General features: G+C 37.4%; 8 protein-coding genes and 2 long non-coding RNA genes across 10 annotated transcripts; 9 read left to right on the top strand and 1 right to left on the bottom strand.

The window, feature by feature from the left end:
- Window positions 1–894: 894 nt before the first annotated feature.
- Window positions 895–1,645, bottom strand: LOC132599267 (auxin-induced protein 15A-like). Its single transcript, XM_060312558.1, has one exon. It carries the CDS (start codon window positions 1,493–1,495, stop codon window positions 1,193–1,195), a length of 303 nt encoding a protein of 100 aa, XP_060168541.1. The 5' UTR covers window positions 1,496–1,645; the 3' UTR covers window positions 895–1,192.
- Window positions 1,646–4,628: 2,983 nt separating this feature from the next.
- Window positions 4,629–5,864, top strand: LOC132599268 (auxin-induced protein 15A-like). The gene has a single exon (XM_060312559.1). It carries the CDS (start codon window positions 5,406–5,408, stop codon window positions 5,667–5,669), a length of 264 nt encoding a protein of 87 aa, XP_060168542.1. The 5' UTR covers window positions 4,629–5,405; the 3' UTR covers window positions 5,670–5,864.
- A 17,764-nt stretch (window positions 5,865–23,628) lies between these two features.
- On the top strand, window positions 23,629–24,375 carry LOC132599266 (auxin-induced protein 15A-like). The gene has a single exon (XM_060312557.1). The coding sequence runs from the start codon at window positions 23,973–23,975 to the stop codon at window positions 24,231–24,233; it is 261 nt and encodes an 86-aa protein (XP_060168540.1). The 5' UTR covers window positions 23,629–23,972; the 3' UTR covers window positions 24,234–24,375.
- A 1,656-nt stretch (window positions 24,376–26,031) lies between these two features.
- On the top strand, window positions 26,032–26,684 carry LOC132599265 (auxin-responsive protein SAUR21-like). Its single transcript, XM_060312556.1, has one exon. It carries the CDS (start codon window positions 26,251–26,253, stop codon window positions 26,500–26,502), a length of 252 nt encoding a protein of 83 aa, XP_060168539.1. The 5' UTR covers window positions 26,032–26,250; the 3' UTR covers window positions 26,503–26,684.
- A 10,027-nt stretch (window positions 26,685–36,711) lies between these two features.
- On the top strand, window positions 36,712–37,417 carry LOC132599264 (auxin-induced protein 15A-like). Its single transcript, XM_060312555.1, has one exon. The coding sequence runs from the start codon at window positions 36,849–36,851 to the stop codon at window positions 37,104–37,106; it is 258 nt and encodes an 85-aa protein (XP_060168538.1). The 5' UTR covers window positions 36,712–36,848; the 3' UTR covers window positions 37,107–37,417.
- A 7,809-nt stretch (window positions 37,418–45,226) lies between these two features.
- On the top strand, window positions 45,227–46,698 carry LOC132599263 (uncharacterized). The gene is made up of 2 exons (XR_009566790.1): window positions 45,227–45,488; window positions 46,421–46,698. It is a non-coding gene; the product is annotated as an uncharacterized LOC132599263 (long non-coding RNA).
- Window positions 46,699–47,619: 921 nt separating this feature from the next.
- Window positions 47,620–49,074, top strand: LOC132599262 (uncharacterized). The gene is made up of 2 exons (XM_060312553.1): window positions 47,620–47,713; window positions 47,858–49,074. The coding sequence occupies exon 2, from the start codon at window positions 48,036–48,038 to the stop codon at window positions 48,660–48,662; it is 627 nt and encodes a 208-aa protein (XP_060168536.1). The 5' UTR covers window positions 47,620–47,713; window positions 47,858–48,035; the 3' UTR covers window positions 48,663–49,074.
- Window positions 49,075–65,491: 16,417 nt separating this feature from the next.
- Window positions 65,492–67,861, top strand: LOC132599261 (uncharacterized). Its single transcript, XM_060312552.1, has one exon. It carries the CDS (start codon window positions 65,683–65,685, stop codon window positions 67,597–67,599), a length of 1,917 nt encoding a protein of 638 aa, XP_060168535.1. The 5' UTR covers window positions 65,492–65,682; the 3' UTR covers window positions 67,600–67,861.
- Window positions 67,862–83,062: 15,201 nt separating this feature from the next.
- On the top strand, window positions 83,063–83,691 carry LOC132599259 (auxin-induced protein 15A-like). The gene has a single exon (XM_060312551.1). The coding sequence runs from the start codon at window positions 83,285–83,287 to the stop codon at window positions 83,534–83,536; it is 252 nt and encodes an 83-aa protein (XP_060168534.1). The 5' UTR covers window positions 83,063–83,284; the 3' UTR covers window positions 83,537–83,691.
- A 20,028-nt stretch (window positions 83,692–103,719) lies between these two features.
- On the top strand, window positions 103,720–114,445 carry LOC132599260 (uncharacterized). Its single transcript, XR_009566789.1, has 4 exons — window positions 103,720–105,215; window positions 105,305–105,414; window positions 109,732–110,460; window positions 113,987–114,445. It is a non-coding gene; the product is annotated as an uncharacterized LOC132599260 (long non-coding RNA).
- The last annotated feature ends 22,259 nt before the right edge of the window (window positions 114,446–136,704 follow it).

The raw sequence follows: 136,704 nt of genomic DNA, 5'->3' as shown, positions 1-136,704 counted from the left end.
AATATACTATATTTCTATAGATTTAAAATGTTTGTCTTAGAGCTTAAAACTTTATAGATTCAGTTATGAATTTATTGAAATTGTATTAACTTTCTTAAATGTTTAGTTAGTGAAGTATTCATATCTTTGACATTTAAATTTTAAATAATTTGTTATTTTTTACAACATTAAAAATAAAAAGCATAGATTTTATGCATCTTTTTTGCCTATAACAGCCACATATTATTTTAATGGCAAATGCTGTTATAGGTGTATAACAGCAACTCTCTATAACAACAAAAAATTTCAGACCCAATGATGCTGTTATAGAGGGGTTTGACTGTACTGTACTTTCTAAATAAAGAGTATTAAAGTTGGTAAAACCATTTTTAAGGAATAAAATTCACCAATAATCACTTTTTAGCTTCTTGAGAAATAGCTATTGTCGTTAAGTTTTAAAATCCACTTGTGAAATTTGAAGCTCCATAACAACTATTTTAGCCGAAAAATGACCAGTTAGCGCTATTTTATCATTTTTTAAGTTAGCGTCGAATTTATTTGTTTATGGATAATTGCAGGCAAACAATGGATACTTTATGATATCTCATTCTGCGACTAATCATGATTTACAATTTTGAGTTCCATCCATTTAGCTGTATCTAAATATAATAAAAATTCAACTGATCTTCCCCCAAAAAAACTTATTATCAAATCTTTTCCCAGAAATTTGTCAGTAATCATTTGGAGGTGCCAGTACCAATTAATTAATTCAACTGCAAATGATGCATTTTTTTAACCGATTCTTTTGGTTGTCAGTGCACATAACCTGGCTAGTCTTTTTTTCCCCATCATCTTCCAGTTAATTAGATCAAGATCAGGGTAATAGAAGCAGGACATTAAAAGGGAAAAAAAATATTTTATAGAATGAATATACAGATTACATTGGGAGCAGTCCCTATTACAAAATTAAAGAGAGACTGACTTAGTCAATCGCTCTCGACTAGAAATCTCGGATTCGAATCATAGGAATTGAGAAACTTCTGATAGGAAGTATTTTTCTCCTTTGATGACCTTTACACAGCGCAAATCCGGATCAGTTGGACAAATGATAGTTCTAGATACCGAATGGTTACACCGAAAAAGGGTAGGAAAAAAAAATCACTAAGCCTATATATGGGATGAAATCATCAATGAATTACAATTTTTTCAAAGTCTATGATGACTTTAACAAGGAAATGAGACTAATAAAGTAATCTTCACTACATGGAATTGTAATACCTCCCATAGGATGATTGTATCCAAACTCTTCTTCAGCCCAATGTAACAAATCTTGAAATAAAGGGTGATTCAAGTAAGAAATTGGAACAACAAATCTCCTATATGTTTCACCAACATAAACTGCAAAATGGCCCTTTGGAACATCATTTGTAGTAGCTGAAATGCTTCCATTTCTGGGTGAAATTGTTCTTCTAAGCTTCTCTTTGGCATGAGATATTCCAACTAAACCTCTTCCCATCTTTAATTATGCACAAAGAATTACTAAGATATGAAACTAAATTGATGCTTTGAAGTGTATTGAAATGAATAATTTGACTTGTGTTTGAAATGGAAGTTGGAAAACTAGACTATATATACAGACACTTCAATCCTCAAATTGGTAATAAAGAAGATTAATGTGTGAAGTTGGCAAACATATCAGGTGAAGAAATTGGCAGTAGATCACATGGTTTTGCCTAATCTATTTCAGGACATCATGTCCTACCACTTTAGGGTACAAAAATAATAGCATCTTGCACTGTTTAAAAAATGTCATGACATGCTGATATTTTATTGAACATAATTATGTAAATAAAAATGCACTTTTAATTAAATTTTTAAATGAGATGATTACACAATTTGAGCATAGTGTTGGAGCAGACGGATTTTTACTAGGGTTCTTTTCTCATAAATTGCAATACCTTTAAAGTGTTCCATGACATGACCTATCTTCAGTGTTAATGTGTGTTTAATCCTAAATTTGTGTCTCACACCATCCTTATCAAAAGAAATCATATGTTTAGCTCGTGAAAAAGAATCAAACTAGCACGTGAAATATATTAAATCCAAAATTAAGCAAATAAAATCATATTTTCTCCGACTTAAACTTTCAGATAAAATAGTTGCACACTTTTACCAATACTATAACTGAGTTTTGACAAACACTTCACTAACTGCATTTCCAGTACGGTTTTTTAATTGATACCGAAAGATTTTTCTCGATTATTTAAAGATAGCAAGTGGAGTAGCTCTTTTTCCTATTATAGAGGCATTGAACCTGGACTTGGTATTGTTTAATAAATCATCGTTTGCCAATTTACCAGGAAAAGTTAGTGGGGTCATTTGGATCATAGTTCTTCAGATTCTTGAAAGTAGTGCTCTTTTTTACTCTAAGTTGGGTTCGCTTATCAAGAATTTTATTTGGTTATTACGCTGAAGACTTGGCTGCTGGCTTTGAAGTAAATGCCTCAATGGCTAAAGATCCTTTTTTGTTTTTTTAATCAAGAATTGGATTAAACTCGTGAAACAGTTTGTTTCACCAAAATAGGTTATTCATTTTTAGGTTGCAAAACAGAACTTAAGTTTATCTTAGTGAAATCCTGTTGATACATAACATAAAAATCAGAGCTTTTTACTTGGGTATCAAGTGTTGTACTTGAAAGAGAAGTTCTCATATATGAGCTGCTTTTAATGTACCAACATAAAGAAGCATTGTGTTTGTGTTTTCAGCTAAATTTGCGAATATGGCCAAATTGTATAACGGGACATAATTCAGGCACTCAATAAATGCTCAAGATGAGTGATGTTTATTGGACTTAGCTTTCTTTCCTCTTCATTTCCACTTTCTATATTGATTATATCACTATCATCACCCATTTAAGGCAAAACGTGTTATTAAAAGTCAGATTTGATAAGTCAATCCAATTTATGTTGACATATTGTTAGCCAAACACCGAGTATTGAAGAAATTGAGGAAGTCAAACCCATCATTAATAACAATTTTCATACAAGTAGTTGCCTCATTTTCTTCCATTTTTTTCTTGAATTGTGTCTGCAGACTGCAAACCAGTGGCCCACATTTTGAGCAGTGGCACAGTGCAAGTAGCATTTATTGACTGTTATAATTTGAAACTTCAAAATCTTTGATTCGAAAGAAATATGACTTGTGTAGTGGAAAATCACCTATGGTCATAATTTTGCACATTCGTGGCCATCTGAAATACTAGTTCTTTCCTCAGCACATCTATGCACTCCTGGTACTTAAGACCAAACTAGACAATTTTACCTTAAAGAGTTAGAAGAAAACGTTTAAGATATAATTAAGTGAACAACAATATACTCTCTCTAACAACCTTACTTTTTGATGAGATAATCACACAATTTAGTACGGTATCGAAGCAACAGAGGGTCCTGATGTTCAAGTCTTACTGCCAGCTGTTATCGAAAACAAATTCCACGTGTTTGGTCCAAAAAAGATCAAGCTCGTAAGAGATTATGTTTCTTTACAACTTAACTTTTAAATTAGATGGTTACACAATTCAACAGAAAACAACAGTGGCAGTGCCATACATGTAACCCTTTAATCAATTTTGGAATGTACAAAGTTTAAAGAGATTCCTTCACAGGTACCAGGTTAGTTGAATCATTAAACTTCTTAACATAACTTATCATATTTAGACATCAGTAAATGTCTGCAATCACATATTTGATCAAGAAGGGCCCAAGTCATAGTAATATAGACAGTAGTATGACTTATCCGATCCAAGTTGTCATTGATCATTAGACAAGAGACTTCATCCATTCATAATGCCTAATGCTTATAGTCAAAAGGGGGACCTTTTTCTTTTGGTTATGAGAAAGTAGTAGGACCTGTTGTTTTTCTTCAACAAGTATATAGTCTAAGTACTTTGTAAATTAATGAATTAGCAAAGCAAACCATGTTATATTTCATGTGATGTTGTCCTATCAACAGTACTAATCTGGATATGCATTAGGAATTACTACTTGCCTATATATACTTATGCACAAGATTCTTGATAAAACAGACGAAAGCCTCTAGTATTTCAAAAACTTTGCCATTGCTAAGCAAGTTTCCATCTCTTTCAACTTGATGTTGGGACACCCTTTGTTTCAATAATTGTTAAAAGACATTCTGAGGAAGAGTTTGGTTTTGGTTACATTATTTCTCCATGTTAAAGACTAAAATTCATTCATCTTAGCAAATTCAGTTGCATCATTAAACTCAAACTTTGTGCTGGGAACTCCCAATTCATTCTTTTTCTGATCTCAGTTTGTTGTTTTAGCTGATCAAGACTAGTACAACTATAGAGGACTTGAATATATGTCATGGATTTAAATGTCACCAGAGGGTGAAAGTGTAAATAGGGCGAGAAAAAGTTTTCAGGATTCTTAATTGATTAATACTAAATTACTGAGAAATTGGGTTAACCCAGAGAAGTGGCAAACTGGATTTATGATTATGGCTCTTAAAAAAGAAACTTTATTATAACTTTAAATTGAGCTTCTGCATATCCAAGTAAGCCTATATTTGATTTTATGTAGTCTCTCGACAAATTTAAGCTAGCACATTTGTTCTTGTGGATTAGTACCAGTACATTATCGTAAATGATCACCAGATTAGAGATAAGTTTCTACATTCTTCTCTTGCTTGTCTATGACCTTCTTATTGACTGATGAAACTGGAGAAATATTCTAGCTTTATCCAATTCTCTATTATTTCCAAAAATAATCATCCTAATTTGACCATTTTATAAGTACTTAATAGCAGCACTACTTGGAACCATAAGACTAGTTTTTGGCCATAAGAACCAACACGTACCCTGAGCCGTCCAATTTGCATTATGAATGATCAGATTTTGTCTCTAAATTTTCAGGATATGTCCACATAGATTCGCGTTTCATGATCAATCACTGAAATGCTGACTGCATTTTGTATATGCAGCATCAAGAAATGGCTACAGGTGGTCTCTAACTAAACCATTTCAAGGTGATGAGATTTCTTGAATCTGTTCTTTTTTTGTGAAAATCAGAGGGGCCTTATGCTTTTAGACATAGTTTCAAAGCCTAAATAGTTTGATAATTAGTTGGAAAGCATATTCATGTGTTATATCATGTGCTATTGTCTCTAAGCAGTGTTTCACCAAAACTCAACTACAAAAGTAATCTTTAATTGGTGCCTATAGAAAAAGCATAATTAATGCACATCACTAGGATTCTACAACTTGCCATAGGCCCTATATCAGTACATAAAAAGAAGCCTCTACCACCACAGCTCTCAGCAAAACTTGAAACCATTCAAAGCTTTCCTCTGCTTTCAAAGTCCTTACAAGTTCTTTTCCTTCATTATTTTCTCATCTATATTGAACTAAATGAACATGGCTATCCGTATGCCTCGTATAATCAAGAAGTCTTCTACAACTAAAGATGTTCCCAAGGGATATTTTGCAGTGTATGTTGGGGAGGAGCAGAAGAAGAGATTTGTGATCCCCATTTCATTCTTGAGCCAACCTTTATTTCAAGACTTGCTCAGTCAAGCTGAGGAAGAATTTGGTTTCGATCATCCAATGGGTGGTCTCACAATACCCTGCAGAGAGGTTGTCTTCATTGACCTTACTTCTCATTTGAGGAACTGAAGCTGAAACTTGCTTTCACAATTTTATAGAAAAGTAAAGCAGGATTTGCGGAGTCTGTAAAGTTTAGGAATTAGAGAAAACAGAAGTTGCTGTTAGAACGAGGGATGTTACCTCTGACTAGGTAGATTAGTGAAAGACAAATGACTCTTTACTTTTGTCTCTTTCAAAGATATTGAAGTATTGAACCTTTTTCAATTGATGGTTGCATTCAGTTAACATTGGTATCTTTCTTCGTATGATTCCATATTTTTAAGTCTCATGGTTCGCTAGCAATCTTGAGCCAGAATCAAGTGATCATCTCTAAAAGTACCCAAACATGATAATAATCAGTCAATTTCTTGCGGCTCAGCTGCAGTATTTGGGAAGCAACTAATCAAACTGACTGCAATGGAAAAACTAGATAATGTGATAAAATCTCAGTTCTTGTCCCTCGGCTTCCTATTAAAACCGGAAGTGCAAAGCTCATGAAAGAGCTTTGCTTTCCTAAGTTAATCCTGAGAGAGTTCACTGCTCTTCGTTTTGAGAAGCATTAGGAATTATCACTTGCCTATATATATTCATGCAGAGGGTTTTTAAGAAAAACAAACAAAAGCCTCTAATTTTTCAAGACCTTCCCCACTGCTAAGAAAATTTTCACATCTCTTGGTTGTTAGGAATTTGCTTTAGAACTGCAGTAAATTTATTTTTACTGCTTCAGTTTTTGAATAAGACTTAGTCAAATAGTTGTTAGCTATCTTTTCCTATTATTTAGGAGTTAGTTCGTAAAGATAATGATTCTATGAATCTGCTAGGATGTTCGTAAAGATAATGATTCTATGAATCTGCTAGGATCGTGTCTCTTTTTTTACTGCTTTTGTTTTTTCCAGGTTTTATATATGTAACCTGCAGCAGTCAATAAAATTAATGTTCTTCCACTGCTATACTTTTCTGCTTTCTCATATCCTTGTGCTCTAAAAAATAACCAACAATTGGTATCTAGAGCAGTCCTACCTTGGTAGGAGTCAGGTCTGCGTACACTCTACCCTCCCCAGACCCCACGATGTGGGATTTCACTGGGTTGTTGTTGTTGGTATCTAGAGCCCTTTTTCTTGAGGGATCTGTGAGTATTCTCCATGAGTGAGTGTTTCGAGTGAGTCGCGAACCACAACTAGAAACACCAAAACTTCAAACATGGAAGAAAGCTCAAGTTTCTCAGCAATGGCACCTCCAGTCTTCAATGGTGAAAATTTTCACATGTGACCAGTGCAGATGGAAGCCTATCTAGAAGCTTTAGATCTTTGGGAAGCAGTTGAGGAGGATTATGAAGTTCCTCCACTACCCGGCAACCCAACTGTTATACCCTATTTTAACCGGAGTCAAAATAGTTTACAACATCCCGGTAATTCCGGGGTTAATTAAAGTGAAGGAGTCGCTACCTAATTATTTATGGTGAATTAGGACACCTAAAGTTAATTAAAGTAATTATCTAAAGTTAACTCCGTTTTACTGTCTACGAAACTTAAGATCTAGGCAAAGGTTCAACTAATCTAGAGGGAAGGTATTAGGCATCCTCTAAGATCCATTAACAATGGTTAACCGACCAGACTTATGTTAATTGATTAAGGCTAGAAATGCGGATATAACATTTTACACCATTTAAGAAAGTATTTTGTAAGTATTGCTAAAGTTATAGATAGAAATATAGTAATGCTATTTAAAATAGGACTTTCTTTTTACGGGTCAAGAAACGAATATTTATAGTAGAATCCCTAGGGTTTCATTTGAATTCCAGATTCTTGGCTCCAAACAAAATTTCATGGAGCCGTTTGAATTCAAAATTCGAATCGCTAAAGCCGATTTGTTTCAGAAAGTTCAGAAAGTATTTTGGCCATTTGTTGACCCGAGCGTTGAAGATAGGAGAGAGGAAGATATTACACGAAAGTGGGGGTAACAAAGACCCGTGATGGTGAAAGGGGGGTGGGAATGGGGAGGAGAGAGAGAGTGGGTGAAGAGAGAGGAGAGGAAGAGAGTGTGCGGCTCTGTTCTTTTTGTTTTTAGGTTTCAACCGATGGAAGGGTTTTAAGGATAAGTGGGCTGGGTCAGTTGAAATGGGGTAATGGGCTGGCTGAACATTTCGGATAGTGGGCTGACTTGGGCCCAAATGTTGGAGCATAATTGATCCGAAATTAATCAAAAGTATGGGCTCACTTTGAAGTAAAACGTGAGCTGGTGAGATCCGAATTTTGGTCCTTTTCCTTTTTGGAATAAACATGCAATTAGTAATTAATAGTAATAAGCTATAATTTAATGTTATAAATTTACTGATAAGAGAGAAACTATAGATATTTAGGTAAGGTAACAATAAAGTAGAAATATTATCTAGGTTAGTTTTACGATTAATATGTAATAAATAAATAGCAATGTACGATGCATTAATAAATAATAGTATTTAATCATAATAATAATAATAATAATAATAATAATGTAGTGATAGTGAGAATAAGATATTTAAAGTATTAGAAACTCAAGAAAAAAGAATGAATCGGAATAAAGGAGGGGCAAAATTGAGTGTCAACACCAACAATGGCTCAAATCAAGAATCATAAGGACAAAAAAACCAGAAAGTCTAAGGCAAAGGTGTGTCTCTTTTCGGCAGTCTCATCAACAATTTTCACTCGTATCATGTCTCTAAAATCAGCAAAAGCCATCTGGGATTATCTCAAGGCAAAATATGAAGGAGATGATCGTATCAAGGGCATGCAGGTGCTGAATCTCATAAGAGACTTTGAGTTACACAAGATGAAAGAGTCGGAAACCATCAAGGAGTACTCTGACAGGCTTATGAACATAGAAAATAGAATAAGATTACTTGGTTCTGAGTTTAAAGACTCTCGTATTGTTGAAAAAATTCTGGTTACTGTACCTGAAAGATTTGAAGCCACCATAACCACTTTGGAAAACACCAAGGATCTGTCCAAAATTACTTTGGCAGAATTATTGAATTCCTTGATGGCATAAGAACAAAGAAGGGTTATGAGAGAGGATGGAATTAGAGAGGGTGCGTTGCCGGCCAAACATGAAGATAGCGGAAGATACAAAAAGAAAAACAATAAGAAGAACCAGCCATTAAATGGAGAAGGAGCAGCGCGCAACAACAACAAAAACAAAGCAGGCAGTTCCAAAGGAAACTATCCTCCTTGTAAGCATTGTGGAAAGAATGGACATGCGCCTTACAAGTGTTGGAAAAGGCCCGATGCTAAGTGCAATGAGTGCAACCAGTTTGGGCACGAAGCAATCATCTGCAAGAATAAACCTCAGCATGACGCAGATGCTCAGGTTGTTAATGAACAGGAAGAGGATCAGCCTTTTGTCGTGTCGTGTTTTGCAAGCAATGTTTCAAGCGAATCTTGACTGATCGATAGTGGATGCACAAATCACATCACTTATGATAAAGAAATATTCAAGGAATTGAAGCCTACTCGAGTTGGAAAGGTTAGAATAGGCCATGGTGGTCACATTCCAGCAAAAGGAATGGGAACCATTGCAGTTGAGACACAATCAGGTACTAAAACAATATCTGATGTTCTTTATGTACCTGACTTGGACCGGAACTTGTTAAGCGTTGCTCAGTTATTAGAAAATGGTTTCAAACTTAATTTCGAAGATAAGTATTGCTTGATCAAGGATCCATCAGGACAAGACTTGTTTAAAGTCAAAATGAGAGGTAGAAGTTTCTCATTAGATCCATTTGAGGAAGATCAGATGGTGTATTCAGCGTAAGAAAATGTCGTTGACTTATGGCATAAGAGACTCGGGCACTATCACTATCAAGGGCTTGTCAAAATGCAAAAAATGAAGATGGTGGAGAACCTACCTAACTTGGGAGTGAGTTCTACAGATTGTCATGCTTGTCAATTTGGGAAACAAAATAGACTTCCTTTCTCAAAGGCAACTTGGAGAGCAAGTTGCAGCTGCTTCGTACAGATGTTGGAGGACCCCAAAGACTCCTTCACTTAACGGTAGTCTTTATTATGTTATTTTTATTGATGATCTGACCCGAATGTGCTGGATCTATTTTCTAAAGTTCAAATCAGAGGTCAAGAGCATTTTCTGGAAGTTCAAAGCGAAAGTGGAAAATGAAAGCTGTTGTAAAATTCAGATGTTACTATCTGACAATGGCAAGGAGTATACTTCTCATCAGTTCGGTCTGTTTTGTGAGGAAGCCGGGATTGAACGTCAACTTACTGCTCCTTATACTCCAGAACAAAATGGCGTTAGTGAAAGAAGAAATAGGTTTATTATGGAGATGGCAAGATGTATGTTGCACGAGAAAAATCTGCCAAAGAAGTTCTGGGCAGAGGCAGCAAACACAGCTGTGCTCCTACAAAATAGACTTCCCTTAAAGGCTGTGAAAGATCAAACTCCTTTTGAAGCATGGTATGGGTACAAACCTCCACTGCATTTTCTTAAAGTGTTTGGTTGTCTTTGTTTTACCTACGTTCCTCAGGTTAAACGAGATAAACTAGACAAAAAGGCTGCCCCGGGTATCTTTATTGGGTACAGTACTGTTTCAAAGGCGTACAAAATCTTTCAACCAGAAGTTGAGAAGATAGTCATCAGCAGAGATGTCCACTTCATGGAAAATTGAATAATGGGATTGAGAAGAGTTAAAGAATTCTGTCCAGGAAACAAGCTCATGGTTAAAAGAAAGGGAGGATGATCTACCGGTTAAGGGAACTCAATTGCTCTCTGACATATATCAGAGATGCAATGTTGCATTATGTGAACCTGCTAACCCTGAAGATGCTCTCAAAGACCCCAAGTGGAAAAATGCAATGGATGAGGAGTTGTTTATGATCGAAAAAAATAATACGTGGTAGCTTGTTGACAAACCTCAAGGCAGAAAGGTAATTGGGGTAAAATGGGTATTTAGAACCAAGCTAAACGCTAATGGTTCAATCAACAAGCATAAAGCAAGGCTTGTAGTTAAGGATTATGCACAGTTTTGGTGTTGATTATTCTGACACTTTTGCTTCAGTTGCTAGGCTCGACACAATCAGATTGCTTCTTACTATTTCTGCACAACGTGGCTGGAAAGTGCATCAGATGGATGTCAAATCAGCATTTCTTAATGGAATTCTTGAAAAAGAGATTTATGTCGAGCAACCTGAAGGCTTTTTTATAGAAGGAAAAGAAGAGAAAGTCTACCGACTACACAAAGCTCTTTATGGCCTAAAACAAGCACCAAGAGCGTGGTATAGTCGAATAGATGATTATTTGCTTGGCCTCGGTTTTGAAAAAAGTCTATCAGAATTCACACTGTATGTTAAACATAATAACAGTGAGATTCTCTTTGTTTCTCTTTATGTCGATGACCTTTTGATCACAGGGAGCAGTGCAAAGCTGATTGATGAGTTTAACCTAGATATGATGCAAGCTTTTGAAATGTCTGATCTTGGTCTGGTGACTTATTTCCTTGGAATGGAGATTACACAAGGAAAAGATGAGTTTTTCATTTGCCAGAAAAAATACTCAAAGGAAATTCTCAAGAAATTCAACATGGAAAATTGCAAGGAGATGAATACTCCCATGAACCAAAAGGAGAAACTAAGCAAAGATGATGGAGCTGAAAAGGTGGAGGAAACATACTTCAGAAGTCTCATTGGGTGTTTGATTTATCTTACAGCAACAAGACCCGATATATTGTATGTTGTAAGTGTTCTATCAAGGTTCATGCATTGTCCGAGTGAAGTACATTTGAAGGCAGCCAAAAGAATTGTGCGGTACATCAAAGGAACCATCGCCTATGAAGTCAAGTTTCAGAAGAGTCAACCTGTGAAGCTATTATGGTATTCTGACAGTAATTGGGATGGTTCCGTGGATGATTTGAAGAGTACTTCAGGACGCTGTTTTAGTCTTGGTTCAGGAATTTTCTCATGGAGTTGTAAGAAACAGGAAATTGTGGCTCAATCTACTGCCGAAGCTGAGTTTGTGGCAGCTACAGCAGCAGTAAATCAAGCATTGTGGCTGAAGAAAGTTTTGGTTGATCTGCATATGGAACCGACAGGAAGCATTAAAGTGTTCGTGGACAACCAAGCAACATAGCTATTTCTCACAATCCTGTGTTTCATGGGAAAACTAACCACTTCAATATCAAGTTTTTCTTCTTGGGAGAAGTGCAAAAATATGGAGATGTAACTCTTGTCTACTGCAAGACGGAAGAGCAATTGACTGATATATTCACTAAGCCTTTACCAGTCAGCAAATTCGAGCTTCTCAGACAAAAGATTGGAGTTTGCAGTTTCCAAAGCAAGGAGGAGTGTTAGGAATTTGCTTTAGAACTGCAGTAAATTTATTTTTACTGCTTCAGTTTTTGAATAAGACTTAGTCAAATAGTTGTTAGCTATCTTTTCCTATTATTTAGCAGTTAGTTCGTAAAGATAATGATTCTATGAATCTGCTAGGATCGTGTCTCTTTTTTTACTGCTTTTGTTTTTTCCAGGTTTTATATATGTAACCTACAGCAGTCAATAAAATTAATGTTCTTCCACTGCTATACTTTTCTGCTTTCTCATATCCTTGTGTTCTAAAAAATAACCAACATTGGTTCTTTAATATTAGCCTTTGTTTCAAGACTTGCTAAGTCAAGCTGAGGAACAGTTTGGTTTTTATCACCCCATTGGTGGTCTTACAATTTCCCGCAGAGAGGATGTATTCATGTTTCGCGCTTAAGTAGAACTTAAGTGGGAAGATGGAGCATATTGTTTCACTTTCAATTTTGTGAACACTTGAAAAAGATTTTCCTTTCATTAATTTCATTTGTTTTTGGCATTATTTAGGAGCTAGGAAAATTTATTCTCCCAGAATAGGAAGAATTTTCGTTGGGGTTTAACCCCTTTTAAGGATACAGAATATAAAACAAAGTTAATAGCAGGGATTTGGTGCACATTACTTGTCCTATGTTAAAGAGTAAGCTCTTTCATCTTAGAAAATTCAGTTCAAGAACAAAAGGAATCATTAAACTGAAAATTTATTTTGCTAACTCCGTATACGTTCTTTTCTGATCTCAACTGTTGTTTTATCCTGATATTTATCTACAAAGTGCCCAGCTCATTTCGTTGTTGTTGTTACTACATTATGTTGATTAATTACACTTGGTTATATTCACATATCTGTAAATGACTTCTTTATTTTTTTCTTCCATGACACTCAACATCTAGCATGATTAGTAAGGATTGGCATATATGTTGTGCATTTTAAATGTCAACAGAGCGGCAATGTTAAAAAGGCGCCAAAAGTTTTGAGGATACTTCAACTAAGTGATTGCTTCTTTCTAGACGAGACTTAAGGAGCACTAAGTCAATTGATGCCCATTAGCAAAAGTGCTCCCCAAGGTCAACCCATTATTCTCCTCATATAATCTGATCAATTCAAGGAGCACTAAGTCAATTAATTCTCTTGACAAATTTAAGCCAGCACATCATGTTATTCTTTGTGGATTAGTACCTGTTCATAATCAAAATTGCTTAACATCTTAGAGATAAGATTCTATATTCTTTAGACTCATCTTCTATAGGTTGTTTCCTACAAAAATAACGCTGAGGTCCACACCTGCTCAACAGTGGCACAACAAAAGTAGACACTAGTTGGTTTTGCTCTTCTTTGACCAGAAACATTGCATGACTTATGACCTCCTTATTGATAAATGAAACTGGAGAAATATTCCAACTTATCCTAGTCTCTATTATTCCAATAATAGTGATCATAATTTGACCATTTTATAGCTCCAACTGCAGCAACAACTTGTATCCTGAGCCGTCTCTTTAGTACTTTGGACGATCAGATTTTGTCTAAAATAATGATAGCTAGATTCTCTTTTCATTAACTATCTTTGGAATGGTGACTGCAACTTGTTGATTCAACATCAAGAAATGTCTCCAGGTGGTCCCTAACTCTACCATTTTCAAGAAGATGAGGTTCACAACTGTTGTTTGTTGTGAATATCAGTGGGACCTTCTACTTTTAGACATAGTATCAAAGTCTAAATAGTCTAGTTGGAAGGCATCAGCATGTGTTATTTCATGTGCTATTGTCTCTAAACAGTGCTGCACCAAAACTCAACCACACAAGTATATTTTAACTGGTGCCCACATAATGCGTATCTAATGCATATCAGTAGGATTCTACAACTTATCATTGGCCTATATAAACACATACAAAGAAGGGTTTACCATAGCAGCTCTCACCAAAACTTGAAATCATACAAAGCTTTCCTCTGGTTTCAAAGTCCTTCCCTTATTTGATCATTTATATTGAACTAAACGACCATGGCTATCCGTATGCCTCGTATAATCAAGAAGTCATCTACAGTTGGAGACGTTCCGAAAGGCCACTTTGTTGTTTATGTTGGGGAGAAGCAAAAGAAGAGATTTGTAATCCCCATATCTTTCTTGAGCCAACCATTATTTCAAGACTTGCTTAGTCAAGCTGAGGAAGAATTTGGCTTTGATCATCCAATGGGCGGTGTCACAATTCCATGTAGCGAGGATGTGTTCGTTGATCTTACCTCCCGCTTGAATAGGATCTGAGGATTTTCCTTTCACAATTTTGTAAGGAACTAATCTGGATTTCCAGTTGTACATTAGAAGAGTTAGGAAAGACACAATTTTGTATCATAACTTAAAAAATTAGATAGAGGGGACTACTTTCAGATGCAACAGTAGATCCCAATTGAATGTAATTATCAGCACTTTAGAAAATGAAATCTCTTCAGACTCACTCTTTATTCAATTTGGTTTATTAGGGTTCTTGTTGTTATACCCTATTTTAACCGGAGTCAAAATAGTTTACAACATCCCAATAATTTCGGGATTATTTAAAGTTAGGGAATCGCCACCTAATTATTTATAATGAATTAGGACACCTAAAGTTCATTAAAGTTATTTTCTAAAGTTAACTCCGTTTAAGATCTATGAAACTTAAAATTCTAGGTAAGGGTTCAACTAATTTAAAGGGAAGGTATCATTCTCTAAATTCCATTAATAATGGTTAACCGACCGGACTTACAATTAATTAAGACTATGGCTAAAATTAAGGTTAAACTACTTTATGCCAAAGTGTTTAAAGGGTAGCTTTCATAGAGAAGTGTTCAATTCGAGTTTTATAGTAAAACACTCAGTGAAGTAAATAAACCTTGTAATTAAAGTTTTAACAGTCGATGAAAGAGTTTTGGAAGTTTAAAGTTATATGAATCACCTTTCCTGATAAAAAAAAAAGTGACTTTGAAAAAGTTAATTCAATAGTTAGCTAACCTGAAACTTTCAATTTGAAGTCGATTAGATGTCCCAGAATGATTAAGATATATTAGAGCATTTGACTAAGCTACTAATTCTTTATCTTTGTACCCGGACCATGTATCTTAATTGTCTTAAATATTCAGGCGAGAGGTTATTTCTGAATTAAGCGAAATGTCGGCAACTAGGATTATACTAATTACATGTCTCGCTAAACACTGAAACAGAGAATGATAAAAAAGAGGGTCAAGACATACGACAAGTTATCAAAGTAGGCGTTAACTAAAAAAAACAAACAGCAAAGCAACCGAGGCAGAACATAATATTCATAGCCGGTGAGTAAGGGAATATCGTGATAGAACGTTCGCCATTTCTAGCCCCTCGTAAATTCTGCCCGGATGTATTTGGGTGAGCGACGGGCCCCGAGAAGATGTAGATGTATGTTTCAAGCTTTGCGGCGATGTCGAGTCCCAAAGTGGGACTCTTCGGCTCCGGTGTGGTCATGCAAAAGAAAAGGGGGGATAAAAGAATTAGAACAATGACTTGATTTCAAATGAATAAAAAAAAGAAAGATGAGTCAAGCAACCATCCTTAATGTTAGCAGAACATGTTCTTTTAAATTTTTTAACAGCTTAACAGAACACTGACAGAAAAATCTGAAACAATGCTAGCCTTGGCGATAAACTGAGGAAAAGGATACAGCATATTAATAACAAAACTCGTTTCCACCTGGATAGAACAGGACAGACCAATTCAACAAATTTAACTAATCTACACAGTGGAAAATGCATAGAACTGAAAATAGGATCATACTTCACACGATAAATCTAAATTAAAGCAAAGAGCAGAAATGAACCTCACATTATCATACGAAATGAAAGCTAATGAAAGTAGAAAAGAAAAGCAGAATCTAAAGAGAACGAGGGTTACTTAACCATAAATCGAACAACCACAAAACTAGAAACTGAAATAAACTATATTGAAACAAAGGTGAGAAATAAGAAAAGAAAGTTTCTTGGGACCTTTAAAGCTATCGTCAGTTTGAAAGGATTTAGCCGCGGCCACAAACTAGTTTATACAAAATGGCCGGTTCATATCATACTTAAATCTGTTAGTGGCTTTTCAAAGACTATTAAGGTCTATCTAGGATTATTTTCCCTTACACCGGAATCCGAATGTACCTAAAACTAACTACAAATATCACAATGGCATGGTTTACATAATTTCACTTACTGATTCGCATATTTCCCCATTTCACCAGATAACCAAAAAAAGAAATTTTGGTCTGTGCATAGCAAGGGCCAACGTTCCTTTTTCGGACAAGACAAAATCATTCAATATGGCCATGTTTTCCAGAATATAAGCTTAGACGTTAAGAACATGATTTCTAAACACCAAATAAATAAGAAGAAGCTCAGATTTTACCTCTTGTGGGTGCAGTGAACTGAGGCTTTTAGGTCACCGATCTAAAGCTCAAACGTCGAACCCCTTTTGTCGCCGGAAAAGGAAAACAAGATTTGAAAATAGTTGGGTATCTCTCAAAAACGCTCTGTAATCCTCCCCTAAACTGGTCTTGCATGTTTGTATTTATAGTATCAAGATAGGGTTTTCAAAAATGAGTCAAAGAAAAAGATCCGTTGAGATCCAAACAGATCTTCACGTGACTTGGTTGCAGATTCGTGCCCAAAACGAACCAATTTTTCTCTGTTCTTCCAAGGTTGTTGCGTCTTGGAGTGAGAAAAGGGAATGCCTTCCCTGTCAGGCTTAGGCGTCGCGACAATTTTGGTATGGAAATGGCATAGACACAACTGTCATAGCTTCAAATGGAGGGGGGAGAAGAGAGAGAGGACTGAAGAGAAAGAGATATGCGGCGTTTGTTTCTTTTGTTTAGGGTTGGGCCGGGTCGGTTAAGGCGGGTATGGGCTGGATCGGGTGAAAGGGTTGGGTAGTTTTAGTTTGGCTGGCCGAATTATGTGGGTTGCGGATTTGTGGGCTTGATCATTGGTCCGAAAGTGTGGACTGGTGGAGTTAATGAATTTGGTCCTTTTCCTCCTTTAATTAATTTATTTGGTCATCTTCATCTTAATAATTTGAACTAGAGTTAACCACTTGCAAATATATAATATAATTTCTTATTAAAATAAATAACCGCGTAATAAATAGTTGAAAGTATTAACATAGTGCTTTGTTAAGTAAACTTGAAATAACTCGTCCAAATTATTAACGATCAAGAGACGCAGATAAATTAATTGAAGGAAAAGTGGGACAAAATTGCGTGTCTAACACTTATTTAACAAAGTTAATTACATGACTCCATTTTCTCGATAACATGGGAATTGGAACTTTTGAAGTGAGTTTGTGATAATATCATTCCATATTTTCAAGTCTCATGGTTTGCTAACAATCTTAAGCCAGAATCAAGTAAAATGGCCCAAACTTGATAATATCAGTCGCTTTCTTGTGGCTCAGCTGCAGTATTCGGGAAGCAACATCAAACTGAGTGAAATAGAAGAACTAGATGTGATAAAATCTAAAATTCTTGCCCTTCTAATGTTCCTGAGCTTCCCCTTTGCTAAGAAAATTTTCATATCTCTTATTTCTTTAATTTGAGCCTTTGTTTCAAGACTTGTTAAGTCAAAATGAGGAGCAGTTTGGTTTTGATCACCCCACTGGTGGTTTCACAATTCCCTGCAGAGGATGTTTTCATGTTTGACTTTGCGCTTAAATAGAAGTTAAGTGGGAAGATGCAGCATATTGTTTCACTCTCAATTTTGTAAACAAGAAAGATTTCCTTTCATTTATTTTTGGCACTATTGAGGACAAGGAAAAGTAGAACAATGTCAATAGCAGGGATTAGGTGCACATTAGTTGTCCATGTTAAAGAGTAAAACTCTTTCATCTTAGAAAATTCAGTTCAAGATCAAAAAGAATCATTAACCTGAAATTTTGTGCTGGTAATTCCGAATTCGTTCTAATCTGATCTCAGTTGTTGATTCATCTTGATATTTATCTGCAAGGTGCCTAGCTTAGTTCGTTGCTGTAATTACTACATTACGTGTATTGATTACACTTACTTAGTTTCACATAACTGTAAATGACTTCTTTATTTGTTCTTCCATGGCACTCAACATCTAGCAAGATTAGTACACAATTCAGGACTTGCATATATGTTATGCATTTTAAACGTCAGCAGACGGAAATGTTAATAGGGCGCCAAAATTTTGAGGATACTTCCACTAAATAAATGCTTCTTTCTAGATCAGACACAAGAAGCAATAATTCAATTGATTCCCCTTAGAAAAAGTGCTGGCCAAAGTCAACCCATTATTCTCCTTATATAATCTAATCAATTCAAGAAGCACTAAATCAATTGATTTTCTTGACAAATTTAAGCCAGCACAACATGTTATTCTTGTGAATTAGTATATACCTGTGCATAATCACAATTGCTCAACACTTTAGAGATAAGATTCTATGTTATATTCTGAATATAGACCTATCTTCTCTTGGCTGGTTCCTACAAAATTAGTGCTGAGGTCCACACCTGCTCAGCTGTGGCACAACAAAAGTAGACACTGGTTGGTTTTGCTCTTCTTTGACCAGAAACATTACATGACTTATGATCTCCTTATCGATAAACCAAACTCGAGAAATATTCCAACTTATCCAAATTTCTATTGTTCAAATAATAGTGATCCTAATTTGACCATTTTATAGGTACAGTACAACTCTTCAACTGCAGCACCATTATATCCTGAGCCATGGCTTTAGTACTATGGACGATCAGATTTTGCCTAAACTTCTAAGGGTATGTATCAATCATTGGAATGGTGACTACAACTTGTTGATTCAACATCAAGAAATGGCTCCAGGTGGTCCCTAACTCTACCATTTTCATGAAATTTGTTGTTTGGTGTGAATATCATTGGGACCTTCTGCTTACAGACATAATCTCAAACTATAGTTTGATAATTAGTTGGAAGACATAGCCATGTGTTATTCCATGTGCTGTTGTCTCTAAACACTGCTGCACCAAAACTCAACCACACAAGTAATCTTTAACTGGTGCCCACATAATGCCTATCCAATGCATATCAGTAGGATTCTACAACTTGTCATTGGTCTATAAAAACACATACAAAGAAGGGTTTACCATAACAGCTCTCACCAAAACTTGAAATCATAAAACGCTTTCCTCTGCTTTCAAAGTCCTTACAAGTTCTTCCCTTCCTTAATTGATCATTTATAGTGAACTAAACGACCATGGCTATCCGTATGCCTTGTATAATCAAGAAGTCTACTACAGCTGGAGACGTTCCGAAAGGCCACTTTGTTGTTTATGTTGGGGAGAAGCAAAAGAAGAGATTTGTGATCCCCATATCATTCTTGAGCCAACCTTTATTTCAAGACTTGCTTAGTCAAGCTGAGGAAGAATTTGGCTTTGATCATCCAATGGGCGGTGTCACAATTCCCTGTAGCGAGGATGTGTTCGTTGATCTTACTTCCCGTTTGAATAGGATCTGAGGCTTTTCCTTTCACAGTTTTGTAAAGAACTAACCTGGATTTTTGGTTTGTACATTAGAAGAGCTAGGAAAGACACATCATTTATATCATATCTTAGAAAATTAGATAGAGAGGACTACTGTCAGATGCAACAGTACATCCCAATTCAATGTAATTATCAATAGTTGAGAAATGAAATCTGTTCACTCTCATTCTTTATCCAATTTGATTTATTAGTATTCTTGTTTAACAAAGTTCTTTACATGAATCCATTCTCTCCATAACATGGGAATTGGAGCTTCTGCAGTGCTAAAGTCTATGTTAATTAACTCTAAAGAAGATTATCTGTGGCCTTATCCTGAACACTGAAATATTTTTGGCAATGACAAAAAAGAAAACTTTATATCTGTATTAAAAGTTTCAAAATATCCAAGATGTCACATTAATAGATCTTGATCACACTCTATCGATCATTTTCGTTCTCTACTCTTTAAATAACAAATCTGTGGCTTGAATATTAGATGTTCTCTCTATCAGCTGAATAACTTAGGATAGTTCTGATCTTCGAAGTTGATTAGATCATCATCTTATAGGACTTATGATAAGAGGACCAAAAATTGTTTTTGTGTGAGTCAACTTATTTCTAAAACCACTGATTAGTACAACTGTATTTACTCTATGGTTTACTAAAATTGTGGCTATGTAGATAGTAACTAATGTTGCAAGTAATTTAATCCAAACCCGTAACTTTATGTATGTTACATACTTCAACAGAATATATATTTTCCGTATAAGTTTATTCTCCTAAGTCTACCTCGGAATTGAATTTATGTAATTAGTCAAATTTGGAAGATAGTACATCAGATGTTGATTCTTTTAAGCATTCCTAACATCAGATGTTTTGTTTGTTATAATCTTAGAGAGAACTCTTAAACCTCCACGTATAAAATTAGATTCTTTCTACAAAGAATTGTGATATTTTTAATAGATGATGTAAGAGTAGTCAAATATTCTGGGGATTCAGTTCAGGACGGAGCTAGGAAGCAACTGAAACATCCCACTTTTTTTTTTTGGGTTATATTGGTATGTTGTGATGGATGTACCGTATTGTTCAAATATAATAAATGCATACTAGAAAACCTTATTAATGAGAAGAAATGTCTAGGTGTATATGTAGACATGAATAGTGACAATTCACAAATAGGCTACATCTCTTCTTTAGCAATTAGATTGTGAGGCAGGCTATGTTCCAACTTCAGACAAAAGGTAGGGCCTTAATGTATTGATCTAACATGGCCTTAAGATATCAATACTTTGACAATTAGTTGGAAGGAAAAACCACGTTACTTCAGATGCTATTGTTTCTGGGGGTGCCCATGAAGTGACAATTTTATTCTATTGCTATGTGGTGATTCATAATCCATTTTTCCAAAGAGCAAATGCTTTCTACAATAGCAAATTCACAACAGGAATTTTGGGTGGATATTTTAGACATGAATAATTACACTCGACTAAATCTCTTCCTTAGCAATTTGATTATGGGGCATGTTATGTTCCAAATCCAAGAAAGGTAGGGCCCTTAACTTGAACTAACTTGACCTACAGTCACCAATATTTTGGCAATGAGTTGGAAGGCAAAACCATGTTACTTCAGGTGCTATTGTCTTCTGCTGGTACCCACAGAATAGTGATTAACAGGATTCTCTTAGTTGCCATTATCCTATATAAACACTTTCAAAGAGGTGTTTACCACCACAGCTCTCTGCAAAACTTGAAAGCGGTCAAAACTTGAAAGTACTCGAAACTTTATCTTTTTTGAGATCGTTAATAGTTTGTTCTTTCTTCTCTCATCTGTACTAAAACTAAAACATCATGGCTATCCGTATGCCTCGTATAATGAAGAAGTCTTCCACATCTGGAGATGTTCCCAAAAGATATTTTGCTGTGTATGTTGGGGAGGAGCAGAAGAAAAGATTTGTGATCCCTATTTCATTCTTGAGCGAACCTTTATTTCAAGACTTACTTAGTCAAGCAGAGGAAGAATTCGGTTTTGATTATCCAATGGGGGGTGTCACAATTCCCTGCAATGAGGATTTGTTCATTGATCTTACTTCTCGCTTGAGGAAGTGAGAAAGAAATCAGTCCCCATTTTTGCTTACATAATTTTGTATAGTTGTAAATTAACCAGGATCTCCACTGTGTACAGTTCAGAGTTAAAAGATACACTAGGTAGACTAAGGACCCATTTTTCTACTTCAAAAAAATTTGAAGTAATGATCCTTTTTACTTGTATGTTCCAATCTATTTCATATATTGATGTAATCAATTCACTGCAATAGAATTTTTTTGTTAAAGTCTCATGGTTTGCTACTCAGAAAGAGCTAAAATCTAGTGTTCTAAAGAGCATAACCCATTCAATTGATGACATATTGGTAAAAGGATAATTAACTTTGTGGACATCATACGGAGAGATAGGGGTATACAAAGAAAATCGCAAAACCGCACCAAACCGATAACCCGAATCAAATCGAGAAATAAAACCCGACTAGTGGTTTAGTTTGACTTGATTTGGTATTGAAAAAAAAAAACGGACCATATCTAGTTTGGTTTTAACTAAAAAAAGTCAAAAACCAAACCGAACCAAACCCGACATTACATGTATACAAAATTTTAAAATATTTTCTACATAAGAGATTTATTTATAATGTAATTTATAAATATTTCTTAAGTTTTTTCATAGTTGTTGTTTTTTAACATACTATTTCAAACTTCGACTTAGAATTTTGAATGTTCCAATAAGTTTTATAATGCATAGATATTAGTAACTCAAATAAAGTCCAAATCAATACTAATGCTACAAAAGTACTTCAATCTAACACTAGTAATGATAATAATATTGGATAACTATTCTTTAGTTTTGCATTGTTAATTTAGACTATGAAAATACATAACTTAATTTTATTATTTTTCTTTGTCATGTAATTAATACTTACTAGCCTTCCTTATTTTAGCATGACTTGATATTTTTAGATGATGATCATTTTCATTATGCCTAACTAATTAGCAAGATTTATTTTATGCTATTTCATTATCTTTTTTGTTGAATATTTTATTACAATGTCATCACTCATTTCACATTTTTGTTATTTTCTTAAGAAACACCTTAATTATATAGTTGTATCTTACTAGGAGTAAAGAAATATTTGACGTAAAAGTTATATTTTGTATGAAGATTTTTCCTGAAAAAAAATCCGAGAAAACCGAAAAACCCGAAAAAACCCGAAGTCGAAAAACCCGGCTTTTATTGGTTTGGTTTGGTTTATCGATTTTAAAACTCGACACAATTGGTTTAGTTTGGTATTTGAATAATCCGAACCAACCCGGTCCATGGACACCCATACGGAGAGGTATAACTCAACATGTACTAGAGCTGCAGCATTGTAGAATTACCGAGTGCAAATGAATGCAACAGAAATGGATGTAAATTAATTGACTCTTAATAAGATGTAATAACCTTACTTTTCTTGAATATTAACTCAAACTTCTGCCAATAACAAGGTTATGACAGACTCGTAATTTAATGGAGATTTGGAAAATATAGACACAGACGTGTTGATAGCCAGTAAACGTTCCTATTCTCTACAATTTGGGGACATTTATCCAATTCTGTTCAAATAACCGGGGTAATTCTAATATGGAAAATTGATTCTACATAACATGAGAGATCAAACAAGAAGTCAGATATTGCAGTAAATTAAATTCTAATTGTAGTGTTGCAAAATTCGAACTCTAAATTAGTTCATTTATGAACTAATATATCAGTTGGTGCTACCATTATCAACAAAAAGACATCTCTGACCAAGTGGTCCAGACCTAAATCATTACAAGACAATCACCAGTTGTTATCAATTTGATCTCAAAAGATCCCGTGTTCTCTACTACATTTTCATGAAAAACAATGGGGCCTGCTGATCTTCAAGAGCAATGGCTAAGATCATATATGTGGCAGATGGGTTTGGTAGCAAAACCATGTGACAATTCATGTACTATTGTCAATCAACAGAACAACAAATGCCTCTTCACCAGTGAAATTTAAAGTATGTTGGATTGTTTCTCTTATAATTCTTGCATAAATGGACACATATAGTCCTAGTGGATAGGCACCATCCATTTTTATGGATTGGATTATGAGAGATCCTTTGTTCCATGTATGAGAAAAAGGTAGGACCTAGTGTTCTTGAACAGTTGAACTTACGTGAGCTAAAGTAATTAATCATGTCAATTAGTTGGAAGGCATCAGGTTATTGATATGTCATTGGCTTTTACTGATGCCTAACCTAACTGGCTCTTCACCACAAATCATGAGATTTTATGACTTTCCATTTGCTTATATAAACATTTTTTGAGAAGTTGCCAGTTGCCACCACAACAACTCTCCAAAATACTAGAAAACTACTCAAAGCTTTCCTGTGCTTTCATAACCGAATTAGCAATTGTAATCGTTACTTTGTTCATCTAATTAAAGATCATGGCTATTCGTGTTCCTCGTATAATCAAGAAGTCATCATCGACATCCTTGGATGTTCCCAAGGGCCATTTTGCTGTTTATGTTGGGGAGATGCAAAAGAAGAGATTTGTGATTCCGATATCATACTTGAGCCAGCCTTCATTTCAAGACTTGCTAAGTCAAGCAGAGGAAGAATTTGGCTTCGATCATCCAATGGGCGGTGTAACAATTCCCTGCTCAGAGGACATCTTCATTGGCATCACTTCTCAGTTTAGGATTTAAGTATATGCTTGAGATCATTTTTCCCTTTTTTCTTTTTGAGTCTCACAATTTTGTATACAAAGTAGGAGATCCATATTGTACAGTTGATTAGTTAGAATCTAAGTAAAGCTTAGCACCACAAAGATTGGTGCTTTTTGACTCACATAGACTCTAATTCAAACAATACAGAAAACATATTCATTTCTCACTAAATGTGTTGAAAAGAAAACTTATCTTGAAGTGTTTAATCATTCAGCTTATTTACTTGGCCAAGATATAACTTGAAATATTGCTTGATTTTGGGAATGAATTTGCATATTTTGCTTTTTTGAGAGGTGCAAATCAAACCTACAATCATGAAACTTCAAATTCCCATTTGAACAATTTATATTGATCCATTTGAATTATTACAACAAGAACAACAATGTCCCCAGTACATCCATTTGAGTTATTAAATAACTAAAATAGCTGTTATCAATAAAACTGAAAGAAAGATATAAAACCAGTGATTAATATTTCAATTAGGTTTATCAGTTTGCAACTTGCAACTATAATCATGTTGAGTCATTGCTTACCAAGAATGCAGTTATGTTGTTCGATGAAATTCCTGTCAGGTTGCTCTGAAGCTAAAATGTGGACTGGGGCCTTGCATTAGTGAGGACGATACCTATACACGGCCAGGGGTAAAAGTTCTCTTTCAGATGCTTTAAGTTCTAAGGCTCTTTGAATTGGGTAAGCCGGTTCATGGATATGTTATTCAAAAACTTCATGACATGAAACCTGAATTTTGTTTTTACAAATTGTTGTTTGAAAGGATTATAAGTACTTCACAAAAGGACATAAAAGGAAAATTCATATGACCCTTTCTTCATGTACTACTGTCTTTAATAGATATCAATCAAATCACCTTTACCACCCATTATTAGAATGTTTTCGGGTATCATGATCAGGTACGGTTCTCTTCTTCACCTATATGATCTGAAACCAAATGTTTCTCAATCACAACACTGATTAGGCAGCCTATTGGGTGGCCTTCTGCTATATATATACAACCAACTAAGTAGAACAATAAATAAGGGGTTAAAAAATATAAAGAAATAAGCACACGAAGAAGATAAGGGTTCAACTTTTAATATACATAAAAAAAAAATTAATTTTGTATATACGATGTAATTTTTTGCCGAAGGAGGTTCGGATGACCCCTTTGGCCCAACCTAGCTCCGCCCTGACTGTGTGATGATGGAATAAAACAGAAGCAATTTTTTACAATCTCAGTATCATATCCCAAATCTCCACATACAAATTCTTTTCAACCATTTAGGGCTATAATGATTAATGATAAATTATCCCATATATTTTGGATCAAGTTATAGACCTAAGCTAAGAAGCACTTGGAATTGGAAATTATGGTCATTTAAATTTTTTTATTTTCTTGGGGATAGCGCTTACAAGAAACCATGTTACCATCTACGCATTCCGGGGGATGTGTATCTACACATAAATAATAACATGGCACAAGTCTATTTTAGCAATTTGATTGTGAGGGATACTTTGCTCTAAGTTCATAGAAAACGTAGGGCCTGTTGTCCTTGATAACTAAGACCTCTCTCACATTACTTCTTGTTTTAGGATAGTAATAAACATTTTATGTTTTCCCAATATGGTTATGTTTTTCATCCTGGTGGTCCATGCTCCAGGTCATCTCTTCTTAAAAATTCTACAAATGAATAATGCTTCACTCCAAGTTTCAAATAAGGTAGGGTAATGTTCTTGAACTAATAGTGCAAAGTTTTCCATACTTGGAAGGCAAAAGCATGTGACACTTCAGTGACATTGTCTTCTGATGGTGCCCACAAATTGCTATTCAACACATATCAGCAGTTTTTGTATGAGTTGCCATTGCCTATATAAACATATTCAAAGACGTATCTACCACCACAGCTCTCAGCAAACTTGAAAGTATTCAAATCTTTCTGTGTTTGAGTTTTTTTTAGTAATTCTTTCTGTCATTTCTCATCTATACTAAAACTAAAAGATCATGGCTATTCTTCGAATGATCAAGAAGTCTTCCACAACTAGAGATGTTCCCAAGGGTCACTTTGTTGTGTATGTCGGGGAAACGCAGAAGAAGAGATTTGTGATCCCCATATCATTCTTGAGCGAACCTTTATTTCAAAAATTGCTTAGTCAAGTTGAAGAAGAATTTGGCTTCGACCATCCAATGGGTGGTGTGACAATTCCCTGCAGTGAAGATTTCTTCATTGATCTCACATCTCGATTGAGGAAGTGAGAAGAGAAACCTGCCTCCATTTTTTGCTTAGACAATTTTGTATAGCTGTACAGTTTAGAGTTAGAAGAAACACTAGGTAGACTAATGAGTTTCGTTCCATAAAGAATGGATGTCATTCCCTTGTCTCTTGACTAAGGACACATTTTTCTACTTCAAAGAAATTGAAGTAATGAACCTTTTTACTTCTATGGTTTAATTCTATTCCATTTATTGATTAATGAATTCATTGCAATAGAAATTTTTTGGTCAACTCTCATGGTTTACAAATCAGAATGACCTCGGATCTAGACCTCTAAGCGGCAAAACCTATTCAATTGGTGATATTATGGTCACTAACATATTGGTAAATGATAATTACACTTTTTGGTTTAACTCACCATGTACTAGAGCTGCAGCATTGTGGAAGTACTGTGCAGCTGAATGCAAATTAATTAGCTCTTAATTAGATATTCTTTTCTTGAATATCAGTGCAAATTTCTGCCAATATTTAAGGTTATGGCTGACTCATAACTTAATGGAGATTTGTATGACATAGACATAGACATGTTGATAGCCAGTAAAAATTTCTAATCTCTACTATTTGGTAACATTTCTAAGTATCTGCAAAGATAAGTCGGGTTATTCTAATCTGGAAAGTTGATCCTGCATAATAACTTACAACAAGGGACTAAATGTAACACCCCGTACTTTTAACAAAGTTTTGACCACGATCCTAGACTTAGAACATCAGATAAAGAATGTGAGAATTGAAATTTTTCCGTTCAGTTGTGATATGGTGGTTTACGCCCATGAACAGTGGTCATATTTCAATTTACGACCATGAACAGTGCCCGTAAACTGAAACCAAGAATTTCTGAACATTCTGGAATTTGACATTTTGAGGTCATATGGTTAAATACGGACCGTATTTCACTTTACGGCCCGTATTTCAAAACTTGTTTCGAATTTGGGAAAACTTCCTTGATGAAAGTTGTAGAGCATTGAAATACCTTTCCAACGGTATATTACGGGGGTCAAACGGACATCTGTGCAAAGAGTTATGACCATTTTACTGAAGAGAGGCAGTGCAGTCCATATGGCAGAATACGGACGGCCCGTAAACTTGAAATACGGCCAGCACAGTGCTGGACGTAAACTGCATTTTCCAAAACATTATATGTTCGTTTATATCAGTTCAAGTCATTATTTTTCATTCCCTCAAACCCTAGAACGACCTCCTACTCTCCTCCAACATCAAGAACACCAAGGTAAGTCCATTCCAATTATTCCAACTCAATTCTAACATATATCCTTGTAATCTAAACAAGAAATAATCATTCCTAATCTAGGGTTTTCAAGAAAACCCATCTCAAGATTCAAGAATCAAGATTTAGGAAATCTTCTTCAAAATCCAAGTCTTTAATTCAAGTTTTGGAACAACTAAGGTATGTAGAACTTCCATCCACATGTGGGAATCTCTACGTTCTTCCCCATGATTCGTTTCGTAAAATATATGAAGTTCAAATCTTAGGGCATTAAACCCAACATATTGGTAGCCCGTAATTATGTATGTATGTACAAGAATTTTGTATCTATGTTCGTTATTGTATTCCTAATCTTCCATTACGGATATTAGGAATCCTAGCTAAATTCATGAATCATGAATTCTTCCTCATGTGTTCTCATTATGTTTATATGAAACTTTATGATTTCATCCAGCAAGTTACAAGCATGTTTTCAAGTCAAGTATATATATATATATATATGATTATGAACTATTGTTATTACTCATGCATCAAAAACATGTTTTGCAAGACTATGACAAGTTATCTTATGAAACTATATTTACAAGTTATGATTTATGAAAACCATGTACAAGCAAGTTATGATTTATGAAAACCATGTACAAGCAAGTTATGATTTATGAAAACCATGTACAAGCAAGTTATGATTTATGAAAATCATGTACAAGCAAGTTATGATTCATGAAAACCATGTACAAGCAAGTTATGATCATGAATACCATGTACAAGCAAGTTACGATTCATGATAACCATGGGCAGAAAGTGCCACTATTTTACATGTTCATGTTTGGGAGTTGCATTAATTACCGAGGAGGGCTTCAGATAGCCTAAAACTACGTAGCCACCGTAGGATGAGGATCGCTCCACCCATGTCCCGGACGATCTCTCATAATGACTGGATCCTTTCATACTTTATTAAATCTCATGTTCCCTGGCAAGGACTGAGTGTTCTGCTGGCGGGACGCAAGCACCAGACCATGGATCGGTTATAAGTTATTGCTCTCCCTACTTATGATATTTTTACCATGTTTTATATATATATATGTATGCACTCATGTTCATGTCCAGGTTTTCAGTTTCAATTCTTATCATGTTATTCCATGTCCCATGTTATTTCTTTCAGTTGTTTTACATACCAGTACATTCAATGTGCTGACGTCCCCTTTTTATTGCCCGGGGGCCTGCATTTCACGATGCAGGTACTGATATACAGGACGACACATCTACTCAGTAGGACAACATTCGTATCAGCTTATTGGTGAGCCCCATCTCATTCGGGGTTTAGACATTGTATTTCTTTATTTAGTTTTGCATCTAAAGGTATGCTGGGGGCCTTGTCCCAGTAAGTATGTTTTCCAGTTAGACTCATGATAGAGGTTTCATAGACTAGACAAGTCAGTTATGTTATGTCAGACATTCAGAGTCGTCTAGCCATTTTTGGCTCATTCATGTTATTTCCGCACTCATGTTTAAACAAGTATTTTTATTAAGTATTATGACTTATCACGTTTTATAAAGGCTCATCATGCATTCACGTTATATTTCCGCTCATGTATGCCTCATGATAGTTCAGCAAGCCATGTGGTTCGCTCGGTCACATGCAGTCAGGCACCGAGTGCCGTGTTACGTCCAGGCCATGGTTCGGGGCGTGACAAAACTTGGTATCAGAGCCTAGGTTCAAATGTCTTTAGGGAGTCTATGAAACCGTGTCCAGTGGGGTCACTTTTATATGTGTGAGGGCCCCATACATATAAGCAGTTGACCACCAAGACATTCAGGATTTGTCTCATTTCTTTCTACTCTAGATCGTGCCATGAAGCTTAGAGCAATAAGAAATTTCTCTTCCTCTCGAATTACGTACGTTTCGAATGCGCAGGAGATGAACAAATAATTTATGGTCCAAGTAAGGATGTTTACCCATAGGGGGTACAATTGTGCAGTACTTACTGGTAACGAATGAGACTTCAAGTGCTATTGAAAGTGGAATACAATGTAAGTTGCCCAAGAAGGGGTGTAGTGGAATGAATGGTATGTTGAATGATAATGATATTCTTGAGAAAGAAGAATGAAATACAACAGGGAGAGAATATCAGAGAAATTAGAAAAGGAGCTAAGTCAACAGGAAAAAGGTAAGTCATGGAGGATCTCAAGGAAGTAGTGGCACACAGTTTTCTATCGGAGGGCATCAGGACCCACTCTATCTGCAGTTAAAGATTGAAAGGGAAAATAAACAGGAAAGTGTAACAAGTACAGTTTGAGTTGGACATATGAGGTAAGTTCATCATTTTTATACTGTTGTTGAAATTGGGAGCCCTGTGTGGCTATGCTATGATATGATATATATATGTATACATGTTGGCCTTGCGAGGCGTTGTTGGTATTTCCTGCGTGCAGGTTTTGGGATAGTAAGAAATACAGAGGAAACTCTGCCAAAATTTTCCTAGAAATAGAAGGAGAACGAGATATAAGTTCGTAATATGTCTGGAAAAGTCATGTCAACAGTAATGATAAGATTTGACTAAGTTACGAGTGCAACTGACTTTGAGAAATAAGATTTGATTTCCTATTTAGATGAACACCTTGTGTGGGTGACAGTTCGGATACATCCGAATGTGTGTGAGAAAACAAAGGCTTAAGTTAAGTTCAGAATAGAGTGATTAGTGGAAGAAGAAATCAGCTAAAGCTGTAAGAGAGCAAACTACAGAAGAATAGCCTTTAAGAGTTGTCAAAAGAGGTTTTCCTAAGATTTACAAGTGTGAGCAGAGTTAAGTCGTTAAGATGGAGTATGCCAGTTATGAATACAGTAGCAACCCGTTCATGTAAGTAAATTTTGTTTTTCCCCATGAGGAATTGCTCCGATGTGAGTAAAAAAAAAAAAAATCAGTGTTGTAGAGTACAAAGGAATTACAGAAGATAAGGAATGTTAATTGAAATCCTATCAAAAGAGAATAATTTATAATTATGAGATGTTAGCCTTGGTCTAAGGGGGAGATGCATAAATCGCCAGTAAGTCCAGTGAGATAATTGAAGACCCGAAGGGTTAGTATGATATATGAAGAACCTCAGTTCAGTTAGGTTGGCATAATGGGATAGTCTCCATAGGGAATATGCCTAACCCGAAATGAGTAGAATGATCGTCGAGCAAATCATGTCAAGTTCAATTATTATCGATTAGGCGATCACAGAAAAGCTATAAGATTATGCCCAGATATGTGTCACAAGGATAGTGCCATTGCACGAGACTCTAATCCTTAAGGTGCTAGTCATAGACTTAGCGCACAACAGTACTATGAGTATTTTAGGAAGTATCTAAAATAAAGTATGGGAAGTATGGCTCATGATTTAGACAGATAAGATAAATATGGTGAAAGAAGTTCACCGCTTATCCAAGCTAGGAATTCGACTTTCAAGCTTCGAAGTAGGTGGAGTTGTTGCCCAGAACATGGCTTATTCCTCCTTAGTCATCGAAGTTAGAGAGAAGCAGTTTGGTGATTCCTACTTGCTGCAGATGAAAAAAAAGGATTCACGAATAGAAAGACTTAGCTTTTGAGAAGGAGGGAGATAATGGTACCTTGAGATATCAAGGCTGATTATGCGTTCCAGATGTTGATGGGCTCAGAGAGAGCGAATCATGTCAGAAGCTCACAACTCTAGGTATTCCATCCACCCAGGTTCCACTAAGATGTACCATGATCTTAAGGATATTTATTGGTGGAATGATACGAAGAAGAATGTGGCAGATTTTGTAGCTAAGTGCCTGAACTGTCAGTAGGTGAAAGCCGAACACCAGAGGCCCGGTGGCTTGGCTCAGAATATTGATATTCCTGTCTGGAAATGGGAAATGATCAATATGGACTTTGTATCAGGTCTACCTCGTTCAGCTATGAGGCATGATTTAATTTGGGTGATTGTGGACAGACTTACGAAGTCAACGCACTTATTGCCAGTTAAGACCCCAGATTGAACAGAAGATTATGCCAAGTCATATGTTAATGAAATTACCGGATTGTATGGGATCACAGTGTCCATTATTTCAGAGTTGGTGCTCAGTTCACAGTGAACTTTTGAAAATCCTTTCAGAAAGGATTTGGTACAGAGGTGAACCTTTGCACAGCTTTTCATCCTCAGACAAATGGTCAGACAGATACGTTATTCAGATCTCTGTTATAATATTCATGTTAGTTCAATACTCAGTTATCAGTCTAGTACTCACGTATTCATGCCAGTTCAGTATTCAGCTAATCCAATATTCAGTCAGCTCAGTATTCAGCTAATCCAGTATTTAGTCAGCTCAGTATACAGCTAATCCAGTATTCAATTAGCTCAGTATTCAGTCAGCCCAGTCTTCAGTCAGTACAATAGACATTCAGTTTAGTATCTCAGCAGTATAGTAATCTTGTATTCATTCAGTTCAGTAACCATGTGTCCTTGATTTCAATGGTAATTGGGATGACCACCTGTCTCTTATTGAGTTTACCTACAAAAAAAAAAAAAAGGGATTACCATTCTAGTATTGGTATGGCACTATTTGAAACCCTTTTTGAGCGAAGGTATAGATTACCAATTGGTTGGTTCAAAGTTGGTGAGGCAGAGTTTGTAGGACCAGATTTTAGTTTAGCAGGATATGGAGAAAGTCAAGTTAATATAGGAGCGTTGAAACGACTCAGAGTCACCAGAAGTCATATACAGATGTGAGGCAAAGGGAACTTAGAATTTTCAGTTGATGATTAGGTGTTCCTTAAAGTCTCACCTATGAAGGGTGTTATGAGATTTGGCAAGAAAGGGAAGCTCAATCCCAGATATATTGGACCTTACAGAATTCTACGAAAGGTCGGACTAGTAGCTTATGAACTTGAGTTGCCACAAGATTTGGCTGTTGTACAGTGTTTTATGTATCCATGTTGAGGAAGTGTATAGGAGACCCATCGTTGGTTGTTCTTGCTAATGCTATAACAGTTAAGTATGACCTCACCTATGAGGAGATCCCCATAGCCATTCTTGACCGTCAAGTTCGCAAGTTGAGAACTAAGGAAATAACATCAGTGAAAGTCCTGTGGGGGAGTCAGAAAGTTGAGGAGGCTACATTTGAAGCCAAGGAGATATGAAATCCATGTACCCACACTTGTTTAAGCCCGCAGAAGAGATTTATGATGAAACACCAAGATTTTGAGGTATGTAAGCTTTCTTTTCACACTTTTGGTCGTGTGTGGCCAATTTATAGTGCTATTGTGATGTAGCCCTGTGAGGCAATGATATTATGGGTTGTTGTGACAGGTTGGTAGTGCCATATTACAGGAGAAACTCTGGCAAAATTTTTGTCGAATCCCGAATGTTTAACATTCGAGGACGAATTCTCCAAAAAAAAAAAAAAAAAAAAAAAAAAAAGGGAAGAATGTTACACCTTGGAAATTTCCCCGTTAGCGTACTGTGAATAGACCCACGAAGGGTATTACGTGTACGACATGTTGACGAGTAAGAAGTAATGACTCTAAATGAGATTTCAAAGACATTTGTGGTAGGAGACGAAAGTTGTTAAGGAAAGCAAGGTATATGTTGTATGTCGGGCAAGAATTACGAGAATCGAATTAATGATGGCTTAATGACAATTTGGAGAAGGGTTATAATGTCTCTTATGTATTCATGCCTCACGTTTCACGTTCAAGTTCATATATTCGCTATTCATGTCTCATGTTTAGGCACTGACGTTTTCATAAAACTATGTCATGTCAGTTTTCATGCCCCATGTTATGTCTCATGTTTCACGCTCATGTCATGTATTCATCGCTCATGTTTCATGTCTCATGCTTCAGTATCCATGTTTCCATGTAATCACACATTCAGTTCTCATGATCCATGATCATGCTCCCACGTAAACATGCCAAGCTCTTATGTTTTATGTCGTCTTTCATTCATGTTCATGTATTCAAGCCATGTCCAGCCATATCCTTAACCATGACCCATCATTCGAGGACGAATGATCCCAAGGGGGAGATATTGTAACACCCCGTACTTTTAACGAAAGTTTTGACCACGATCCTAGACTTAGAACATCACATAAAGAATGTGAGAATTGAAATTTTTCCGTTCAGTTGTGATATGGTGGTTTACGCCCATGAACAGTGGTCATATTTCAATTTACGACCATGAACAGTGCCCGTAAACTGAAACCAAGAATTTCTGAACATTCTGGAATTTGACATTTTGAGGTCATATGGTTAAATACGGACCGTATTTCACTTTACGGCCCGCATTTCAAAACTTGTTTGGAATTTGGGAAAACTTCCTTGATGAAAGTTGTAGAGAATTGAAATACCTTTCCAACGGTATCTTACGGGGGTCAAACGGACATCTGTGCAAAGAGTTATGGCCATTTTACTGAAGAGAGGCAGTGCAGTCCATATGGCAGAATACGGACCGTATTACAGTTTACGGCCCGTAAACTTGAAATACGGCCAGCACAGTGCTGGACGTAAACTGCATTTTCCAAAACATTATATGTTCGTTTATATCAGTTCAAGTCATTATTTTTCATTCCCTCAAACCCTAGAACGACCTCCTACTCTCCTCCAACATCAAGAACACCAAGGTAAGTCCATTCCAATTATTCCAACTCAATTCTAACATATATCCTTGTAATCTAAACAAGAAATAATCATTCCTAATCTAGGGTTTTCAAGAAAACCCATCTCAAGATTCAAGAATCAAGATTTAGGAAATCTTCTTCAAAATCCAAGTCTTTAATTCAAGTTTTGGAACAACTAAGGTATGTAGAACTTCCATCCACATGTGGGAATCTCTACGTTCTTCCCCATGATTCGTTTCGTAAAATATATGAAGTTCAAATCTTAGGGCATTAAACCCAACATATTGGTAGCCCGTAATTATGTATGTATGTACAAGAATTTTGTATCTATGTTCGTTATTGTATTCCTAATCTTCCATTACGGATATTAGGAATCCTAGCTAAATCCATGAATCATGAATTCTTCCTCATGTGTTCTCATTATGTTTATATGAAACTTTATGATTTCATCCAGCAAGTTACAAGCATGTTTTCAAGTCAAGTATATATATATATGATTATGAACTATTGTTATTACTCATGCATCAAAAACATGTTTTGCAAGACTATGACAAGTTATCTTATGAAACTATATTTACAAGTTATGATTTATGAAAACCATGTACAAGCAAGTTATGATTTATGAAAATCATGTACAAGCAAGTTATGATTTATGAAAATCATGTACAAGCAAGTTATGATTCATGAAAACCATGTACAAGCAAGTTATGATCATGAATACCATGTACAAGCAAGTTACGATTCATGATAACCATGGGCAGCAAGTGCCACTATTTTACATGTTCATGTTTGGGAGTTGCATTAATTACCGAGGAGGGCTTCAGATAGCCTAAAACTACGTAGCCACCGTAGGATGAGGATCGCTCCACCCATGTCCCGGACGATCTCTCATAATGACTGGATCCTTTCATACTTTATTAAAGCTCATGTTCCCTGGCAAGGACTGAGTGTTCTGCTGGCGGGACGCAAGCACCAGACCATGGATCGGTTATAAGTTATTGCTCTCCCTACTTATGATATTTTTACCATGTTTTATATATATATGTATGCACTCATGTTCATGTCCAGGTTTTCAGTTTCAGTTCTTATCATGTTATTCCATGTCCCATGTTATTTCTTTCAGTTGGTTTACATACCAGTACATTCAATGTGCTGACGTCCCCTTTTTATTGCCCGGGGGCCTGCATTTCACGATGCAGGTACTGATATACAGGACGACACATCTACTCAGTAGGACAACATTCGTATCAGCTTATTGGTGAGCCCCATCTCATTCGGGGTTTATACATTGTATTTCTTTATTTAGTTTTGCATCTAAAGGTATGCTGGGGGTCTTGTCCCAGTAAGTATGTTTTCCAGTTAGACTCATGATAGAGGTTTCATAGACTAGACAAGTCAGTTATGTTATGTCAGACATTCAGAGTCGTCTAGCCATTTTTGGCTCATTCATGTTATTTCCGCACTCATGTTTAAACAAGTATTTTTATTAAGTATTATGACTTATCACGTTTTATAAAGGCTCATCATGCATTCACGTTATATTTCCGCTCATGTATGCCTCATGATAGTTCAGCAAGCCATGTGGTTCGCTCGGTCACATGCAGTCAGGCACCGAGTGCCGTGTTACGTCCAGGCCATGGTTCGGGGCGTGACACTAAACACACAAGTTGTAAGATCTTTCAGTAAATTTATCTCTTATTGTAGTGTTGTAGAATTCTAACTCTCAAATAGTCCACTTGCGACTTGATATACCAGTTGGAACTACCATTGTTAACAGCAAGACATCTCTGACGAAGTAGTCCAGACCTGAATCATTACAAGACAATCACCAGTTGTTGTCAATTTGATTTCTAAAGATCCTCTGTTCTCTATCTTGTCATGAAAAATAATGGGGCCTGTTCATCTTCAGGCACAATGGCTGATAACCATAAATTCTTGAGAATGAGTTGCACAGCAAGACCATGTGATACTTCTTGTGTTATCGTCAATCAATAGTGCAACAAATGCCTCTTCACCAGTGAAATTCTAAATAAGGTTGGCATGTTTTCTCTTATTATTCTTATATAAATGGATAGACAGTTTGCATATGTTGTGGTCCCTGAAATCATCATATGGCATCTTCCATATTTATGGATTTGATTTTGAGAGATCCTTTGCTCCATGTATGAGAAAAAAGTAGGACCTAGTGTTCTTGAACTTATATGAGCTGAAGTAATTAATCATGTCAATTAGCTGGAAGACAAGACCATGTGGTAATTGATATGTCATTGTCTTTTACTGACGCCCAACCCAAATGGCTCTTCACCACGTATCAGGAGATTTTATGACTTGCTTTTTGCTTATATAAACATGTTTTCAGAAGAAGCCACCACCACAACAACTCCTCCACAAAACCAGAGAACTACTCAAAGATTTTCCTTTGCTTTCTGAATATTTTGTAATTCTTCTCTTGATCATTTGCTCATCTTAAATAAAAGATCATGGTTATCTGTGTTCCTCGTGTAATCAAGAAATCTTCAACATCCTTGGATGTTCCCAAAGGCCATTTTGCTGTTTATGTTGGGGAGAAGCAGAGGAAGAGATTTGTGATCCCCATATCATACTTGAGCCAGCCTTCATTTCAAGACTTGCTAAGTCAAGCAGAGGAAGAATTTGACTTTGACCATCCAATGGGCGGTGTAACAATTCCCTGCTCAGAGGACATCTTCATTGGCATCACTTCTCAATTTAGGATTTAAGTATGTAATTGAGATCATTTTTACTTTTTAGATCTCACAATTTTGTATACTAAAGTAGGAGATCCATATTGTACAGTTGGTTAATTAGAAGCTATATGAAGCTTAGCACCACAAAGATTGGTGCTTTTTGACTCACAAAGACTAATTCAAAGAATACAGATACAACATTATCTTCTCTCACTAAATGTATCCGATTCTTTTTTATCTTTAAGCTTTTCAAGATAAAATTTCAAACTTAGTTTAATTTAACTTGTATGCATGATTTGTAAACATCAGTCAATATTATTTAGTTGATATTTTATATTACCAAATCAGAGTTTTCTTTAGACAATTATCTGGAGCATTGTATTTCACTTTTATCCGACACTGAAAGAAAGTATACATCATTATTGCATAATAGAAAAATCCTCTTGGTTTTTGAACTTTTTTATATGGTAGGTGAAGTTTGTGAGAAAATTTAACAAGTCAATCCAACACCTAACACTCCTTACCTTAAGATCAGAGTAAGTTACAAGAGTGTGAGAACGGGTTTACTACAGGTTGACAGTATCATACAGAATTTTTACATTTAACATGCTTGAAGCTAGACCATGTTGCAGCCCATCACTAAAAAGATCAACATATTTTGCCACAGCAAGAACCCTGAGAGTCATTGCAGTGTTTCATGCCCTGTATAATTATAATGAGTTAAAATTATATACAATGACATTAAAAGAAATTACACTTTAATTTAATCGCTTTAACAAGTCACTCTAATCTATAGGTTACCATGTCAGGCTACACATGGAAAGTTACCTCTTGTTATAATTTAAATGACTATCAGTAAACTCTTATAGTTTTACTGTACCTTTTGAGATCTTTGTCCCTAGTACCATATAAGCCATAGTCCTGGCTGTTCATAAATACTTAGAAGTTTGGTATACTAGGAATCTGCTGTTCAAAGTCAAGTTATTGTTGGATTATATAATATGTTCAACTCAAGGTGCACTGTGCCAATTGACTTTCTCGACAAATTTCAGCCAGAATGTTGTTCTTGTGGATTAGTACCAGTCTATTATCATAATTGCATACCAGATTAAGATAAGCTTCTGCATTCTTCTCTTGGTTGTTTCCTACAAAATTTAGTACTGAGGTCCACAGATGCTCAGCACTGGCACAACACAAGTAGACACTGGTTGGTTTTGCTCTTCTTTGACTAGAAACATTGCATGACCCATGACCATCTTATCGATAAATGAATCTGGAGAAATATTCCAACTTATCCAAATCACTATTATTCAAATAATAATGATCCTAATTTGACCATTTTATAGGTAACTTTAAATCTTCAACTGCAATACCACTTGGAACCATAAATAATGTACTTTTTTTCATAAGAACCAACTTGTATCCTGAGCCATCGCTTTAGCAATATGGGCGATCAGATTTTGTCTAAAAGTATCATAGCTAGATAAGCATTTCATTATCAATCATTCGAATACTGACTACAACTTGTTGATTCAACATCAAGAAATGGCTACTCCCTAACTGTACCATTTTCAAGAAGATGAGGTTTCTATCTGTTGTTTGTTGTGAATATCAATGGGGCCTTCTTTTAGACAGAGTTGCAAAGTCTAAATAGTCTGATAATTAGTTGGAAGGCTTACATGTGCTATTGTCTCTAAATAGTGCTGCACCAAAACTCAACCACACAAGTAATCTGTAACTAGTGCCACATAATGCCTATCTAATGCATATAGTAGGATTCTACAACTTTTCATTGCCCTATATAAACACATACAAAGAAGGGTTTACCATATCAGCTCTCACCAAAACTTGAAATCATACAAAGCTTTCCTCTGCTTTCAAAGTCCTTACAAGTTCTTCCCTTCCTTATTTGCTCATCTATATTGAACTAAACAACCATGGATATCCGTATGCCTCGTATAATCAAGAAGTCTACTGCAGCTAGAGACGTTCCGAAAGGCCATTTTGCTGTTTATGATGGGAAGAAGCAAAAGAAGAGATTTGTGATCCCCATATCATTCTTGAATCAACCGGAATTTCAAGACTTGCTTAGTCAAGCTGAGGAAGAATTTGGCTTTGATCATCCAATGGGTGGTGTCACAATTCCCTGTAGCGAGGATGTTCATTAATCTTACTTCTCGCTTGAGTAGGTTCTGAGGTTTTTCCTTCCACAGTTTTGTAAAGAACTAACCTTTCTAGTTTGTACATTAGAAGAATTAGGAAAGACTCATTATTCATACCATATTACTGAAATTAGATAGAGGGGACTACTGTCAGCTGCGACATTAGATCCCAATTTTAGATGTAATTATCAGTAGTAGCTGATGTCAGAAAGGCATACAGCACATTTTTTAGCAAATGAAATCTGTTCAGATTCATACTTTGGTCATTTGGATTTTCAGTATTATGACTCCATTCTTCATAACATGGGAATTGGAGCTTCTAAAGTGTTAAAGTCTACGTTAATTAACCAGGGGCGGTCCTATGTGGTTTCAAGTGGGTTCATATGAACCCACTTCGTTGAAAAATAACACTGTATATACATGTATATTTAATCTGTTTTTAAAAAATATATATGTATATACAATGTTATTTATATATTTCTTATATATTGAACCCACTTGGTAAAAATCCTAGGTCCGCCACTGTAATTAACTCTAAAGAAGACACCTTATCCTGAATACTGAAATAATATGTTAATAACAGCAACATACCCAGTATAGTCTCACATGGTGGGGTCTGGGGTACCTTGTGGGATACAGAGGTTGTTCCGATAGACCCTCGGCTCAAGAAAAGGTAATAACAACAAACTAAACTATATACCTGCAGCAGAAATTCAAAATATCAACGAACTGACATTAGTAGATCACACTCCATCAGACATGTTCCATCAATGCTGTCTTTAAAACAAATCTCTGGCTGGATCAGCTGGATAACTTGGGATAATCTGATCAGCAAAGTTGATCAAGTCATCTGATTAAAGCAGTTCAACAGCTGAATCTGCAACACCCTGATGTTCAGATCAATTATGCAGATTACTCCAAAGCATTCATGCTAATTCTTAAAAACCATGGATTTCTGGGATTCAAAATGAAAACGTTAATGAAGGCATGTCTTGATAGGACTTCGTATCGACATTAGGAAGGATTTGGACAGACTCCTGAGGCGTTGGAGAACCTGACGGATAAAACTGGCACTAGTCTAAGCCAGTCTTCTATATTCAATTCTGTCATATAACATTGGTTTTTTTCCTAGTCAGTTTGATTCAAAGGTTAGGCCCTCGTTGCTTCATATATACAGGGGAATGCCCTCTTAACTTCTGTGAAAAACTAACAATTCTTTTGACTCATCCCTTTGTTCTATTGGTATGTGATGATTGATAATACTTTTCTTTTTTGAGAACAAATGTTTACTAGAAACCATATTAATGATAGAAGTTGCCTACTAGATGTATACTTAAACATGATTAACTCTGATTTCACTGAATGAACCTCCTCCTCCTAACACACTTGCTTTGGGTCGGTAAGGGGTGGAATTACTATGGGCAAGCGAGCTAATCCAGGAACACGACGAATCAAAACACTTGTAATTTTAGGAATCAAAGTGTCTTGATCAACATAATCACCATGTAAGTCAAGTATTAGCAAAACAACAACTATGTGTCGGAAAAATTAAAGGCATGGAAACCTGAAATCTTAAAGGAAATCCACAACTTTGCTACAAATTTAACACAAACAAACGTCTAATTGGCAGAGACAAACTAACTGTGATTCTTTTCTAATAAGCGGTCGGAGGAGCACAGGCTGAACGAAAATATTTTATTCAAAAACTCATAAATCTTTTAATGCTTTCTACAATCTTCACACAATGAAAATAGGTAGCAGCAACCATATATATAGTAGTACGAAATCAAAACATATTCGTTTATTTGACTCTAAATTTTAACTAGACATGAACTAAAATATCAAACTATACTAATTAATTTGATTTCCTACAGCTTTAAATTTTTAAGTTTTTCAACAGGGGGGGCTAAATCCATAAGCTGATCTTTTGCGCGAGCTTCAGCAACACGTTGCAGAAAATAGGCATGGTAAGGATTGGAAGCATGGACGGAACTGTAGCTCAAATGACCAGGATTATTTAGCATATTATGCTTCTCGAGCCTTGCCACAAGCACTGCACTCCTTCAATTAAACTCATAAGACGTTGTTCCCGAAGAACTTCAGTGACACGGTGCTTATAATAGGGATGATAACGATCCGAAGCATCAAAGAAACTAAAACTAGGATCACCAGGGTGACTAAACATAATCTTCTCCTCCCAATCTTCCCCTAACTCAGCCACACGCGGTGCAATCTTGTCAACAAGAAGCCTAATATTTTCTGGAGGAACAATGTATGATGGATGATCTGCGATGATCTGCCATTCCGCAAGAGTTTCAAGAAAAGATGAGCGCACAAACTTTGAATATCTGTGTAAAGAAATACAGTTACGAATACGGCTTATATAGGTTTTCGGAAACCGACTCGACTTTATTTTGTCACTTTAAAATAACTCAAATTTTAAAACGGAAAAGGATCATATTTGACTTTGGTCTCAGAAAAAGAATATATTTGCTATTAGTTATATTTTTTTAATATATTTATTTTTACCTCTGAACCATTAATTTCCCTTGTCCTTACCTTTTTTTCTACGTTAATATTATTTTGGGGAAATATCAAAAATATATGATCCAACACAAGAAATTACATTCACGTAGCAATATGCTTTAAGTTTATCCGCATAGTCACTTTTCTCCTCCTCTACAGCCGCACCGACCCACCAAAATGAGCATCACCTACTCCCACGCCATCAATTTAAACCCGAGCCATCCATTTAACCGAACCTATTTACAACATAAACCCATCCACCCAATTTGCATGCTAAAAGAAGAAGCACCTATTGATGATCCTATTCTTCATGAAGCTGGGCTACCAAAGATCAACCACACATACCGGGAACAGAATAGGATAACAGATTTGCTAGCAAAAGAAGGAGCCAAACGAAAGTTTTTAAAAAGCTTAAGTTGAAGGCTGTTCCTTTGGTGTTTGTGAATGATGCTTTTTGAACTAACTTCATAGAAAGTACATTTAACAGGGAAATTTTGGCTTGTGATATTAATAGCCAAAATCCACAAGTTTGCATGCCTCCAAAAAATTAAATATTATATAAATATCCAGTTTACTAGTAAAAAAAAAAAACTCATCAAAATTGACAAGTAACGTGACATTAGACCAACTGCTCCAGAATTCTCTGTTGGTCACAATGGGTGCGGTTATCTATCGAGAATTTTTGTTGAAAAATTGTCATGAAATAAGGTTATTGTCCCTTATACCCTTTACAGAGAGAAATGCGTCAAATGTCAAATTTCCCTTAATCATTTTATTGTTCTTACTCTTTAGCCACATCACTAATGAGTTAAAGACTTTTGGAAAAAGGGAATTTACCCCTCTACTTTTGAAAATTGCTTACATTTACTCTTCTTTATACTATCATGTCAAAGTCTATCCCTGTCGTTATATTATCCGACCAAATTTACCCATCTACTATTAAAAGATTTAATTTTACCCTCTATTATATTATCAGTACATATATACACCTAATGTTATAAAAATGGCTCAAATTAATAAAAATAATATTAATACTAGACATAAATTTACCACTTTTTGAAGTTTATAGTTGCTATTGCTGGATTCGTTGGATTTGCTATTGAGCCATACGAAATAAAACGGGCGAAGTGTATATGTAGCCTATTTCAAGATACCAGTTTAAGTCATCACCAAAGTTCTTATATTTTTGCAAGTTTAACTACTTTAAATCAAGGCCTTAAATCAATTCATGCGCACAAATTTAAAGTTCTGATATATCCTTTGAAGTTTGTCTTGCCAAAGCTTAACTACAGATAATTTGGAAGCAAACAAATTTCAAAATTTTTGCATGAAGTTCAGGCATATATGATTGAACTCCAAGCATTTGCGCATGAAGTTCCGGCATCGCATGTCTCTTAAATATCAATATGTCAAATTGAAAGTACTTTATATAGTCAAGATTCATCTCTTCTGATATTTTCAAGCTTTTTCAATATCCACTTTTTATTGTTTAAAATTCAAAATTCACTTCTTCAATCTTGCGAAAATTATAATTTTAGATGAAGTATTAATTCCAACAACAATGTGAATTTAAACTTTTTATTACACAGTTTGTCTTTGATATGCGTTTATCCGAGGTTCAGTCTAACAAAAATTTGAAGTAATATAGCAGATTTTTTCACCTTTTGTTCTTTGCTTCGGACAAGCTGTGAAGAATAGAAATAATTTTGAGAGAAAGGGATTTGGTGGAGCTTTTTCCGGCGTTTTACCGCAGCTCCGGTGGCGGCGGTGGTAGTGATGATAGCGGGGTTGGAATTTGTGAGTGAGGGAGAAGGGTATAGAATTTGTGATGAAAGAATGTGGTGCTGACATGGCAATGACGTGGTGCTGAAAAGGCAATGACTTGGCGCGTGTGTAATGCACCTTCCATTGTGAAATGGTATTATAAACTTAGGGTGGTATTAATTTCACTTCATACTAGATAAGGGGGTATATAAATACATGTTAAGTTTAGTTGCTAAAGTGAGTTTTGAGGCCAAGTTTAGGGGGGGAATGATGTCTTTTCTCGTAAATATACTAAGATGGTATCACGGAGGACTGTTTTAGTCCTTCTCTTAGTCCTCTATGATACCATCGTGATATATAAATATACTGCGATAATATCACTAAGAGGAGGGGTTTGGCCGAGGGGTATGTCGGGTAAATATTTCCAGCCGGTGGGGATAGAAGCAAAAATAGTTTGGGAGGGGGCGTGAGTGGGTAAATATATTGTATTTTGGGGGCAATTAGTGATGTTTTCCCTAATTTTTTTAAATGGAAAAGGGTCAAATATACCCCTGTACTATCAGAAAAGGGTTAAATATACCCCTCATTATACTTTGGGTCCAAATATACCATTCATGTTATACTTTGGGTCCAAATATACCATTCCTGTTATACTTTGGGTTCAAATATTCCCCTCCGTTAAACTTTGGGTTCAAATAATATATCCCTCCGTTATACTTTGGGTCCAAATATACCCCTCCTCCGTTAAAATTGTCCATGGTGGACATGAGATATGACGTGGCACTGACAACTCGGTGAGGTGGACACCACATGACATGCCACCTCACCACCCTAACCCATTTATGTTATGCCCCGTACATTTATACGACAAATTATCCGCAAGCAAATCGACTCAAGTTAAAGAAGGAATTATTTTCGGACATGAAATAAGAGCTTTTAATTTTCAACTTTGATTATCACAAAAATTGATTAATTAAAGTTAGACAAGTAAATTAGTGGGACATGTGTCAATGTTAAGGGCTACTTATATAAGGCATAAGATGACTTATATTCCTCCATTATTCACAAAACTCATCCATCAAAGTAGAGTTAGTGAGAGAAGCTCTCAAGCTTAGAGAGAGAGAGAAGTTCCCGGCGCTACTATTCACGACGGCGCACTGTTCACGGCGCCGCCACTGTTCACGCGTACTATTCAATTATGAGAAATTGAAATTAAGTGATTTTTATATAATTTTTATGCAATTATGAAAGTAAGATGCTAAATGTGAACTATGGTTGTTATTAATGAATTTGGAAGAAAACAATGCGATTTGGTAGTTTCGTTGCAATTGTAGAAGTTTCGAATGGAATATGGAAATGGGCGGAATGGTTCGAATCCTTGGATATTGTTTAAAATGTTATTGAAATATGTTTGGGTAATCTTGAGTTAGTTGATGAATATGGAAAAAAAAAATGTTGATATTAGTTGGATGGTGTGAAGTTAGAATGGAAGAGTTACATTATGTGGAAAGGAAGGGAAAATTTTTGGATTGTTGGAAATGTTGTATGAATTGCTTAGAATGTCTTTAAGTATTGTTGGTATGGATTCGGGTTAGTATTTAAATATATATAAGCATCGATGTTGGCTTGAAAGTAAGTCGTCGAGTTGAATTTATGAAAGTTGTTGAATGATGTAAAAAAGAGTTACTATTATTATTTTGCCTTTCGAATTGGTTATCAATGTTACTAGGTTGGTTATTGTGGTTGTTGTTGTTGATTTTGAGCGAGATAAATTCTCGGGATGGCCTATTTACAGGGGAAGTGCTGCCGAATTTTCTGTAGAATTTAATGATTAGTTTGGAATGAATGGCTTAAGTGCCCTTAGCTAATGATTGGATATTCGTTGGCATATTTGTAGACCTTGGGGAGCCCGAGGCGTAGATTGGGATTTACTTTAGATTGGCTATCTTGGAGTGCGTACGAGGTATGTAAAGCATCCTCCTTTTTTTTTTTTGGCATGTCTTAGTTTTACATAGGCTAGATTAAAGCCTTAAGGAAATTCCAAATCCGAAATCCGAGCATGATATGATATATATTCCTTGGCACTCTTATGTATGATTTGATGAAATATGAACCATTATGTTTTTGAAAGAAGTGATTTCCAAACTTTGTACAAAAAGGTTTCACTTTAATGAATTTCGTAATTTTTGAATGCATATCTTTCGCATAAAGGCTCGGATTGTTCCAACATTTTCATAAGAGTTTGCATTATGTATAATGAGTATGTTTTCCATAAGCGGGCCTGACTTGGATAAATACCCGTCCGTGGGGCCCGCGACGTTCCTTTATGTAATTCGAGAACTTTTGAAAGAATTCGTTATGACTATTATTTCGATTTTTCAAGTATGATCAGTTTACTTATGTTTGGGTTCATGATAATGATTTTATGCATATGACTACTCACGACTCTACTCGTGCGTTCTGTTATATCTTTCGCCGGTTCCCGGGCCGGTTCTGCTATCGTGAGCATTTTGATATACTCCGGAGTTATGCTGTGTTATGGTTCTCCGAGCTACTCGCTAATGAGGGTCGGGTTCCACATATATTTGGTGTTATGCTGTGTATGGCGTTATGTTGTGATGTGATATGTGACGGGGATACGGAGATTTGAAACTTTCTGGTGTTATGCTGTGTTATGACGCCATCGACGGGAGGGCGACCATATTCTTCTGTACCCTACGCATGACTTACATGTTTGAAACTAAACATTTTGATATGATTGGATTTGTACTTATGTTCGGCACTTCTGCTTCGTTTATGTCTCAGGTTTGTTTTCTGTATATTCTGCTTTGCATACTCAGTACATATTTCGTACTGACCCCCTTTCTTCGGGGGGGCTGCGTTTCATGCCCGCAGGTACAGACGCACAGTTTGGTGATCTACCCATTTAGGACATCCTCTTCTGCTGTTTGGAGTGCTCTTCTCATTTCAGAGCACACATTTTGGTATACATTTGTTCGCTATGTATATATGTATTTGTTCAGGGGTACGGCGGGGCCCTGTCCCGCCATATGATTCGGTTTGTCTGTTTAGAGGTCTGTAGACGTATTTGTGGGTGTGTGTGCCTACTTCTGTACAGTTGTGTTTATATGATTCTATTCGTTATGGCAGCCTTGTCGGCGTGCATTCGTATATGTGTTTTGGGCTGTTGTACCATTTGATAGCCTTGTCGGCTTTTGGTACATTTGATAGCCTTGTCGGCTTTTGGTACATTTGATAGCCTTGTCGGCTTTTGATACATTCGATAGCCTTGCCGGCTTTTTGATATATGTATATGCATATGGTTGCGTTTGAAATATGTCTAAGACAGTTTGATATAATTTGAGGCAGCGTGTGATATTTGTGCCTATATACGTTATCTGTATGTGATTAGATTTGGATAAGTATGTTACGATTTGATATGTTTGTCTATTTGGGTGTCCAAGTAGGGCACCAGTCGCGGCCCACGGGGCTGGGTCGTGACAATTTACCCCTCTCTTCCCCGACCATGTAGATTAGAACCGCGCGGCCACTTCACTATTGTAGGACTGTATGAAATATTTATTTTCTTTAAACAAAATAAATATTCACTATTTTGATTTAATATACTCTAAAAATAGAACTAAAGATATGATCTAAAAAAATAAATCAGTTGTTAAATTAACTTATAGTCTTTGATGGTTAAAATTGATTCACATCCGATGTTTACACTAAATTATACTAATCAATATGTAACTAATTAATATTTACAGATAAGAATGTATATAAATACATGTGTCAACTATTTGTTAGTTTGGTGTAAACACGGATAAATTCTTACCATCCGCTTTTTATAAGTCTTTAGTTATGAGATATGTTCCAAAGGAAGCAAAGTTACCATTTCCAATTTTATTAAGCTAATTAGATTAATATACTCAGACAAATAAGATAATAATTAAAGTAATTAATTTTTTCATACCAACCGTGCACCGCGCATATACGAATACTAGTATAATTAAAAATCCATTATATGTAGGAGAGGAGTGCCCCTATATATTATATTATTTATATATGTATATAATAGGTGAGGGTGGTGAGTTCTTTTTGTTAGGAATACATTAATATTATTTGAGGCAAAAGTTAAAACCCTCGGGCGATATCTCCCTCACAGCTCAGGTCAGCTCAGGTCAGGTGTGTATACTGTAAAATATCACCCCTTTTGTTATATATGTACAATTAACTGCTGACTAGAATAGTACAGTAAAATAATTCTGGATCGGAGTGGTTTTTTATTTTTTATTATGGTGAATGATGATATGAAAATTGTTGTTATAGGAGGTAGATAAACGAGAATGGACACGGATAGACCTATCACAAAGAATATGACAACAGAGACTGAGAATGAGGCTACAAATTGCCCTCTGATTACAACAATTGGTCATCCACTGTAATCTTTTTTAGGGAAAATTCTGATGAGGTAACGGTGTATGCTTTTGACTGTGACCACTGCATCATGTACTACGTTGTGTCCCACAAACGGATGAAGTTTCTTTATAGGTATCTGGGATATATTGCTGGTGATTGTAAACTCTACTTTGTTGGTCACCTCATAATTGATGAGGAGACTGAGGAGCTATCTTACACTTGTGATGTCCATGTTTATGATATTCCCTCTAGGCAATGGATACAAGACTTCCCAAAGTTGAAATATCAAAAGCGCGCTCCGTTTGTGTGTTTCCTTGATGGGAAGCTTTATGTGCTTTCTAGTGGTTCCCCATATATACCACTATCACACTTTGAGATGCTTGATATCAATAATCTTTTTCAAGGATGGGTTTCTCTCTCTGAACCGACGGCTCTTGTTTATGAAAACTTGCTCGCCTGTCACCATGCTAAGATTATTGACTACTCCAACAAGATGCTCTACGCCAAGTTGCTTGATGATTACTGCACAGATATATATGGTTACAGCGTGGATCATAAGGAGTGGCACACGTCTGCGCTTGACATGCAAACTTTGCCCTATCGCTCACGTAATTTATTCAAAGCCAGCTGGTCGAAACATTGTGTGATTGTAGAAGATCACTTGTATCGATTTCAGGTGTTCCAGTACTCTAATGGACCACCCGAGCTATTTTAGTCCTTCGTGATTTGGGGCATAAAATAGAGCGGCTTTACACTTATTCAGTAGAGCGCATTTATGTGGATGATATTCATTCTGATGATGATCCACCCATCACTGGACAGTGTCTTGTTGATATCTCCAACATTGTCGACCCACTCGTGCTTAAGGATTCCTCTGCTGTTGGCTATCTAGTTTCTCTAGGCAGGAGGAATTCATGTCTAAGGTTTTTTTTTTGGCTATCATGTACAACTGTAAGCCTTGTTCTAAACCTGACGAAGGTCATATATATCAATATTTAAGTACATGCACGTTTGAGCTGACACCAAGTTCCAGGAGAGAGAGTTCTACTGAATCATTCTTTGCCAAACGCATTTCCTACAACTCCCCGCATATAGAGGTGCATCCAAGCCATCATGCCTTCAACAAGTTATGTAAGTTTCACCCCTTCCACTTGCAATTGCATGGTTGCACAATCAATGTGAAGTTTGTTCTTTATTATATATAATAGTTTAGTTAACACATGCATAAATCCATCTAATTATGTTGGAGCTAGAATTGCAGAAATCAACACACTTTTCACCTTCACATTCGTTCTTATTAATGAGGGGAAGGCATTTTTTCCTTGTACAACCAACCAGTTCGTCGTTAGAGTTCTTCCTCAGTTATTAGTGCCACTCATGCTTACCTAGTTTTCAGGTCTTAAGTATGACCTACATTTTGTCTAGGTTGTTTTGGTCATTGCCATCATTAGCTTTCCTAAGTATTTACTTCCTTTTATTTGACCACAGGTGAAGTCAAAGATGATTGAATCGTCCAATTGGCAGCAACTATAATCTAGCTCCTGATTGGGTAAGCCTTTTCTTAGTTGCATGTACCTTAGAACCTTGATCTAGAAGAAGGTTATTCCTCAACTGAAATGTTAATGAACTGAATGCTAGGAATCAATTTCTTTTTTTCCATTTTATATTATTAAATGAAATGTTAACTTCTATCTTATACAATTTTGATTCTCCAACCACAAGCTTCTTTCTACTGTCTGCACTTCCTCTTTCTCCTCTAAAAGCAAAAGATGCATATTCTTTTAATATTGTAAGGCCAAGAGAGTGTTAGGATTTAAATCCCAAATCCGACCTTTGTAAGCAGGTTCTCAGGAAAGATTGGAGGGTCACAACTGGACCACTTAAATACCAACCTCCTTAGACAGAACCTACTTACGCCGTGATGTAAGCGAAGAATAAATAGCACACACAGATTTATAGTGGTTCACCCTCAATGTGAGAGCTACGTCCACGTTGCTGCTGCAGATCTTATTAAAGAAGAAATATTACAAGTGTTTACAACACTCAACCTCACAACCCCAATCCCAATTACACTCAAGAATTTTACCACAGAAAATTCTCTCAAAGACCTTCTCTTACTTAGGCCTTTCACTAAGAGTATTTCTCTTAGATTTTTTCTCTCTTGGGATGTGTATAGCAAATGATCTTAATGATATCTTACAAATGAACCATAAGCTACCTATTTATAGGAATGAATTTCCTATGATGAGGTAAGCGCTTACATCACGACTATTATGAGGTAAGCGCTTACATCACGACTATGTGAACAAAAGAATTGACTTGTTTGGCCAATTCCACACCTAACAAATCTCCTACTTGAAGACTAATTTTAATTTGTCTTCACACTTTGATCGATGCAGCAGCTCTTTCCTACTTTCATACTTCGTGCAGGCCAACTGAAGTTGAGCATAGCTTCAGTTTGTCTATCGTCACTGCCTTTGTCAGCATGTCTGCTGGATTCTGACTCCCTGCGATCTTCTCAAGCACCAGCGCTCCATCTTCCAAAGCTGATCTAATGAAATGGTACCGGAGTTGTATGTGCTTCGTTCGAGCATGGTAAACCGGGTTCTTTGCCAAATGAATGGCGCTTTGGCTATCACAATATAGCACACTTCCCTCGTGGTCCTGATCCAATTCCCGCAGAAAAGATTGTAGCCACATCATTTCCTTTGTGGCCTCCGTCACAGCAACGTACTCAGCCTCACAACTAGAGAGAGCTACTATCTTTTGCAACTTGGAAACCCAAGAGATTGCAGTACCTCCGAAGGTGTAAGCATACCCGGATGTGCTCTTTCTGCTATCAATATCACCACCGTTGTCAGCATCAACATACCCTTGCAATCCTGTTTTTGATTTTCGGAAATACAGAGCTGAACTCGAGCTGCCTTTCAGATATCTGAATATCCACTTCACAGCCTCCCAGTGTTGCTTTCCCGGATTGCTCATAAATCGGCTGACAACTCCCACTGCATGTGCAATGTCTGGCCTTGTACATATCATTGCATACATAAGACTACCGATTGCAGATACATAAGGTATCTTGTCCATCTGCTTCTTCTCATCCTCGGTTGTCGGCGACTGATCCTTTGACAACCGAAAGTGTCCAGCCAAGGGAGTGCTGACTGGCTTGGCATCATGCATGTTAAACCTTTTGATAACTTTCCTCACATATTCTTCTTGTGAGAGTTTGATGCCCTCCTTGCTTCGGTCGATTCTCATCCCAAGGATTTGCTTTGCAGCTCCCAAATCCTTCATTGCAAACTCTTCCAATAACCCTTTTTTCAACCGATCAATCTCCTGTAGGTTTGCTCCTACGATTAGCATGTCGTCGACATAGAGTAGCAGTATCATGTACGAGTCTTCAAATGTTTTGAAGTAACAGCAGTGATCTGCCTCGCACCTTGAAAAATCAGCTTTCTTCATAAAGCTGTCAAACTTTAAATACCACTGTCTTGGAGCCTGTTTTAGTCCGTACAGACTCTTTTGAAGTTTGCACACCAGATTCTCCTTTCCTTTGATTTTGAATCCCTCCGGCTGTCGCATGTAGATTTCCTCGTCTAGATCACCGTGAAGAAATGCAGTTTTCACGTCCATCTGTTGCAGATGTAGATTTTCCTTTGCTACCAGCCAAAGAACAGTTCTGATAGTCACCATCTTGACTACGGGAGAGAAGATCTCCGTATAGTCAATGCCTTCTTTCTGTTGAAATCCCTTTGCAACCAGCCTTGCTTTATAACGCTTGCTTCCATTGGGTTCTTCCTTTATCCGATAAACCCATTTGTTTTGCAATGCTTTTTTATCCTTTGGCAACTCGGATAATTCCCATGTATGATTTGCCGATAGTGAATCCATTTCATCCTTCATTGCCAGCTCCCACTTAGTCGATTCATCGACTTGCATTGCTTCTTCATAACATTCCGGCTCCCCTCTATCAGTGAGTAGAATGTAGTTGAGGGATGGAGAGTACCTGTGAAGCGGCTTCCTGATCCTGGATGATCTACGCAGTTCTGTGATTGGCGTCTGTTCATTTGTTTCAGAATCAACACTTTCATCAGCACCTTCTCGGATTGTTTGTTCCTCTGCCTCGGTTGTACCTGGCTGCGGCTCAGGTGTCGGGAAGTCCCTCAAATCGACTATTTCCGATTCCTTGTCCTGACATTCTGAATTCTTTTGTAGCTTGTCCTTGTACAGTACCTCTTCGTTGAAGACAACATTCCTGCTTCGGATGATTTTCTGATTTTGTTCATCCCAAAATCGGTAACCAAGCTCGGTGTCACCATAGCCAATAAAGTAACACTTCTTTGATTTTGGATCAAGCTTGCTTCTAGCTGTATCATCATTATGAACATATGATAAGCAGCCGAACACTTTCAGAAATGAAAGATTTACCTTCTTGCCACTCCAGACTTCTTCTGGAATTCTGAAATCCAAGGGAACTGACGGTCCTCGGTTAATTAAGAAGGCCGCGGTATTGACTGCATCTGCCCAGAATGTCTTGGGCAGTCCAGAGTGTATTCTCATACTCCGAGCACGCTCGTTCAACGTTCGGTTCATTCTTTCGGCTATTCCATTTTTGTTGCGGCGGTTCAGGAATAGTCTTCATCATCTTGATCCCATTATCGGCACAGTACCGTTTGAAATCACCATCAGTGTATTCTCCTCCGTTGTCGGACCTCAAACACTTCAACTTGAGGTTTGTTTCATTCTCGACCATGGCTTTCCATCTTTTGAATACACTTAACACATCGGATTTATTTTTCATAAAATAAACCCATACCTTCCTGGTTGAATCATCAATGAAGGTCACGTAGTAGTGTGATCCTCCAAGGGAGGGGACAGTGGTAGGTCCCCACACGTCTGTGTGCACCAATTCCAGCTTTTCGACCTTCAACTCTCTGTCTGCACTTGAGAAGCTTACTCGCTTTTGTTTTCCGAGAATGCAGCTCTCACACGTATGAAGGTCCACCGTCTTGAGCTCCGGAATTAAGCCATTTGTCACCAACAGCTTCATCCCCTTCTGGCTGATATGCCCAAGCCGACAATGCCACAAATTTGTCTTCTTTGTGTTGTCAACCACAGCAACAATATCACGACAGCTAGCCGTCATGTAGAGAGTGCCAATCTTCTTTCCTCGGCCAACTACCATAGCACCTTTCGCCACCTTCCAAGACCCATTACCAAAGTTGAGATCATATCCCTCATCATCAAGCTGACCTACTGAAATCAGGTTTCGCATCAGCTTGGGAACATGTCTAACTTTTGTAATCTTCCACGAGGATCCATTTGACATTTTCAAATTAATGTCTCCCGTGCCAACAACGTCTAGCGGCTCTCCATCGGCTAAATAAACTTTGCCGAGATTCCCAGCCACGTAGTTTGTCATTATATCATGATGTGGGGTGGTATGAAAGGACGCTCCTGAGTCAAGCACCCAAGAGTCTATCGGGCTGTCAACCGATAGCAACAACGCATCGCCAATGTCTTCCGTAGCAGCGTTGATTCCAGCCCCCTTGTTGTCCTCCTTCTTTGGCGCCCTGCAGTTCTTCTTGAAGTGACCTGATTTTCCACAGTTCCAACACTCATGTGTTCGTCCTGGTCTGGATTGACCCCTGCCATTCCTTGACTTCGATCTGCCCCTATTTCGGTTGTAGTTTCTGTCATAATTTCTGGTTCTGTTTTCAACATTAAAAGCAGAACTCGTCGATGCCTCTCCAGAATCTGTCCTGCGCACTTCCTCAGCAAGGATACGATCCCTAACATCGTTGAACTTTAGTTTGTCACTGCCGACAGAATTACTAACCGCTGCTCTCATTGGCTCCCAGCTATTTGGTAGGGATGCCAACAAAATTAGAGCTTGCACTTCATCATCGAAGTCAATTTTTACCGATGACAATTGATTTACAATGGTATTGAATTCATTTACGTGTGCAGCAACATGAGCATTTTCCATCATCTTTAGATGAAATAGTTTCTTCATGAGAAATACCTTATTATTTGCCGAAGGTTTCTCATACATGTCAGACAATACCTTCATCATATCTGCAGTGGTCTTCTCCTTTGCCACATTGTGAGCAACGTTCTTTGACAGCGTCAGCCGAATGACTCCCAGAACTTGTCTGTCGAGGAGATTCCAATCTGCTTGCTTCATCTCCTCTGGTTTCAGACTCAGAGGTTCATGAAGCTTTCTGCCATATAAATATTCTTCAATTTGCATTCTCCAGAACGCAAAGTCTGTACCATCGAATTTTCCGATGTCGTGCGTCGTACCATCTTCGCCTCCCATCGTTTCTAAATCACAACGCAACTTGTTGCTCTGATACCAGTTGTTAGGATTTAAATCCCAAATCCGACCTTTGTAAGCAGGTTCCCAGGAAAGATTGGAGGGTCACAGCTGGACCACTTAAATACCAACCTCCTTAGACAGAACCTACTTACGCCGTGATGTAAGCGAAGAATAAATAGCACACACAGATTTATAGTGGTTCACCCTCAATGTGAGAGCTACGTCCACATTGCTGCTGCAGATCTTATTAAAGAAGAAATATTACAAGTGTTTACAACACTCAACCTCACAACCCCAATCCCAATTACACTCAAGAATTTTACCACAGAAAATTCTCTCAAAGACCTTCTCTTACTTAGGCCTTTCACTAAGAGTATTTCTCTTAGATTTTTTCTCTCTTGGGATGTGTATAGCAAATGATCTTAATGATATCTTACAAATGAACCATAAGCTACCTATTTATAGGAATGAATTTCCTATGATGAGGTAAGCGCTTACATCACGACTATTATGAGGTAAGCGCTTACATCACGACTATGTGAACAAAAGAATTGACTTGTTTGGCCAATTCCACACCTAACAGAGAGGACTAGATGAAGATCATGAAACAGAATATCTCATTATTTTGCAGATTTAAGTAATTTGTGATAGTTTTTCTTTCTTAGATTTGATATCTAACAAACTAAAATTTGAATTGTTGAGAAGTTTCCAAGTGATTTAGCAAAGGAAAAAAGGCACCATCTTGGTTTACGCTTCCTCCGCTTTTCCTTTTCCAGTGACAGTAAACTGATTGCTCACACTTTACTGTTCCTTTTTACCTGCTATTCACATCATATGATTAATCCTGGTACATGATACACTCTTCTCGCTTGAAGTGTGCACATCCTTTTTTCTCTTATTGACGATTTTCTAAGGAGATGCTTTTTAGTTGGATTTTCAAGTTTGTAGGCTTGTCATGTTCAGCGTGAAATATGAGGGACTTAAATAATCCAACCCTTGAACTTAAGGGATCATTTTGTTCATTTTTTTTTCTGGTCAAGGTTCTAGTTTGTGAATTCCCAATGGAAACCTTTATTAATCCGGGAGTGCGGAATTACATATTGTGCTGTACTAAAATATCATTATATTAAGTCATGTTCTTGACACTTGAAATGTGAATTTGATGTGCTCTACTTGTCTGTTTATGATTGACGTAGAAATGCCTACTTCTAGTATATTTGTGAATGATTCAACTGATTATTTATTGTGGATGAGTTAATTCCATTAATAACATCAAGAAAACTGAATCAGATTGTCTGTGGGGCTGAAAGTTGTTTTGCGAACTCCTTTAGAGTTATGGTTACAAAGATGTAGGTGTTACTCTAATAGTTGGTGTTCAATCTGATTACAAAAATGATGCATGACTAATGTCAGAGAGTAGAATTGAAGCGTAATCACCATGCTGTCTAGTAGCATGATACGTAGACGTTGAATGAGAGCATGAAATTCTTTTACTTTTTGTGAACGTTAGCTTCCTTTTTTTGCGTGTATTATTGATAGCGGAACTCATTGCAGTTATAGATAAAGCAATAGACATAGCTAGAATTTGTCCCAGAAGCAGTTTTATCTCAGTTCTTAAGCTATGGTCTTCGATCGGTGGTAGAAGCAGCAAGATATTTTCATATTCCAGTTGCTTGTGACTATACCATTCCTAAAAGCATCTAATGTTTATTTTGTATTCTTTGTTGAGTATGGCCCAGAAATTAGTTAATGGGAGCCTATGGACAATTAGAAGCATTTGTGTTTTGAAATGTTCTAGATTAGTCTTTGACTAACCTCAAGAAAAAACTTGATGAAGAAGATATGGTTGCTAGGAAAAGCCTCTATATTTTAACAATGGTTTTGGGCGAATTGAGTTACAGGGCGTACAATATGTTTTTCTACATAATCACTACTACAGATCCTTATAGAGGAGAACATAATCCGAAATAAGCTATTGTATTGGGATGCGTAAGTAACGTAATGGGCAAAAAGAAAGTTGCAGGTTTAACTATTGTATTAATACCTATGTAAATACCAGTGTCTTCTAGGATCCATGACCTGGCTTATTTCTTAAACTTTAGTTTCTTATAACCAGGTAAATCTTTGATTACGTTGTATTTGAGTACATGATAAGTGAGTTCGAAACTGATTAGATGGTCCCCAGAATCTAAATTTTCTCGAATACATTGTAACCTTTTTAGTGGGGATGGGAAGGGTTTGGATTTGATATTGAATTTCTCCCCAAAAAGTTATGATGAAATGTATTTGTAATAGTCAAACGTCCTGGTTTATCTTGGGCTAATGAGCATCCAAATAGGGCAAGATAATTTTAGGTTTTCAACATTTGCTGATACACGGAATTAGCCTTCATTAGGTGATTTTTCAGCTAAGCTTAAATGAGAATAACTACGTAGTTAATGACATTCAGGGCTTATCCTTCACCAAAATATCTTTACATCTTCAAATGGTGTGGACGTTTTTCGTGATTCATTTGTGGTGATTCTGATAATAGCTTGATCAGCTGCTATTTTTCTGGTTTGTGGCTGTCATTTAAGAGTTAAACAAGCCTTGAGATAACTCAATCAGATTGTCCTACTCTTGCTTCGCATATAATTTTGCCTTTCTCATTGTGGCTAGTCTAATGTATTCATGTTTTAGGCTATCTCAATACGAGTCTCCAACTTAAATGATCCAAAAAGTGACTGTAGGGATCAAAATAACGCAATAAAAAAAAAAAAAAAAAAAAACCCACCTTTGCGCACTAAATTAGTGTGCAATAGGACCAAATTGTAAATTTATAGTTAAGTTCTATTGTGCACTAAATTAGTGCGCAATAGGGGTTATATATATATATATATATATATATATATTTTGTACAATTTTAAAGTTCTCAAATTCACGTTTATTCCATACTTTGATCAAAGATTAGTGATGTTTTAAAACTCCGAAATATCAATATTTTATATAGAACTTGATATCTTTTTCTGCGAATAATAATGTCGGCTCAATACATCAAGTATACGTAAACGTTTGGATCGTCATTTTAGGGGTTGTTGTAAAGTGCCCCGAAGTAAGTTTTGTTTGTTTGAAAACTTGTTATCTTTAGGTTTAAGTGTTTTATTTTATAGCGCAGTAATTTACTGCGTTAATGACGTCATTAAAAAAATATTGTTTGAATAACACAGTAAATTAATGCGTTACGCAAGTCCCATAAATTTTTTATCCAGTAGACTTAAGTAGTTATAAAAATAAGATAAAATTATCAAATAATGAGTATAGTGGGGGGGGGGGGGGGGGGGGAAGTAGTTGTAAATTGGTGAAAATTTAAACGGTCATAATTTTGCGCTCGACAGTCCGATTTAGGCGATTTTTTTTTTATTTTGCGTATTTTTGCGAGATCTAGCCGCAAAAATTGCCGCAAGGTGGTTTGGCTAGCCCAATTTTTAGAAAAACCTCTTTTTTCCCATTCAATTTGAATTTTGCCCCAAATTGGTGCACAATTTTCATTCATCTTTAGTAAAAGTCTAGTGATAAAAAATATATTTGAAGATGGTAATCCCGTGGTAGTGATGTTTTGAATGTCAATTTCAAGATTCGAAATTCAATTTATGAAAACAAGTTAGATGACATTAGTGAACATTATAAAAAATAAAAAGTGTTTACATTGTAGCTTTCACCAACTTGGCTTGGTGGTTTAGCCATCTCTTTTTATGCCAACCACCGGGGATCAAATCTAGGTGGGAGTATTGAGAAGGCATTGAAAAAACAACTTGGGTGCATGATGCATGGTTTAAGTACAAATTAAGTATATTTTTTACGTATCTATTTCTTAATGATAAATATTATTTTACTCTTTGTAATCGTTTATAACTAACTCGCGTGACATTCTAAACTAAATTATAAATAAAACACTTAAACCTTAGATAACAAGATTCAAACAAACAAAACTTACTTCGGAGCACTTTACAATCCCTAAAACGATGATACAAACGTTTAGGTATACTTGATGTATTGAGCCGACAGTATTGTTCGCAGAAAAAGATATCATCAAGTTCTATATAAAATATTAATATTTCGGAGTTTTAAAACATCACTAATCTTTGGTCAACGTATGAAAAAAATGTGAATTTGAGAACTTTAAAATTGTACAAACAAACAAAAAAAATATAACCCCTATTGCGCACTTAACTGTAAATTTGCAGTTTGATCCTATTGAGCACTAATTTGATTACTTTGGTAACTTTTTTTTTATTGCGTTATTTTGATTCCTACAGTCACTTTTTGGGTCATTTAAGCTGAGGACTCATTCTAATACTGTGTATTTTGTCAGGTGGCAACGATTTGTGATGTCGGAGGGTCCAACTCGAGAATTATGTCCATGAAGAAAGCAGAGTACTGTATGAGCTTTGAAGAACAAATATCTATTTCTTTTATGGTTATCATTTGAACTTCATTCTAACCTCCCTATTTGTTAGACTGGGACCATTTCCTCTTTCAGTTCATTCTAGCTCCTTTTGATGTACTTATTTTTTTATTGAATTAATTTAATTTAATTGAATAATTAAAAATTCATTTTAGTATAAAGAGGAATATGATAAGAATAATAACTTGGAAAAACCTGAACATTAATATGATCTCTTTTTACGAATACCAATATAAGTGGAGCAAACCATTGAAAATTATCTTTGTGAAAGGAAATTTATTCTAAAACTTAGATTTCAAAGCTTCCTCTGTTTTAACATGTCCTTTATCCTTTAATAACGCTTAATTTATTTTTCATATGTAGGTGTATTAAAAATTGACTTTATGGAGAAAATAAATGGGCTCAGCTAAAAGATAGTTTAAATATTGAAAAAATTAGATTGGATGTGATATTACGAATAAGATGTTAATTATTGGAGTAATATGGTGTACTTAATTGTTTTTTATATAATGCGCGGATACGAATACTAATAATAATAATAATAATAATAATAATAATAATAATAGTAGTAATAGTAGGCATAAATCGACCACTTTTGAAATTTGTACTTGCTATTGCTCGATTGGCTGGATTTTCTAATGAGCCATACAGATAAGGGCGAAGTGCATATATAGCCTATTTCAAGATCCCAATTTAAGCCATAACCAAAATTCTTAAACTTTTGCAAGTTTAACCGCTTTAAATAATTTTCATGCGCGAAAATTTGAAGTTCAGACATATGCTTTGAGGTTTGGCTTGCCAAAGCCTAACTTCAGGCAACTGGAAGCAAACAAACTTCAAAGTTTTTTGCATGAAGTTCATGCATATATGATTAAACTCCAAGCATGGTGCATGAAGTTCTGGCATCGCATGTCTCTTAAATATCAATATGCCGAATTGAAAGTAATTTATATAGTCAATCTTCATCTCTTTTGATATTTTTAAGCTTTTCCAATACCTGCTTGATTTGAATTCACATTTTATTTTTTGAAATTCAAAATTCATTTCTTCAAGTTTGCGACAATAATAATGTTTACGTGATATTTTAATTCCATTTCTTAAAGTTATGTACACAAGAGCTGCTAAAAGAAGAAAATAATTTGTTAACACGTAATATGAATCATGTGAAAGAGATACTATGTGGCTGAAGCATTTTGTTTAAACTCTTGATATATATATATATATATATATTCACGATCACTATTTATATATACACACATTATGTACATCCAGACAGAAGCTGCAAAAGGCAAAAAGGTACCGCAACCAGCGTTTTTTCAACTACACCCACACACTTGATTCAAAATCACTTTCTATATTTGAAATTCAAAATCCCCTTATATAAATTTACAATATTAGTCATTTTAATTATGAAAATCTTTAAGTGGTTATAGATGTAAAGTTTTTAAAATAAGTGGCTGTGCCTTAAAGAGTCCGGAACCAAAATAGCCTCAAAAAAAAGTTTTTGAACCAAACTACCCCAATAATAAAAAAAAGTTACCAAACTTCCTTTAGCGCAGTAAATTACTGCGCTAAAGCGTCTCGTCTTTTTTTTTTCGGCCCTTTTGGTTAACCCTTCTTTCATTACACTTTTTAACGTACTTTGACCATAGATTAATCATGCTTCGGGACCCCGAAACTTCAATATTTTATATAGAACCCTACTTATTTTTGTGCGATTAATAAGGTAGGCTCAATACATCAAGGATAAGAAAATCTTCGGATGGCCATTTTAGTGGTTGAAAAGTGCTCGAACGTCATTTTCGTTTGAAGGCTTGGTGTCATTAGCTTTAAGTTCTTTACGAATATTTAAACTTGTTCATTAATAATTAATCAAAAGTTAGTCATAATGGAAGCATTCATACAAATCTCAAAATAATTAAATTGCATCATTCATAACAATATAAAAATACTTAAACTTGTTCATTAATAAGAAACCCGAACTTTTTAAAATACAATAATCAAAGAAAGAAAAAAACTTAAAAAACATTCATCAATTAATGACCTTGAGTTGATCTTCCGCCACTACCACGAGATGTGCCACCACTACTAGATGTGCCACTACTGCTAGACCTACCACCACGAAAGCTTCCTCCACTGCGAGAGGTACTTCCACCGCGAGATGTAGTTTGACCACCATGCCGTAAGGGACACTTGCGCTTATCATGACCAACATAATTGCAAAATGAGTATTTTCGAGTGTATCTCCCCTGTGGAACATCCATTTCATTATGAATACGGGAGTATGCTTTCTTTCTGAATTTATGGATAAATGCTTTATTTGCAATCATTGAAAATGGATCCGGTGGCCAAAAACTCTCACTACCAAGTGGGTAGAACCTTCCAACATACGTTCTTGCATAATATTCAACTGAATATTCCTCAGCCATGTACGGGGAGGTGTTATTTCCCATTGCGATACAACACTTGAAGGCATGAGAACATGGCATGTGATATGATTGCCACTTGCCGCATGTGCATGTTCTTGGAATCTCACAAATTGTGTGGACGCTACCTCCTTTACCTTGGTGCACACTTGTTGTGAGTTCAAATATGCGCTCTGCAGAGTTGTACTCCATCCGGTCATGTTTCTGAGCCTTATATTTGTGGTACTCGAACAGTTATGACGGTTTTGGCATCCATCTTAGACCTGCTGCTGCATGTGCTTTGGCCTCTTTTGATCTATTAACGAACCGCTCCACAACCTGCTTAAAAGTCATTCTCACCATTGCGGTGACGGATAGTCTCCGTGCAGATTTCAACAAGCCATTGAATGACTCAGAGCTGTTTGTTGTCAGTATACCTCATCGCCTACCTTCATCCTGGTATAATGTCCATTTGTCTTTATCAATTGCATTCAACCAGTGGAAGGCTTCCTCATTCGCCCGCCTAATAATGTCCATCTGCAGGTTAAACTTCTTCTCCTGATGCTCTGTTGTAGCCGCCCACATCCAATTGCAAAATGCTGGGGTTCGATATGCCTTTTGGAAGTTTGCCTTCAAATGCCTTAAACAATAACGATAGTAGGCAAAGGGAGGCTGCCACCTCTGCAAATTGAACATATTGTGCAATATGCCAGCATTTCTGTCTGATATCACACATATTTCCATGTGATCCTTAATAACGTGTTGCCTTAAGTAGTCCAAAAACATACCCCACGTACTATGCTCTCATTAGCTGCAATTGCAAAAGCTAGAGGGAATATAGCTCCATTTGCATCCATTCCAACTGCAATTAGCAGCTTTATGTCATACACCCCGTACACATGTGTTCCATCTATTGATATTACAGGCCGACAGTGAGCAAAACCATCAATACATGGTTTGAATGCCTAAAACACAAACTCAAAAATATTACCGGGCACACCAGGCTTCGATTTGAGCTTTCATTCTACAACAGTACCATGATTGAAGTGTGTAGAGCCGCCATGTATCTCGGCAACTTCTTGAAAGAGCCCTCCCAATTGTCGTAGACTATCTCATGTGCACGCCTACGCCCAAGATACGCCTTCCTCCTAGTAACAGTTTTGCTATATACTTTCAGGACGACTGTAATACAATCTTTAATAGGGAACCTGAAAAAGTTGAAATATCAGCATATAGCAACGAGGAATATTCTATTAACACCAAAAATAAAATAAACTTAGGCGAAGGGGATACCTTGGGTTTTTTCCAACGTCGCCAACTAATACCCGAGCAATCATATTGGTATCTAGATTGCAATGATCTTCTAGGAGGTCACCCATATCACAAGTGTGCTTTGTGTAGAACTTTGAAATAGTCCACATCTTTTTCAGCAGTTTCCTTACCACGGAGCATCCATTCGCAGCTTTGATATTTTCGCTTGCAGACCAATTGTCAAAGTTTTCGTGTGAAATCGTCAACTTTAAACTCCCTCATCCCCTGGATGCAATAAATCCTAACAACCCTTTGCAATGATTTTTTCGAGCTGAAAATCATGCATTTTTCAATATGAGCCTTTTGTTTTAAAAGATCCACTGGCTCTTTCCACAAACTTCGCCGAATATGATCATCATCCCTAGTAAAGACAAAGGCATCTAGGCGATCTTGAAGATGATCAAGATAGGGGATCTCATCAGAATGCCACTGAATCGGGGTTAAAGAACCATCGTGTTGAATGTACCACTGTCCATAACTAGTTACACCTTGCGGCGTAAATGACATTGGATATTTTCCAATTATATTTAAATCAAAATCACTCCTACTAACTTGTAGTCTATTATACAAGGCTTGGAGTAGTTTTGAGAATTTTAAATCAAGTGGAAATTTAACATGGTATTTTGGGGGAGAATCATAGCGCAAATTATTTTCCTCGAATATAATTTATTCGTCCCAGAATGAAGAAACTCTAATTTTTGGAACATCTTCCATTTTTTGAATAATTTAGGAGGCAGTGGCGGAGTCACATAGAGCCGAGGGGGTTCGGATTCCGAACCCCCTCGGCAGAAAAAAAAACACTGTTTTTATAAGGTTATTTTTTTTTTTTATATATATAGTAGATGTTGAACCCCCTTAGGCTTCTTCGTATGTTTACTTTTTTATATTTTGAACCACCTCGGAGAAAATTCTGGCTCTGCCACTGTTAGCAGGAATACAAAATGCAAAAACTGGATGAAACTTAGAATTTGTGTTAAAAATTGGATGAAACTTAGAACTTGTGTTAAAAATTGGATGAAAATAGAATTTTTCCCTTATTCGAACTCTGTATTAATAAGATTTGAAGTTTGAATATTGAACCAACGCATGCATGCAATTAGTGTGTCTTGCAGTGTTACGTCAAATCAAATTAAGTACGGAGTGTTGCATAACACATGAATTAACCACACTATGTCAGACCGTGGCAGAATCTATACGGCTGCAATACATTGTCACATCAACTGTCATACAGAAAAACGTCATAATTCGAATCAAACTTTACGTGTTGTATAACGTAATTTGACGAATAGTTACCAACCACACAAAATTCCACACAAAATTGAGTCACTATGTCATTTTTTGACCAATTTAGAGATATTAGTCGTGTTATATCGTTCACTCTAGAAAACATATTCGACGCAATGGGTAGGACATGGGAATTGGATGAAGATTTTGAATACTCAAACAACCCTAACGACATATTCAATCGAGAATACAATAATAAAATGAGAGAGGAGTGGGAGTGGCGTGTTAGGGAGGCTGCAACACTGGAGCACAAGTTAGCGTCAGTAGGGCTTAAACGCCCAAAAAAACATGCTATGTCAATGCCTCGTGGAACTCCACAAGAGTATAATTTTGCTCTTAACCATTTTCGCGAAGAGAACAATCGGATGCAAATACGTTACCTTAGGGTAGAATATGGTGTACATGGTAGAACAAGATTTAGATTCAAGTGAGATTCGGACTGTGAGATGTCCGATGAAGATTAATATTTTTTTATATAAAGTAAGTAGGTAGGGTCATAAAGACCCCCCCACCCCCCAACTACGAGTACATGGGGGTTTGCAACTATATAAGTAGCACTTTCTTTTGTTATTAGACTACAACATATTCAATGTCGACTACTAGAAACTCAGCTTGGTCTTTACTTCTTCCAAAAGAATCAAATAGCATTGGTGATGAGAGTTCAAATCACAGTAGTTTTTCGAGCGATACTAGTGATTTCAAACTAGATGAGCTAAATCCCCATCTTCTTATAGAGCGTAATGATGATTTCTGCAATGTGAAATATTCAGATCCGCTAGAATATTATTGCGGTTTACGCCGAGAATGGTCACATCGGCTTGCCGAATCAGAACGTCTTGTTCGTGAGTTGGAAAATCTCAACGCTCCAATCCCAACAAGGTACTCCTTAACCATGCCTCAAGTAGGTCCAAAAACTTGCGAGCTTGCCGTGCAAAGGATTAGAAAAGAAAACAACAGAATGCTGGCAAGACGATGTAGATTTTACATGCTAAAGTTGGCCGAAGAACAAGCATCATCAACCGGTAGAGAACTAACAACTACTGAAAAAAGATGTGTCTTAAGAAACCGCTAATATTTTTTTGAGGACGATATTGAGGACTTGTATTCTGATGATGATTAAGAATGTTGTGATTTTAGTTTTAAGTTTAATTTATGATGATGTTGTTATTTTGAAGAATATTAGTATGTTTAGTTTTTCATCAACTCAAGGGCGTGAATTGATGAATGTATTTTAAGTTTTTTTTTTATGCTGCCATTTTGACTAACTTTTGATTAATTATTAATGAACAAGTTTAAGTATTCGTAAAAAACTTAAAGCTAATGACACCAAGCCTTCAAACGAAAATGGCGTTCGAGCACTTTTCAAACACTAAAACGTCCATCCAAAGATTTTGTTATCCTTGATGTATTGAGCCTACCTTATTAATCGCATAAAAATAAGTACGGTTCTATATAAAATATTGAAGTTTCGGGGTCCCGAAGCATGATTAATCTATGATCAAAGTACGTTAAAAAGTGTAATGAAAGAAGGGTTAACCAAAATGGCCGGAAAAAAAAAAAGACGGGTCGCTTTAGCGCAGTAAATTAATGCTCTATAGCAATTAATGGAGCCGTCCCCGTTAACTATTTTAGCGCAATAATTTACTGCGCTAAAGGCAGTTTGATAATTTTTGTTTTTGTTGGTTTGGTTCAAAAACTTTTTTTTGAGGCTATTTTGGTTCCAGACTCCGCCTTAAATGACCCTTAAGGGTGCAGTGCAGTGTACATAAGCCGCCTCGAAAATTTCAAAAAATTAAGGGCGCCGTACGGATAGTTTACCGGTTCAAGATTTTCAAATTAAAACCCTAGACTGGATTACTCTTCGCCGCTCAATCTTCTTATCTCATCATATCTTCAATCTTTTCTCCATTTCCAATAACCATATCCCACATTCCCACCACACAAAAAAAATTCTTTAAGCCAAAACACAATGGCCAAAAAGAAAGTAACCCCCCAAGAAAAAGAAAACAATAACTCCAACACAGCAATGGAAGAAGCTACTGAGAAACTTGAAAACCTCAAGAACCTTAACAACATGCTTCTTAAAGAGACTATTGAGAAAAGACAACAAGTGGATTCACTTGTTCAGGCAAAAGGGTGTCTGGAATCGGAACTCAAAAAGTCTAACTCGGAGAAAAATGAGTTGCAGACCGAGTTGACTCAGTTAAGTGAACAGGTTATTCAGTTAGATATTGAGAAAAAGTTGGTGTCTTTGTTTGTTGCTGTTCAGGTTGGTTATCATGCTGAGGTGTTTGAGAAGGAAAGAAATGAGTTTCTTGAAAAAAATGTTCTGGTTAAGGAGAAACTGAGTAGTGTAGAGAGAGAAATGAGTGATGTTTTGAGAGAGAGGAGTGAGATCGAGAAGGTTATGATTGGAAAGGATAGTGAGATTGAAAGGCTTAAGAAGAAAGTGAATGATGTTAGTGATGAGGTGGCGAATGAGAGGAGTGTTACGGAGGAGGTTCGTAAGGAGAAGGAGGAAATGAAAGTGAAACTTGACGTTGAAATAGAGGAGGCGAATGGACTGAGAGTGAGATTAGTCGAAACTGAGAAACGAGAGAAGGAGATTGAAGTGGATGTTGGGAAATTAAGGGTTGAATATGACGCGATTAAAGAGGAAATAAAGGAAAGAGAGAGCAAGATCGAATCGATGGTGAGAGAGAAGGAATTGGTTGAGAATAGCCTGTTGGATTCGAATAAGGTGATTGAAGAAATGAGGGGAAAGATTGATGGGATTGTTAGGGAAAAAGAAGGGATTGAAGTGGAGAGAATTGCGGAAGTGAAGAAGAACGTCGAGTTGGGAAAAACAATCACTGGTCTTAATGATATGGTGATGAGTTTGCAAAAGGAGGAGGTGAAATTGTGTGAAAATTTGGCTGAGTTAGAGAAGAAGTGTTTGGAAGGGTTAAGGAAGGAAGAAGAGATGGAGAGGAGGATTAATGAACTAGTGAAGGGAAATAATGAGAAAGAGATTAGAGTTGAGGGCTTGATTGAAGAGAAGGGTTTTGTTGAGAAGGAATTGGATAAGGCATTGAAGCAATTAGATGAAGAGAAGAAGAAGATTGAGCGAACTGTTACTGAGAAGATTGAGATAGAAGAGGCTAAAGTTAATAGGGAGACTGAAATTGTTGAACTAAAGAAACAATTAGCTGAATTCAAAGATGTTGTCGAAAAATTAGAGGTGTCTTGTAATGGTCAAGAAGAGAAGGTGAAGAATTTGGAAACCGAAGTTGGTAAATATAAGGCTGCGTTCGAGCGAGTTACCCTTGAGAAGGATGAGACACAAAAGTGTTTTGCCAATGAGGAACAGAATGGGGTGATAATGAAGAAACAGATTGAAGAAATGGAGAAGCACATTGAAAAAATTGTTAAGGAGGTTGAGAAAACCAAGGCTGATTACCTCGACGTTGTTAAAGAAAAGAAAGAGCTGGAAACTCAATGCCAAGTGTTGAACAAGGAAATTGCATGCGTGCAAACCTCACTAGGCGAAGCACAGAAGAAAATTAGTGCTATTCAGTGTAAGATTGAGTTGGCAAACAGTAATTCTGAGGAAATCTTGAATGCTTTGAGGACTGCTGCAGATTCAATCTGCTCAAATGGTGAAGGAGAAAATGGGAAAAAACAAATGAATGGGGAAAATGTCAAGCCTTATGAAGCAGAGTTGGAGGTGATCAAGAATGCAATCAAGAGTAAAGAGAACAAAGTTGAGGAGATGGAGAGACAGGTTGAGTTTCTGCAGTTTTCAGTAGCACAGGCACAAAAGAAGAAGAATTTCTGGACCATGTTATCTTCAGCAACGACACTCTTTGCTGCAATTTCTCTTGCGTATGTTGCTCGTGGCCATTGAATAATAAGGGAGTCCTATTATTATCCAAACTGTTAACTACAAGTCCGAAGAAATGACTATAGTTTTTGGTCCCATAGCTTACCTTTAAGAAGGCACATGAGCATTTTTCTAATGCTGCTAGTATCATGGCCTAGACTTGACTTTGACTGCTGTTAGCTTGTTTCAACATCATATGTAACAATAGATGACAGCTTTTTTTGTCCTTACCGTATGAAATAATATGAAATCCTTTTTACTTTCTGAAAAAAGGATTACTGCTTCATATTCTGATGTTTGTTGTTGATGTGATTCGCATTTCTAGAGAGCTATTTTAAATTCATTTCCACTTACTGCGTGGAATTATAAGGCTTCAAGGTTTGCTTTTTTAAGAATAACTGAACATTAAGTCTGAGCCCAAGACCTTGCATCTCACTTCTATAATACTGACTAGAATATTGTTTCACATAACGAAATAACTAAGTCATTTCTGGAGGTTCATAATATTCTTATTGCTTCTATTCCTTGCTTCTCTTCTGTTTGTTTTAAGAATGAATGTGGACCTGCCTCTTTAGACAAATTTTGAGTTATATATAGTTTGAAGTGATTTTTTTATCAAAAGTATTTGGCATTTCATTTGCTACTGTCTTTCCCAAATAGATGTTCGCCTATGAAATTTTGTCTAGCTTCTATCTTTCTTTAGTGATGATTATGTACCCCCATTTGCCGGAGGTGTTTTCTCATGATTAGTTTATATACAACTGTTACATTGCTAATTTCGAGATATGTCTCAGGGTATCTTTTAGTAGTCCAGGAGGTCAATAACTAGATCATTTGGTCCTTCATATGCAACCAAAATGGTCTTAAATTATAAGTACTGCACAAGGACGGAGAAGGCAAGATCATATGATGCTCTTCATGTGCTACTGTCTTTCATGTGGATATTAATCAGATGCCGTTTCAATTAGGATGTTTTGAGTACAATAATCAGGTAAACCGAATGCTTCTCAATCACCATTTGATCAACTCAAGGTGCTCTCCGTCATTTGATCTTCTTGACAAATTTAAGCCAGCATATTATTCTTGTTGTATAGTACCAGTCCATTTCACCATAGTATTCTTCTCTTGCTTGTTCCTATAAAATAGTGCTAAGGTCCACCCATGTTCAGCAGTGGCACAACAGAAGCAGACACTGGTTGGTTTTGTTCTTTGACTAGAAAGCATTGGAGGACCTATGAGTTTATGACCTCAGAACAACAACTTTGCCTTTGTTGTGGAAATCGGTGGGGCCTTCTGCAGCTAGTCCGAGTGAGTTGGAAGGCAAAGCATGTGATACTTCAGGTGCTATTGTCTTTAGCTGGTGCCCACATAATACATATTCAATTCACATTAGTAAGATTCTACAACTTGTCATTGGCCTATATAAACATATCCAAAGAAGGGTTTACCATAACAGCTTGAAATCATATAAAGCTTTTCTCTGCTTTCAGGGTCCTCACTAATTCTTCCCTCCTTTAGTTGCTCATCTATATTGAACTGAACGACCATGGCTATCCGTATGCCTCGTATAATCAAGAAGTCTTCTACAGCTGGAGACGTTCCGAAAGGCCACTTTGCTGTTTATGTAGGGGAGAAGCAAAAGAAGAGATTTGTGGTTCCCCTATCATTCTTGAGCCAACCTTTATTTCAAGACTTGCTTAGTCAAGCTGAGGAAGAATTTGGCTTTGATCATCCAATGGGCGGTGTCACAATTCCCTGCAATGAGGATTTTTTCGTTGATCTCACATCTCGCTTGAGGAAGTGACAATGAAATTAGTCCCTTTCTTTTGTTGCTTACACAATTTTGCAAAGCTGTAAATTAGGACCACTTTGTCCAGTTCAATAGTTAGAAGAAACCCTAGGTAGACTAATGAGTTTAGCTGCATAAAGAATGGATGTCATTCATTTGTCTCTCGACTAAGGGCCACCTCTTTCTACTTCAAAAGAAATGGAAGTAATGAACCTCTTTACTTCTATGGTTTCATTCCATTCCATATATTGATGTAGTCTATTCATTGCAAATTTGCAATAGATAATTTTTGCTCAACTCTCATGGTTTGCTAATCAGACTGAGCTAGAATCTAGTCTTCTAAAGTGGCATAACCCATTCTATTGGTGACATTATGGGCACTAGTACTGAGTGCAATAGAAAACGGATGCAAATTAATTCACTCTCAGTGAGATTTCATATCTACACTTTTCTTGAATATTAACTCAAATTTCTGGCAATAATAAGGTTTAGACAGACTCATAATTTATGTTGTTAGCCAGTAAACATTTCTATTCTCTCCTATTTGGAACCATTTCTCAAAATCTGTAGAAGTAACTTTGAGTTATTCTAACCTGGAAAGTTGATCCTACATAATGACTTAGCATGTGGGACCAAACAAGTTATCAGATATTGCAGCAAAAATGTTTCTAATTTTAGTGTTGTTGAATTCAAACTCCCAATTAGTCCATTTATGAACTAATACTAGTGTCGGCAAGCTCGTGCTAAGCCCCGGCCCAAGATCAAGGTAATAAAGTAATCACTAAGTTTCAATTTATGTGCCACAGTTTAAATTTCGAGAGTCAAACAGTTTAATTTTGACAGTGAATTCGAGCATAAAATCTTTAAGTCTTTGAAAATTTACATATTTAAAAGCTATGTAACAAGTACTATAAATTTCAATACTTGACTATTCAAAATATTTAAAAGATATATGAAAAAATATTGATTTTTCTTAATTAAAAATTTTCTTTTCCTTTCAAGAAATGCATGTGGAGGAAATGATATTTCTTTTCTTTTTTCTTTATCTAATATATTTTCTAAATTTGCGTTATAATAATATTATAATTATGATATAGCCCCAAATACATTAGCATTGGCTAAATTTAAATAATTAAATTATGTCTCGGTGCAACGACGTATATATCTAATAATTTTGTTCCTTCTCATTTTTATTTTCTTTAAGGATAGATTTTGAAATTTATTTTCTATCGATTTATTTTTATTTTGAAATTTATTTTCTATTGTATAATTGTGTTACATCATTAAACCTTTATATATTCAAAATAATTTTTTTAAATAAAATTTAGATCAAGAGAAATTTAATGGCAATTTTAGAATTACTAAGAAAATATGGTCGACGCTCTGCTAGTACCAAATGAGTTCTCCAAAATTATTATTATTACCATTTTAGATTATCTTTGTGCATAGCTATTTCTATTAGATGACATCATCATCATGCATAACTTTTCAAATATTTTTAAAGGGCTTAAGTTATATGTACCATATTGGATGTGACAAACCAAGTAAAATAAAAATAAAAAAATGTAGGGGCAAAAATAAGACATAGAGAAAACTGTGGCATAACTCATTCAATTGGTTCGTGGTTTCAAATGAAGTTAGCTTCAATTGGTAGTGGCTATCATATGGTGAAGTATAACTCAGCATTTACTAGATCTGTACAGTTGAGGGGTTAGAGAAAACTGTAGTTGATGTTAGATTGAGGGACATTCTGACTAGGCAGATTAGTGAACTTATATTAACAAACCCGATTGCTATTCATGTCAAAGAGATGAATGACTCTTTACTTTTTTTGTACTTCAAATATATTGAAAGTATTGAATCTTTTTCCACTTGATGGTTCCATTCAGTTAGCTTTGGTGTTTTTTTTCTCCTTATGATTCCTTACTCTCGAGTCCCGTGGTTTGCTAACAATTATGAGGCAGAATCAAGTGATGTCTAAAGTGGCTCAAACTTGACGATAATCAGTTACTTTGTTGTGTTACTTACTAAAATAGGAAATTGTGAAGGCGAAAGAGCTTTGCTTAATTTCCTAAGACATTGCATTATAAGTACTGCACAAAAGAAAATTGAAGGTAAAGCCATATGATCCTTTATGTGCTTGTGTCTTTCATGTTATCAACCTGTATTCGAAAAATTATTTTAACCTGAAACTGAAAACTAAACAAAGCAGATTCTGAAATTTAGAAGCTGTCATACCTCATTTTAACTGGGTTAAAGTAGAAGTACGACATATTGGTGATTCCTATTTTTTGTTTATGTTAAGGAGTCGCCACCTAATTATTTACGGTGAATTAGGATACCTAAAGTTTATTAAAGTTATTTTAAAAGTTAACTCCGTTTTAAGTCTACGAAACTTAAGATTCTAGGTAAGGGTTCAATTAGTCTAAAGGGAAGGTATTAGGCACCCTTTAAGACCCATTAACAATGGTTAACGGACCGGACTTATGATTAGTTAGGCTAAGTGTAAATATAGTATTATAGGAAAGAAAATAGCTTTGTAAATATGACTAAAGTTGTAGATAACCATGTGAGAATGCTATTTAAAATAGAACTTGTATAAAAATAATAATTTGTATAAAAAAAAGAGTTTAGTTATGAACTGAAGGAGCACGGAATATGTAGCGCTTTAAAACATAATTAAAATAACTCTGGGAGGCATTAACTAATTTTGTTTTAAGAGTACGGACGAGATGGAATCTTCCTTCTCCCCTTTTTTTTATCATGTTTATTAACTATAGCTAAAAATGTACGTGTTTGATTTAAACCCGAAGAGTTGTTTATAAAATGTATTCGAGTTCATATTTGTATATCAGTAATACCTTAAGATTCCCAATATAGTAGGAATATAATTAAAAATACGTGTTCATGGCTTTACGCTCTTGAAGATCAATTATTTTGATATAGATAAATATTATAAGTACTATAGATAATTTAATATAAAAGGAGAAAATGGCATTATGCAATTAAATATTAGTTCTTCCTACCCATTTACTAAAAACCAACCCGACTAAATTCGCTAAGGTTCGCCTAATCTAAACAAATAAAACAAGTAAAATGTTAGTCATGTAATTACATATTAATTGCACAAAGAAAATAAAATAAAAAGTAAAATGATTTAAATGGGCTCAGCCCACTTTCTGTTTGCAGCCACTGTTATGGGCCTCGGCCCAGAATTCTTTTTTTGATTTCTTGGCTGCGGATGGGGCTGACTCGAGAGGAGGATTTTGTTGGGCTTTTAGCCCAACACCGAATACGGAGGAGGACGGGTACCTCGGACTCGTATGCGGAGGTCATGCATAAAAACGAAAGAAAGAATTAGTATCTAATGAATGAATAAGGTTAAACATGTAGAACATAAACTCAAAACAAATTAGTAAGCTATACATATGCTTGTGTATATTGAAGTATATAGATATACAACCTCACTGCCTTAACAAAGTTTAAACAATTATAAATGTACTGAAAATATTCCAATCGATCGACTATGCTAAACATAGAAAATCAATTGTAGGGCAGTTCATGACCGTAAGTAAGGTGGAGAATGGCTAAAAGGCAAATTTCACAGCCCAAGGTAGCGCAGCAAGACAAAACGAACAAACAAACACAGAAAAAAAATTAAAAGACAAGGAGGGATTCAAACGATAAGAAAAAAAATGATTCATGTAATATTGAAAACGTAAACAAAATGAATCAATCATAAGGCAAGGGGCATTTTGAAACTGTATGCTTAATAGGTAATGTAGTAAAGGAAACTTAACCGACATTCTTTACACAAATAATTGCATGGTTTATACTTGTCATTTTCATTCTTTTAAAATATAGTTGCTTTGTAATGACTTCAGTCCACATGGAAAGCAAACTGGATCAGTTAACTCAACATCAATTCATACAAAAACAACCACATTCAACAAGGATATTCATATTTGTAAATGGACATATTTAACAAAATATGGAGATGAAAACAGAACAGGGTAACCGGAAGTCGTACTTCGCATACATGTTGAAAGTTGAAACGAAATTAAATATCTAAATTCGTAAAGTTCAACCATGCTTAATTAATTCCAGATTTCTAATAAACAAGACAGAGCTCGAATGATACACACGATATTCAGAATCTAGAAACTAATAATAAGCAGTTACATGTAGAGACAATCATCCTTATTTGCCCTTAAACCACTTCAAATGGATTACATAGTTATAAGGACATAGCAGGCATGGACATTACATACAGAGCTGGCAGACAAATGGAATACAAGTTTGGCCAAGTTTAGACTAATTTTTTTTAAAAAGGAAAATGATGTACTGCGAATTCAGGTACAGTTTGAAATAAAACAAATATGAATCATGGAGAGGAGGCAGCAGGGGAGAGCCATATGGCGCATAAAAAGATCAGTCCATCATAGTCTAAATTAGGCTCTCAGAATAAACACACCAAACTTGAACATTGTTTTCTAATCCTTTTATATGTGCTAGATTCCTTCGACAAGCATCAACAGACACAAAAGAGAACTATCATGAGCAAATTTTTAAAGAGTGTTATGTCATGAAGAGTTGGAAATTAACACTGCACACTTAATCACAGATTCAACGCGACACAGACAGACCAAAACAACACACAAACTAACACCTTAACCTCATGCTCAGGTCACGATATCAAACTAATATTTGTCAGACACTTAAACATAACAGACAGGACTGAATTAAACTTTCAGTGATTTAATCCAGTCTCAGGACTTTATTGGTACAAAACATATGCAGTAGCAATCCTCCAAATCACAGAAGAACAAACAACCAATACTCACTGCCACTGTTTCATATTAGCATTAATCAAATCAGAAAACTTAGACTTACGGATGAAAGACAATTATGGAGATGGTTCAGTGTTGATTTGTTTTAACCACATACACAATATACCTAAGATATACACACCACGGTGTGTATATCATATGTATATCGAATGTATACCTTCTTCTTACCTCAATAGCCCGCTGTATATCCTATGTATATTCGGCTCTAAATAGGTTCTAAGTCCTGGAAATTCAATCTAAACATCCAAACTACAGCGTACGTCTTTCAAATTCATTTTAGCAATTAATATTCTATCCTAACAACTCCCAAACATCAAAGAAATAACATGACGACAAAGAAACTACATAACTAGAAAATAGCAGAATCAGCTAAAATTTAACTAAAGCAGAAACTAAAAACTAGAAGTAATAAATGTATCGAGGTTTACCTGTTTTGTGCGCAATGAACTGGGGTGTCGAGGTCGTCGAATCTACTCTCTCGTTATGAATAGACCCGAAACTTGACTCGAAAATTAAAATGGTTCTGTCGCAGTTAAAGTTCTTTGCCGAACAACGACGAAAGTTAATCGAATCTTCAAGAACTTAAATTTTCGTCACAAATCTCATAATTCCACAACAGTATTTTCCGATTTAAAGGGTTCAAGATCAGATTTTTTTTAAAAAGAGAAAAATTCAAGACTTTGATAGAAATTGCTCATGTATCACCAATCCGTGTTTTCGATGAATTGAACCAGATATAAAAAAAAAACAGAGAGTAGGGATTCCTTTTTCTTCGAAAACGTTCAGTCCCCCCCTCAGACACTGAATAATCCTTTCCCCCTTTTTGTATTTATAGGGTTTCATTTATATTGAAGAAAGAGAGGAGCGTATGAGAGAAGGAGTGGGGGACAGAGGGAAGTGGAAGGAGCGTGGGAGAGAGGAAGGGTAGGGGGTGCGACGGTGGAGAAAAGAGTGAGAGAGGCGGCTGAAAAGGGTTAGGGATTAAATAGTTTAGGGTTTTAATTTAGGTAGTGGGCCGGGTCGGGTAATGGGTATGGGCTGGTCTGGTCGTTGGGCTGGCTGAGTTAATGGGTAATGAACTGATTTGGGCTTAAATATTGGTCCGAAAATATGTATCCTTCCATCTTTATTTTAATTGTTCTTGGGCTTTTAACTAAATAACAAGTACAATGTATACTATGATAATTAGTGATTTATATGTAGAAAATAAAGGACTTGATAAAGTATAATTAATTTAATGAAAATAAAGTGATGACGAACCCTTTTGAAATTTGTGATAAAGTAATACTCGTAATGTTGAAAATAAAAGTAGCGATATTAATAGTTGTAGCAGTAAAAAAATAGTGAAAACAAAGTATTTAGCTCGTCAATAAATTTAGAAACCCGAGTAAATAAAATTAAATAAATGAGGGACAAAATTGGGTGTCAACAGATGCCCCTCTTCGACCGGAGACGATGTAAGAGTCTTCGGGCGAAGAAGTTGACGTAGTAGCCAATTTTGTTCCGACCAAAAAATACAGACTTGAGAAAAATATGGGTTAGGAGAATTGGTGGAAAATATTATGAGGGCAGAAGGAATTATGGTGAGATTAGGATGTTGGGAAGCGAAGATTGACGGAGTATTGAGAGGTGTTAATGATTTGAAAATATGTTGGATGAGATGTCATTTGTATCCTCGCGAGTCGAAGACAGATGACGACACTGTTTGAGAATGGACCGTATGTTTATAGGCTCCTAATTATACATGTGGCGCGCAACATACCTATAAGTAGGACTCTACTAGACACGATGTAAATTCTCCAAAAAATGCCCCAGTGTTGAGTTATGGAGACACTGGGATATAGAAAAGGATACGAGATTTATGAAAAGAGTTGATTGAGTAGAGTCTTGGCGGTGTATATGAAAGAAGATTTTTGGATAACCTTCGTATCACATGTTTGTGGACATAGGCGGAGTCGAGTTCGAGAGTAGATCCGTGACCTTTGCTTACGAGTTTGATATTCCTCTTCAGCGTATTTGCCCCAGTTCACTGCGTAAGATAAAGTTCCACGTTTGTGTTACGTCTCTGCGGATTGTACTTTCGGCCAAAACTGAAATTCATGTCAAAATTAGTAATAAAGTTGAGAGTGTAAAATTATAAGGAGTGTAAAATGATAGTAAATATTAGTGCGGGAATGAAGATGAAGCCGTGTGGCTTATAATGAGGCAGTGTGGCCAATGTTGTCTCTGATTGTCTTCAGGAACTTGAATGAATGTGTGATGCGTATGCCGAGGATGTAATAATATCTCTAGTTGCGGTTGAAAATGATAGTAGTAAGGCCTCCGACTGTCTTCTGGGACTCGATGATAAATGATGTCTGCGGAATTTAAGGTAAAGTAGTTAAAGTAGGTAAAGTGGATGATGAAGTAAAGTGATAAAGTAAAGAGTAAAGTAAAAGTGTAGCCGTTTGGCTTATGCAGATGAGGTCGTGTAGCCATGTAATGTCTCCGGTTGTTGTCGGGACTCAATGATATGATATCTCCAGTTGTCTTTGGAGATTTGATGAAAATTCCCGTACAGTCCGGGGTAAAGTCGTAAAGTGGATGATGTCTCCGGTTGTCTTTGGAGGCTTAATGATAATTCCTGTAAAGTTCAGGGTAAAATCGTTAGAGTTGGTAAAGTGAATGATAAAGTAGAGAGTAAAGTCATAGTGTAGCCGTCTGGCTTATGCATATGAGGCTGTGTAGCCGAATGATGCCCCCGGTTGTCTTCGGAGACTTAATGATAATCCCTGCAAAGTTCAGGATAAAGTCATTAAAATTGGTAAAGTGAATGATAAAGTAATTGGTAAAGTAAAGTGATGGTGTAGCCGTTTGGAAGAGGCTGAATAGCCCAATGATGCCTCCGGTTGTCTTCGGAGACTTAATGTTGATTCCTGTAAAGTTCAGGGTAAAGTGGTTAAAGTAGATAAAGTGAATGATAAAATAATTGATAAAGTATGGAGTAAAGTGATAGAATAGCCGTTTGGCTGATGATGTTTGATGGTGTTGTGATAGGCCGAACTAATGACATGTGATCCTGATTTAATTCGCCTTCAATTTCGTCAACCTACAAAACAGGTATATAAAGTTATTGTGATAAAATTAAAGATAAAGTTGGAAGTAAAGCCGTTTGGCTTTTGAGGCGAGGCCATAATGAGCCAAATGATGCTTTTTGGCAATGATTGATAGACTTGACTGTTGATCTCGCGGTCTTTTAATTCCTGCACTCAAAGAAAAATTCTTAGTTTGGGAGGGGGAAGTTGATTCGTGTTGTCTCGAAGCTTGACGTTGTTGGCGCTCTATTCGACTTGTTTGTTTGGATCTTGTGATCTCCGTTCAAGCCTTGGTAGATGAACAGTAGTGAAACAATTGAAAGAAAATGTTTCATTTGAAAGGTATGTATGTAAGTATGTGTATAAGGAAATGTAACTATATGTATATAAGTTCTGAAATATGTATATGTAAATGTATGTATGTAAGGAAAGATATATATGTAAATATATGTATGTAAGTGGTAAAATATTTCTGCCCACTTCAGATTGTGACACTTCTGAAACAATTGAAAAGTCATTTGTCTATACTATTTCCTGTCTGGTAGCCTTAAACTTGTCAATGTCCAACCGTTCTTTTGTCTATTTCTTTTCAAAATATGCCCCAGTTTTGGGTTCAGAAGGGTATGCTAAATTTATGTTGTGGTGTGACCGAACCTTATATAGGTTGCCTACGTATCTCTCCAAGGGAATCAGGTCAGAACGTAGTTCATAAGTACATAAAATGGTCTGAAGTTTTCTAATAAAGGGACCGAACCCGATGTGGATTGCCTACGTATCCCACCAAGGGAATCAGGTCAGCGTAGTTCTATTATATAAATGGTAAAAGATTTGTTGGATTTTTATCTAAGTGTGACGGACCTGTATGTTGATAGTCTACGAATCCCGCCGAGGGAATCCAGCCATGTGTAGCTCTCCTTGTATAAGCTTTTTTTTTTTTTATTTTTTATTTGCTGTTATAATGAACCCTATGTGGGCTGTCTACGTATCCCACCACAGGAATCAGGTCGGAACGTAGTTCGTACTTTGTTAATGATTTTTGATTTTCTGTTATAGTGCAACCGAACCCTATGTGGGCTGCCTACGTATCCCCCCATGGGAATCAGGTCGGAACGTAGTTCGTACTGTATTAAAGGAAAGGTTGCAAACTAGGCTGTCTAACCTAATGTCGTCCTTGATTTCTTCTTGAATTGCTAACTTTCAGGCTTATGTTATTATCTATCGGCTATTTCGATTTCTTCCGAGTGGGTTCTTGTCTTGTCCTCTTGTTTTTATTTGTTACTCTCTCGAGGATGTATGTTGTCTTCATCTTATGTCATAATCATAGAGTTGGCAGATTTGATAAATAAAATAAAAAAATAGCAATAATAGACGTTTAAGGAAAATCAGAAATGCATTAATAGATTTTGCGATTAAGTTTCCAAAAGATGAAGCAAAGCAACAAAAGTTTTGCGCGTGATTCAAGCCTCAATTTAAAAAACAACTTCACTACATGTTCAAACTACCAAGACTCCCAGCGAATCATGGACGGAGTACAAGTCCAATTCTTCAGTGTCTCTCCTAGTTCGGCACCTCGTGTGGTAGGTGTCTCGTTGTTGTGAGTAGTTGTAGCAGTAATCTTCATGTGCGTTTGCCTTTGGATTGTTCCCACGGGAGCGACAAAAGTTGATGACATACCCCTTTCCATTCTTCCAATTGACGTAATAACTTCTTTCAAACTTTGGCATCTTCGTGAGCAGGTAAAGGATTGTTGACCACATTGGGCTTAGCTTCAGTGAGCTGGACTACTCCTTCCTTAATCAGGGCTTCGATTTTGTTTTTAAGCCCATAGCAATCTTCAGTGGCGTGCCCAGCAACTCCAGAATGGTATGCACAGCGCTTGGAACCATCAAACCATTTTGGGATAGGATCGGGAATTTTTCCTTCAATCGGTTTATTACGCCTGCTGCTTTCATTCTTTCAAACAATTGAGCCAAGGGTTCAGCGAACCGAGTGTAATTACGGGTGTTTTTGGTGTCAGGGTTTGGACGGGTTCTGGGTGTAGCATGTGGTCGATTTTGATAAGTGGGAGCTTGAACAGATTGGTATGGATGTGGGTTTGGATGTGGAGGTGCTCGGGGTTGGTAGTAATTTGCTTGGGCGTTGTAGACAGGGTAAGGAGATAGTGGAGCTTGGTAGGGTTCAGTGTAGTGGTAAGGGTAGAAAGGTTGTTGTGGGTGGTTAAAGTATGTAATGGCTTGGCTCGGCTTATGCCCTTGGACGTTCATGACTGCAGCGACATCTTCCTTCTTCTTTTTAACCCCGCCGATAGAACCAGATTGAATAGCTTTGTTTATTGCTTGTAAAGCAATAAGATCCTGAATTTTCCCCGATTTGATTCCTTCTTCTAAGGCTTCTCCCATTCGGATAACTTCTGTGAATTTTTGTCCCATCATACCTATCATTTTCTCATAAAATACGCCAGCCTGGCATTCAATGAAGGTAGCAGTCATTTCTCTATCATTTATCGGAGGTTGAACCCTGGCCGCTTCTGACCTCCAGCGTAACGCATACTCACGGAACGTCTCAGTTGACTTCTTGGTTAACTTAGTCATGTAGACTCTATCTGGCGTGATATCGGTGTTAAAACTGAATTTGTCCATAAAGTCTTGCGCCATGTCACTCCAACCACGCCACTTGTGGACGTCTTGTTGTGTATACCAGGTAAGAGCCTCACCAGATAAGCTTCTTATGAAGAGCTTCATCCTTATGTTCTGGTCTCTTCCTACTCCAACCAGTTTGTCGCAATAAGCCCTTAAGTGTGTATGAGGATCGCCTGTTCCATTGAATGTATCAAATTTCGGAGGTTTGTAGCCTACGGGTAAATCGATGTCAGGCTGAACACAGAGATCCTCGTATTCTACATTCTTAGTACCCCTAGCAACTTGAAGGTTTCTCACTGCTTCTTTGAGAATGTGAATCTCTTTTAGCAACATATCGTCTGCCCTTGCTTTTGCTTCTTTTTCCATTTCCTCGTATTGCGACAAACTGGTTGGAGTAGGAAGAGACCAGAACATAAGGATGAAGCTTTTCATAAGAAGCTTATCTGGTGAGGCTCTTACCTGTTATACACAACAAGACGTCCACAAGTGGCGTGGTTGGAGTGACATGGCACAAGACTTTATGGACAGATTCGGTTTTAACACCGATATCACGCCAGATAGAGTCTACATGACTAAGTTAACCAAGAAGTCTACTGAGACATTCCGTGAGCTATTCAATCTGGTTCTATCGGCGGGGTTAAAAAGAAGAAGGAAGATGTCGCTGCAGTCATGAACGTCCAAGGGCATAAGCCGAGCCAAGCCATTACATACTTTAACCACCCACACCAACCTTTCTACCCTTACCACTACACTGAACCCTACCAAGCTCCACTATCTCCTTACCCTGTCTACAACGCCCAAGCAAATTACTACCAACCCCGAGCACCTCCGCATCCAAACCCACATCCATACCAATCTGTTCAAGCTCCCACTTATCAAAATCGACCACATGCTACACCCAGAACCCGTCCAAACCCTGACATCAAAAACACCCGTAATTACACTCGGTTCGCTGAACCCTTGGCTCAATTGTTTGAAAGAATGAAAGCAGCAGGCGTAATACAACCGATTGAAGGAAAAATTCCCGATCCTATCCCAAAATGGTTTGATGGTTCCAAGCGCTGTGCATACCATTCTGGAGTTGCTGGGCACGCCACTGAAGATTGCTATGGGCTTAAAAACAAAATCGAAACCCTGATTAAGGAAGGAGTAGTCCAGCTCACTGGAGCTAAGCCTAATGTGGTCAACAATCCTTTACCTGCTCACAAAGATGCCAAAGTTTGAAAGAAGTTATTACGTCAATTGAAAGAATGGAAAGGGGCATGTCATCAACTTTTGTCGCTCCCGTGGGAACAATCCAAAGGCAAACACACATGAAGATTACTGCTATAACTACTCACAACAACGAGACACCTACCACACGAGGTGCCGAACTAGGAGAGACTCTGAATAATTGGACTTGTACTCCGTCCATGATTCGCTGGGAGTCTTCATCTTAGTCATGTAGACTCTATCTGGCGTGATATCGGTGTTAAAACTGAATCTGTCCATAAAGTCTTGCGCCATGTCACTCCAACCACGCCACTTGTGGACGTCTTGTTGTGTATACCAGGTAAGAGCCTCACCAGATAAGCTTCTTATGAAGAGCTTCATCCTTATATTCCGGTCTCTTGCTACTCCAACCAGTTTGTCGCAATAAGCCCTTAAGTGTGTATGAGGATCGCCTGTTCCATTGAATGTATCAAATTTCAGAGGTTTGTAGCCTACGGGTAAATCGATGTCAGGCTGAACACAGAGATCCTCATATTCTACACTCTTAGTTCCCCTAGCAACTTGAAGGTTTCTCATTGGTTCTTTGAGAATGTGAATCTCTTTTAGCAACATATCGTCTGCCCTTGCTTTTGCTTCTTTTTCCATTTCCTCGTATTGATCCACCTCGGGTTGGAACCTGACCGTTACTGGGTTGGTAAAGGCTTGTGTTTTTGCGGCACATACTGGAGGAACATATTGCGCTTTTGGAGTGACAAAATGTCCCCCTTCTATATGCTGGGTTGGATAAGTTTGGACGGTGGGAGTGTTTTGGACCGGAGGTGGTGTGTTATAAGTGGTGTTTGTAGGTGGTTGATTTGGTGGGTTTAGAGGAGTGGTTGTGGGTAGTGGATTAGTGTTGGTGGGTAAAGGAACATAGGGAGTGCGAACTAGCGATTGACTTGGTGGGTTGACGGGTGGTGGATTATGAGTAGCATAGGTAGTGTAGGTGGGTGGTTGATTTTGTGGAGGAGTATAGTTAGTGTAAGTGGGTGGTTGATTTTTTGGAGGAGTATAGTTAGTGTAAGTGGGTGGTTGACTTTGTGGGGGAGTATAGGCGGATGATGGATTTGGTGGATTTGCGGGGGTGATCGGAGGTAAGTTGTTGTTGGTAGGTGCATTGTTTTGTGGAGGAAAATGCTCAGGAACTGGAGATTCGAGTGATGGGAAACGAGGTGGGTTTGGTGCAGTATTTCTAGGTTCAGGAGGCGGACTTTGGAGTGTGATAGATAAATTGGTCAAGTCCCTAACCCGATTCAGTTCTCCACGTAGATCCTTAATTTCTTGAGTCAGGCGGGCGATATGTTCATCACGTTGAATAGTAGTTCCGTGTTCGGAAGTCTCAGGGGGATCACCAGAGATCACGATGTTTTCCACACCAGTTGAAATAGGTGTGGCCGGATCAGACATAGTAATTTCATTTCCTTGAACAGCCCAACTACGTTCAGGTAACGATGACGTTTTTGACCTTGTGATGTAAGGATGGTCAGCCATCGAGCGTCAACACGAATCAACTCTTTTGGGAATAAAAGAAACATAAAGTGCAAATGATGTCAGTCTCACAGCCTATCTAGGTAAAGTCATGATCACATAGAGTCAAGTAAGTCATGTAGCAAATAATTCATCAAATAAAGTCAAACAAGTTGTCAAACAAATGTAAATGATTATAATAACGCGTCCTAAGAAGAACAATATGTTAAATTGTACAATGATTAATGCTTACCTGCTATACATAACAAGAAGGAATTAAGCTCGATTTAATTTCCTTAAGGACACACTGGACGTCTTCTAAAAAATTATACAATGATTAATGCTTTGTTCTGAGTTTCAAAATGAGGTAGGGCCTATTGTTCTTGAACTAATAGTCCAAAGTATTAATATTTGGAAGGCAAAACATGTGATACTTCAGTGCCATTGTCTTCTGCTGGTGCCCATAAATTCCTATTCAACACATATCAGCAGTGCTGAATGAGTTGCCATTGCCTATATAAGCATATTCAAAGAGGTATCTACCACCACAGCTCTCAACAAACTTCAAAGTATTCAAAGCTTCCTCTGCTTTGAGTTCTTTAGTAATTCTTTGCTTTTCTCAACTGTAACTAAAAGATCATGGCTATTCTTCGTATGATCAAGATGTCTTCCACAACTAGAGATGTTCCCAAGGGTCACTTTGCTGTGTATGTTGGGGAGAATCAGAAGAAGAGATTTGTGATCCCAATATCATTCTTGAGCAAACCTTCATTTCAAGATTTTCTTAGTCAAGCTGAGGAAGAATTTGTCTTCAACCATCCAATGGGTGGTGTGACTATTCCCCGTAGTGAGGATTTGTTCAATGATCTCACATCTCGCTTGAGGAAGTGAGAAGGAAACCAGTCCCCATTTTTTGCTTACACAATTTTGTAGAGTTGTAAATCAGGATCTCCACTGTGTAAAGTTCAGAGTTAGAAGAAACACTAGGTAGACTTGGGACACATTTTTTGCTACTTCAATAGAAATTGAAGTAATGAACCATTTTACTTCTATCGTTCCATTGTATTCCATATATTGATGTAATCAATTCATTTCAATAGAAAACTTTTGCTCAACTCTCATGGTTTGCATATCAGAATGACATTCAATTGGTAAACTGATAATTACACTTGGCGGTTTCAAATGAAGTTAGATGCACTTAGTAGTGGCCATCATACGGTGAAGTATAACTCAACATGTACTAGATCTGCAGCATTCTGGAAGTACTTGTGCAACTAAACACAATAGAACATGGATGCAAAGTAATTAACTGTTAATAAATATATATATGTCTATAATTTTCTTGAATATGAACTCAAATGTCTGGCAGTGATAAGGTTTTGACGGACTCATAATTAGATGGAGATTTTCAAAACTTAGACACAGACATGCTGATAGCCAGTAAACATTTCTATTATCTACTATTTGGAAACATTTTTCAAATTTTGTTGCGATATCACAGGTTATTCTAATCCGGAAAGTTGTTAATACAAGTTGTCAGACATTGCAGTAAATTTATTTCTAACTGCAGACCAAGTGGTCCAGACCTGAATCATATCAAGACAATTACTTATTATTATCAATTTGATTTCTAAAGATCTTGTGTTCTCTATATTTCAAGAAAAACACTGGGGTCTGGTGATATTCAAGAGCAATGATTAAGATCATATATACTTGACAATGAGTTGGGCAGCAAAACCATGTGACACTTCATGTGCTAATGTCAATCCACAGTGCAACAAACGCCTCTCCACCAGTGAAATCTTACATATTATTGACCTTTTTTTTCTTATATATTTTTTGGACACATAGTTTGCATCTGGGGTATGTTTTATTCCTAGAAATCATCATAAGGCACCAGCAATATTTATGGATTTGATTATGAGAGACCCTTTGTTCAATGTTTGAGAAAAAGGTAGGACCTAGTGTTCTTGAACAGTTGAACTTATATGAGCTGAATTAAATAATCATGTCAATTAGTTGGACGACAGGACCATTGTTGACACCCAATTTTGTCCCACTTTTATTTAATTTACTTAGGGTTTCCAAATTTACTGACGAGCTAAATACTTTATTTTTCACAATATTTTATTGCTACTACTATTAATATCACTACTTTTATTTTTAACATTATAAGTATTACTTTACTACAAATTTTAGATGATTCGTCATCATTTTATTTTTTCGGGTTTGGACTCGTTAAATTAATTACAAGACAACACTTTGCAAAATATTTATTTTACATATTAATTATTTATTGTCTTTACATAATATATATTATACCAGTTATTAAATTGGAAGCCCAAAAACAGAGAAGGAAGGATCAACAATTTTCAGCCAAATTAATGACCTGAAATAAAAATACCATATTATTTCCCTACCCAAATAAACAACCCACGTTTTTCAGCTCACTATTCATCCAACGACCGGTCCAGCCCAAATATTTTCCCTTACCCGGTCCAGCCCAAATATTATCCCTTACCCGGTTCAGCCCAACCCTTTCCCCTTTAACCAAAACCCTATCCCTTTTCTTTCTCCCATCCTCACCACCGCTCCCACACACCCCCTCACCCTTTCTCACTTCCGCCTCCCTCACTTCTCCCTCTCTCCTTCTCTCTTCACGCCTCTGCTCCCACTCTTCCCTGTCTCCCTCACGTTCTCCCTGCAACTTCCACCATACTGCTGTCTCCCACGCCCACGTTCCTTTCCACTCATCATTTCCCCACGCCTGTTCCCCGCTTCCTCTCTCTCATACGCTCCTCTTCATTCCCAACTCTATAAATAACGAAATTACTCAATTGAAAGGGGGGTTTTAAAACAAAGAGGATTTGATTTAGCAAGAAACCGACAATAAAAAAAAAAGAAAAGGATCTGAAACCAAAAATTCTCTACAAAACACAAGTTTAATCATCAAATATAGCCTGTCTCCAAAAAGAATAGCCAACGATTACTCTATTTGTTGGTTGGAAACTTTGTCACTTTAATCGGGTTCTTCGAGTTCGAGTAGATTCGTGACCATCGACACCCACTTCACTGCACCACAAACAGGTGAAATTCGACTCTATTTCGACTTATTGTTCCATTAGAATTCCGTTAGTATAGAAAATCATGTTATGATGCCTTCTTGTTACCATTTTCTTCAAATCTGTGCTCATTGTTGCTATTAGATTGGTTTAGATACATGTTATGATTTTTATTGTTGTGATCTTGTTCTAACATGTGTTTTCATATTTTTGATGTTTAGATTAAATTCTAAGTATGGAATCGCATGTTTGTCATTCTTGTTTCGTCTAATTAGTTTAGCATATATCTATAAATTTGTTTGGTTTCAGTTGGTGAGTAGGTATTCAAGCACATTGTTTATGCTTAGGACTAATCAATTGGGTCTGTTTAATTCTAACTGTTAGTATGAATGCCGTGTTTAAAGGTATAAAGCAGAACACCATGTCTTCCTTCAAATGCTAATGTCATTAGCTGAAATTACTCTTCCCAAGTTCAAAGTGTGGTCTCACAGTTAGGTGTTATATATACAGAATGGGGTTTAATCAAATATAGGGATATGACTTAAGAAATGCTGTGTTAAAAGGCTACAACCATTTAGTGTCATCACTAGTTCAATCTTACCATCTGTATTTTGTTTAAAAAAAGGGACTCATAGACATCTGATTAGTCCAGCATTATACTAGTTCATCATTGAATGATTCTTGAATATTTTAAGTCCAAAATAAATGGCAAAGTAAAAGTTTAAACATGGGTTATATGGAATCCTTATATGCACACTAAACTTGAAATAGCACTGAAAGGGCTTAAACATAACTATTTGAACCTATTTCTGTCGGATTGGGCCTAGAAGCTGCCTGGAACTGCTTTGCATAAGGCTGACATGTTTTAGTCTCTCAATGAACATTTTTTTTTTGCCTTTATGTTCAACCAGAGGGTTCTTTGTCTAATATAGCTAAGGTTTTAATCTCAAAGGTCATGATTTTGCCAAATAAGTATTTGTATACTGTTTTGAGTTTCTCTATGTGATCATGAACAACAAATCTTATCTCTGTCTTGTTTACCCTTTGAATCCTGCATTATTGATTATGGTTTACCACTCTCTCTCTGTTCTAAATGTGTCATTATGTACCACTGAATGAATTTAGTATAACCCTTGGGAGTTCATTGACACTCGCTTATGCTCAGCTTTAATTGGTTTCAGACACCTATAACTTGTTTACATAAAATTAGTACGACTTAACATACTATTGGTATAGTCCATAGATCTTGTTGGATATTTGAGTAGCTTGGAAATGTTATGTTGGTTCTGTTAGCTGAATCATAATTCTATATTGACTCGTAATTATGAAAACATGACTAGTTTAAACTTCAATAACGTGGAGGGTACTGCTTAGTCCAGTTCAGTTTGCACATGTCACTCTAAATTGGTCTTTTTATGGTTGAATTCGTACGAGGAAACACCTACAAGTCTGTGGCACATTTTGATTAAAGCCCTGCTGCCTCCTCTCCATGATTCATATCTGTTTTATTTCAAACTGTACCTGAATTCACAATGCATCACTTTCCTTTTAAAAATTAGTCTAAACTAGGCCAAACTTGTGTTCTATTTGTCTGCTAGCTCTCTATGTTTTGTCCGTGTCTACTTAGTTGTTGGTTAAGTCTGTTGTTTGCTTGCCCATGGATGTGCCGTGAATGTTCTGTCAATATATTAATCACAGTTTACTATACAAACATGTCTAGATTAGTGTTAAGATCACATATGTTTTAAAGAGTTGTAAGATGAAAGTAGCTTAGATCAATATGACATCCTATAAGATACCTATTGTATGGCTATTAGATTGATGAAGTTCCACTAATTACATGAATATATTAAGCTAAATTTCAGAACTGTGTACATGGATCTTGGTATGTCTGCCTCTAATTATGCCAAATTTGCGATGATTAGTAATTTACTTATGCTTAGGTGTGATTAATCCTTCTCTGTATCTGTTTGGAGATCCCTATCTGCTTTGAAAGTATTTTTAGGCAATACTGCTGTTTTTTTTTTGGTTCTGCATTAGTCTGCAGGATTTATTCTTTCAAAATATGCATCATCTAATAGTATGATGACCCTGAATGTGTAAAGTAATCTAAACTTTCATATAAGGATCAGATTTTGAACACTTGCCTATTTGCCTGTTGGTATAATACCTCATCCGAAATAACTCTTCACATGCATTTAGTCTTTACATAGTACTTTACCAAGACCTCTGTGTGACTCTATTTTGGGGCTGGGCAGCGTGTGCTATAAATCTTGCTAACTTGTCCGGAATTCTGGGTTTAGAATGTAGATGGAGGGTTTTAGAGCTTGCTTTCTTTCGATACAAAACATGGTATCTATGAACTTCATTGGATAATCTGAGGAACTTGCACAGGTTGGGGGTCTTATTTTGGGTTAAAATGTCACACCCTCATCTTGATAGGGCATGATGGGCACCCGACTCCCTTCAGAGTCGAGCGAACCCTTAAACATTCGCTTTACGAAAACCTGTCATTTCAAAAACTTTTAAACACATGAAACTTTTCCAAATAGAGGTCATTATCTTTATACAAATTATAAAAAAACTTTCAATCAATTACGTACTTTTTACCAACTGAAACCATCTAAAAATACATACTCTTTTAACATCTATAAATGATTCGCACTTCTCGACGCCTTATCCACAGGACACTATCTGCAAAGTCTCTAACACATACAAAACACCATAACAAAGGTACTCGACTCGGCAATACTCCGAACTGAGATGGAGCTCGCCAATCCCGCTGGAATACCTTCTAGCAAAATCTTCTACTCACCTGGGTGTACCTGCGTGGCATGAAACACAGCCCCCGAAGAAAGGGGGTCAGTACGGAATATGTACTGAATATGTAAAGCGGGAATAAATGATAACCATCGCATACTTTAGGAAAGAAGAAATCATAACCAACCCAATACCTGCAGCCTTCGCTGGAAGAAACGTAAATATGTACGCAAATCTCAAGCAGGCTTCAAGTAAATAATTGCAATCTAACTAACATTTTCAAAATAAGTAATGTAATCTAACACACCTCCTTGAAGTGAATAATGCAATGCAACACACGTGCCGCTTCTGGCAAATTAATGATGGCCCCTTCGGGCAGCCGCTTCCGGCTCTATATCAATAATGGCCCCTTCGGGCAGCCGCTTCCGGCTCTATATCAATAATGGCCCCTTCAGGCAGCCGCTTCCGGCTCAACATCAATAGTGGCCCCTTCGGGCAGCCGCTTCCGGCTCTATATCAATAATGGCCCCTTCGGGCAGCCGCTTCCGGCTCAACATCAATAGTGGCCCCTTCGGGCAGCCGCTTCCGGCTCTATATCAATAATGGCCCCTTCGGGCATGAATGCAAATATGCAAATGTATGGAAATCTCTTTTAAAGAAAATCCATAACATAAACTAAGGCCATGTCACGACCCAACCCCGTGGGCCGCGACCAGTGCCCTAGCTGGGCACCTATACGTACCCGATACCCAAATTAGCATATTGTCAGAATAATAATATAATAATATTAGTGGATGCCACAGAATTTATCAGAAAGAGCAGACTTGGCACACATAGGCCGATAAGGCCATCATAGAACAAAGTATCCCAAACATATGTACAAAACCCACACAGATGTATCCACAGACCTCTACAGAACATATCATAATCATAAGACGGGACAGGGCCCCGTCATACCCAGAACAAAGTACATATCCAGATAGCAGTGACAAACTGTACCAAAAGATGGGCTCTGAAGAAGAGAGCGCCCCAAAATAGCAGAAGTGGGATCCTAAACAGATGGATCAGCGAACCTGTCGTCTGTACCTGCGCGGCATGAAAACGCAGCCCCCGAAGAAAGGGGGTCAGTACGAAATATGTACTGAATATGTAAAGCGGAATCACAGAAGTCAAATCATAATGGTTACAGAAAATGAGTACAGAATCCAGAGTGTCAAATGCATATTTCCAAAATAGACAGAATGCGTACAGAAACATAAGTCATATCATATCATATCCGGTCCCTGCCACGGGACTCGGCATACAGAATGTGGCCACCCTCCCGACGCTGGTGCCACTATACAGAGGAATCAGAAAAAGGGGCGTGGCCCCGTATCATATAATGTCATATCAAAATGGCCATAACAGATCAGATCAGAATAGGCGGACATGGCACATCATACTCCACAGACCCATGTACGCGTATACCTGCCCCCTCACATCGGGACGCGGCGAACAATGCAGAGAATTACGCTTGACAACATATCCTGACCCGGGCTCAGTGTGGGAAACATTGGGACATCCACAAATTGAGTAGTGAGAGACTAATGCAATTTAAAAATATAATAAATGTTTTCAAAGACTCGATGAAGCGTATCAAAGACAAACAAATCCAATGGGGTCGGACGGAATCATAATAAATGTATTTCGGATATCATAATAAATTACAGAAGTATAACTTTCCCGAAGTCATTCCGAGTGTCAAAATAATTTATAATATTTAACATAATAATTAAAATAATATTCGTTAAGTGATTAGTAGGGTAATTATTACATTTCTTTCAAAAATCGCTTAAAAAGGAAGCTTTAACACATTAGGGGCAAAACCGTAAATAGTGGGCCCGCCTCAAAACAAATAAGGCGGCGGACTCAAATTGTGCCCTCTAAACATATAATATCATCTACGAAGGTTATACAGACATTCTATGACTTTCTGAGTAATTTAGAGCACAATTGCATAATTTCAGAAAAAGCGTATCAAAATGGTTCAATTCTACTGAAGGAAAAACTGAAATTTTGTCTTGCGGGTTCCGAGGGCCAAGAGGTCCTTCGAGGCCCGGATCCGACCCTAATACACTAAGGGCATGCCAAGGGAAGAATTGGGTTTGCTTTACATACCTTTCACGCTCCTTAAGCCTTTCCAATCTCACTTCCCGTTTCGTCGAAAAACTGCAATTGGTCAAGTTTACCAATTGTGAATTATTAATGCCATTATTTCAACTTTAAGCATATTTGGCTACCGAAATTTCGGCAGCACTTCCCCTATACATATGACACCTCGAGAATTCAACTCGGCTATAAATCATCAACAACAACCCAAACGACAACAACAATATCAACAATGAACATTAAAAACACAAATATCCTTCAACTAGTCATTTTTCTCACAAGTTGACATAATCTTCAATTCAACCCAACTTTCAACTAAGATCAATAATTTCATATTCAACAACCATCATGATCATCACCATATAGTTCTAGAAACATTTCATATCGTTTTCCTTAAGATATACACTCGATATACATGATATACAATCTTCCGCCAAAATCATAACTTATGCAAAACATCAAATCTTTGGCATACAACTTCATAACAAGTTTCTAACTTCCAAATTCATCACTGATCATTACTATTAGCAACCAAACAACTTCATTTCCTTAACGTCGGAAAATCATACTAAAACGACATAAGTTTCTACATTCCAATTCAATACAAACTTATATCATTCTAACTTCATTTACATATCAAGCATTACAACAACACTCCAATACTCTAAACAAACTTAATCCATTTCATTCCCAAGTCAAATACACCACACGGCCATATGCTATTTTTCTCCATTCAATCAAATTTATTCCACTTTCATTCTCAACATAAATTCCATCACATTCACAACTAGAATACAACATGAATTCTATACATTTTTGGCTATACAACATGCATATACACACGGCTACAAGTCATATACCAAACCCACATTGCAAACTTCCATTTCTTCATACAATCAACACATTTCCATAAACTACAACACAATCAAAACTTCATAACACAAATAAAAGGTAGAAATTCTTACCTTTTCTTCAAGTTTTCTTCACTTGGATATTGGATGCTCCCCACTCCAAACCAACTATACCAAGTTACAAAGGAACCTTAACTTAGTAGGAAAATGACAAAAGAAAAATTTTTGGAACAAGATTTTGGATAGCTATTTTTCCATGGCCAAACCCGAGAGCCTTTTTTTTTTCTTTGTGTTGTTCTTGATTTTTTTGATCTTGCTTCTAAGTCTTGAACCTTCTAATGTATATCTTATAATGACTTGGTCACATGACCAAGCACATGACCACTTAATGGGCTTGGATCAAGGCCATTATGCCAATTAATCTTATGGAAATTTAATACAAAGTTTTGGGCTTGGGCCACCATGGCCGGCCACTACTATGCATTGGGCCTTAAATTTGCTTCTTATTTTACAAGCCCAATAATTTGTGGATCGTATTTTGTAATTCCCGGAACAAATTTTCAAAATTCCAAAATTACCCTTAGCCTTGTCCCACACTTCATGACTCTATTCTTTCGTGCATAACTCCTATGTTCAACAAAATATCAAATTGACCTTATATCTCAAGAATCCAATATAATTCAAGTCTTTCCAAACGTGTGAAAACACGGGTTATAACAGGCCACGTGTCACATAGCACACTCAGACATAAACTGAGGCCATAGCGCACCCAGGCGTAAGCTGAGGCCATAGCTCACTCAGGCACGAGCTGAGGCCATATATCATATAGCACACTTAGCTACGTCATGAAGTCATCTAGTGACTTAGGCTTGAAAATCTCGCACCCCCTTCGGAGTGGTTTTTGGAAAGTATAAATAATAAAATCTCGCACTCCCTTCGGAGTGGTTTTTGAAAATCGACTTTATGTTTCCTTTAGTACAAAACTAGTTTTCTTGAAATCATTAGTAAACCACAAACACGTTTCAAGTAAATCCGAGTTAGTCTACGAAAGTTACGAGCTTTTGATGTACGGAACCTTCTAAAAACATTTCATAAGCCATATTTCGAAATTCAAGTATTATTCATATTAGGAAACTTCTGAATAATGTTTTGGACCAAATCAAATAGGGACCTTAAGATCATATTTAAGTATCAAAATATTCATCAAAGACTTTAGTCATATTGATTTTCTTTCGAACAACATTCGGAAATATACCCACTAAAATCTTTGAACGTCATGTATATACATATCAAACCATATGGAGTACTTATGGAAATCAAAGACATCGGCCATCCTAGTGGCGCTAAGAATAGAATTTTCCTTAGAATCATACACATACGTTATTTGTTCATTTCATAAAGGTCATGCCAAAAGGAAGAAAGGTAGGCTCTACATACCTGTCAGTGACTTAGTCGTGGATCCTTTTCGCCTCGTCGCCCTTTTAGCCTATTTATATAAAAGTAACGTTATCGTTAGTAACTATATTTTCTAGTCCACAATTCTATAACCCATTTCTTATTGAACCTATATTTTAGTTTATATATCCCCATTTAGGGTTTTTTTATTATCTAAAAATCTAGCGAAAATCCGGTAGCACTTCCCCTATACATTCGCCTATCCCAAATTTTCAATCGCCCTCCTGTTGACACAGAAATACCAACAACAACATATGGATACAATCATATCTTCAATTCCTTCAGTTCAACGAAAACAACATCATATTCACATCAACAAAATTCCAACTTTAACTTTCTAATCTTTTCGCCATATAATCCATGATAATAACAACCACACTACTAATTAAACTTCATTTACCATAGCTAGTTTAAATTGTCCCCATACGGCTCAAACTCCACTTCCATATCAACATACACAACTCTTGCAATTTCTTCCACATCCACCAATTCATACAAAGACTAATCATCTTCTAAAATATGTAGGAAAATATTAAACCTTACCTTAATAGTAGCGCCGTGAATAGTGACGCCGTGAACAGTACCCCCCGTGAATAGTAGCCCGTGAACAGTTGCCGTCGTGAACAGTGGCCGAACCTCTCTCTCAATTCTCTATCCACAAGATTAAAAAATGATCTTTTGTTGCTGAATTTTTCTGGAAATATTGGGAACTTTTGTGATGAAAAAAATGAGATTTTTGTCCCTTAAAAAGGAATGCTGAAGTCGGTTTCACTGTAGCTACAGTACTGTAGCGGTACCGCGGGAATGCTGTTTCTGCATCGACAGTTCAGTTTGTAACGTCTATAATTCCCTATTCCGATGTCATATAAATGAACGGTTTGTTGCATTACAAACTAGACTCAACGAACTTCATTTTAGGATTTTGAAATACCTTAAAACTCCACATATACTATGAGGTACGCGCCTCCAAAGTTGACTAAAACCCGTCTCGCGTTTCTCAAATTTTCGTCGAACTTATTTTCTTCAATTCGCTCGATCTCGAAATATTCTGAAATTATCCATACATGGTATTTATCACTTATTACACTAATAATGGCCATGTTCTCGTGTTTCAAAGTACGTTTTCCCAATTACGACTTACGAGATCGTAATTCACCCGTTTTCTTCGTTGTTACGTACTTTCCATGGCTTGTGCCTTTCAAAGCATCCTGGGATGTCTCCGATACCCCATTACTACAATGAGGTACATGCCATACTCATGCACTGGAAATGCGAGGTATAACATAAAATATGATCGCAATGTACCATGCAACACCTATGAAAATCTGTCTGATTTTTCACTAGAAAGTTGTCTTAAATCAATTGTGTGTAATGCATGTCTGTATCATTTGTTCAAAAGGGGATTTTAAGGTCCTGCTCATCTGCTCATTAGTGTCCTGCCTATGTATCGTCTATCTGGTCTGTCTCATTTTCAGTTGTCATATACTGCTCTCCGCCTATCTCTAAAGGTTGCCTTGCTCGTATATTGCAAAGTATGTTTATATTTCGTATGTTTAACATTATCCATTGATCGTATACTAATCCTTCACCTTTTATTTTATGCATGACTATCGCATACGAGTCCAAACGACTCGTCATCTCCCGCATTCGTCGTTGGGCCAAAGCCCAACAAAACCTCTTTCTTGTTCGGCCTGCCCACAGCAATAACAACAACAAAAGGGGCCTTTCTGGGCCGGAGCCCAATAACAAAATAGGCTGCAGCAGCAGCCCGAAAATGGGTTGTTCCATTCACTCTTCTTTCCTTCTATCTTACTTTTGTTATGTATTTCTTATTTACCTTGTATGACTAACATTTTATCTTTTAGGTAATTTAGATACATTCTAGATATTAAGAGTTTAGTTTAATAATGGGTAGTTAATTCCACAAAATTACATTCACTTCTATTTATGTTCTAAACTACTTATATAGCATCTACAACATCTATTTAGAATAATTGATCTTCAATAGCGCAAATTCATATTTATTTGAGCTAAAAGAATCCAGATTCGCTTTTACTATCTTATAAACTTAAAACATTACATATTTGACACTGATGCTAACTCATTTGAGAAATAAAAAGGCAAACTAATTTAACGGATAACTCTTTCACTTTAGCTCTTTTTCAACGCTTCAAACGTATATTTGTTAAAACGATCCTTACATATATATATTAAACTATTAGTCTTATATGAAACCTTTAAAATTTATTTAACATTAATCTTACAATAACTCTTTTTAATTTGTGAGTCGGCATAACTCACTTTTTCTTCAAATACATATAAACATCACATATCCTGTTTCTTTTAATTTATTTTAACTAAACTTTTTTTTTACGCAAATTATCGTGTTTTCTACAAGTATTATTTTAAATAACACTATTACACTTTCGTTTAAAATTTTAACAACATTTATAAGTTGTATTTTAAAATAGCATTATGAGTATTCCTTTATACAAATTATTATTTATAAGTTCTATTTTTACAAATAGCATTTTTTACATGCTTATCTATAACTTTAGCCATACTTACAAAGTTACTTTCTTTTTTTTATAATACTATATTTACACTTAGCCTAATTAATTATAAGTCCGGTCGGTTAACCATTGTTAATGGGTTTTTAAAGGGTGCCTAATACCTTCCCTTTAGACTAATTGAACCCTTACCTAGAATCTTAAGTTTCGCAGATCTTAAACAGAGTTAACTTTAAACATAACTTTAATAAACTTTAGGTGCCCTAATTCACCATAAATAATTAGGTGGCGACTCCTTAAAACAAAACAAACAAAAAACAGGAATCTCCAATATGTCGTACTCTACTTTAACCCGGGTAAAATGGGGTGTGATAGCTTGGCGACTCTGCTGGGGAATCACTTAGGTTCTAACCATAACAGACTTAGTTTAAATAGGCTTTGTGTGCCTATCGAAAATTACTTTATTGATTTGTTAACTGTTTTTACATGCTATTAATTGTTTGCGTGTTTAATTGTTGTTTGATATAAACTGTTTAAGTGTTACTGTTTTGATAAATTGTCATTCTGTTCATATTTCTTCCACTCCTGGAAAATTCACACATATTCACACACTTAAAACGGCTTCGCGGTTCGCGCCCGTGCACTACTAAATTACCCCTTTAGTTGGATTGATCTTGTGGATTTAGTCGATCGGCGGTGCAGTCGACAGCCACGGACTTTCCACTCCCAAGTTGTCCACTTGGGGGAACCTTGTGTCATAGGAAGCCAACTCTTAGTCAGCCTAAGATAGAGCTAAACCAACACCTTTATTAGGAGCATACATTTCATGACCTGGGAGGTTTAATACCCTTGGTGTATTAAGCCCATTAGATGACTTTACCCAAACGTCCAAGCCGGTTCACGACCCCGAGTGACACTAATCATACTTTATGTGCATGTTTGAAGGATAATTGTGCCTAAATATTGACTATTTGCTCTAATTAATCAAACTTTAGGAGGGAGGGAATGACTAACGTTTCTATGACAGATATGGATTTGCATTGGAGTACAATAAATGATGAAGATCAAAGACATCACAAACGGAGCTAGCAGTTAGACATAGGAAATTGTATTTACTTTACTTAGATTAGGAAACACTCCATGTTGTATTCATTTGACATGTAATAAATATTACATTACTTTTGTACTTTATTTTGGGGAAATAGAATTTGTTTAATTAATCAAAAGCGATGGGATGACGTATTATGGCACACTTTACCCTTCAAACAAACGTTAGGCCTACCTCTGGCACAAAGAGGTCACATGCATATTAGGACGCGTTATGGTTTGATATACTCGTTTACGTTTGTTTGATGACTTGTTTGACTTTATTTGATGAATTATTTGGTATATGACTTACTTGACTCTATGTGATCATGACTTTACCTACTTGACTCTATGTTATGGGACTGACATCATTTTGCATTTTATGTTCTTATATCCCCAAAAAGAGTTGATTCATTTTGCATTTTATGTTCTTATATCCCCAAAAAGAGCTTATCCCATTAATCCTAGGATTATTTTACCCCATCTCCAAGATGAGATAAATTAGTTCCAAGAGATGAAATAAATTAGTCCCAGATTTATAATTCTGGGATAATTTTGTCTACGTACCAAACACCCCCATACACCGATTACTTCATTATATATCCCTTTTAATCTGACAATAATAAAAACTATACATCATCGGTGCATAATAGTAAAATCCTTTGATTTTCAATATTTGATTAGGTGAAGGGGGTTGTGAAGAATTTTTTCTGAAGAGAGATTATTTAACCAACTGGAATACACCATACTCCATGCCAAACACACCTGTTATCATGTCATATGCACAGTTTTCTGTGTGAGTCAACTTAAATAATACGTTAACTCAATGTTATAAGTGATAACTTTAAGAAAATGGAGAAATTGGTGGTGGTGCAAATTTAAATTAGTCAGACTAGGGATGGATAATGAACGAACTTGCGTTTCCTAACAACAGCTTCTTCAAGATCCTCAGCCCAAAAATAAAACCCTTTGCTATTAAATTCAATATTTTCCCCATTATTTACAAAATAGGTTCCATGCTCTTGCTCTCCATTACTTATCTTCCATGAATTCAATTAATGGTGTTCGCATTGATCACTACAGGTATATGTCTGTAACATATCTTCAAAACGTCAACTTTGGTTCAAGTGATTCACGTCCTTTTTACATAAATATTCTGGTTTGCTTTTAAGCGTGTATGTGTTCTCTGCTTTGGTTGATTCGTATGCCTAGTCATTGTTTACCAAGAATGTGTTGGGGTAATTAAATTATCGAGCTAATACGAGAGAAAAATACTTCTATTACTTTCAAGAATAGAAAGAAGAGACATACAAGCTCCAAAAAAAAAAAAACTCTCAAAAGACACCTCACAAATCTCTCAAGAATATTACACAACTCTTCTTATTTGTGCTGTGATGATCTAATATCTGATAATAGAAATCTTTACAAGCCTCTCTATTTATAGGACCAAAACTAGGTAGGAGGAAGCTAGGAGGAAGGTGTGAGGAAGCTTCAATGGTGGGTGAGAGGAAGGTGACTCCTAGGTGTGAGGAAGCATCCCTTGTCATTCATAGATTTGGAGGAAGCTTCATAGAAAGTGCTAGGAATTGAATTCTTCAATTTGCTTGTAACTGGATATGTCATGGAAATTGAATTCTTCAATTCTCCCCTTCCAGGCATATTCAGAACAAGCATCCCGACTATGTCTCTGCATAGCTCTAGCTTATCTCGTGTCACCACCTTTGTCAGCATGTCTGATGGATTTTCCTTTGTGTTGATCTTCAGTAGTCTCAACAGCTGTTGATCAATCGTCTCGCGTATCCAGTGATACCGAACATCAATATGTTTTGTACGGGAATGGTACATGGAGTTTTTGCTCAAGTCTAGAGCACTCTGACTGTCACAATGTATCTTGTACTCTTTCTGCTGGATCCCAAGTTCTTGGAGATAGCGCTTTAGCCACAACATTTCTTTACCAGCTTCAGCGGCAACAATGTATTCTGCTTCTGTTGTAGATAAAGCGACACACTTCTGCAATCTTGATTGCCAAGAAACAGCCCCCCTGCAAAAGTGTAGATATATCCTGAAGTAGATTTTCTACTATCAATATCTCCGGCCATATCGACATCTGTATAGCCTTCCAAGACTGGATCATCTCCTCCGTAGCAAAGACATAACTTCGTGGTACCCTTCAAGTATCTGAGAATCCATTTGACTGCCTCCCAATGCTCCTTCCCGGGGTTAGAGAGAAAACGACTCACTGTACCCACTGCATGAGCGATATCTAGCCGTGTGCATACCATGGCATACATCAGACTTCCAACCGCTGAAGAATAGGGCATCACTGACATCTCCCCGATCTCTTCCTTAGATGTGGGACATGTTCTTTTGCTCAACTTGAAGTGATTCGCAAGTGGAACACTAACTGGTTTGGTATTATTCATGTTCAATCTCTCAAGTACCCGTTCAATGTACTTCTCTTGAGATAGCCATAACTTGCGATTCTTCCTGTCTCGAGTGATCTGCATCCCAAGAATCTGTTGAGCCGGTCCTAAGTCTTTCATATCAAAAGACTTAGAGAGTTCTTTCTTCAGTTGGTTTATCTTTATTTGATCTTTCCCAACGATCAACATGTCGTCTACATATAGTAGAAGAGCAATGAAGGTACCTTCTGGAAGTCTCTTGATGTATACACACTCATCCGTAGTAGTCTTCTTGTAGCCTTGACTCTTCATGCATGAGTCAAACTTCTTATTCCACTGCCTTGGTGCCTGCTTCAAACCATACAAGCTTTTAGATAGCTTGCACACGAGATTATCACTTGAAACCTCAAAACCTTCTGGCTGCTGCATATAGATTTCTTCTTTCAAATCTCCGTGAAGAAATGCTGTCTTCACATCCATATGTTCAAGCTCCAAGTTCATACTTGCTGCCAAGCCAAGTATAACTCGGATTGAGGTCATCTTGACAACTGGTGCAAAGATCTCATCAAAGTCAATTCCTTTCTTCTGCTGGAACCCTTTGACAACTAACCGAGCTTTGTGTTTCACCACTTGTCCGCTTGCATCCTTCTTTAACTTGAACACCCATTTGTTTCTCACTGCCTTTTTCCCTTTAGGAAGTTCTACGATCTCATAAGTTTGATTTTTCTGTAGAGATTCTAACTCATCCTGCATTGTTATCGGCCATTTTGCTTTATCCTTATGAGACATAGCTTCTTGAAAACTCTCCGGTTCTCCATCTTCAGTAAGAAAAAGGTATTCAGATGATGAGTACCTTTTTGATGGTATATGGCCTCATTCAGATCTACGAGCAGTTGGAACCATCTGAGAAGAACTACCGTTATCTGTGTCGTGTGATGGTTCTGGTGAGGTGGGTTGTGGCTCCCCTTGCTCAGTACTCTCTTCTATCTCTTCATCTTCTTCTGCTTCTGAGTTTTCTTCTGGCACTTCGTCATTATTTCTCAAGAACAATTCTCGTGCTTCATTTGAAACTTGAGCACCCTCATTTGACTTCTGAGACATCGTGGATTTTTCAATGTCTTCTATTGTCAAATTTTCATGAAACACAACGTCCCTGCTTCTGATCACTTTTTTTCTCCTTAGGATCCCATAACCAGTATCCAAACTCTTCATTTCCGTAGCCAATGAAAATGCATGGTATAGTTCTCGCATCAAGCTTCTGCCTGAGCTCTTTGGATACGTGTGCATATGATGAACAACCAAATACTCTAAGATGTGAGTATGTAGGATCCTTACCTGTCCATAGCCTCTCTGGAACTTCAAAGTTGAGTGGTACTGAAGGTGATCGGTTGATGAGATAACATGCGGTATTGAGTGCTTCTTCCCAAAATGGCTTTGGAAGTTTAGCCATGTTCAGCATGCTCCGAACACGCTCCATGATAGTCCGGTTCATTCTTTTAGCAACACCATTGTGCTGAGGGGTGCGTGGTACTGACTTCTCATGTCGAATGCCATATGCTCTGCAATATGCATCGAACGCCTTGGAAGTATACTCGCCTCCATTATCAGATCAGAGACATTTCAGCTTCTTTCCTGTTTCACGTGCTACCAAGACGTGAAATGACTTGAAGCACTCGAACACCCGGTCCTTCGTCTTCAGGAAATACACCCACACTTTCCGAGAAGCATCATCGATAAAATTCAGAAAATATCTGCTTCCACCGAGTGATTCAACCTCCATAGGACCGCAGACATCAGAGTGTACCAAACTTAACAACTCTGATCTTTTTGTTGAAGTGAAATTAAATGAGACTCTGTGTTGCTTACCGAATAGACAATGATTGCAAGGACACAGTGCAGCGTTCTTGTCAACATTGATAAGATTCTTCTTCATCAAGGTAGTCAACCCTTTCTCGCTCATGTGGCCGAGTCTCTAGTGCCATAAATCCTGAGAAGCCTCCTCTGCAATGTTGAGGCTGTCTGTACAAATTCTCAAATGCGTTTTATACAATGTGCCACAAACATGTCCTCGAGCGATTGTAAAAACGCCCTTTGACATTTTCAATGTGCCTCTGCTAAAATGGTTTTCATACCCTTGTTTGTCAAGAGATACCACTGACAGGAGATTGAGCCGAAGATCTGGCACATGTCTGACATCCTTCAAAGTGATTGTGCTTCCGGTACCTATCTTTATTTGTACATCACTAATTCCGGCTATTCCAGAGGAACTGGAATTACCCATCTTCACCGCTCCAAAGTCTCCAGCTTTGTATGTTGTGAAGTAGTACCTGTGGGGAGTTACGTGGTAGGATGCTGCAGTATCTACCACCCATTCCGTGTCTTCTCTTGTGACATGAAGGCATGTCTCATCATGGGTAGTACAGTACGCTACATCACCTGAGATTGTGATGAGCGCTTCACCACCCTTGTTCTTCGGTTGAGAATTGCTCTTGCCTCGCTCCTCTGGCCATTTGTAGCAATTCTTCTTCATGTGACCCTCTATACCGCAATGGTGGCAGGTATAAGAAGGTTTCCGGCCATCCGATGATCTCCCCCGACTTTTGCCTCTACTTTGCCATTTCCCTCTACTGTTTCTTTGTTGTTTTCCTTGTGATTTTCCTCGATTCTCCGTCACAAGGGCATGAGTCTGATCTGTGCTCATGTCTTTCCTTCTTGCCTCTTCATTGAACAATGCATCCTTGACCACAGACATGGTAAGTTTGCCATCTGGGGCTGAGTTGCTGAGAGTAACAACTAGTGTTTCCCAACTATCAGGAAGGGAAATAAGAAGTAGTAGAGATTGCATTTCGTCTCCAAGTGGCATTTCTACACAAGATAATTGATTTACCAGACTCTGGAACTCACTGGTATGTTCGGCAACAGAAGTTCCACTTTCGAGCTTCATATTGACAAGGCGCCTCATCAGAAGGGCCTTGTTCCGAGCGGTCTTGGCCTGGTACATGTCTTCCAACTTCTTCCAAAGGGCATAAGCGTCAGTTTCTTGTGCAACGTGGTGGAAGACACTATGATCAATCCATTGTCGGATTTGACCAATAGTTTTTCTATTAATTTTCTTCCACTCTATTGACTTGGGCGGGTCAGGATTAATACCCTTCAGCTCTATTGGATCAAAAAGGTCTTTACAACTGAGGAAATCTTCCATCCGAGGTTTCCACAGCGTGTAGTTGGTAGCCGTGAGCATAATCATAGCTCCGGAAGATGAAGTTGACTCGTCAATGGTCATTTTCACCTTCTAAATAATTTTGATTTTCTGTTTGAGAAAAATCGGAGCAGAATTTCGAAAAACGGGCAGCACCGTTGTGTCCGTAACGGCCGAAATTGGTAGAGTAGACACTTTCGGGGTCAAAATACAATTTTCGAAAAAATTATAGGTGAAAGTATAATTTTTCAAAAATTGAGGGACCAAACTGCAATTATTTTTTCAAAATTACAAAACTGACCGGTGACGTGGCAGCTGACGCAGGCTGGCGTGGCGCTGACATTCTGCTGACGTCAGCGATGACGCAGCTCGTCTTCCTCCCTTGGTTGGCACGTGCGGCGTGTATGCCTTCCCGCCGGCGCGTGCGTGGCCCGTGCGGTGGATTCCGGTGGCCGGTTAGTTGCCGGAAAATACCAGTTTGCTCCTCTCGACGAGACAAATCCAATGGTATAATCAGATTGCAATTCCGAGCAAAATTGAAAATGACGATTTTTCAGACAGTAGCATTTTTTTTTCTAAAAAAATAAATATCAAAAGCTCAACCAGGCTCTGATACCACTTGTTGGGGTAATTAAAGTATCGAGCTAATATGAGAGAAAAATACTTCTATTACTTTCAAGAATAGAAAGAAGAGACATACAAGCTCCAAAAAAAAAAAACTCTCAAAAGACACCTCACAAATCTCTCAAGGATATTACACAACTCTTCTTGGTTGTGCTGTGATGATCTAATATCTGATAATAGAAAGCTTTACAAGCCTCTCTATTTATAGGACCAAAACTAGGTAGGAGGAAGCTAGGAGGAAGGTGTGAGGAAGCTTGGAGGAAGCTTCAATGGTGGGTGAGAAGAAGGTGACTCCTAGGTGTGAGGAAGCATCCCTTGTCATTCATAGATTGGAGGAAGCTTCATAGAAAGTGCTAGGAATTGAATTCTTCAGAATGCCCCTGAGTTTTTCGATGAAATTCCTGTGAAGAAGAATGTTGTATGTGCAAATGCCATTTTTAAACCTGTACACGGATTAAAGTTCTCTCTTTTATTGGTATCTTTGCATCTGGATGGGGTAAGCAGGTTCACGGATGTGTTACTGGAAAGGCTTAATGCATATGCGGCCCCCTAGACTTGTTTCTTTTTTCCATTTTGACACCTCAACTAAGTGTTGTTCCTATTGAACCCCTGAACATGACCTCAAGTGTGTCTATCAAACACAATCTGACTTACAAAGCATATATGTTGAGTTTCATTTTTTTTAGCCTTGCGCTTGAATGTCAACCGCATCCTACTTGGAAAATTCAACTAATTAAAACACCCCACCATTTTAATTATACACATTAGATAGGAACAAGTGTGCTACTCTGTTATACAAGTGAAGAACCACCACTTAAACCAATCAAATAACAAAACTGGAAAATAAGAAATCAAAATTGGAAACTAAAACTGAAAACTGAAAACTAAATCTGGAAAATAAAACTGAAAAATCAACAACTGAAAATAAGAAACCAAAACTAAAAACTAAAAAACCAAAACCAAAACTTCATCGCTGATGTGTATAATTAAAATGGGTGGGGTGTTTTGATTGGTTGAATTTTCGACGTAGGATGCGAATTGACATTCACACGCAAGGCTAAAAACATTAAACTCACCATATATGTTATGTAAGTCGGATTGTGTTTGATAGACACACTTAAGGTCAAATTCAGGGGTTCAATAGGAACAACACTTAGTTGAGGTGCCAAAATGGAAAAAAGGGACGAGTTTGGCCCCATACCCTACTACAATTCTTATTCAATATAATACTCCCTCCGTCCCAATTTAAGTGTCTTACTTTTCTTTTTGGTCTGTCCCAAAAAGAATGCCTCTTTCTATATTTAGTAAGTTTTCCAATCCCAAGACAAATTTAAGACTGCAACATTTAAAAGACTACACACATCTTTTATTTAAGACCACAAGATTCAAAAGTCTCTCTTTATTTCTTAAACTGCGTGCTCAGTCAAACTGAGACACTTAAATTGGGACGGAGGGAGTAATATTACTACAATGTCGTGCCGATGTCTCCCTTACAAAATTGAAGATAAGTCTTTTGATTAGGGGGATGACAACTGAGGTGTTTAAGAGAAGTTGCTATAAAGAGCTATCTCATATAAGGCCAGGCTTGTAGCCAATAGATTTAGAGTAGTGATTAGTTTGCTTAAGGGCATGGTAGTGGAGGGAACCAAACCAGATGGTGTAGTAAGTCTTGGGATATGAATGTTGATTAAGTATGTGATACACAGTCCCGAGCATTATAATTGTTTAATAGACTTTATTTGTCAGGCCAGTGTACTGTTATGCCTCGATCCCAAGCAAGTTGTAGTCGGCTATATGAATCCTCATTGACTTTGCCGATCCATTAAAGCTCATGGTAGACTCATTGTCGTGCCAGTGTATGGAAATTAGTTAGCAATTTCTCCTCTAATAAGAATGACAAGTTACTGTTTCTATGTAGGGGTCTTGCTGAGTTCCTGAAATAATTTTGACAATGTTGAATCAATAATTTAGCTTCTCAAAGGGTACTCCAGTTGGACCCTCTAAATGGCGTGGTTTATTTTTTGCTTTCGAAAATGTATGCAAGGAATAGTATGTGGAATGAGAATGAGAAACCGAGGTAACAGAGAAGAGCCTAAAGAAAGGCAGTGACATACCCTGGTAGACGTCACAAGATGAGTTAAAGATGCTGATATTAAAGAACCACATTCTCCTACTCATGGATTCATGTTGGTCAGCCGAAAATGGTTTGAGGTATTAGTAGTGCAGTTAGAGGACTTTGGTCGCTTGTGGTATATTTCAAAAAATGTGATAAGGGACTCTTCTTGATGGAGTTGGAATGTTCATAATGAGGTTTCTTACATGGAAGTGCTGCCACAAGTTTGAATTTCTAGTAAGATTGAGCAAACTGCAAAGACAATGCTTCACCGTGCCGTAGTTTCTTCGCGTAGAATATGAGAGCAGTAACAGGCTGAGAACAAATGAATTTCTTAACATTGCAAAACCATTTGTAAGGGTACAGTTAACTCAACTCACTGTCTAATAGAATTGCTGTTATCAGGACGAATAGATTATTAACTTCTCTGTTTTCTCCTTTTGAATCAGATTTCCTTTTCCCCGAGCTTATACAAAGCGCCAACAAAATGTAAACATATCAAGGAAAAAGGCATCATCCTTCATTTCCATGCTGATGTTCACTATCAGCCGCACATCTTGTGAGTTGCTCTTCTGTTTTACAGCTTTGACTCCTGATACCATATAATGAACAAACTAACTAATGCTAGGACCAAACCAATTTAAAGTTTTGATTACTAAACAATTACAATGATCCAAGAATTGAAATAGTCATGCACTTGGCTAAATCAATTTCTTAGTTTTTTCTGCTTTTTGTTGATTCTGCTCTTCATATAAACTGCTAAGAGTTGATAGTTTTGTGTGGTTGCTAAATTTTCAATTATGAAAATGTAGCCTGAGGATGAATTAGGCACTAAGAAGCCTGTTATTCTCAGTCACCTGATTAAATTAATTTCACGGATCATTCAGAGGCTATTTCCCCCTGTCCAGAACTCTTTTAGTTTTACTGTACCTTTTGAGGTCTTTGTCCTTAGTACCATACAGGCCATAGTTCTGGCTGTTCATAAATATTTAGAATGATAAATTTGGTATAATTTAGATTCCTAGTGAAGTTCTGTTCAAAGTCAACTTATTGTTGGATATATATACAATCTGATCACTTAAAGGTGCACTGCGTCAATTGCTGACTAATTTAAGCCAGCATGTTCGTCGTATGATGAGCACCACTCTATTATCATAATTACTCACCAGATTAAAGATAAGCTTCTGTGTTCTTCTCTTGCTTGTTTCCCACAAAATTAGTGCTGAGGTCCACCAATGGTCAGCATTGGCACAACACAAGTAGACACTGGTGGTTTTGTTTTTCTTTGACCACAAACATTGCGTTACCTATGACCTTATTAATAAATGAAACTGGAGAAATATTCTAACCTTATACAATTCTTATTTATTTCCAATAACAATAATCGTCACAATTTGACCATTGTATAAGTATTCTCCAAGTCTTCAACTACAGCACCACTTGGAACCTATGTTGCTCGGACTCGGTGTCGAGTGTCGGATACGGGTACGGATCTAGAGGTCGAATTCGGCATAATCTAAATTTTAAGATTCGGGGGTACGGATCTAGGTGCGGATACGGGTGCGGGGATTCGGCTAAAATAATTCAAAATTATAAGAAAAATAACTAAATCTATGCCTAGAAATAAAAAACAAAAATAATTTTTTATAGTTATGTTTCATTTATAATTAAATTTTAATTTTTAATTAACTTGAAACTCTTCTAGATACAATAAGCGTCCACTCTTCAAGAGCTCTCCGTTTCTTTCAATTTAGCCTCAATTTTTTTCTCAGATTGGTCCATGGATTTGGTCAAAGTATCCAATGTCGTTTGACCAGATCCGACACGAATCCGGTGTCGGTGTCGGTGTCGTGTCGGACACGGGTACGGCAGCAAAAGTGAAGGGTCCGAGCAACATAGCTTGGAACCCTAAATAGTTTTTTGTCATAAATACCAACTTGTATCCTGAGCCATTGCTTTGGCATTATCGATGATAAAATTTCGTCTAAAATTATCAGGATATGCCTTCATATATTCGCGAATCTGACTACCAGTTGTTGATTTAACATCAAAAAATGGCTAGAGGTGGTCCCTAGCTAAACCATTTTTTCAAGAAGATGAAGTTTCCATCTGTTCTTTGTTGTGATCATCAGTGGGACCTTCTGCTTTTAGACTAGTCTCATTGTATAAATAGTATGACAATGAGTTGGAAGACAAAACCATGTGATACTTCAGGTGCTACTGTCTTTAGCTGGTGTCCACAGAATGCCCCATTTTTTTTCGGATAGCAGTGTCCACAGAATGGCCATTCATATATCAGTGGGGTTTGACGACTTATGATTGGCCTATATAAACACATCCAAAGAAGGGTATACCATAACAGCTCTCAGCAAAATTTGAAACCATACAAAGCTTTTCTCTGCTTTCAGGGTCCTTACTAATTCTTCCGTTCCTTATTTTCTCATCAAGATCATAACGACCATGGCTATCCGTATGCCTCGTATAATCAAGAAGTCTTCTACAACTGGAGATGTTCCAAAGGGCCACTTTGTTGTTTATGTTGGGGAGAAGCAGAAAAAGAGATTTGTTATCCCCCTATCATTCTTGAGCGAACCTCTATTTCAAGACTTGCTTAGTCAAGCTGAGGAAGCTTTTGGCTTTAATCATCTACTGGGTGGACTCACAATTCCCTGTAGCGAGGATGTGTTCACTGATCTTACTTCTCAATTGAGTAGGATCTGAGGCGTTTCCTTTCACAGTTTTGTATAGAACAGGATATTCAGCTTGTACAGTAGTGGAATTAGGAGATACATTATTTGTACCATATTACTGAAAATTAGATAGAGGGGCTACTGTCAGCTGCATCAGTAGATCTCAATTTTGAATGTAATTTTCACTAGTTGATGTCTAAAAGAAATACAACACATTCTTAAGCAAATTAAATCCGTTCAGATTCATTCTTTAGCCAATTGGGTTTTCAATATTCTTTACAAGACTCCATTTTCTCCATAACTCGGGAATTGGAGCTTCCATCATGTTAAAGTGTATGTTAATTAATTCAATATATGAAAGGAGTGACATTAATAAACATACCCCATTAGAAATTTTCTTTTTCTGCTCTTTTTATAACAAATCTCTGTCTCTCTGGCTTGATTTATTAGAATTTCTCTCAACCAGCTGAAAAACTTGGAGAATTCTTTTTTTGAACAGGAAAACTTGGATAATTCTGATCCACGAAGTTGTTTAATCCATCTGATTAAAATGACTTATGATATGTGGGATCAACAATTGTACTCAATTTTGATCAACTTTTTTCTAAATATTTATTAGTACAACTGTATGTATTTACTGGCAAGTTACCAAAAATAGTGGTTGTGTGAGTAACTTATGTTATTAGCACACAAAGAAAAACTAATGTTGCTTGTTTGCAGGTTATTAATTCGAAACCCATAACATGTTGTGTTTTACATACTTCAACGCCTAAAATCTAAATACCTAGAGTTCATGTTACCTGGTAGAGTTTTCTTATAGATGTAGACCAACTAGACCAAGCAGTTAGGAATTGTTCTCTTTTTCTTCATCTTTTCCATTGAGGAGCTAAAGTTCACCTTTATCCTCTTTCATCTTTTTCAATTTTTTAAAGTTTGCTATATCTCTGTTGTTCAAAGCCTAAGACATAATTTAATTCCCGTAATTAGTCAAATTTGTAAGTCAGTTGGTTCTGTTAGGAATTCCTAAGATCAGGTGTTTGTTTGTTATAATCTTAGGAACGGGTTCCTAAACCTTCATAGTATATGCTATCAACTAGGAATGTTTTGGATTAAGTTCAGGACCGAGCTAGAAAACACTTGGAGGGCTGGAACATCCCACTTCCCTTTGTTCTACTGATGTCTGTTGATGGATATTACTTTTTTGTTAAAAAAAAAATTACTTTACTAGAAAACTATGTTAATGACAAGAAATATCTAGGTGTACGTTGATCACTCAAAGATACATCTCTTCTTTAGCAATTTGATGTGAGGCATGCTATGTTCCAACTTCAGGGAAAAGGTAGGGCCTTTATCTTCAACTAATATGTCCTTAAGTTATCAATATTTGACGATTAGTTGGAAGACAAAGCCATGTTACTTAAGGTGCTATAGTTTACCGATGGTGCCCACGAAATAAATCTTCACTATCAGCAATTAGAATAGGAATGTCAACTTCTTCTCTGACCATCATATCAAACTCATATGATATCTACATGCGCAAACTTGCCTTTCCTAACAACAGCTTCTTCAAGATCCTCAGCCCAAAAAACCCTTTGCTATTAAATTCAATACTTTCCCCATTATTTACAAAATGTTTTCGATGCTCTAGCTCTACATCACTTCTCTTCCATGCATAATGGTGTTTGTTGGTCGCTACAGGTATATCTCTGTAACATATCTTCATCTTGCCTTCAAAACTTCAACTTTGGTTCAAATGATTCATGCCCTTTTACATGAATATTCTGGTTTGCTTTTAAGCCTATATTTGTGCTCTACTTTGGTTGATTTGTTTGCCAAGTCATTTTTTACCAAGAATGCAGCTATGTTGTTCGATGAAATTCCTCTGAAGGACGCTGTAAGTGCAAATGCACTATAGTTGTTTAATAGGCTCTTTTTTTTTTTTTTTTTGTCATGCCAGTGTAAAATAACAACAACAAAACAACGCCTCAATCCCAAGCAAGTTAGGGTCGGTTATATGAATCATGACTGACCATGCCACTCCATTTAACCTCACCATAGAACCATTATCATGCAAATGTGTGGAAATTAGTTAGCGAGTTCCCCTCTAATGAGAATGACAAGTTAAACTGTTTCTATATATTGGGTCTTGCTGAGTGCCTGAAGTAATTTTGACAATGTTTGAACAGTAATTTAGCTTCTCAAAGGGTACTCCAGTCGGACCTTCTAGATGATGTAGTTCATTTTTTGCTTTCAAAAATGTATGCAAGGAATAGTATGTGGAATGAGAATGAAAAACCAAGGGAACAGAGAAGATGAAAAACCAAGGGAACAGAGAAGGGCCTACAGAAAGGCAGTGACATAGCCTGGTAGACGTCACAAGATGAGTTAAAGATGCTGATTTTAAAGAAACCACATTCTCCGACTCATGGATTCAGGTTGGTCAGCCGAAAATGGTTTGAGGTATTAGTGGTGCAGCTTGAGGACTTCGGTCACTTATGGTATATTTTGACAAATGTGATAAGGTACTCTTCTTGATGGAATTGGAATGTTCAAAATGAGGTTTGTTACACGGAAGTGCTGCCACAAGTTTGAATTTCTAGTAGGATTGAGTAAACTGCAAAGTCAGTGCTTCACCGTGCCGTAGCTTCTCCGCCTAGAAAATGAGAGCAGTAGCCCGCTGAGAACAAATGAATTTCTTATCACTGCAAAACCATTTGTAAGGGTACAGTTAACTCAACTCACTGTCTAAAAGAATTGCTGGGACTAATAGATTACTAACTTTTCTGTTTTCTCGTTTTGAATCAGATATCTTTTTCCCTGAGCTTATACAAAATGACAGCAAAATGTAAAAATATCAAGGAAAAGGCATCATCATTCATTTCCATGTTGATCTTCATTATCAACTAGCACATCTTGTGAGTTGCTCCTGTTTTACAGCTCTGCCGCCTGATAGCATATAATGAACAAACTACCCAATGCTAGGACCAAAAAATTTTAAAGTTTTGATTACTAAACAATTAGAATCATCCAAGAATTGAAATAGTCATGGACTTGCCTAAATCAATCTCTTAGTTTTTTCTGCTTTTTGTTGATTTTGCTCTTCATATAAACTGCTAAAAGTTGATGGTTTTGTGTGGTTGCTAAAATACAACAACAACAACAACATACCCATTGAAATCCCCCAATGTGGGGTCTGGGGAGGGTAAAGTGTACGCAGACCATACCCCTATCTCGGAAGACAGGGAGACTGTTTCCGAAAGACCCTCGGCTTAAGAGAAACCACAACGAGAAAGGTTAGATAAGCACAAGCAGTTCAAAGCAGAATGCAAATGAAACTAAGGAAAGCAAATAAGTCAAAATAAAGCAATCTGAAAAAAGGGAGCAGTAGCTACCACAGATAAATAAGATAATCGAAGTACAAGAAACCACATATAGTAGCAAGAAACAAAGGAAAATAGACTATAGATCGAAACAACGACTACCTACTAGCCTTCTACCCTAATCTGAGTCCTCCAAAACCTCCTATCTAAGGTCATGTCCTCAGTAAGCTGAACCTGCGCCATGTCCTGTCTCAGCACCTCTCCCCAATACTTTTTCGGCCTACCCCGATCTCTTCTGAAACCATCCATAGCTAACCTCTCACACCTCCGCACTGGGGCATCTGTGCCTCTCCTCCTCACATGCCCAAACCATCTCAGCCTCGCTTCCCTCATCTTGTCCTCCACTGATACTACTCCAACCTTATCCCGGATATCTTCATTCCTAATCCTATCTTGCCTGGTGTGCCCACACATCCATCGCAACATTCTCATTTCCGCAACTTTCATCTTTTGGACGTGAGAGCTCTTGACTGCCCAACACTCTGCCCCGTACAACAAGGTCGGTCTCACAACCACTTTGTAGAACCTGCCTTTAAGTTTTGGTGGCACCTTCTTATCACACAGCACTCCTGAAGCAAGCCTCCATTTCATCCACTCTGCGCCAATACGATGTGAGACATCATCGTCAATATCCCTATTTTCTTGTATAATAGACCCGAGATATTTGAAACTTCTATTCTTTGGGATGACCTGGGTACTAAGCCTCACTTCCACGCCAGACTCATGTGTCATGTCACTGAACTTGCACTCCATATACTCTGTCTTGGTCCTACTCAACTTGAACCCTTTAGACTCCAGAGTTTGTCTCCAAACCTCCAGCTTAGCGTTCACTTCGCTGCGTGTCTCGTCGATCAAGACTATGTCATCCGCAAATAACATACCATGGCACCTCACCTTGAATTCGCCGCGTCAGACAATCCATCACTAGAGCAAATAAAAATGGGCCAAGAGCTGATCCTTGGTGCAACCCCATCTCCACTGGGAAGTGCTCCGAGTCTCCTCCCACTGTCCTTACCCTGGTATTGGCTCCCTCATACATGTCCTTGATCACCCTAGTGTACGCTACAGGTACATCTCTGTCCTCTAAGCATCTCCATAGTTCACAATGAGCCAATCATGAAAATGTTCGGCCACACCAAGTGGTCTACACTCAAAATTATAGTCACTTCTCTTCCTTACAATCACCAACGAGCATGCTGGTCAACCCGATGAAGTTTCTTAAGCAAATTCATCTGTCAATTCATACATGTGTGGCTATTAGGCAACAACTCTCACAAATTCTGAAACAGAAGTACACAAGTATAATACGGTCAACAACATTTTTCTTTTGCACTCTTCTAGATAGATGCTCATGCAGACTCGGCTGGTGTTGCTCGGACTCAGGTGGGGGTATACTGGTGCAGATCTAGAGGTTAGATTTCATTACATAAAATTTTAGGATTTGGAAGTATGGATCTGATAGTGGGTAAGGATGCTGGGGTACGGTCGATAAATGTGGATTATGACATATATACATATATATTTGATTAACTGAAGTTATTGAACTAAAAGTAATAAAATTTAATTCTTAACATAAACTTAATATTTTATTCATAAAATATCTCGCATATAGCGAAGCATTCTCATACTTTATATGGATACATGACATAAACTCAAAATCAAACCAAATACCTACAACAACAACAACAACAACAACAACAAACCCAGTATAATCCCACTATGTGGGGTCTGGGGAGGGTAGAGTGTACGCAGACCTAACCCCCACCTTGAAAGGTAGGGCGGCTGTTTTCGAAAGACCCTCGGCTCAAGAGAGGAGACAAAGAGAGGAAAAGACAAAAAGTTAGATATGATCAAGCGTATCGAAAACAATATGAAAGCAAGGAATAACAAAGCAAGAAAGTCATGGTAAAAGGAGAATTAGCTGCTATAGATAACTATGAAAATGAAAACAATGAAAGTAAATAAAGTATGAAACCTTAATTAATTAGGATAAATCCTACAATCACTTGCACCAATTGCACCACTTCTTCTTCCTCTATTCAATATCCTTATGTTGCTGCCTCCTTGAACATGTAAAGCATCTTTGGGATTTAATTTTAAAAAAATTTTAAGCCAAGGCTGGCGTGAGCTTGGCAGCCATGGCTGCTCATGATCCTTGCTTCAAATGAACTTGTTGTGAAGATGAATGTGTATTAGTGAGTCATCAACATGTATATATAGGCATCCAGCCTTGTTGACACATACCCCCCCCCCCCCCCCCCCGCCCACTTGGCATGTCATCATTCATGCTATTTTTTAATTATTAAGTCGGGTGGGGCCCACTCAAATGGTGTAATTAACTTAAATAAATCCTTAATCCCCATTAATAATCTGAGCATGGCTATTAATTAATCCCTAATCTTCACTAATATTTCCACCCTAATTGCAATTAATTGGCAGATCGTGCATTTATTAAAATCGGGATTAAAAAGTCCTTGTCTCATATCTCAAAAATAATCTTGTCCTCGAACTTATGTCAATTAGCTTACGAGTAATCCAACGTACAAAAATACGGGATATAACAATGATATTCTACTCGTGCATGCTTTAATATATCGTTCACCGAGTCCCGGGCCGGGTATGTATTCGTGCACAGTTTTATTGCATTGTTCACCGAGTCCCTCACTAGAGGGCCGGGTACGGTATATATATGATTATTTCACCGAGCCTCTCACTAGAGGGCCGGGTATGGTATATATATATATATATATATATATATATATATTATATGATTACTTCACTGAGTCCCTTACTAGAGGGCCGGATACGGTATATATTTATATTTCACCGAGTCCCTTACTAAAGGGCCGAGTATGGTATATATTTACATTTCTAGTCATTGCCTTTAGGGCTACTTACATGGTTATTCTCTGCCTTCGGGGCTATTCATATTACAGGTGGTTTCTCATACTTTCATTATGGCTTATGTCTCATTCTTTATGATTACTGCTGCCTTACATACTCGGTACATTGTTCGAACTGACGTCTCTTTGCTTGGGGGTGCTGTGTTCATGCCACATAGTCCCAGATTGTTTTGCAGGTAAAAAGTATTCAGCTAGGATGGTTGGCTATCAGCTGGGATTGGCAAACTCCATTTTCTTCCTGGAGCAGTGCCGAGTCATTATGGTTATCATATGTGTGTATGGGTACATCGGGGCCGAGTCCCGACTCATATGATTCAGGTGTTTATTCTTAGAGACTTTGCAGACAGTGTCCTGTGGTTAGTATTTAAGATGTCATGCATTGAGTAAAGCGACCATGTAGGCCGATACGTCAGCTTTACTTAATCGGTTTTTGATTCATTGAGTATCATTCGTAAATTTCTATGGTTTGACGGAAAGTACTTTATTATATTTTTGATTTTTTTTATATATCCAATTTCGTTATGTGAATGCCAGAGGGTTCGCTCAGCTCTAAGTAAGAGTTGGGTGCCCATCATGCCCTATCGGAATTGGGGTGTGACATTGATGTCCCAAATGATCCAAGGTATCAATTTGAAATAATGAAAATTTTAAAATTTCTATACTTTTTTTTTGTTCCCTACCAAAGGACTATGGACACAAGACCAACAACTAAGGATCAAGAATTTTTGGAGAAATGGAAGTGGGTTGAAATGAAATTTGGAATTGAAATGGTACCTTGAGTATACGGTTTGAGCTTGACAAAATACGGTCCGTATTGTGGTTTACGGTCCGTATTGTGGTTTACGGTCCGTAATTCGTGTCCGTATTTAGAGATGCCCAAAACAGAATGCTCCTTGCCTTTTACGACCCACAAGATACGGGCCGTATTTTGTTTTACGGTCCGAATTTATCGATGTCTTTCCTAGGCAGAATGCCCCAATCCTTGGTCCTTGTATACGGTTAGGGAATACGGTCTGTATTGTGATTTACTGTCCGTATTGTGGTTTACGGTCCGTATTTAACGATGTTGCCAAATTCCAGTGAGCTACAATTTCAAGATCCAAGTTTATGACCCCAGATTACGGTCCGTAATTTGCAATGTTCCCAGCTTTAGCGATTTTCGTGTTGATCTCGAACTTCTCAAAGTTTGGACCAAATTTCTTGGATCTGATGACGTTCCTAGGCCCACTCAACCTAGTATTTACCCCTTTGGGGTAGAAAAACACTTTTCCCAAATCTTGACTTGAAAACTTTGGATTAAATGCCCATTTGGAGAGTCTTCTTCCCTATGAAGATTTGAAGATCTTCAAGAACACCAACAATTTCAAATTTCCAACTACCTTCAAATCAACTTGTTTTTCCTTCAAAATTCAGATTTAGACTCCCCAAGACTTGTAGAACAAAGCCCAATAAGTTTCAAGTCCTAATTTCACCCAAATCAACAAGACCCATTTTCAAGTTCTTCAACTCAACAATGGTGAAAATCTCAAAACAACTTGAAATGACTCGAAACTTCGGATTTGAAACCCTAAAACTCTAAGGAACTCAAATCTAACACTAGAATCAACAACAAACAAGGGTTTGAAACATTTTTTTTTATTTTCGAATTGTTTTTTTTTAAATAGTAACAAACCCTAGGCTAGATTTGATAGAACAAATCTAATCCAAGCTTTGAAACCAATTGATGCAAAATTAAGAACGAAAATAGAAATAAAATGCAAGAAAAGAAAAGGATAGATAATTTGACACAACTTAAGACCTAATTTAGCAACCAAAGTTATAGAAAAACTAAGACCTCTAAGTTAAGAATAAAAGAAGCACAAAATTCCTAGGAAGACCTCAAGGGATTTGTGTTACGCCTCGGAAAATTTTCCGTTGGTACGCAAGTGAATGAACTAGTGATGAATATGAGTGCATGATGTCCATGAGCAAGAAACGACGTTTGATGACCTTAGGCAAAATTTCGAAGGTATCCGATGTAAGATGAGAAAGTTGGCTAAGTTAAGATGAGATATAAGGTAAGCAATGCATGTGCATGGACGTGGGTGATTAAAATGAGAAGTCCAAAGAAATATGAAAAGTTGCAGATTTGAAATCTGCCCAGTGGTCGTAAAGTGCAGAATACGGACCGTAAATTGGTATACGGTCCGTAAACTGGCAGTCGTAAAATGCCATGCAAAGGTTTCAACTTTCTGCCCAGTTGAGAAATGGTAAAATACGACCTGGAGGACGGACCGTAAAGTGATTTACGGCCGGTAAACCATGGTCGTAAATCACCATGCATGCAGCCAAAGCTTCTGGTTCTGGAAATGGTTAAATACGATCGCAGGGGACGGTCCGTAAACTGCAATACGGGTCGTAAACCATGATGGACGACCACTGTTCACCTCAGCACAGATTTTACAATTCATTAAATAAAGGGACCAACACTTGTTTTATTTCATTACAACATTACACCACTTCTCTCTAAAACTTCTCTCTTCATTTATTACACAAGTTTTCAAGGATATTTGAGGATCAACAACATTAAATAAGTGAATCAAAAGTAAGGGAATCATCAAAGATCATCCAAGTCAAGAAATCCAAATGGAGAAAAACTAGAGTTTTGCTCAGAGAGGAGTATTATCAACCAAAGCTTGTTCCTACAACTTCTAAGGTAAGATTCATGATTGTTACATGATGTTTAAGGTATTGGAGAATTAAAATACATGGATTGTAGAAAATATAGTCAACTAGGTCATGAATGATGAATAGTGACATTTTGAGAAATAGTTTGAATTGCATTATGAATGTTGTTGCGTTGTGACATGAATGTGCTATAAATGGTATTAAGATCATGAGCCCGACACTTTAGACGAATGGATGAAGTTGGAAGTTATGACCATAAATATGGGTGAATTAGAAGCAAATTGAGAAATCTAGATAATGTGGATGATGTGAATGACTAATGGCCATTGTTTTGATATTAATAAAGGTATAGACGCTAGCATTAGAAGGAAACGTGCAAGTATAGAATAGTCCGACGAAAAGGTATGTAAGGCTAACCCTTCTTTCATAAGGCATGGTTCCTTGGCCAAACTCTTAAATCCTCTATATGAGTATGTTGTATTCAAATGATTGACATTCCGAGCTCATAAGCTCACGATCCTCGATATGTACTACGATTGTACTACGCACCCCATATGACGAGTAAGCCTAAGATATAGACGTAGCGAAAATGATGACGGTAGTGATGACGATGATAATAATAATGATGCTAAAGGTGCCTACGGTCTATTATACTTATATGTGCCTATGAAAGGCAATAATGACACCCCGAGCTTATAACGCCGGGTAGGATATATGTATATGATTATGTATAAAGTATGGATACGATTATGAAACGCGCGCACACCTCTGCAGATAGTACGGATAACCCTGAAGCCTTGGTAGGGCCAGGTATGAGCAACCTTGAGCCTTGATTGGCCAAGTATGTATGAAACACCGATCCTATGAGGTCGGGTATGCTATGTAAATGACTATGTATATAATATGAATATGAATGTGATAAAACTATGTATAAGAATACGAATAAGGACATGTATACGAATATGAGCACAAGTATGGTACGAGTACTATTATGGAATACTGATGATGCTGTAGGTGTAAAAATACGTATGAAAAATGGAAAGTCCTTACGAAAGGCAGGTAAGTGCTATGACGATGATATTAATGTCTCCCCTCCTATGCTATTTCATATGTTGTTCATTATGCACATATATCGATGTTGATCATGCTTTACATACTCAGTACATTCTTCGTACTGACGTCTTTTTGTTTGTGGACGCTACGTCATGCCCGCAGGTGTACAGGGAGACAGACTTGATCCTTAGCTGCTTATTCCGAGATTGCATAGCAGAGCTCCATTTCCTTCGGAGCCATAGCTTTTGGGTACTTATTCTTTTGTGTATTTGATTATGGGCATAGCGGGGTCCTGTCCCGCCCATGTTATATGTCATACTCTCTTAGAGGCTCGTAGTTACGTATATATGTTTAGATATGTCTAGCCTTGTTGGCCTATGTTTTGTATATCATTTTGTCGGCCACGTTGGCCCATATACATTGATGTGGCATAAATGCAAATTATGATATAATGGTAATGTCGTCCAATGGGACTAGTTTGACGAATGAATGGAAATGCATGTTTAATTGTGTGGCTCACCTAGATGTAAGCATAAGAGTAAGTTAAAGGCGTGCCCGGGTGGGCTAGCACCGGGTGCTCGTCGCGGCCCCTAGTCAGGTCGTGACAATTTGAATCCCAAGCAACCTTTCCTCTCAACAATTACACAATCTAAGGCTTCACAAGCTCTCAACTCTGAAGAGTTTTACAATACCAAATATCAATATTCAAAATAGTCTAAGTCTTCCAAATGAAAGAAACTACTGTTTATAATAAATCTCAAAATAAGATAACTACATTATTACACTTTTACCCTTAATGAAGTAAGGACCTTGTTTGGGTGTCTTCTTTTGGGAACAAAGCTTGAATTTGCAAATCTTCAAGTAATAGCCACATTGCAAGCATGGCCATCTTCAACCCTCTTCTCCAAATAATCCTCCCATGCTATCATGAACAGTTGAAATCCCCTGGAAGGTGCTACAATGTATTCAAGTACGTCCCTTCTCATGAACAATGCTTGCATAGCTTGAAGTTCCCTCACTTGGCTCCTTGTAAAAGGTCTTGATGCCACTCAAATTGTATCAGTATAGGAACCAAAGGATGGGCCAACGGGGCAAGCACAAGGTGGAAACCGAGGTAGAGGTGGAAGACACGGCTATTAACCTCATATGGGTAGGCAAGGAGGGTACCAAGATCGTGAAGGGTACCAAGGGCGAGATCGCCAAGGTTATGATTTTGATGGTGAATATGAGTAACATCATGGCCATGGGGGAGGATGAGACACGAGTCTCCATTCTATTAAGATGACGCTTCCCCCTTTCAAGGGAGCTTGTGATCTCGATGTCTTTCTTGAATGGGTTAAGCAATGTGATAGGATATTCGAAACAAATGACATGTCCGAAGTGAAAAAGACTACCTATGCCATTGCTCAATTTGAGGGTTATGCTTCAACATGGTGGGAGATTCAATCGAGGGCTCGTAGAATGGTCAATTTTCTAATGCCACCCACTTGGGGTGATCTTAAAGAAATCATGCGGAACAATTATGTCACCGAGCGATATAAGCAAGAACAACTCAAGAAGGTGTACACCTTGAAACAAGACAAGAGAAGTGTGGAAGAATACTTTCATGAATTCCATGTCAAGATGAGGATTGGTTTTCAAGAAGAAGACGTGCAAGAAATGATTCGGTTCCGGGCCGGGTTGAATAGTGACATCACCTCCCAAATGAGGCTTCATAACTATAGGAACATTCAAGAAACGCTTGAAGGTGTTATTGAAGTCGAAAATGGTCTCAAAGATGACAAAACCAACAAATCAAGGGGATATGTGAGCTCATGGAACAACAACAAGGAAAAGGGAACTTCTTCCTCTTTCTCCAATTGGCAAAAGAACAAAGGTTCCATGCAAGACACCAAAAAGCCTATTGAAAAAAGTGCTCAAGTTGAGAAGCCAAGTGACAAGCAACCTCCAAGGTATGCTACAAAAGAAGGAGGTACAAAAACTCCTATTCAATACTTTAAGTGTCATGGTTTTGGTCATAGGGCGAGTGAATGCCCAAATCGGAGAGCATTCTATGTGAGAGAAACTTATAGTGATGATGAGGGAGAATGTGAGGATGGTGATGAAGATGTTGATCATGAAAATGAGGGACATGATAGTGAAGGGGATGGTGTAGAGGGTGATGATGAGCCTATTGTAGCTCTCTATGTGGTGCGGAGGACCATGATAAGCAAATCAATGGATGACCCAAGTCAACGGGAAAATCTTTTCCATTCTAAGTACATCATTAATAAAAAAAACTAGCATCATGATCGTTGGTAGTGGGAGTTGTGCCAATGTTGCTAGTACCACTCTTGTTGATTTCTTGAAACTTCCCACCACTCGCCATGAAAACCCTTACAAACTTCAATGGCTTAATGAATGTGGTGAATTAAAAGTGACTCGGCAAGCTATCATCAAATTCACGGTTGGGAAGAATCACGATGAGGTGTTATGTGATGTTGTTCCCATGCAAGCGTGTCATCTTCTACTTGGCTGAACATGGCAATATGATAGGTCCATCAAGCATAATGAGAGAACTAACCAATACACCCTTGTCGACAATGGTGTCAAACATGTCTTGAATTTCATGACACCCTCCCAAGTGGGTGAGATCTATAACAAAATGAGGGAGTTGAAGGGGAAGGGTCATAGTGCATTGCAAAAGAAGAATGTGGGGGAAGAGGGTGTAGAGGAGAGTAGTTCTCAAGGGGTGAGTGGAAAGAAAAGAGATCTTAGAGGAAAATCCAAGGTGTCTCTTTTGGCGAATTGTGGGGAAATTAGGGAGGAATTAGGGGAGCAGCAACCGGTGATTCTACTCATGCATAGGGACTATGCATTGCACACTAATGAACTAACCCCTTCTTTTCCTAGTTCTATTTCTTCTCTTTTGCAGGAATTTGATGATATGTTCCCAACGGAACTCCCAAAAGGGTTACCACCCTTGAGGGGAATTGAAAACCAAATTGACTTTGTCCCGGGGTCTCAATTGCCAAACAAACCGGCTTATAGAGCCAACCCAGATGACACTAAGGAGATTCAAAGACAAGTGGAAGAGCTCCTTGAAAATGGAGTTGTGCGAGAAAGTTTGAGTCCATGTGCCATGCCCATGATTTTGGTGCCAAAGAAAGATGGATCATGGCACATGTATGTTGATTGTCGTGCCATCAACAAGATAACAGTAAAGTGTCACCATCCCATACCTCGTATTGATGACATGCTTGATGAGTTGAATGGTTCATGCATATTCTCTAAGATAGATCTTAGGAGCGGGTATCATCAAATCCGGATGAATCCCGGAGATGAGTGGAAAACCGCATTCAAGACTAAGTTTGGTCTATATGAATGGTTGGTGATGCCTTTTGGCCTCACTAACGCTCCTAGTACTTTCATGCGTTTGATGAATCATGTGATGAAACCTTTTATTGGCAAATTTATGGTTGTTTACTTTGATGATATTTTGGTGTATATGGATGAGCATGCTATTCATTTGAAATGTGTGTTTGAAGTGCTTAGACAAGAATAACTTTATGCCAATGTTGATATTTGTTCCTTTTGTGTGGATGAAGTTATTTTCTTGGGATTTGTTGTGAGCTCAAGAGGGGTTGAGGTTGATGAATCCAAAATAGAAGCCATAAGAGATTGGCCCACTCCAAAATCCATTGGAGATTTAAGAAGCTTTCATGGCTTGGCTAGTTTCTATAGGCGTTTTGTTAAAGGATTTAGTACCATAGCCGCTCCTTTGACCAAGGTAATCTGAAAGGACAAACCTTTTTCTTGGGGTGTGGAGCAAGCTAATGCCTTTGAAACTTTGAAACAAATGGTTAGCTCTGCACCATTGTTGCAATTACCCGACTTTGACAAAATATTTGAGATTGAATGTGATGTGAGCAAAGTGGGTATTGGAGTCGTTTTAATGCAAGACCAAAAGCCCATATTTTAGTGAAAAACTCGAGGAAGCAACTTTGAATTATACTACCTATGATCTTGAGTTGTATGCCTTAATTCGTGCTTTCGGAAATTGGCAACACTACTTATGGCCTAAAGAGTTTGTGATTCGGACCAATCATGAGTCCTTAAAGCATCTTAAGGCCTAAGGTAAGTTGAACAAAAGGCATGCCAAATGAGTTGAATTCCTTGAATCCTTCCCTTATGTAATCCAATACAAAAAGGGAAAGGATAACGTAGTGGTGGATGCCTTATCAAGGAAACAGGTTTTGATCAATACTTTGTCTTCCAAATTGTTGGGTTTTGAGAGCTTGAAGACATTGTATCCTGAGGACCCCGTCTTTGCACAAATCTTTCTACAATGCGAAGAATGGGAAAGGGAAAGGTGGCTTAGGGATAGATCTTTTACTCCCTATTCTAAGTTTGATGGTTTCTTGTTAAAAAACAAGCGACTTTGTGTGCCCATGAGCTCTTGGAGGGAGTTATTTGTGAGGGAGGCACACAATAGGGGATTGATGGGACACTTTGGGATTGATAAGACCATGGGGATTCTTGAGGAGCAATTTTATTGGCCTCACATGCGGCGGGATGTGGCTCAAATTTGTGGTCAATGCCTTGAATGCCGAAAAGCTAAATCTAGGCTCCAACCCTATGGCTTGTACACTTGCCTCCCCATCCCTCAACACCCTTGGTTTGACATTTCCATGGACTTTGTGATGGGCTTGCCAAGGACAAAAAGGGGAAAAGATAGCATCTTTGTTGTTGATGATACTCCCTATATTGCTTCTTTGTTTGTTGAAAATGTGGTTAAATTGCATGGCATTCCCAAGACAATTGTGAGCGATAGGGATCCCAAGTTCCTTAGCCACTTTTGGAAAGAATTGTGGAGTAGGTTTGGAATGAAGTTGTTGTTTTCCACCTCTTGCCACCCACAAACCGATGGTCAAACCGAAGTTGTCAATAGGACTTTAGGTTCTATGCTCCGAGCCATAGTAAAAGGGAAGTTAGCCTCGTGGGAAGAACAACTGACTTTAGTAGAATATGCATATAATAGAGTTATTCATAGCACTATTGGTATGTCACCCTTTGAGGTGTTGTATGGTTTTAACCCCCTAACCCCCTTGGATCTAACATCTTTGTCTCAAGATGTGGTATTGAGTATAGATGGTAACAAGAGAGCCGAAGCTATGAAGAAGATCCATGAAAAGACAAGGCTCCAACTTGAAAAGAAGAATCAAAAGGTGGCAAAAAGGGCAAACAAAGGGACAAAAAGGGTGGTCCTTGAATCGGGAGATTGGGTGTGGGTGCACTTCCGAAAAGAAAGGTTCCCAAACAAGAGGAAGACAAAGTTGATGCCGCGTGGAGAAGGTCCCTTTGAAGTCCTTGGCAGGCTTAATGATAATGCCTACAAAATTGACCTTCCTCCGGAATATCAAGTTCACAACACCTTCAACATTTGTGATGCAAGCCCACTTGCCTCAAGGCCATTTACAAGGAGCCAAGCTCGGGAATTACAACACTTGCAAAGCCTATTCATGATGCGGGAGGCTCTTGAGTATACTTTTGACGAGCACCTTGGATCCCAAGTCCATTTGTTGATGAAGATTGCTTGGAGAGAAGAAGAGGAAATGGAAAGTCATCACAATGGCTAAAAGATGAAGAGTTGGCTATTCTTGCAAAGGAGATTTCAAGATTTTGAAGAAAGAAGAATAGCCAAACAAGGCCCTTGTCTCATTAAGGGTGTTTATGTCATTTTGCTATCTTTTATTTCTAGAATTGAGTGTTTGAGAGCTTGCTAAGCTTTTGGTTGTTTGAATTGTTGAGAAGGTGGTTAATTGGGAAATCAATCCCTTTTGGTCTCCTTAAGAGTTTGGTGTTTTGGATAATCTAATAGAAGGTCCTAATCTTTTATGGTTAGGGTTGTCTTTTAGTTTTATTCAATTGTGTCAATCTATCCTATCTTTATTTCTTGTCTATTTCTTGTCTTTCCTTTTATTATTGTATCAGATAATTTGACATAACTTAAGATTCAATTTAGCAACCAAAGTTATATAAAACTTAGACCTCTAAATTATCATCAAAAGAAACACCAAATTCTTAAGTTGACCTCAAAGGAATCGGATTCCCAAGCAACCAACCTCTCAACAACATAAGAATCAACAAGAGCCTACCAAAGGCCTCTCAAAAGTTTTTCTCTCTAGAGATAACCTTAACACACTCAAATATTCATAATTCATCAAAAGCCCCTTCTTGCATAGATGGCCCTCTAATCAACCTTGCATGTGTGGCCTTCTTGCAAGCATAACCTTTCTTGCACAAATAGCCAACTCCCAATCTTGTCCAGGTTTGCACGTGTAGCCAATTTGCAGAAATGTCCCTGTTTGAACGTTTGTCCACTTTGCGCATTTGGTCTCCTTTCTAGTAGCTTCTTCTTCAATCAACTCCCAACCCACCTTCCACACATCATAATCCGTCTTGTATGGCTTGTAGGAGCCTCCAAAGGCCTCAAACGACTTTCTCATCTTCCATGTAGCTTGTAGAGCTTGAAGTCTCATATCTCATCCTTGAATGTACGTCTTGAAATGAAGTGTGATAAGTAGGATCATATCAGTAACCTTCTAACCTGACTATCAAGTATATCTATGAGGCTCTCCTCATAAGACAAATCTTCCACTACCTGGACATCATCTACAGGAAATACTCTAGAAAGGTCACCAATACATTTACGAAGCATTAATACATGAAAGACTGGATGTACCGCTTCCAAATCAGATGGTAGGTCTAAATCATAGGAAAGCTTGCCTACCCTACGAACAATCTGATAAGGCCCAATGTACCTCGGGTTGAGCTTCCCCTTCTTGTAGAATCTCATCACACCCTTCATGGGTGATGCCTTCAAGAATACCTGATGCAAGCCCACTTGCCTCAAGGCCATTTACAAGGAGCCAAGCTCTGGAACTACAACACTTACAAAGCCTATTCATGAAGAGGGAGGCTCTTGAGTATACTTTTGATGAGCACCTTGGATCCCAAGTCCATTTGTTGATGAATATTGCTTGGGGAGAAGAAGAGGAAATGGGAAGTTACCACAATGGCTAAAAGATGAAGAGTTGGCTATTCTTGCAAAGGAGATTTCAAGATTTTGAAGAAAGAAGAATAGCCAAACAAGGCTCTTGTCTCATTAAGGGTATTTATGTCATTTTTGCTATCTTTTATTTCTAGCATAGTATAAATAGTTCTTTTCTTCTTCATGGAAGACTTAGACTATTTTGATTATTGATATTTTGAGATTGTAAAACTCTTTTGAGTATTGAGAGCTTGCTAAGCTTGAGATTGTGAACATTGTGAGAGGATTGGTTATTAGGGTGTCAAATCTCTATTGGTCATCCTAAGAGTTTGGGTCTCTTTAGTTCCAAAATTAGAGGTCAAGTTAATCTAAGAACTTTGGTTGCTAATTTGGGTCTTTAGTTGTGTCAAATTATCTATCCCTTTACTTTCTTGTCCTTCTTTCTTCATTTTCGTTTTGATTATTGTATCAATTGGTATCAGAGCTTGGATTAGATTTGTTTTATCAAATCTAGCCTAGGGTTTGTTGCAAAAAAAAAAATCTGAAAATTTTCCACCAAAAACCCCAAAAATTTTATGGTTGTTTTGTTGTTTTGTTATTAGATTCTTGTTCCTTAGCACGTTAGGGTTTCAAATCGTCAAATTTCGTGTCATTCGGGTCAATATTGAAGAATCTACCATTGTTGGATTGAAGCTTTAGAAAAAGTTGAAGAACAACTTGGTGGGTTTTGATTTGTGACGAAATTAGGAGTTGATAACCATTGGGCTTTGTTCTACTAGGTTAAGGGAGCCTAAATCCGAAATTTGAGGGTAAAATGAGTTGATTTGAAGGTAGCTAGAAATTTGAATGTTGATGTGTTCTTGAGCTATCTTCATAGATTCAAGTGGGGAAGAAGACTCAAAAGAAAAGCTAGATCCAAAAGTTTATACCCAAGTTTTGGAAAAGTATTTTTTTAGCCCCAAATGAAATGGTCCTAGGTTGAGTGGGTCCATTGTGTCAAAAAAAGTCAACAAACCCAGCCCAAGATCCAAGAAAATACGTGCAATACGTCGTCACTGAAGCAAAGATACGGTCCAAATTCACGGACCGTAAAAGAAGTACGGACCGTTAATCCAGTCCGTCAAATTGAAGCTTGGAAAAGTTGAACACTGTTGGAGATCTACGGTTGCTATATACGGACCGTAAATAAGATACGGTCCGTAGATTTGAGAACAGTCCCCAACTGTAGATTGGAGTGAAATTTTCTATGCAACTGTTGATGATTTATGGTGACCATATACGTACCGTACATTTTATACGGACCGTATAATTGAAGAAGTCCCTTCCGTAAATCTGAAGTCCAATTTCGTAGATTCTGTTCCCCATTTACGGACAAGATCTATGGTCCGTCAAAAACATACGGACCGTATAACTACACCCAGTTCAGACCGTAAATTCCAACCACAAAAAGGTACATTTGATTCAATTCCTTCACATCTTTTCCAAAAAAAATTCCTTTGATCCTTGGTTGGTTGTTTGTCTCCTTATTTCTTAGGTAAGGAACAAAAAAAAAAGTATAGAAATTTTTAAATTTTCGTTACTTCAAATTGATACCTTGGATCAATTGGGGCTTCAAGACCGCGTTTTCAAATTATCACCTACCCGGGGCCGAAATTTTATTTATTTCCCGATTTTTGCATTCCATTTTCTTGTCTCTTAACTAGTAGCCATTTAGTAGTTGTTCCTACTTGTGCTTACTAGTTCTTGTGTTCGCATTTCTTTCGTGCCAATTCTTTCATGCTTTTCTTCATTTTTGCTTCGTTGTTAATTTCTTGGTTCAAGTCCATTAGATTGAATTGAGTCGTCCGTCTTTCTTAGTCTAACAAGAATCTATTCAGACCAAGAGTAGAATTTGAACCCTTGTGACTAGTCGGCATTAACAAGCACACAATATTTGACGGAAGCAATTTGTGAGGCAACTAAAGGTGCGCATACTTGAGTGATTGTGAGTTGTTTTTACTAATCTAACGTGCTTGCTTGCTTTGTTGAGTGTCTTAATAGGTACCATGGATACGGAGGATGAAACACAAGCTCCCACCGGGGAACTCACACTAGTTGATGTAATGAGGGCCTTACAAGCCTTGAACGATAAGGTGGGGAGTATGGATGGTCGAATGGGAAACTTGGGAAGTAGGGTGGAAGCAATTGAAGGAGGTAGTAGAGAGGTCTCGTATTCGCCCCGAGTGCAATACCAAGGAGGCACAAGTGGAGCTACTCGAAGCACTTCACTTACATTGTCACCCGACACCTTCCATCATCTATATAACCCCACTCCCCAAAACACCCCCCAAAACACCCCTCAAAACACAACCCTCACCCCACCAAACAACATTCCCACAGGCCAACAGAATAATCCACCCCTATAAGATCAAACTCCAAATGACCCACATCCAAATGATCCACACCTAAATGACGATGAGATAGAAGAAGCTATACTCGAGCACGAACGATATGGTGACCAAGGTTGGAGGCAACGAGGGCAAGCACAAGGAGGTTATCGAGGGAGGGGTGGAAGGCATGGTCCTAACCCTCACATGGGTAGGCAAAGAGGTACCAAGCTCACGAAGGGTACCAAGGTCGTTACCATCAAGGTTATGATAATAATGGAGATTTCAATGGGAATCACGGTTATGGAGGAGGGCGAGACACGAGTCTCAATTCCATCAAGGTTACTTACCCAACCTTCAAAGGAAGTAGTGATCCCGATACATTCCTTGATTGGGTGATGCAAGCAAAGTGGGTATTAGAGCCATTTTAATGCAAGACCAAAAGCCCATAGCCTATTTTAGTGAAAAACTCAAGGGAGCGACTTTGAATTATACTACCTATGATCTTGAGTTGTATGCCTTAATTCGTGCTTTGGGAAATTGGCAACACTACTTGTGGCCTAAAGAGTTTGTGATTCGGACCGACCATGAGTCCTTAAAGCATCTTAAGGCCCAAGGTAAGTTGAACAAAAGACATGCCAAATGGGTTTAATCCTTCCCTTATGTAATCCAATACAAAATGTTATATCCCGTATTTTTGTACGTTGGATTATTCGTAAGCTAATCGACATAAGTTCAAGGACGAGATTATTTTTGAGATATGAGACAAGGACTTTTAATTTCGATTTTAATAATGCATGGTTTGCTAGCTAATTACTATTAGTATGGAAATATTAGTGAAGATTAGAGATTAATTAACCATGATTAGATTATTAAGTGGGGATTAATGATTAATTAGCCTAATTAGTGTGTCAAGTGGGCCCCACCAAGCATGTTAATTGAAAATCTGATTCATGAATCATCACATACCAAGTGGGGCACGTGTCAACATGGTAGGCAGCATATAAATTCATAAGTGATGACTAACTATTTAGCCATACACTTCATTTCCACCTTCAATCCAATTGAAAGAAAGAAGCACACAACAATGGCAGCTCACAGCCATGGCAGCTCACGGCTAAGCTCAAGGTTTTGAAGGAAGAAAAATTAAATTCCCTAGAGGTGTTCTAAGCATTTAAAGGAGTAGCAAAGTTAGAATTTAAATTGAAGAAGAAGAAGTGGTGCAATTGGTGCAAGTGATTATAGGATCTGTCCTAACTAATTTGAGGTAAGATTTCTTTTCTTGTAATGTAATTGGAGTTAATGATGTGGTAATGGAGAGATTAATTTGTATTAAGTGGAATTGGAAGTAAGAAGATTGCATGATTATTGTTGGCGTTGTAAGTGGGCAGAATCGGAGTTGTTCTAATTAGATTGGGTTTGATTGTTGTTGTTGTTATTATTGTTATGGATTATGTGTTAAAAGTGAAGGAATCTTGATATTCAAAGTTTTAGTTGTTTATATGAGATTGTTGAGATATAAATTGGATTAGATGTTCATGAGGTTAGAGGATGTTCTTGTTGAGTTGAAGGATTAAAAGTGTGGTTATAATTATGTATTTGTGTTGTTGTAATTGATGGGCTGCTTGGGGCATGTTATTGTAAGGTTTATTCCCTCCTACAGGTTCTAGAGATGGTGTGGTCTTTGTACAATTTGATGGATGTGGAATTTGTGAAAGGAAAGTTTAAATCATGCTAGAACTTGTATTTATTTTATGGGCTATTTTAGAACTTGTTGTGATATTAAGATAGTTTTCTTGTGTATGAGTAATTGATGTTGTTGTCGTGTTATTGTTGATATGGCTCATAAATTTGGAAGAAAGAAGTGTATAAGGTATCGTATACGAAGCGTATGTTGGTCTGTTTGGTGTATAATCTTAGATGTTGATGATTTTAGTTGAAAAAGGATTAAGAGAGGTTATTGGGTTGTTGTCGTTGTTGTTGGTTTTGTTGATTTGGTGGCGGTTGTTAAATATTAGGGGAAATGCTGTCCGTTTCATTTTCGAACCAAATTATCATTGATGTACACGATATACGAAATCCCTCTAAAGTTGTGTACGTATTCCTATGGTTATAGGTTTGGTATACTAATTATGGAAAGTTCGTGATTAAGTTAAGTTCCTTGGACGACGTAAGGTATGTAAAGCTATCCTTTCTTTCTTTTTGGCATGATCTATGTGAGACAAACAGACGACGAATATATAAGCTCCAAAGAAACTCCTATTCTTAGAGACACTAGATGGCTAATGTTCTTGATTTCCTGAACCTATTTCATTATGTCTTGATACGTGTCTATGATTCTTGAAGTTCTATTTGATATAATCCATAGTGACATTCGAGGGGTACTTGACATGACAGTTGTCTTTGATACTCAAGTATTAGTTCATTCTACTTATTTCATTGAGTCTCGGATGATGATTTAGTTTGCATATGGTTGCTCACTACTTTGCTCGTGCATGCCGTTAATATATCTTTCACCGAGTCCCGGGCCGAGTATGTTTTCATGCACAGTTTCACTGCATTGTTCATCGAGTCCCTCACTAGAGAGCCGGGTACGGTATATATATATATATATATATATATATATATATATATGGGCCGGGTATGGTATATGATATGGCTATGCATGATTTTCATTTCATAAGGCACAAGTACATTGGTATCTTTGATTGTTATACTTGTCTCCTGTAATCTTTCATTCAGTCATGATCTGCTTTATTATATTTCATGCTTTATATACTTAGTACATATCTCGTACTGACCCCCTTTCTTCGAGGGGTTGCATTTCATGCCCGCAGGTACAGACACTCGGTTTGGTGATCCTCTAGCCTAGGGCTTCAGCTCAGCTGTTTTGGAGAGATCCATTGTTCCGGAGCCTAGACTATTTTGGTACAGATCTTTTGATATAGACTTCTGCATATCCAGGGGTACGGCGGGGTCTGTAGACATATGTGGGTTATATATAGGTTTTGGTCAGCTGTGTCGATATGGTTTGTTTTGGATCTTTCCGTATATAGTGGTAGCCTTATCGGCTTGCGTATTGTGTTATGATTTGGTCAACTGTGACTCCTCAGGAGACAAGTTTACTATGATATATGGCGTTATGAATCTTTAGTTGCTTTTACAAGTTTTCATTCCGTCCTTAGTTTCAGTTTGATTATACCTAACAGGTTCGTATACGAGTGTCCAGCACGGGCACTAGTCATGGCCCATAGGAATAAAGTAACAATAAAGAATAGATATCCCCTCCCCAGTATTGATGATCTATTTGACCAGTTGCAAGGTGCTAAGTGTTTTTCGAAGATAGACTTACGGTCAGGCTATCATCAGGTGCAGGTAAAGGAGGCAGATATTCCGAGGACTGCATTCAGGACCCGATACGGGCATTATGAGTTTAGAGTGATGTCTTTTGGGCTGACCAATGCTCCAGCAGTATTTTTGGATTTGATGAACCGAGTGTTCAAACCATTCCTAGATATGTTCGTGATTGTATTTATCGATAATATTCTGGTCTATTCACGTTCAGAAGAGGAGCATGCATATCATTTGAGGATGGTACTTAAGGTGCTCCAGCACCAGAAGTTGTATGCTAAGTTTCTAAATGCGAATTCTGGTTGACTTCAGTAACATTCTTGGGGCATATTATTAGAGCTGATGGTATTCGGGTAGATACACAGAAGATTGAGGCTGTAAAGACTTGGCCTAGACCTACGACACCTACTGAGGTACGCAGTTTTCTGGGGCTAGCAGGATATTACAGGAGATTCGTAGAAACGTTTGCCTCGATTTCAATGCATTTAACGAGGCTAACTCAGAAGGCAGCTAAGTTCCAGTGGACCGATGCTTGTGAGCAAAGTTTCCAGTTGCTGAAAGACAAGATGACTACGGCTCCAGGCTTAACTCTTCCAGAGGAACTAGATGGCTATGTTATTTATTATGATGCTTCAGGTGTTGGACTAGGTTGTGTATTGATGCAGCATCGCAGGGTTATAGCCTATGCTTCCCGATAGCTCAGAAAGCACGGAAATAATTATCCCACTCATGATCTGGAGTTAGCAGCGATAATTCATGCCTTGAAGATATGGAGTCATTATTTATATGGTGTTCATGTTGATGTTTATACGGATCACAAGAGTCTCCAATATATCTTTAAGCAGAAAGAGTTGAATTTACGGCAGAGACGGTGGCTAGAGTTACTAAAGGATTATGATGTTAATATTCTTTACCATCCAGGGAAAGCAAGTGTTGTAGCAGATTGTCACAACCTAACCTAGGGCCATGACGAGTGACTGAGCTTAACCTGCCCGATAACACAACTTATCTTACCTGTACTCAAACATGGCATTCAATAGGGTCTATTTAACTAAGTTTGAAAGCTATAAATAGAATACCAAAGTCCATTTGTAACTTAAAACATCTCAAAACATACTTATATATACGTAACATATCACAAGGCAAGCCAACGAGGCTGCAGATACTTCTGTACAACAAAACAATGGCCGAAAGGACAAACAGTATCCATGACACCCACGCTGTGCGCCAGAGTATGACCGTGCATAAGTGACGAGACAGGGCCCCGTCGTACCCGTAATCTTTACAAACAAAATTATACCAAAACAGGAACAGTCTCCGAAGCAAGTGGAGCTATCTGGCTCTCAATGCTGACTCCTCCTAGGTGGCTGGATCGTCTAACCGCATCCCTGAACCTGCGGGCATGAAACACATCCCCCGAAGAAAGGGGCTCAGTACGGAATATGTACTGAATATGTAACGCAATACTGAATCATAAAACAAGAAAAAGCGTAACAGTAAGCAAGTTTAGAAAGCAACCTAGGAGTAACCTGGAACAGCACTTTGAACCATGTAATATGGTCCCTTACACAGATTCCAGCATACACAATATAAATATAGAATATCCTACTCGTAGCCGCTTCCGGCTAATAACACAATAGTCCCTTCGGACGGCCGCTTCCGACGTAGTCATGATGGCCCCTTCGGGCAGCCACTTCCGGCTTAGCTAGAGTGGCCCCTTCGAACAGCCGCTTTCGGCTTAGCTAGTGTGGCCCCTTCGGGCAGCCGCTTCCGGCTTAAGAATATCATAATCCAGCTGATCAGGTGGAACAATAACAATACCTATGATAGTACAGTATGAATATGTAATGAAGTTACAAAACGTTGCACCCCTTTCAGAGTAGTTTCTATTACAACTCCCTTTGGAGAGATTTTGAGAACAAGTTTTAGAGTTTCCTTCATTTACCATTTGCTTTGTAGTGAACATGTAAGTATAATGTATCGCAGAAGATTCCTTCGAATTATCAACAAGAGTATAGCATAAACAAAACAAGACACTAGATATCGACTCCAAATCCAACTTAGAATAGAGTACTTATGTTTTACGTTCTTTAGGAGTCATATAAAAGGGATCATGCCAAAATATGAAAGAAGGGTTAGCCTTACATACCTTATTTATGCCTCAAGCTAATCCTCGAGTCTCTTCCCGAGCTTAGTCAACTAAAATACCATCAACAATATAGGGATTAAGACTAGGCCAACAAGATTATTCTAACTAATCATTTATTCTGTCGCCTAACGGGATTTGGACAGCATCTCCCCTATAATCCTACCAACCCAACAATTCCAAATTAAGCTAATAACCAACAACAACAACAACAAATCTAACAATTTACAACAATAATATGACTAAACTCATCTTAAAATTCTATCCAAAACAGCCCCTAAACCACAACGCCTTAATATTCGGTATACGATAATTATAACTATATTTCTAACACTTTAATCGGTTAAATCTCTACGTAATCATCTCAATAACAAAGATGAGAACATAATACATACCTTAGCAGCAGGTAAACAACGAAAATATCATCCCCCAAGCTCAATATTTAGCTTGAAATGACGACGACAACTCGTATTACACTTTATCCTTCACGAGCCTTGGGATTCGGGGCCTCGAACTTGATCGAACCGTTGTTTTATCTCCCTAACTCTCCTCACTCTCTCTCTCTCTCTATAAAATATTATAGATCTTTTGGCATGCAATGAGGAAGATAATGGGTGAAAATCTTCCTTAAATTCGCCAAGGAAGTGGGCCTGACCCGACTTGGAGTTGGGTTGGGCCGAGCCCACTGCCAGTTTGACCTTTCCTCCTTAAAATGTCCATAACTTCTTATCCCTATGTCGCATGAAGGCCCACGACCTATGGTTCGAAAGGTATTTCAATTATCTACAACTTTCATTTTTTGTGTTTTCCCAAATTATCAACGTATAATGGCGTGTTTGCAGCGTAAAGCTAGATCACCCGAAAACGTATCCTTAAATCATCCTTTTGGAGTGCTTATGCTCATATTTGGCTTAAGTGTCCCTCTTAAGACTTTCTAAACTTCCTATGTACTATTCATATAACTTTTCATATGCCCTTTATAAAATCCTGACATGTTGGCCCCACCTTAACTTACGGTTAGGAGGGCTATTTGTCAAGTAACGTATTAACCAACTTACACCATATGGCCTCCACTGTCGTCTATATGTTATTCTTATACATATATAATGGAATATTCATCCCTAATCCTTGTATATCTTTACTCTCCCCTGAGCTCATACTAAGTCGTCTGCAGTCTCGGTAACACGAAATTTTTTCGGGGTGTAACATCCTTCCCCCCTTAGGAACATTCGTCCTCGAATGTTGGAAATATGTAACTTATAGAAGTTTTATGGATAGTTAAACAATAGAGTAAAACATGACGGTACTATTTAAGGTCAAATTTATCGTATCTAATACCGCCAGCATCATGTTATAATAACTAAAAGGTTACATATCAAGGGCATATGAAAAGTTTTATGGATAGTTAAACAATAGAGTAAAACATGACGGTACTATTTAAGGTCAAATTTATCGTATCTAATACCGCCAGCATCATGTTATAATAACTAAAAGGTTACATATCAAGAGCATCATATTCCGGGGTGTAACATCCTTCCCCCCTTAGGAACATTCGTCCTCGAATGTTGGAAATATGTAACTTATAGATGTTTTATGGATAGTTAAACAATAGAGTAAAACATGACGGTACTATTAAAGGTCAAATTTATCGTATCTAATACCGCCAGCATCATGTTATAATAACTAAAAGGTTACATATCAAGGGCAGTATTCTATTCGTTTACCCTAGTTCCGATTTATAGCTATGGTCTTGCTATGCTATGGGCATTTCCCCCCTTAAGGTTTCAACTAAGTTTTTCACTAAGTCTTTTGTCTCGATTTACCCCATTAACTCCTATGCTTGTATTCTAACTTATGTTGTAATACATCATGTCATAGTGGTAAGGGATAGTTTGTATATAGCTTAAATCCATCAATAAATAATCTTAAGAAGGGTATACCTTATGGTATATCCTGCGGTGTCTCTGGACCCGGTCTCCCACCTAGAGCGTAGATACGATGCGGACCAGTACTGGAGCTAGATGCTTCACCTCTGCCCCTACCTCTGCCGGAAGAAGTCTGGAGTCCTATCTCTAGGGCTCTCACTGAGGGTGACGATGCTGCTACCGAATTATCAGGAACAATACTACCCACTCTTTATGGGCAATCTCTAGCATAGTGTCCCGGATCACCACAAGTATAGCATACACCCTGACGACACCGTCCTGCATGACGTTTCCCATAAGTCGCACATCGAGGAGAGGGCATCACCTCCTACCCTGACCCCACCTGCTGCTGAGAACCCGTTGCATAAGAACTCTGTCTCTGCCTAAGGGAAGTCTCCCTACCCCACTGATATCCTCGAAACTGCAGAGGTGCACTATACCGGGGTCTGTTCTCACTAGTGGAACCTCTACACTGACCCTCTGACCTAGCCCTCTTAGGCTGACTACTACTCTGCTCCGAGATAGCCTCTCGCTGGCGCCTACGATCCTCTGACCCTTGAGCATAAGCCTGAATACGAGTTATATCCATACCTGGCTGCATTGCTATTTCCATACAAGCTTCCTGCAACCCTGGCTCCAATCCCATCACGTATCGGTGAACTCTATCTTTCATTTCCTGCACAATAGAAGGGGCATATCTGGGTAAAGAATGAAACTCCACACTATACTCTCTAAGAGACATACTACCCTGCTGCAGGTTAAGGAACCTATCAACTCTTGCCCGCCTCAACACCGGTGGCATATAATTGCGCAAGAAGGCATCTGAGAATTCCTGCCAAGTCGGTGGAAGAGCATCCCTTCCCCTTGATAATATCCATGACTGAAACCAATTAATTGCTATACCCTGCAATCTATAAGCAGCTAACTCAACAGATTCTGTAGCTGACGCCTTCATCACATTTAAAGTACGCTGCATTCTATCTATGAACTCCTGAGGATCAGCATTAGGGTTCGTGCCCTTAAACTCTGGGGGATCTAATGTAAGAAAATCTCGGGCCCTGGCACTAGCAGCCCTATCTGGATACTCATGACCTCTATCCTGTCGTCTAGCCTGGGTAGCAAGTATCTGAGTCAACAAACGGATAGTATCTCTCATCTCTCTCATCTCCTGACCCTGAGTATCCGGCTGAGGGACTGGAGGTACAGGTACTGGTGCTGGAGCTGGGGCTGGAACAGGTACCCCACTGAGCTCCTCCGGAGGTGGGGAAGTAGGAGAACTCTGGGACTGAATGTGTATCCCAGTATGAGTCTGAGCTCTGGTGGACCTGGAGGCTTGGCTAACAGCCTCACCCTCAACTGATTTGCCCTTCTGGGCTGCTGTCGCTTTACTCTTCCTAGTTATCGCTGAAATCATACAAGATTATTCGATTAAGAGCTTCACTTATGACACAGTTCTATTCGCACGATCTCTAACATGAAAGAAGGAATGACACCCTATAATAGGGTGTCATTCCTTCTTTCATGTTAGAGATCGTGCGAATAGAACAGTGTCATAAGTGAAGCTCTTAATCGAATAATCTTGTATGATTTCAGCGGTTTGGGTCGGTTATTGGTTAAAACCATAACCAACCCAATTTAGTCAGTTTTTAAATGTCTAAAACCATAACCAAACCAAGTAAAATAATAACCATCGGTTTGGTTATTGTCGGTTTGGTTCGGTTTTTCGGTTTATGACTAACCGTGACAATTCAAATATTTTCTCTCTACATTCTTTAAATTTCTTATGAAGCTTTTTTTTCCTCATGGCCCACAAGGGTGAACTTTGCTGCATATTGAGGGAAAGACACGCTGTTGGCAAATCAGGTAGACCAAACTTGCAACGCAGTTTAGATTCAAAAGAACAAGTCAAACAGAGGTTTCAAAATACAAACAACCCTTATGCTTACGACTTATTAGAGTTGGGCTTGGATTGTTGGACATATTCTTTTAAGACATGAGCCTTAAAAATAAGTAGACCAAAATTAAATTAATAATTAAAAGGTATAAAATATCTTTAATTATTTATGAAAAGCTAATATTATACATATAAATAATTATAAATTTTATGTATATAATTATCGGTTTGGTTCGGTTATTTATTCGGTTATTTTTTACTATAACCATAACCAAACCAAATATTATCGGTTTTTCAAATTTAAAACCAAACCAAACCAAACTAAACCAAATGTCGGTTATTTTATTCGGTTTGGTTAAATTTTTGGTTTGGTTTTGATTTTAACCAAAACTGTGAACAGCCCTACCCTATTAATGTCTCGTAGCCTCCTGTTTATAGATG

Source organism: Lycium barbarum, chromosome 6 (genome assembly GCF_019175385.1).
Source record: "Lycium barbarum isolate Lr01 chromosome 6, ASM1917538v2, whole genome shotgun sequence".
Taxonomy (NCBI): Eukaryota; Viridiplantae; Streptophyta; class Magnoliopsida; order Solanales; family Solanaceae; genus Lycium; species Lycium barbarum.
The sequence above is the reverse complement of the archived record's forward strand: the minus strand, read 5'-3'. Positions and strand labels throughout refer to the sequence as shown.

Excerpts from the sequence above, each read along its gene's own strand:
- LOC132599259 (XM_060312551.1), top strand. The coding sequence starts at position 83,285 with ATGGCTATTCTTCGTATGATCAAGATGTCTTCCACAACTAGAGATGTT.
- LOC132599265 (XM_060312556.1), top strand. The coding sequence starts at position 26,251 with ATGGCTATTCTTCGAATGATCAAGAAGTCTTCCACAACTAGAGATGTT.
- LOC132599266 (XM_060312557.1), top strand. The coding sequence starts at position 23,973 with ATGGCTATTCGTGTTCCTCGTATAATCAAGAAGTCATCATCGACATCC.
- LOC132599267 (XM_060312558.1), bottom strand. The coding sequence starts at position 1,495 with ATGGGAAGAGGTTTAGTTGGAATATCTCATGCCAAAGAGAAGCTTAGA.
- LOC132599262 (XM_060312553.1), top strand. The coding sequence starts at position 48,036 with ATGTACTACGTTGTGTCCCACAAACGGATGAAGTTTCTTTATAGGTAT.
- LOC132599264 (XM_060312555.1), top strand. The coding sequence starts at position 36,849 with ATGGTTATCTGTGTTCCTCGTGTAATCAAGAAATCTTCAACATCCTTG.
- LOC132599268 (XM_060312559.1), top strand. The coding sequence starts at position 5,406 with ATGAACATGGCTATCCGTATGCCTCGTATAATCAAGAAGTCTTCTACA.
- LOC132599261 (XM_060312552.1), top strand. The coding sequence starts at position 65,683 with ATGGCCAAAAAGAAAGTAACCCCCCAAGAAAAAGAAAACAATAACTCC.